The sequence below is a fragment of the Macrotis lagotis genome, chromosome 1, assembly GCF_037893015.1.
Source record: "Macrotis lagotis isolate mMagLag1 chromosome 1, bilby.v1.9.chrom.fasta, whole genome shotgun sequence".
Classification (NCBI taxonomy): domain Eukaryota; kingdom Metazoa; phylum Chordata; class Mammalia; order Peramelemorphia; family Peramelidae; genus Macrotis; species Macrotis lagotis.
Genome location: NC_133658.1, coordinates 88,460,105 through 88,583,957, shown reverse-complemented (window position 1 = coordinate 88,583,957; position 123,853 = coordinate 88,460,105). Strand labels below are relative to the sequence as shown.

The 123,853-nt window shown below is 36.8% G+C and overlaps 1 protein-coding gene across 2 annotated transcripts; it reads right to left on the bottom strand.

Annotated features, from left to right (window-relative positions):
* Positions 1-4,702: 4,702 nt before the first annotated feature.
* Positions 4,703-91,436, bottom strand: TMEM178A (transmembrane protein 178A). 2 transcript variants are annotated; one of them, XM_074204360.1, is made up of 4 exons: positions 90,078-90,564; positions 22,174-22,287; positions 19,649-19,786; positions 4,703-8,882 (listed from the first exon to the last, which is right to left on the bottom strand). In XM_074204360.1, exons 1-4 carry the CDS (start codon positions 90,559-90,561, stop codon positions 8,641-8,643), a joined length of 978 nt encoding a protein of 325 aa, XP_074060461.1. In that variant the 5' UTR covers positions 90,562-90,564; the 3' UTR covers positions 4,703-8,640. The 2 variants fall into 2 exon arrangements, with proteins under 2 accessions (XP_074060461.1, XP_074060469.1); XM_074204368.1 differs by lacking the exon at positions 90,078-90,564 and adding an exon at positions 91,196-91,436 and having other exon boundaries at positions 7,432-8,882.
* Between the last annotated feature and the right edge of the window lie 32,417 nt (positions 91,437-123,853).

Sequence of the window (123,853 nt, the reverse complement as noted above, 5' to 3'; positions counted from 1 at the left end):
ACACAGTAAGAGTCTGAGGTCAGATGTGAACTCATCAATATGCATCTTTCTGACCTCAGGTCAGGGAAGATATGCACTTTATCACAACCCCCATCATCTCATACATTAAGAAACTGTCTTAAGGTCATACATGTACTCAATATCAGAGTCAGGAATTGAATGCAGAGTCTCTAATGTCAAATATTTCTATTGCACATAACCTAGAGGTGTTCAAGCAGAGGTTAAATAATCACTTGTTGTGGTTACATAAAAGAGCACTCATAGGCTGACTGGGTTAGATGACCTCTGAAATTCTTTCTGATTTCAAATTAATGATTCCACATTTTTGTTTACACTTGCTTTTCCTATTGATGCTACCATGACCATTAGGATTAAGTCTGTCTCTTGACTGATCCATGGTTTAAACTGTTGATCAGTACTGATAACTCCCAAAAGACCACAGACTCTAACATTGCTAAAGTCTGACTCAAACATCCTGAACTTTCCCAATCTAACCAGTGAGATGAGATTTTATATTTATTAAAGAGGAGGAAATGAATTTAAATTCACTGCCATCATTCCTAAACAAACCTCCTGTTCACATTGTAGCCCTATCCCTCTCATGTTCCAAGTATTTAATCACTAAGCTTGACACTATCCCAAAGTGTCAAATATAGAAAAGATTTTATTTTGTCCTTTAATAAAGCAATCATAGTAATATAAAATTGCTCTAAATCACTAATTATTAGAGAAAAGCAAATTAAAAACATCCCTGAGGTACCACCTCACACCTCTCAGACTGGCCAATATGACCACAAAGACCAATGAACAATGTTAGAAGGGATGTGGGAAATCTGGTACACTAATACATTGTTGGTGGAACTGTGAACTTATCCAACCTTTCTGGAGAGCAATTTGGAATTATACCCAAAAGGCAATAAAAATGTGCATACTCTTTGATCCAGCAATACCACTACTTGGTCTATACCCTGAAGAGATTATGAAAAAGGGTAAAAACATCACCTGTGGGGGCGGCTAGGTGGCACAGTGGATAAAGCACCAGCCCTGGAGTCAGGAGTACCTGGGTTCAAATCCAGTCTCAGACAATTAATAATGACCTAGCTGTGTGGCCTTGGGCAAGCCACTTAACCCCATTTGCCTTTCAAAAAACCTAAAAAAAAATCACCTGTACAAAAATGTTCATAGAAGCTCTCTTTGTGGTGGCAAAAAAATGAAGATTGAGGGAATGCCCATCAATTGGGGAATGGCTTAACAAATTGTGGTATATGTATGTGTATGTGATGGAACACTATTTTTCTACATTTATTGTTCTATTAGAAACCAGGAGGGATGGGAATTCAGGGAAACCTGGAAGGATTGGCATGAACTGATGCTGAGTGAGATGAGCAGAACCAGAGGAACATTGTAAACCCTAAAAGCAACGTGGGAGTGATGATCAGCCTTAATGGACTTGCTCATACCAACAGGGCAACAATCAGGCACAATTTTGGGATATCTGGAATGGAGAATGCCATCTGTATCCTGAGATAGAATTGTGGAGTTTGAACAAAGACCAAAGACTTCCTATGTACCTTTAATTTAATTTTTAAAAAAAAGTCTTATTATGTAATTCTGCTATATCTCACACTGTTTCTTCCTTAAGGACCTGATTTCTCTCTCAACACATTCAACTTAAGTCAATGCATACTATGGGAATGATGTAAAGACTAACAAACTGCCTTCTGTGAGGGGTGAGGTGGGGGGAGGGAAGCAAGATTGGGGCAAAAAAAAAAAGAATAACATGTTTTGTACCAGAGGTCTGACTGTGACTGTATGTTATTATAAAACACCTTTCCCAAAGTCTAATCCACTGTTGTTCAGCCCAATTTGTCAGGATCAATAAGGGTATTGAATCCACTGACTCACTGGAGGCATCTAGTGTGATCTTTCAGTAACTAAGACCTTTTGGGTTGGGAACCACATGATGATTTTCCAATCTCAGCTCTGTGACATACTGCCTGTGAGACTGTGGCTGAATCACTTCCTTTCCCTAGACCTCAGTTTCTTCATCTGCAAACTGAGGGAGATGGATTGGATGGCTTGCTTCTAGCTCCAAATCCTATGCTGCTGCTGCTGCTGCTGCTGCTGCTGCTGTTCTAAGGTTTCCTGTTATTAAAAATTCGCCAATTAACGAAAACTCTCCTAGATCACAAGAATGACCTAAAATGATTGGATGAGAAATCAGACTGACTGGATCTCAGGAGCTGACATGATTCATTGTGATCGTAAAACATAGACTTGAAGATGGGTTGGCCCATCAATTCCTTTCCTCTGCCTTAACAATTCATAGGGGAAGTTGGTGATCATGAGGATCATGGGGCCATCATCCATATTTATTGTTTGTGTCTTGTGTCAAAGTCCTTGATGTGAACAGATCCTTCATGTAGTGGTCTATAAATAAGAGAGGTTCAAGCATTCCTAAGAGGGACAACTTGAAGAGTCAGTCAAGCCGAGGACTGCTGCAGCAGTTGTGCATTATTACTTTGGTCACATATTTATGGCCACAAAGTCTCAGCTCATATTCCTCTATGTACTCTATGAACTTGAGGAAGAATATATACAGAATGCTTTTATCAAATGTTCTTTCTTATTCTACCACCTTAGTAAATAGTCCTTTCTAAAAGCTAATTAAGGCTGCCTTCTCTGAGCCTGTTTTCTCCTCATCAAAATGGAGACTAATCACAGCACAGGGTTATTAGGAGGATCACTTGAGATATTTTATGTAAAATCTTTGCAGACCCCAAAATTAGCATCTATTATGATGATGGTGATAAGGTGTTGTTTTGAGTTGCAATGTAGAGTTATCTGAAAGTTTTACAAAATAGGATAGGACTTCCAAGGGCTAGATCTGTGATCCTAAGAGACATAAAAGGAAAGTAGCATGATAGGGCCCTTAATTTCCCCAGTTCTTAGTGCCCTCCCTTATTTCTAATTTCTCTATTTTTTATGTGTTTTGTACACATGATATATATAGGAATTGATTGTCTTGATAGATTGTGAGTTCTCAGGAACTCTCTCTTTGTTTTTCCTTCCTTCCTCCCTCTCTTCCTCCCTCTCTTCTTCCTTCCTTCCTTCCTTCCTTCATTCCTGCCTTCTTTCTTTGTCTTTACTTCTCTTTTTCTCTCTTCCTTTGTTTTTACTTCTCTCTCCTTTTTTATTTCTCTCTTTTTCTTTGCTTTTCTTTTTTCTTTTTCACTTCTATTCTTACTTTTTCTTTATTTTTTCATCTTTATTTCTCTCTTTCCTTGTCTTTCTTTTTCCTTGTTTCTCTTTCTTTTTTATCTCTCTCCCTTTTCTCCCTTCCCCTTTCTTTCTCCCCCTTCCTTCCTTCTTTCCTTCCTTCTTTTCATTCTTCCTTCCCTCCTTTTTTTCTTTCTCTCAATCTCTCTCTCTCTCTCTCTCTCTCTCTCTCTCTCTCTCTCTCTCTCTCTCTCTCTCTCTTTCTTTCCTTCCTTCCTCTCCCCCCCATCTCCACCATTCTAGCATTTAGTACAGTATCTTCCAGGTTTCCAGGTAGTTGATATTTAATAAATGTTTGTCATTCACTTGATTGATGAGGAAGACAGTCTAACAGGGAAAAGATCCTTTTCCAACTACCCATCCAATTGACTTTCTTTTGCACTTTTCTTTCTTGACAGATCGTTCTAAGTAAAATGTATAGTTAATATACAGATATACTTTGAAGTCATGCTTAAGAAATCTCTGAAATTCCGGTCACACCATTCAAGACACTGGGTCAAACATCTATATTCACAGCATCTAACAAGATCAAACAGTTGCCTTGAGCTCAGCCCTTTGTGGACAGCTTGCAGCAAGGAAGAAAATAACAGGCAGCTTCCTTTCAGAGCATAGGGCCCCTGGAGAAACACAAATGCAAACGAACCTTACAGGCTGTTAGCTAAAACAGGTGCCTGCAAGGAAGAGATTTCCAAACCACTGCTTTCCTAGACCTCATCAGGTGCCTTAAAAATAAATAGAAAAGGAAGGATTTCAAATTATGTTGCAGAACCATATGGGGGCTAGCACTGTTTAGAATGTAAAATAAATTTTACATAGCCCTTTGTTCACAGTGTATCACCAGTTATTTCTGGGCTAATTTGAGTTAATGTTCCTTCTAATTATACTGATGGGGTTGACTCCCAACACTTAGACCCTCTTTCTATTAGCTTCATCACATAATGGTACCTTCCTGTGGGTTTCAAGGAAACTGGAGCTGAAAGATTTGATGCTGTCTGTTCCAAGCAGTTCCATTGTCTCGTGGAGTTTAGAAGGTCTCCAGATGTTTCCTTAAATTCCCAAGAGACTTCCTTATGTTTTGTAGACAATGTAAACAGTAGGGAAGGATCATGGATTCTCAGGGTTGGAAGGGACCTCCAAAGTAATATAGCACAAACTGTCTTAGGGATCCCTCAACAGAAGGTCTTAACCTTTTGGGCAGTCTTTGGAGAAACCTGTGGACCCCTCTTCTCAGAAATTTGTTTTTGAATGCATAAAATATGATGCACTATGTTTTTAAATGAATGAAATAGGTTGTTTTTAAATGCAAAACACAAATTAATTCTGTTGAAATACAGCAATCAAAATATTTTTTAAAAAATTCAAGACCTCCTGTTCTACAGCATCTCCATGTGCTGATCCAACAGGCTCTGCTTGGAAACTTCTATAAAGGGGAAGTGGGGAGGGGAGGGAACCTACCATTTCACTTTTAGTTCTAATTGTTAGAAAGTTCTTCCTGATTTCAAATCGGAATTTACCTCCTTGTACATTCCAACCATTTATTGTTCCTAGTTCTGCCCTGTGGGAATAATGCCCCCTTCTATTCCCCTTATAGGGTAGCCTGGCCTAGAGTCAGGAAGACTCATCTCCCCAGTTCAAATCTGGACTCAGACACTTACTAGCTGTGTAATCCTGGGCAAATCACTTAACCCTCTTATCTTCAGTTTCCTCATCTAGAAACATGGACTGGAGAAGGAAATGGCAAGCCACACCAGTATTATTGCCAAGAAATCCCAAATGTGATCAGGAAAAAATAAATCAACAACAAGAGAAAGAAATTGTGTAGTTCAGGATGACACATTGAATCCTATTTAGGAGTCTAACTACATCCCATAAAACTCCTACTGTGCCTTGATTAGTTATGGTTGTTGGACCTCCCTTAAGGATCCAATGTCTTAGGTACTCTACATCCCCCTAACTTTGCATTTATTTATAAATGGTAAAGAAATATAAGGGAGCAGCATTTCCTATAGAGTATTCTTGGGAGCTAAGTGGAAAATAAGATTGACAACTGCAACCAGTTGTCAGTTTTGACACTGAAGATGTATAGAAAAAAAGAAACAAGAACCTTGCGCAATTCGGGGAGAAAATATAATGTTGAAAATGGTAGTGAGTGATTATTCTTGCCAAAGTGTTTTCAACAGAAAATGTTCTTTTTAGTGTCATGTGATCCTTTTAATCCCTGTTCGTAATGGAACCAATAGCATAAATCTTCCTAACAGGGATCCAAGTTCTTGCCTGTCTCATGTCCAAGGTCTCTCTTGACCAGCTGTCTGGTTTTGGCATGCATCTGGATCCTGTTTCCATGACAGCAGATGGAAAGCAAGTGACTTTGAGGGGATGGCTATTCATTTCACAACTTGTTTTGATTGGGAAACCTATTATGACTTGGGATTGGCCAACAGTCACTTAAGTTCTAAGTGGATGAGTTTGGTTTTTATGTGTAACTTTTTTATCATATGAACCATTGGACATTCTGCTCTCTCACTTGTTGAATGCAATCATCAAAAAGGGCAACTTGACCCTCATCCAACTGACCTAGTGGTTTTTACCAGGTTTGAACCAGGTTGGAATTAGTCCTTGCCTCTATTTTATATATGAGAAAACAGAATTTAAGTAAATCACCTAGGATCACACATCTAGGAGGAATCTGAAAACTCCACATTCTTCATCTTACTCTTCTTACTAGATGTCGCCCCTCCCAGAGTCTCCCCAACCATGTCTATGAACTTATGGTTGTTATGCAAAATCACTTATGTAATAGCTTTCCTTTGACTCCCTTCCCATCAAAGCATATTTAAACTCTACTCCCTCTGCCCTTCTGGGAAAGGAGAGGGGTGTCCTAAATTGCAATTCCCTTGCCTCAGATAAAAACCCTCCCTGTTGCATAGTTCTCTTTATTTCAGGCTGACACATCATTGTTTCTTTCTGTCTTTACCATCTCCAAACTATCTTGGTGCTGTAAAGAGCAGAGATTAGGTAGGGTCATAGAGTTTCCTTTTGAACAATCTCTCCAGGATCACTGGAAATCTTGTGAGGCTGGCAGTGATCAACTTCCTACAGCTAACAAAGCCTTGGCAGCAAGATGGCACAGTGAGTAGAGCATTAAACCTGAAGCTAGGAAGACTTGAGTTCAAATCCAATCTCAGACTAGCTGTGTGACCCTGGGCAAGTCACTTAACCTCTGTTCACCACAGCTTCCTCAATTGTGAGGACCTAAGGAGATAATAATTGTAAAATACTCAGTCACCATTTTGTTAGCAATAATAATAATAATAGCAATTATACAGCATGTTAAGGTTTGCAAAATACAAATATTCTGTCATTTGATTTTCACAATAACCCTATGAAATAGGAGCTATTATTGCCTCTATTTTATATATGAGAAAACAGAATTTAAGTAACTCACTCAGGATCACATAGCTAGGAGGAATCTGAAGCAGGATTTGAACTCTGTCTTCCTGACTTCAGATCCAGGACTTTACTCACTGCATCAGCTAGATGAAAAGTGGTAGACTAGAGAACTGGTCTTGGAATGAGGTGTGTCTGAATTCAAACCCTACCTCTGACACACTGGCTAGCTGACCCCGGACAAACCATCTAAACTTTCAGGGCTCTGGGCAACTCTCCTAAGATTGTGAATTGCAGGAAAAGTGTTTTTCATTGATAAGAGGAGTTTACTCACCCCCAGACTTCTCTAAAACAATTAAATTACAGATCCCATCTCTATTCTAGTTCCTACCTCTAAAAAAAGTATTATGCAGAAGCATAGAGGCTGAATTTTAAGGGACAGCAAGACTCAAATTCAAATCCAGTGTCAGACATTTACTAGTTGTAACTGTCTCTTAACCTCACTTAGCCTTAGTTTTCTTATCAGTCAAATGGGGATAAAAAATCTGTATTACCTAGTTCATGGATTTATTATTTTATTATTTCTTTTTTGCAAGGTAAATGGGGTTAAGTGGCTTGCCCAAGGCCACACAGCTAGGTAATCATTAAGTGTTTGAGGTCGGATTTGAACTCAGGTACAACTGACTCCAAGGCCAGTGCTCTATCCACTGCACCATCTAGCTGCCCCTTTGTGGATTTATTATTATAAGTAAACCATAAATAATATATATATATATATGTATACATCATGTTGAAATTTTTAAAGCACTATGCAAATATTATTCTTTATTATGCCTACAAATTTCAAGTCACACCCTGAAAGCCCTGACTTCTAGTCCACTTGGGTGACAGTTTTGATGCATTTGGTGTTTTTGTTGTTTGTTTGCTAGTAACAATATAATGTGTGCGTATATATATACATATGTATGTATAATTTTTAAAAGAGTAAATGAGAAGTATGACTTTTGTCAGTAGTTGGCATGAAGTTTTCTATGAAGTATGTTCATGATTCTATTTTAATTAAATAATAAACATAAAATGAAATGTGAAGGTTTTGGTGAAACATCGACATCTGTTGCTATTATATCATTGGAATACTATATAACACTGTATATAGAAGGCTATAGAAAAATACACACAGACTAACAAAGGGGGGGAGTCATTTAATACTGAAATCCAGTTAACATAAAGAGACTGAAATTGCACGGCAAGACATGACTTCAAACAATACTGCATAGAGTCACTTACTATCTTTTACATAGTTGATTTTGCTTTTCATACATCATTTTAGGTCTAGTAAAAAGACATAGAAGGAACGTCAATAAAAGCCAACAGAGCAAGAATCTTCCCTAGACAAAGAATATCCACAAAGAATACATAGATATTTGGTGATGACACAAGACACCATCAGGACAGTCAACTTTGAGTTCAGGAGATGCTGCTTTAAAACTTAGCAAGCATACAGTAAATGACAAGCAAAGTAGGTTTGCTTTGCTAAGGATCATTTTGCAAATACCAATCACTCCCTCGGGCAATAGCTATGTACAAACTTTCTGAAATAAATGCAAATTATCCACTTTTTCTCCCCCCCCCCCCAAGAGGTTTCTCCCCCTTTATTGACCCAAGGAATGTTCCATGGTGCTGCCCCCATGAGACACATCCAAATGTTACAGAAAACTGCATACATAATTCATTAAAGCACTTGATTCCACAGGATTCATATCCTTAGAATGGCTGTGGGCTTTCTCTTTGATGCCAGTCACCCAGGCAGGCCAGTAGGATTTCTCTTGCCTCCCTCTTGGCTGGCAGAAGACATGCTGGAATGTAAAGGATCCATTTGTGCTTGGATGCCATACTTGAGCTTCAACTCAACTCCCTTCAGAAGTCCTCCGAATCAAAAACAGGCTGTCGAGCTCTGAATTTGCCCGGAAACAGTCAGACCGTGGAGTCCCTGGCCGATTTTAGGTGTGCAATCTTGGTCCGGCTAACAAATGGGTAAGCGGTGCAAAGACCTCCGGCGGCCACAATAAAGCCTAAACTGCACCAAGCGCAAAATATAGACCAGCTATAGCCATGGTCCACATCATCAGGAAGGCTATAAATTAATTTCGGGAGCCGATTCAAATCATAGGAGATACTGGCAGCATAAGTGCACAGAGAAATAGTGCAAAATATCCCTAAAAAACACACAGACACACAAACAGAATACAGAGATCAGTTAAAGTCTTTTCCACTGGCAGTTTAATAACAACTTAGATTTGGTTCCATTTATATCAACCATGACAATTGTTGAGTCTCATCTCTAAAGAGGTCATCTCTAGGAAAATATCTAGATTTGGAGTCCAGAAGCTTTGAATCTGAATCCTGTCTCTGACACTTATTATCTGTGGGATGTTGGGCAAATCATTTCAACTCACCTTGCCTCAGTTTCCTCAGCTGTAAAATGAAAATGCAAGTAACATATGTGGTTTTACCTACTCACAAAATTGTTATGACTTAAATGAGATAATGTATACAAAATATTTGGCAAACCCTTAAGTGATATATAAATGCCCATTATCATTATCACTTATTATTATTATTACTACTATTACTAATAAATAGATGAAATCCAAGGTCCCTTCTAGTGCAACAGTTTTAGGATTCTATGATAGCAAGGTAACAATTGTAACTCTAGAGGAAGAGATATGATATCTTTCTTAGGAGGCATAGTCAGTGAGAGGGAAGACAACCCCAAATCTTACCTTAGATATTTGTAAGCTGTGTGACCCTGAGCAAATCATTTAATTTCTCTCAGCTTTAGTTGTCTCATTAGTAGAATTGAGGTCATAATAACACCCATCTCTCAGGGTTGTTAGAGAATCAAATGAAAGAATATATGTAAAACAATCTACAGACCTTAAAGTGATATTTAAATGATAATTATTGTTATTATTATATTATTCTTATGCAGCATTCAAACTATATGATGAGTATCCTTAATGATTCTGATTTATCTCAGTAACATACTATTTCCTATAACTGATATTTCAAATGAATTTCCATAGGTATTTGCATCAGTGAATAATTATTTTAATACATTTATTCTTCTGGGACTTGAAGAAGTAAAAGATGGCTGCAATGAGAGATTATATATTTGAACCCACTCAGAATGCCAACAAATTAAGAGACATGATCAGAGTGGCCACAATCCAAATTAAAACCCATTGGCTTTTAACATCCATTTTCTACCCAACATATCCATTTGTAATTATCTCAAACAGCCTGGCCATTAAAAATCAGGTCTAGGATAAAATGGTGAGCCCCAATGCTCAGAGGCTAAACTACCAGCTGAGCGCTGAAGATTTTTAGCAATTGTAAGTATGCCCAAGTGATGTGAATGTTTCCATTACATAGCAATGACCTTCTGAGGATTCTCACTTTTGATTGGCATAGGATGACAATGAGACCCAGGTGTTTAGCTAAAAAAAGAAAATGGGAGAGGGAGGAAGGAGGTCATGGAAACCCAACATGGCCCATTAGCTGGCACACCAGAATTTCCAGTTTGCATTCCTTCTTTTTCCATTGACTCCCAGACTCCCAGAATGCCAGGCCTCCTTTTTTTGTTTGTTGTCATTGTTGTTCTTTTATGCAATGCATGTGTGTGACAAAGGTGGCTTCAGTTTGAGACTCCTTAGGAAACTACCATTACTTAGATAGTGAGAAGGGCCTGGATACTGGGAGGAAAAGGTATAAAGTTAAGGAAAAGAAGTAGTTTTTGAGAACTTCAGGGATCAGAGTAATTCTCAGAAGAATCCAAAGTAACAATTTTAAAGGGTTTTTTTAAAATCATTAGCGGTGATCTGTAAATTGCTGACTCATATTCCTCATCAAGTTAAGGTATCACATATTCTTGGGGCACTTTCCCCTCCCAATGCACATGTAGAAAAATGTAAGATCTAAAATGTTTAAAAGAAGTGCTGAGATCCTTTGATATTTTCTCTCCTTCTTGGGGGTGGAAGGCAAAGGAAGAGAGTTACCAAAGCATTAGTTTCCTCCTTCTGATCTCAGGCTATAAAAATAAACATGCTACTTTGAGCAGCTCAGGGAGGGGAAAGATCAGGATTAAAATATTTTTCTTAAGGAAATATCTTTAAAATGGAATTTTCCCTTTCTTTCTTTTAAATACTGTGAAAAGCATTCTTATTCCTATATGACCGTTTAAGCTAAACCAAAACAAAACATTGTATGTTTACAAGTGCCTTTTATAATGAATGCTGGTAATGGAACAATAAAGTAGTTTGAAAAATTGATCTCCAGGGTATTAACAAGTCGAATATAATAAAGCTATGACCTGTTTTAAGGAAATGAATTGTTCTTTGTAGTCAATTATACACAGAAGTGAGAATAAACAAAAACATTTCACAACAACAACAATATATTTTCAAAGTTTATATTAAATCTGCTTCTTTAAGCATCTTCTGGAAATTGAGGCTTGGAAAAGGACTTTTCCAAAAAACTTAGCATGTGCTTTTCAGGATAATTCACCTACATTAAAAATGCTATATCATATTTCAGAGACAACAGGGTACTATGGTTTTATTTCTTTAAAAATAATTACTAGCATTTAAATAATACTTTATGATTTGTAAGATTATTTACATATACTTTCTTATTGAGACTTCATAATAGTATTTGGTAAATTGTTTTGGAGGCACCTTAGTGACTCAGTGCATAGTGTTGGGTCTGGAATTAGGAAGATCTGAGCCTAAATCTGGTTATCTGCCATTTATTAGCTATATGACCTTGAGCAAGTCACTTAATGTCAGAAGAATATGGCAAACCACTTCTATTTTTTTGCCAAGAAAAGGTCAGATAGGGTCACAATACTCAAACATGATGGAACAACAAAAATAACAAATTGTTTTAGAGTGAAATCAAGTCAGCTAATGCTATATAGCCCACTTCTTCATTGCAGCCCTCCACCAAAAAATAACCAAAGTATGCGCCTTTCCTTTTACTTGTATTTGTATTTTTAAAACTTAACACAATAAGCACTTAATAAATGCCTATTGAGTCAACTTGCCATCAAGTAAAGGACAATTGTGTGCCCAGCTACAAAGCCTTCCCCACCATTCCCTCCTTCTTTTTAACACTTCGATTCATACTTTGTGACCTAGTTCAAATCCCTGCTCATTATAAAAGAGGAAGAAGAGAAAAGGAGAAAGAGGAAGAAAAGGAAAAGAGAAGGGGGGTTGGAGATGATGTTTTAAAGCTTGAAAAATATATTACAAATAGTATCTCATTTTACCCTCACAACAATTCTGAGGTAGGTGCTCTTATTATCCTGTTTACAGAAGAGGAAACTGAGATTTACAGAAGTTAAGTGAATTCCAGGTTTGGTACACTGCAGAGAAAAGCCTGTCTCTGGTATGTGTTAGACTGGATGTCCCAAGGGTCTCTTTCAACCCCTCAATGTAATGATTCTATGAAATGTTCAATATTTAGTATAGCTATTATATTAATTTAGATAGGCCTAATTTATGATACAGTAGCATTTACTTTTATGCACTGTACTTTTATGAACACTTTATAAAAGTCTCAGGGGCCCTGGTATAATCAATGTTTACAATAAATTTCTGACTATTTTATAAGATCTAAATTTATTTTATTATTTTAACTACTATAAAAGTGTGTTGTTTCTTTGCTTTTATGATGTACTATTGTCTACAGTTATGATTTCACAGAATCATTGCATCATTTATTTGAGATGGAGTCATAGGTCATAAGCACAACCTCAGTAATAATATTTTATCCATGGTAAAGTATGATCCATCCCTAAAAATGCCTAATAGAAAAAAGAGAGAACTGCCTATCCTTATCTGTATTCCCCATATAATTCCTTTCCTAATCTTTCCTCCTTTGCTCCAGTCTCTGACAAGCAGATGCTCCTTCTCCTTGGCAAGAAGAATTTCTCTACCTGTGCCCTTTATTCTGTGTCATTCACCACCTTATCCCCTTAATCACCCCCCCACACACACACACCACCTCTTTATTGCTGATCTTCAATCTTTTCCTATCTACAGACTTCTTTCCTGCTGTCTATAAACAAGTCCTGGTCTTCCCTGTCCTAAAAAATGCCCTTCATTTGATCATAGCATCCCTCAAGCTATCATCCTCTATCTCTCCTCCCCTTTCACAGTCAAACCCTTGGAAAGAGCCATCTGTGTTTTTTTGTCTCCAGTTCCTTTGCTCATTGTTCTCAACCTGTTCTAATGTGCCATAGGACTTCATCACTCAACTGAAACTGCTCTCTCCAAGGTTACTAATGATCTCTTAATTACTACATCCGATGTTTTTTTTTCCCTCAGACTTCATCCTTCTCGACCTCTGTAGGTTTGGACACAACCGACCAACTCCCTCCTCTATATACCCTTTCCTCCCTTGTTGTTCTACTATCTGTCTGACTGCTCTTTTGCTGAATTATCATCTATTTGACAAATTTCTCTAGATTTGACATTGCTTCCCTTTTCTTGTACCTACCCTAGTGCCTAGCAGATAGTTGAAGCTTAATAAAATATTATTTATTGATTGATGGGTGTGCCCCAAGGCTCTGCATAGGGTCCTCTTTTCTTCTCTCAGCTTATTTGGAGTAATATCAATAGCTCCAATGGGTTTATTATCATTTCTGTACATGATTCCAAAATCTATATATCTAGAGTTCATCTCTAGCCTGAGGGTTTGTCCCATATCACCGACTGCCTATGGAACAATTTCAGCTGCCTCTCTTAGAAGTATTCCAAAGTCCAACATGCCCAATACAGAAATAATGATCTCTCCAGACCCACCTGTCTTCCTAAGTTCCAGATCTCTTTCAAAGACTTCACTCTGTTGCAGGTTGAAAGTTTGTAATGTGAAATCATGGGCAAATCTTCATCCTCACCTCACATGTCTATGTCCTATGAATTCAAGTTGCATTCTTTTCCACTTAACTCAAACTGAAGTGGCCCTAATTGAGGATTTCATCACCTCTTACATGGACTTTTGCCATAACCTCCTAAGTAGTCTCCTTGCTTCTCACCCCCCCCCCACTTTGATTAGGTTCTTCACTTAGCTGCCAGTGCAATAGTTGCAAGGACAGTGACCAGGCCACTCCTCTGCCTGAGAAAAGTTAGTGAAACCCTAGGATCAAATGCAGACTTTTATTGCTGACATTTAAAACCCTTCATAGTCTGACCAGATTTTTAAAAAAATAATCTCTAGTCTCCCCCACCCAGAATACAGTCAAACTAGATTGTTTGCTAATCTGGGTGCACGGCATTCTATCTTCTGCCTCTGAAGTTCTGTAGAGACAGTTCCCCCCATGGCTGAGTTGCACTCTCTTGCTCCTTCCACTTTATGGGATCCTTAAAGCCCTTCTATCCTGAGATCCAGGGATACCTCCTACCCAAAACCTTTTTCTGATGCCACTAATTGCCAATGCTCTTGAGGTCATGATGCTGCACAACGAATAGAAGGCTAGACCATAAGTCAGAAAAAAACTGAGTTCAAATATGGCCCCAGACACTTCCTAGCTGTGTGATCCTGGCAAAATCACTTAATTGCTGCCTGTCTCAGTTTCCTCAGCTGCAAAATGGGATTAAGAATTGCACCTGTGTCTAGGGTTGTTTTGAGGATTATGATATTTATAAGTCACTTTATACAGTTTCTGGCAAATAGAAGGGGGAGGAAGAAAGGACAAGAAAGAATGAAGGAGGGAGGAAAGAAGAAAAGGAAAGGGAGGAAGCAAAGAAAAGACAGATAGGAAGGAAGAAAGGAAGGAAGAAAGGAAGGAAGGAAGGAAGGAAGGAAGGAAGGAAGGAAGGAAGGAAGGAAAGGGAAAGGAAGGGAAGGGAAGGAAAGGGAGGAAGGAGGGAGCAATAGGGGAAAGAAAAGAAAGGAAAGGAAAGAAGGAAATAAAGGAATAATTTTAAATTGCTTGTTGGGGCAATTAGGTAGTGCCACCAGTGGTAGAGCACCAGCCTTGGAGTCAGGAAGACCTGAGTTCAAATCTAAACTCAGACACTTAATACTTGCTTATCTGTGTGCTTGCAAATACCACCCCCAAGCTAATATGCTAGTCCCCCCCCCATTTATGTATATTTTATAATAAATTATATGTATATGTGTTATTTCCCCCAGCAAGTTTCTTAAGGGTAGGGATGTTTTGGGGGTTTTTTCCCTTGTACCTCTGGGACTTGTCAGAGTAACCAGAATTATAGTAGACTTTATGCACACATGCCTGAATGAAAGAATGATCAAGACATGGTTTTTATGCTAACGACTTGCTGCCATAGTAATTCTTTAACAAGATGTTACAGGTGATATTTAACTAAAGATTATAGATTCTGCTACCTGTAGATACATGGGACAGAGGAATCTAGCAGATATAATTCTTTTCTCTCCATTTTCCCCTTTTCCTCAGACTCTGCACCCATTGGCCACAGTCACAGACATGTTTCCTCATTGTACCCCTCCAAAGTGGCTGGGCTTTGAAGCTTGGATATCCTGCTATGAGGGGAAAGGGCTAAGTCTGGTCAGTGGGAAAACCTCACTGGTAGTGAAATGGCAGTTGGAAAAAGGAAGGAAAAGGGGAGCTTGGGGAATGGTTTCCCAGTGTACACAGACATTCTACAGAATGCCTAGCTCACATGTGAGTAATTAGGAGCTGTCTGTAAAGAATAAGACAGAAGAATAGAAATCTGACATGCGTAAAAAAAAAAAAAAACCTTTCCATTTTAACATAGCAGACTGACATAATACTGACATTCCTCTACTGAAGACTCTGCTAATAAACAGACATGGGATGAAAATCAAGACCCTCGATATAAAAGTAGCTAAGTTTAGCATTCATGATTTGTGGGTGGCAGGACGATTCAGGCTGTGGGTGACATTTCCTTACTTAATTTTTCCGCTTGAGTCAAGTGGATCTCCCTACCACCACCCCCATTTCACTCATATATTTCCATTACTAAATGTGTACAGTCAAAACTGAATATATATACACACTGTATATTTTCTCCCATGACTGGAATTATCTCAATAAATCAGGTTTTGAAAGTGAGACTTAGGAATCAGATTCTGAGGTGAAAGAATTCAGCCTGGTAGTGGCCACCAATAGGTGGCCAAAAAGGAGAGTTCAACATTTGGAAGAACAATAACCCATAGCTATTAGATTTGCAAAATATGTATCAAAATGAATGAATAAATGAACATTTTATTAAGTTCTTGAGGTATAATACTGTACTAAATGCTTAGAATACAAATATAAACAAGTTAAACATTTCATCCCCCATACTTTGGTGGGGAAAGAGGGGGGAATGACATATAAAGAGGTATGATGTGTTTACATGCTGCATCATGGTTCAGAAATGCCTGCTGAGGAGTATGGTGGTCTGGCTTCAGGTATAAACAAATGAAAGCCCAACTTTCAGAGCCCAGGGTCCCTGGAGGCCAGAGTTTCAGTGGTAGGAGCTCGAGGAAGATGGATAGAGTACTGATGTTCTCATCTGGAAATGTACAACAAATTTGAAAAGGACTAGAAAATAGCGGTGGGCTATCAAAGCCCAGGACCCCAGGAATAGAGTCTAATTTTGAATGAGAGAAGGAAAAAGGATGATCAAAATGAAAAGTGCTTCAAAGGAAAAAAAAATGACTTCTGGTACCTCTGTCTTGTTGCTAGTCCCAATGTTATGAAATTAAAATTGAAAGGAGAGGAGGAATTGCTAATGAAAGGAAAGGATACTGACACTCAACTATGAATCTGTTTGAGTTTTACTGTTTCCAACTATTTTTTATTTAAAATTAAATCAATCCGCCCTACTTTCTCCTGAATCACTCAGGACTCCTTGTTTATATGGTGCTTTACTGATTTTACTTCTGTCAAAGGTTTTTAGATTATTCATTCATTAGCCATATTAAAAAAATTTAATTATTCTCTTATGGGTGGCAGTTGCCAGAACCATAATTTCTCAGATTTTTGTTTGTCCACTTTCTGACAATCATATGCAGGGCCTTCATTCAGCATGATTTCAGAATCTCTATTTTTTTTAGTTATTATTGGGAACAGGACTAGCTCCAGTTGGAAGTCCTGGATTCAAAATCTTGCCTCTGAAACAACTTCTGTGATTTATTTCCAAGTTACATCCTCTCTCAAAGTTAGTTTCTTATCTTTAAAATAAGAGGGCTTGGTTAAATGGATTAAATAATCCTTTCTATATTTAGATCTAAATGATCTAAATCTATAATCCTCCATAAAAAGGAACCATAGATATAATAATAACTAACATTTATATAGTCCTTTAGGATGTGCAAAGTATTTATATAGCTGTCACATTTGCTCTTCACACCTATTCTGTAATGAGGTGCTATCCCCATTTTACAGAGGAGGAAATTGAAGCTATTTTTTTTCATTACAATTAAGAACCTTAGGGTCACAAAATCCCTTTGGCTGTGGGTGGCTAAAGTTCTCAACTCTCTTCAAACAATGAATTTGAAGTGAATATCCTCAGAACTAGTCTGCCTGACAGATTCCATAGTTCAAATCCTCTTTCCCCAAGACCCTGGAAGTTAGAACACTAGCTTCCTTCTGCTTCCTCCCTTGTTAGCAAGGTATTTCAGCAGTGATCTGGGGAACAAAAAAGCAGAATAACACTGGAACAGCCCATCCCCCTGTTTTCAGCCCCTGCTGAAATGATACCATTTGTGTTGACTTTATAAGGTCCATATTCTTTGATCCTACTTCCCTGCTCTGCATTCAAATCCCCTTATCAGGTAATTTAGAAATTACCTTCATTTGCCTGGACTGTAGATAACAGGGGAATCTCCTATTGGTATCATATTGGCTCATGGTTTCAAATAGCATATAAGGTTGAAGTCCTGAGGGTCTGGGGGACTTCTGATTGTATTACAGATACCAGCCCCTCTCCCTGGTGCTGCCCATTGTGGGCATGGAAGCTAGTCACTGAAACCATCCCTTGCTAGCAGCTATTTTCCTCCTTTCCTTGTGAAATGAGTTCAAATTATTTCTGTGTAGGGTAACAGCTTTCATGGGAACCCCCTCTGTAGCATCATTCTAGGGGGAAGGTAGAGGCAAGAAGCAAAGAAAATGGCTGTGAAGTTATTTAATATTACTTTGGGTTCAGTGCCAAATCAACGATGGAAGAGCTAGCTCTGTGTTAGCCATGACTTACTGTCAGCCCTCAAGATCTGAAATAGCTCAGCTGCAGATTAGCCCCTGGCCTGTGGCAGCCATGGTTGACTTGGCTTTTAACTAAGAAAGCCTCTGGGTTACTCCTTTACAACTAAAGACTTGTTATTGCTGACCTAAGGGTTGTACAGTCCACTACAAACCATGGGAGAAATTCCATTCCTTGACTTTGGAATTAAAAAAGCACACACACACACACACACACACACACACACACACACCAGACACCACAGTAGGAACTTAAATAATGGAACTCTAGGGAAGCTGAATCAAGCTTATTCTAAATGATTATATGTCTGGAGCAAAGTAATTAGGTTCTGATGCTGGGTATATTTAATGGCATTATTAATTGACCCATTCACTAAAAGTGCTTCATTAATGGAATGCCCACTATTCTTTACCAATGTCAGACCAGATCATTTTGGTCACCTAACCATGGCAGGAGCTAGTCCAGATAAAAATGATTTGTTTTTTCATGTGACCTGTACAATTGGGAAGGAGTTGGAGCCAACCAAACCCTTCTTCTCCTTTCAAGCCAAACTGTCTTCCTTTCATTAGCCAAAGAAAATGAATTTGTCTTCCCTATAATATAAGACAAGGAACCAAAAAGAGGTCATCTAATATCCAGAAGGATCTAGAAAGATGTGAGAATTCCTTAAAAGAAACTCTGGACTCCAAAGCACTTAATACTATGTTCTTTGCCTTTATGACCATCTGACCTTATCTCAAAACTCAGATACTGTTGTATCATTGTGGGGGGTGGGGAATATCCAAGGAGACTCTATCATTTGACATTATTCCTTCTAATACAGCACAAATGCAGATAAACTGCTGATATCTCAAAAGTATTCTCTGAATTCAAGTACAAGCATAATTGGTTTGTAAAGAAAGTTGTTATTTGTCCTTCATTCTGGAAAAAGACCATGACATCCACATGAATTGGATTTGAGTGAGGGGTTGTTGTGTTAAGTCACCAGCCTCAATTTTTCCTTTGGAGCCATCTGGGAGATGGTACAATGAATAGAGCTTAATCTTGCCAATCTTTTGTTCCCTCTTCTAAAGGATGAAACTTTCCTTTCCTAATCCATAGAACTATGGTAAGGATGAGGTGAGATCAATTATACGAAAGCACTTAATTTCTGAAAAGTGTTAAAATAAAGTATTATTAATTTTTTAAAATTTAAAATTTTTATTAAAATTTTAAATTAAATTTTAACTTAATTAAATTTTAATTAAAATTTTTAATTTTAATCCCCAAATATATTTTTCTGTATATAGAAAGATGATGGTAATGAGATGGATGTGAATTTTGAATGGCTTCCCATGAATCAGGGAGATTTGTACAGTTCAAGCTATAGCCTCTTCTTTGGTGTCCTTTTATGACCAAAGGTACATCTTTGGAAGAATATAGGTTTGGGTTGCAGTATCATCTGTTGGAATGGGCCAGAACAATCCACAAATTACACTCATGTACTAACAAGATCTGGTCAAACTAGCGTTTGAGTCATAAAGGAAAAGAATAGCATTTATTTTCTGGTTTTGATTATATTAGCTTGATTAACCCCCTCCCCCATTACTGAAATGATAGACCTCTCTTACTATCTTTTAATTCAATGACTATGATTGAGAAACCTCAAAACAAAGGCCTTTCCATAGACAACTAGAGGAGTCAAGAAAAATATGTGGTAGGAGAGAGAGAGGATATTTTCACCATACCTGTCATGAGGAAAAGCAGTCCTGCAACATGTTGGGTAAGACTTTCCTCCCAAAAGAAGCTGACAGTGGCCACGATGCAGCCACAGAGGAGGACGGCTGCAGCCATTCCCAGGAAGCCGGCTGTGATTCTTCGTAAATCTGATGTAAGAAGAGAAGCAGAATAGAATCTTTAATGCAACTGTGGACTACAGAATTGAAATAAGGAAGAACTTAATATGGACACTGAAGTTATATCACTGACTGCCCAGGGGATGACTTGAGGATTTGTAGGTCTCAGACAAGGGAACGTTGGAAAGTCTCAGTTCTTAGTACTTCAAAAGAGCAGAAGGGGACTAGACATAGGGGAGTAGATGGTGGAGGTATGTCTACCAGTTCTCTTAACTACACATACATCATTTTAGGTCAAAAATAGAAGATGATCCTCATGGAAAACTGGATTTGAAGAAAGTGGGTCAACCTGAAACATACTTCAAGTCAAACTTGTGGTTTAATTGGTGCAGGAATCCCCTGTGAGTGCATTCTTTTAATGCAGACTGGCAAGTATATTGTACCTTATGGAGGTTTGTCAGAATAGTCAATATTAGAGTTGTTCGTCAGAATAGTTAATATAGACAAAGTGAATAGATGTCAGTAATTTTCTGTATTAAAAGATAAATTGAAATATCAGAATATAAAGAGGGTGAATGTATGTCAGCAATTTTCTGTACTAAAAGGTTAACTGACTTACCCAAGGCCAAAAAACCAGTAGAAAACAGAGGAGGGTCTTGAACTCAGATCTTCCTGACTCAAGAGGTGGATTTTATCTACTTACTAGGCCATGCTGCTTCTCATGTCTGGTCTACTATTACCAAAATAGCAATTGGTACTGAAAAGTTGGGTCAGCAAGATTCCAGAGGGTAGCCTTTAAGTGAAAAAGATTTCATAAAACCCTTTTTAAATGCAAAAAGATTCTCAATCTAGATGGTTACAGGAAAATACTCCAAGAATGTAGATAACTAGGTGGTTTGGTGGATAGCATGCTGGGCCTAGAGTCAAGAAGACTTACTAGCTGTGTGACCTTGGACAAGTCATTTAGTCTTAACCCTTTTGCCTCAGTTTCCTTGTTTGTAAAATGAGCTGGAGAAAGAAATGTCAAACCATTCCAGTATCTTTGCCAAGGAAAAACGAAAGGGTCAGATATGACTAAAGAACTAAACAGCAACACACTGGGCTAAAGGGGAATAAACTCAGAATTGGAAGGTAGCTTCCTTATAAGGATCCTCTTTCAGATTGGTTCTTGCAGAATCACACTTGGTGTTTGCACCATTCAGTGGTAAAATTATCAAGGTAACTCATAAATCTGCTCCTAAAGAATTAAGACATGAAAACAATTTTGATAAGTTCACCTTTGATTTGCTGAGAAGAGATGATTAAAATTCAGCTCTCAGAAGAAATTTTCAGGAAGTCTTGCCATTAAGAAATAGAACACATTTTAGTCTTGCTCTGCTGACTTCAAATTCCTAATGATCACAAATTTTGGCTACAATATATTTATTAGTGTAAGATCAATATTCTGATTTAAGATTTGGTCCAACTCACTGGAATGGTATAGAAAGGTTACACAAAGCCATTGCTTAGCACTGTTCTAATTCAGGATTTCTTTATGATTTTTAATAGCTTTTTTCCCTTTGGGAGCTTAATAAATGTTTACTAACAACAACAACCAACAAGACTGTAGTTATGTTCAGTAGTAAACTGGATAAGTCTTGAGTTTGATTTAAATATTTTCTTAAAAGTCATCTAATCTACTCCTTGCTACTTGATTGCTGTCATCATGGAGGATTTTCCACCTCATTCAGCTTCTACATGTGATGGGATTATTTCTCATGTTCTAATGTGTTTTCCTGATGAGGACAAAGATAATTACTGCCTTAGAGAAATGCAGGTACCCACAGCTCCTCCCCAGAAAATTACTGACATACATTCATTTGAGCAGATGTACAGAGACCTGAGAGAGAATGGAGATGGAAAAAATTGTATAAGTAAAATAAAAACATGAGTACCTACTGGGTTAGACTTGGATGATTATTTCTTCTTATTCAATGCCTCAAACTCAGTTTATAAAAACAAAACAAAGAAACAAAGCCAGCAATGAGATTAGACATTGCCTTAGACTTAGGGGTGATTATGTTACTCTCAATCTCTCTCAAAATCTCTCTCTCTCTCTCTCTCTCTCTCTCTCTCTCTCTCTCTATCTCTCTCTGTCACTGTACACACACACACACACACACACACACACACACATACACACATACACTTAATTGGTAAACAAGTCAAATCCTCTTTATGCTGAATTAGTTTCATCAGCTTCTCCTAGGTGTGATTGGGTCCCAAGGGCAGGTATCCTCTGCACCATCTCTTAATGCCAACACCTTCTCTGGTGTTGTTTCTAGATACAATCTCTCCTAGGCTCTAGGAAGAGCAGTCTCATGAAGGAAAGAAGTTTTTGCTACCTCTTGGTCACCTTCCTTGTGGTAGCTACTTACGAAGCAGGTGCCATTCATCTTGTTGGATTGTCTTGGTTAAATTAAAGGGAATGTTTCGCAAACGAATTGGCTGAGAAAAGTGATACTTGATAGCTGTGCATCTCTGGGCGATACCTTGAAGAAAATAAGAAAATAAAAAGGTCATTTTAATAGTTAAAAAAAGGAATAGTGAAAGAAGGAAAGATGGATTCACAAAAATGGCTGAATGAGGGAAATAAAAATTTGTTATCTGCTGATTATCCTCCTTAACAGGGATTAAAATAGCAAAAAATTTTCTTTAAATCACCCTTCTACTTACCTCCCCACTCCATGTTTCTAAATATGGATATTAAATTGAGTTTCTATCAATATCTGAGAACTATATGGAAAAGAAGGACAAGAAGAATGCTACGTGTCTACATAAAATCAGCCTAAAATTTAAATTTTGCCTCAGGCATTGTACATGAGTATAATTGAGAATAGACTAGCTAGGGCTAGCAATGAAGAACTCAATGCCAATATGAAATAAGTATAAATAAATTTGCATCTAACTGGGAATAATATCCTGTTTTTAACACATTTTTAATTTCCAATTTCATAAAATGCTCATAATTTTGGGAGATAGATTGGTCCCATTTCATGAAGAAAGAAACTGAGACCCCCAAAGAGATAAGTATTCTAGCCACCATCAAATTACAAATTATCTTAATGAAGAAAATTGAGAACTAATTATTATGTCTAAACTTGAGAGGGGTCCGTGTGAACCAAGGTATTTGGATCTTAGTTTTCCTAAAGATTTTCTATACAAACAGACGTTCCACACTGTTGTGACATTCTGTACTCTTAACTCCTTTAATCATTTTTATTCCAAGTTTGATCATACTTTAAAGACTTTTTAAATGAAGTTTATATAATCATTCTGTTCAAAGGACCATGATAATTTCTAAAAAGGACCATATTGGAGATTTATCTTATCGTTTGATGTCTGGGAAAGAAGCCTTGGCTCTACATCCTGTTTTACTTCAATTCAACAAGTCACTATTAAGCAATTAAGCAACAACTAAGTCACAGATACTGCGAGATAGAGAGACAGAAGTGAAACAGCCCCACGCTCAGATACTTCAGCTCTTCTAAGGTGAGGGAAGGTAACAGTACAGACAAAGTTAATAGGGCTGGCGGGGGGTGGGGGGGGGTAATAATTGAGAAAATGGGAAAAGAACTGCTCAATAAGATACCTCACCAGCTGAGTCTGGAAGTCACCTTTAGGTTTGAAAAGGTAAAGTTAATTAAAGCATCCCAAGCATGGGAATTGGTTGGTTGGTTCTTGTCCTTTGTTATAGAAGAAGGCCAAAATGACATTACTGTGTTATAAAGACAAGTTACAGGGACTGCAGCTGACCAAACCAATATGAGCTGAGAATATTTTACCACAAGTCGGGCATAAAAAGTTCATGTGAACACCTGGAGTGGGTTCTTGAAACTTTCACATCTCACATTTCCTTTGAACTACTTCAATTCTGCCTTGCCCATAGTAAGGAGTACCCTCTCTGATGAGGGTACCCTATGCTGGACACTCCTGTGCCAGTGTCTCCCATACTGTAAATCAGTTCCAAAATTCTTAAGAGAGAGACCTTTAAAGTGTATAGGTATTGCTTCTTCTGACTCCCCCACCCCACCCCACCATGAACATTTGCCCTGTGTGAGTTCTCCATAAATTTGTCTTTTTGGCATTTTGCATGGGGAATATCCTGGGCAAAGGTATAGAGAACAAAGATAGATCTATCTATCTATCTATCTATCTATCTATCTATCTATCTATCTATCATCTATCTATCTTTCTCTTTTTCTCTTCTTTCTTTCTTATTCCTTCCTTCCTTCCTTCCTTATTTGCCCTATTTTTTCAAAACTGAGCCAGGTTTGCCTCTCATAAAACCAGTCCCCTATCCCCTCATTCACCATCCCCTGGAGGCTTGCCATATTAGTGCCAGATTTAGTATTGACACCTAATTGACTTTAGTTTCCCGCAGCTCAGAATTCCTTAGCTCAAGCTGCTCTTCTCAGCCTCTTTGGTAACTGGGATTACAGGTGTGCTCTACCATCCCTGGCGATAGATGCTCCTTTACCATATCATCCTGCCTTTTTCAATCCTTTCATTATTGCTGGTTTAGAAAGAAGACAAATACCTTCTCTAAGGGCCTATGATTTCATGAGTGTGACAACTCCACAGACGAATGTCCTGAGGCTACTTTAAATGTTCCCCAAGATTTGATTGCTGACATTTCTGTGCTAAATCTTTTTACAAAGAGATTGTTCATTTGATATTAACAGGTTGTAGCAGTTTAGTATTGATATTACATATAATCATTTGTAAGAGGAGGGAAGGGGAGACAAGGAGAGCATCAGGTCATTGTCTTCACTTAAGGGCATCTTCCTTGCAACATTTATAACAATAAATGCTCCTTATTTTGGATATGAACACACTGCACAGTTGAATGAACCATATTACTCTCTTGTTCAAAAATTTGCAGTGTCTCCTTATTGTCTCTAGGATCACTCAATCCACAAGAATTTATTAGGTACTTACCATGTGCCAGACACTGTGTTAAGTGTCAGAGATATATAAATGCAATGAATGAAACAATCCTTACTGGCAAGGAGTTTATTTTCTAATGATAGTAATAACCATTATACATATGTGTGTATGTGTGTATGAGGGTGGGGATTCATTGATCATATCAAGTTACTCTCAACCATTTAAAATATCAAGATGGAAAACCTTGATAGCTTAACTAGGTGAGAATACTTCTTAATCATAGACTTTAGACTAAACATGAAAAAAGTTCCTGATCAACTGAATATACAAGAAGTGTATTCAGATTGACTAAGGAAATTGGTCACATCCTATATGATATATAGAATATATATAATACTATCAAGATTATAAAGGAAGTTTGGCTTTCAGAGATAAAAGCAAGTAGTGAGGAAAGATCATTCCAACTAAACTCTTGAGAAGGAAGAGTCCCACATCTCTTTGTCTATATTTGAGGGCTACTGCAAAAGAATTTCCAAGTACTTTAAGTTACCCTTTTGTGACATGTGTTCTCTAAGTTTAAGTACAATCATACCTGGACTTTATATGTACCCATAAACACAAACTTTTTTTGGGAGGGGGAGGACATGTCTTATACCAACTATTCTTATCTATTATCTTGGTAAATCTTATCATAGTATTCATCCCTTTCTAAAGTCACTTGAGCTTAGCTGGCTAAATTATATCAACTGATGATTTTGATAGGAAGGATATCTGGGGCTCATAAGCAATCTCTCAGCAGAATTCTTAGAGCCCTGAGAATAATCCAGATAGATCATTATAGTGAGGATTTAGGATAGTCCATGCAGGTAATATATATTCCCTTCTCATCTCTTCTTCTCAGATGCCTTCTCTTGCTTCACAACTCAACCAAGGCACAATGTCTTCTGTGAATCTTTTGCGGATACTGTCAGTTGTTAGTGTTCTCTTCCTATTCATATTATTTATTTTAAAACTTGTATTATATATACACACATACATACATATATTGAATTCTCTAATAGAATGTCGAGGAAGGACTTTTCATTCTGTCTTTTATCCCCAAAGCTAAGCACAGTATCTTATAAAGGTAAGGGAGCTTTCAATGCCATCATATATACACATAAAAGGTAAGAATACTTTATCCTCTGAGCTTATCCTTGTTTGGTGCATTTTTCTCCTCTTATTCATTTACATGGAATAACAAGAAATGGATTTTAGAGACTAGATAGCAAAAAATTCAGAATCTTTTGAAGCTTGTTACAAGGGCAGTTTCTAAACTGATATCGATTGGGTCCAGATTAGCAACCAGAACCTTGGGATCAATGAAACAATATCAAGCAACAACCTCACAAGAGCAATAGGGAGTAGCATCTAGCAGAGACTGCACTTCACAGCCACATGCCAGAGACTGAGCTCTATGCTTACAGCAGGTAAGATAAGTAAAAAAACAAACCTGCTGGAAAGAATGCTAGGAAGATTCATATCATGAACAGCATGATTGGTGACAATTAGATGGCATATTGGATAGAGTGACAGACCAGAAGTCAAGACTCATCTTTGTGAGTTCAAATCTGGTCTCAGACACTTACTAGCTAAATGACCCTGGACAAGTCACTTAACTCTGTTGGCTTCAATTTCTTCCTCTGTAAAACAAGCTGGAGAAGAAAATGGCAAGTCACTTTAGTATCTCTGCCAAGGAAAATGAAGTTTGAAGAGTCAGACATAACTGAAACAATTAAACAATATTAGACTCTAGGACTACATTTCCAACATATGTGCCTTAACTATAATATGTAGTTTTCTGAACTAAATTTTTCCTCCAGTTGACTCATAAAAGTTAATGCATCAGTGGAATACTTGTGAGCAATGGCTTTAAGTAGATATGTTTACACAGAGTATGATGAACCTGAGGTAGCCTTGTCTGGGGAAGTTTTTAAGGTGCCTTGGGAGCTCTCTGCAAAGTTGCTGCTTAATGTTGAATTCTAGAGAAGAGACAATAAGCAGAACTACAACAGCCAAAATGAGGGATGATTTTTCCCTTCCTTGAAAATTATAATCAGTTTCATATAATCTTAATTGTCCTCTGTCCCTCTCTCCTTCTTCCCCTCCACCACCCCTCCCTAGTATGGAACAGTGTCATCATAACAGACAAGGAAAAGAGCAGAGAATGGTTAGGCAGATAGTGAGCCTTCCAGTAAATATTTCCTGAATCCACAGGGGAGAATGATGTGTGCCAGTGATAAGACAGGCTCTAGGCAAATCACAGAATTGCCTTCCCCTTCCTACCAGGCTGATGATCTAAGCACAAGAAGACTGAAAGTAGGAAAGTAGTCACATATGTAGGAAAAGACATACAGAAGGGTGCAATGTACTTCAACAATATTCATTCCCTACTCCATGATGCTCAAGGATTGCAGGGATCTGAGATCCAATGAAACATGACTACCCATAGAGATTTTTGCACTGAAATGCCTTCAGGCATTAATGTGTTCTTTTCCCACGGAAGACTGAATTAGTCTTCCAATGTCTCAAGACTGAATTAGTGAAATAAGAGTGGAGACATGCTAGAGAGAAATGCTAGAATCAGAACATTACCTTTGACTCTTTTTATTTCCTTATTCATGAACAGTTGTTTTAATACCCTAACAGAAATTCAAATGGAATGAGAAAAGAAAGCATTTTAAGTTTTGTATTTTCACAGACTATCAACAGGACTGGGAAAAACAAACTAGAGAAAAATATAGATGGATAAAGAACCATTTGTTGCTAGGGGCTTACTTAGATCCCTTTACTTGGGGGGGAAAAGAATTTTTAAAATAGAGAAAAACTAAGAGGTCAGTTGAGGAAAGGAGTGGCACATCATGCTACAGTTATGCTGCAATAATCCACAAGGAGGCATTAGATTCAAATCTTTTCTTAGTCTCAGAAGTGATGAAATTACACAACATTCTTGATTTAGAATGCATTGAATCTGGCTCTTTGAAAGGGAACACAGAGACTGCATTTTCAGCACCAGATGGCATCCCACAGTGGGGGGAGATCCATGCAGGGGTTGCAAAGAGCAACTTATGGACTATATTTAGTGATTAATTGGGCTCTTAAAGGGCCAGGTGGAGCCAGTTGTGAGTTGACACATAAGATAGTCTAAGATACTGAGAGGTTGTAGGACTTAGGAGGGAAGAGAAGGAACATATTTGATGATAATATTTTGATTCTTTCACAGGTCCCTGAGTTAAGGCATGGAAAACAGTGGTCACAAGCTCACTTGTGTACAGTACCATGTTATGTCCATTCTATAATGAACATGAGGAATTCTTCTATAACAAATAACAAGTCCTGAAATAAATAAAATTCATGAGTAGAGGAATAAAATATCTTTAATGGATATAAAAGGATGGTCCACCCACCAACCTAGAGGATGTCCTAGGAGTGTAGAGAACAATGGATATCCCAGCCTTGGAAATGTTAAAAAAAAGGTTTTATCCTCCTAGGAGGAGAGGGGAGGAGATGGCACAAGGTAGCAAGACCGGGTCATGAGATGCCAGCTGCCCTCAGTAATCTGAGCAGGAAACCCATTTCATTCTGACTGGTTTGTCCATGAATCCCAACGGATGGGGTAAGGACATCAGGAGCTGCTATGTGACTCAAACTGGTTTTGTTTGCAAGAAAAGGTACTAGGTAGAGACTTAAGGTATGAATAAGCTTAACCTAATCGTTACTATCTTAAGGATAGGAATGCAAGGACACTATGAAATTCTGACATTGCTAGGATGATGAAGAGAAAGGAAGATAACTACATTTGCTATTAACAATTTTCTGTCATAAAAACAAAGGAACAAATGGACATATTAATAGCTATAGACATGACTTTTCTCTTAAATCTGTTTCTTCTCCTGCCACTGCCAAGCAATTTGGTTCAGGTTCTTATCCCCTCATATTTGCAAAGCATCCTAAGGGTTCATAGGATCACAGATTTTGAACTAGAAGGGACCTCTGAGGTCATCTGATCCAAATCACTCATTTTATATTGAGAAAACCAAGACCCAAAGAGACTAATGTAGACATTATAATTCTACTTTCAATCCATCCTTCATAATTCTGTCATCATAATCTTCTCAAAATACCAATTTCTAATTCATCTTAACCTTCAGGAATTTTGTCTACTTTAACTACGAAATATAGATGACAATTAACTTTCTTGAAGCAAAAATTTACACCAAATTATCTCATCTTGTTCCTTCTTTCTCTGTTTTATGATTCTAACCTATTATTTAATGTCATATACTCCTATTTATGAAACTATAATGGTTCTTTGTTGCCCACCTATTGAGAACAGACTCTTCAACCTGGTATCTGTCCTTACAGTACTTACATGATCTTATTCACTCTTTATGCAGATCAATTAACTCTCACCTGTATATGCCAAGCTCATTCTTCATTCACCATGTTGTTTTCAGGTCAAATCAATCATTCATTCCCTTCTTTGAATTAGTGTTTGACGTTTATATCACACAATTCAAAATTTGATTATATGTTTTTATTTCTTCCCTCCCTCCTTCCTTTCCTCCCTCCCTCCATCCTTTCCTTCCTTCCCTTCCTCCCTCCCTCCCTTCCTTCCTTCCTTCCTCCCTCCCTCCTTCCCTTCCTTCCTTCCTTCCTTCCTTCCTTCCTTCCTTCCTTCCTTCCTTCCTTCCTTCCTTCCTTCCTTCCTTCCTTCTTTCCTTCCTCCCTTCCTTCCTTCTAGTAAATGCCCCTTTTCTTGTGGTGAGTCAGCATGCCTATCAAATTCAGAAAGTTAGTCTGGAAAAAACAGACAGAATGAAAATAGGGGAAAGGTGTGATTGAGGCAGCTATTGTACTTGGATTCCTAGTGTGCCTGAGCACATACTCACCATGTCTCGGATTAGGAAGAGTAAGTGATAATGAAAGCTGTCATCAGATCCAGGCTAGAGCAGCCAAGCTGAACTCTAGCTCTAGAGAAGAGATGCCTGGCAGTGCTTGTCAAGCAGGTGATAGTTATTCTTATACATCTGGGTTTAAAATGATGTGGAAGGGAGGGTAGAATCCAAAAACAGATGCTAACGTACCCGGGAAAACTCAGCGTCCCACGTCTTCTAATAAGATAGGATTTTCCTTTCATGTAAATACTAATGAATGAAATGACATTGTGTTTACGTTAAAAAAAATTAAATGTGAAGACCCAAGGGAGTTGTTTGCTGAAGTATCATATTCAATCTTTCACTCAATGAAAGTATCTTCTCTTCTCCCACCATGCCTTAGGTACCTTCTCACCCTGAAGTTTTCCTTAGTTCCTGGGATCTTCTCATGTAGAATATCCCTCTACTCAAACCCTCTTTTCCCAGTCAGTAAATTAAGCTCCTATTATGTTCCAGGGACATTGCTAAGTACTGAGGAATACAAAGAAAAGTAAAAAAAGATAATTCCTGTCCCCAAGAAGCTTACATCCTAATGGGAAAGATAACCCACAGAAGGAAGCTGATAAATGGAGACTGAGAATGTTCCCAGGAAGGGAACATGAGGAAAAAAGTCCAGAGGAGTACAACTGGATGGAAAAATAAAGAGGTGATTTTCCTGGGTGCCCTTCTTAAATGGAGATTCTGGGAAGAGTTCTCCACTCTCTAATAAGAGGGAGGCGTCCCAGGGGCAGCTGGGATGATGGATGAGATGTGAGTGCCATCTTCCAAGATGCAGAGATTCCTGATGAGAGGAGTGCAGCCTGGTGGGAAATGAAATGAGTTACTAATTGTGCTTCAGATTCAGTACTTCATCATCAAACTCCTCACCTCCCTTTTCACCTCCCTTTTGTGTGTTATCGTCCCTATTAGATGGTAAGCTCCTTGAGGGAGGGGTTGTCTTCATTTTGATTGTAGTTGTACCCTTGCCACTTAACATCTTGGGGGACACATAATAATTGTTTATTTAATAAGTTCTTGTTACCTGCCTACCTACCTATGATATACTTGGCATATATTAATCTATTTTCTAAAATATAAGAGAATACCTAGAACATGTTCTATGACTGTATTGCATATAAGATATATGAACATATGATATATATTCATGTGTATATATGAATACATGTATGAATGGATTTGTGTAAGTTTATGACATGCTTAAGTTCTTCACATCACAAGACCTGATCTCTAGGGTTGGAACTCTTTAAATTTCACCTTCATCTCACAGAGAAACATTGAGGCATGAACAGTGCTGGATTCCTAGTTAGAAAGAACTCTCTTTGAATCCTGCCTCAGACACTTACAATGTATGCTTCCCTGAGTAAGTCACTTAACTTCTGCTTCAATTTCTTCATATGTAAAATGTAGATAATAATAGCTCTAACTCTCAGGTTTGTGAGAATATAATGTAGGATCTTTTAAATTCTGTTTTATTTAGTTTCATGAACACCACTGAAGTATGGTGAAGTTCATGGACCCCTTCTCAGAATAAATGCATAAAATGAAACAAAAAGTATTAAAAAGGAAACTAATTCTATTAAAATAATTAAATATATCTATCAAAATTTAAAACTAAGTTTAAAATTAATTTTAATAAGTCACAAATTTCAGTTGAAGAACCCCTGATCCAATGAGATGATACACAACAAAAACAATTTAAAATATATGTGTTTACCATTATTAATTATTATTATCACAAAATAAATGACCTAGTATCTCTGTCTTTTGTTTGAGGGAAATGGAAGCCTTACCATTTTATTGTATCAAATAATAGTGTCCATCAAATCAAATCACCCTGCTTTGCTTTCTAAACCTAAACACTAAACGTTAATCAATAGATTTTAAGAGAAACTAACCTGGATGTTAAAAATTAAGAGAACAATGTTTATTGAGCATCTCCTATGTTCTATGATATTGTTTTGGTAAATGCTTAATCATTCATCGAAATGTGCTTTATTAGGAAAATAGATTACATGTTTTTGACTGAGTTGGCTGTGCTCCCAGCAATCTTTAAAAATCGTTTATTGGTTGTCCTTACTAGACCTTTTGATACAATCCTCTTAATTGAAATAACTGCTTCAGAGGTTTATTTTCTTTGTGGAAATGAAGACTAGATCACACTGAAATGGCTAACTATTGCATATGGAGATAAGTAAGAAGTAAAGAAAGGAGGGGCGACTAGTTGGCACAGTGGATAGAGCATGGGCCCTGGAGCCAGGAGTACCTGAGTTCCAATCCGGCCTCAGACATTTAATAATTACCTAGCTGTGTGGCCTTGGGCAAGCCACTTAACACCATTGCCTTGCAAAAAAGGAAGTAAAGGCATGGAGAACCAGGAGAACATTGCATACCTTAACAGCAACACTGTGTGATGATCAACTGTAATAAGTTTAGCTTTCTTAGCAATACAGTGATCAAAGACTATTCTATAAGATCTGTGATGAAAAAGGACACCCACAACCAGGAAAGAATAATGGAATCTGAATGCAGATCAAAGCAAGCTATTTTCACCTCTTCAAATTTAGTTTTTTGCTTTTTTTTCCTTTTCATGATTTTTCCTTTTTTGTTCTGATTCTTCTTTGACAATATGGCTAATATGGAAATAACTGTAAAACAATTGTATCTGTATAATCTATATCAGGTTAGCTGTATCCTAGGGTGAAGGGAGGGAAAAAACTTACAAAAATGAATGTTGAAATAGAGATAAGACCAAAAAAGGATTTAAAATCTGGTTATATATTTTTGAAGATTCAATTTTCCCTTAGCTTTCTTTTCTGAGTAAACTTTCATCAGCAGTAAAATTAATTGGTTTGAATCTCAATTTCCCTTAACTGCCCATTCCCATCTTCAGGTATTATAGACATCAGTTTCTCCAGTCAGATAACTAAAAACTTATACAAGAAGATGAAGGTGAAAAAGAAATTGGTCAATAGTAGAAATGAAGATAGGTTTGTTTTTCTCCCAATCTTTTTTTTTTAGGGGTTTTTTTTTTTGCAAGGCAAATGGAGTTAAGTGGCTTGCCCAAGGCCACACAGCTAGGTAATTATCTGTGTCTGAGGCCAGATTTGAACCCAGCTACTCCTGACTCCAGGGCCAGTGCTTTATCCACTGCGCCACCTAGCTACCCCTTTTTCTCCCACTCTTTCAGAATTTCCCCTTCTTTCATTCCTCCCAGTTACTTTCAATCTGTTTATAGACTTATCTATATACTCACTCAGTATAACTTTATATATGTTGTCTACCCCAATAGAATTCAAGTTCTCTGAAGACAGGAACTGTCTTCTTTTTGTTTTGTATCTGGAGATACAAACTCACAATTGTAACCCTTGTGACACCTATTTCCACAAGTAAAACTCAGCTCTTTTTCAAGACAAATTGTTATATTTGTGGTCTGTCTTCTGGTGCAGTAGGAGCAGAGGGTGGAGAAGGGCTGCTCCACATCCAAACACTCCCCATTCCCCTTCTGCCACAGTCAGGATCCTCAATCCATACCCAGGACTGTGACTCACCAAGACCCCCCGCTGTGGCAGCCCCAGGGTCCTGTGGGAACTAGGTCACAATCTGAAGCTGAGGATGCCCTCACTATTTATTGTAGCATTCATGTATTTCTTAAATATACTACTACTTTTAATAAGTTAGTATCAGTTAGTTGTATCACTAAGGAAGTTCTTGAGGATTGCACCCCTAGATCCATTTTCCCCATAAATCCTGTGGTTTTGAATGATTTTGCATAGCGTGAGGATTTTTCTGAATGCGTATGGGTTAAAGCAGTACTTACTAACAAATAAACAAAATGAATGAATAAATAAATAAACAAACAAACAAACAAATAAATAAATAGAGTGTTTGAGAAGATATTGTCAGAAAGGAAGCCAAGGAATCATGATTTACCAATTTAGAATCTTATATTTAAAATTGGAAGGCATTTAAGAGGTCCTCTAGTCTAACAGGGCCATTTTATAGATGTGGAAGCATAAGCTAAGTGACTTGTCAGTGGTCAGTACAGCTTAAACCTGTCTAAAGCAGACTTCAAAGCTAAGTCTTCCTGACACCAAACCAGTCTATCCATTCTATCATCACTATCAGACGCACACTCGGAATGCAGTATGTCTTAAAGTTGGGACTGACCTGCTCCTCTAATATTTCTAAGGCTGTTGCTTCTAGTCCATTCTAGGTCACCTTTGTACTCCACCCCCACCTCACTCCTACTCAAGACTGCAGGTATTTCTAAGATGAGAAATATGACCGAGATCAAGTTAAGTAGCTTTGTAAGGAAGTTGGGATGATTTTAAGAGAGTAACCAATGAACAAATCCTACAACCTGAATTCGAATCCATCCTCAAACACTGTGTGCGACCCTGGGCAAGTCACTTAACCTTTGTTTGCCCCAGTTTCCTCATCTCTACAAACAGGATAATAATACTTCCCAGAATTGCTGTGGAGATCAAATGATATAGCTGCAATGAATGGAGCACAGTACCTTGCAAATAGTAAGCCCTATATAAACCTTGTTGTGTTCAACTCTTCAGGATCCTATTTGGGGTTTTCTTGGCAAAAGATAAATCATTTCCTTCTCCAACTCATTTTACAAAGGATGAAATGAGGCAAACAGAGTTAAGTGTCCTACTCAGAGTCACACAACTAGTTATGTGTCAGAGGCTGGATTTGAACTCAAGTCTTCTAGACTCCAGGTCTGCACTTAGCTGCCCCAATAATAATAAGTATGATCACTTATTTGTAAAGAGACATAGTGAGGAAAAAACTGATTGGACAATAATATTGGATAGTATAAGTCTAAGAATTAAACTGAGTGGCAATTATTTGAGCAGCTATAATTCTGCTTAACAATATTGCCATCCAACCTTTCACCCAGTAGGTACTCAATTTATTGCTTGAGTTGATCGACTGGAATCTCCATTGTTGTTTCTTTGGGGCACCTTGGGTTATGCTAGCACAACAATAATTCTGTTAGGTTTTCCCAAACTGAAAAAGACTTTGAGGATAGATTCAGGGACAAACATCTCTGCCTTCTGAGATGCAGTGAAATATAGGAAAAACTCCTTGCCAGTAGGGCGGTTACCAGGTGACCAATTGTCTTTAACTTCATAAATGTGTTTGCCAAGGTATAGAGGGTCTGTCTGTGTAGTAGTGGAAAGGATCCCATCTATTAACATTATTAATTTTTGGCAGTATCCACAAATTAGACTTTTTTTTTGTAACTGTCCATGTAGCACCATCCAAATCATCCCACAGAGTGATAATACTTAAGTGAGGAAAACCTGAGACCTGAAGCATAAGTCACCCTTTCCATCTAGTTTCAATGACAGTGTGAGATGGGAGGACTGTATGATGAATGCCCTGACTTTAAAGTCAAGGATCCTTGCTCTGCTATTACTGCTCTATAAGTCACTTAACCCCAATTACCTCAAACAACAACATTAGAAAAAAATTGACTGAGGCATAAAGATACTGAAATGGAACCTCAGAGCCCATCTAGTTTGATTCCCCATCCCCCCCATTTTATGGATGAGAAAATTGAGGCTCAGGGAAGCTAAGAGATTTGTCCAAGGTGAAACAAGTAGTAAGTATCAGAGGAAGAATTTGCAGCCAGGTCCATTGTGCTACACAAGTAAGTTAAATGTAACTTCTGCAGGTATGTCAGTGGTTGGAAAACATAATAGTCAGGAATTTAGTAAGAGATCAGAACCCAGGAGAATCACGATAATAAGGGGCAGCCCCTTATTACATCATTCTACTCCCCAAATCAATAAGCAGATTTCTATTATAGAAAGTAAACCCTTGCCCTGGTGCACATGGAAGCCTAAAAATCAACATTTTTTCCTATTCTATGGTGTTATGGAAATGCTGCTTTTATTTCTTAAACTGAGAATAAAATAAAATAAATACAAAATAAAGTCATTCCATTTGAAACCATTCTTTTATATTTTTCCCTCTCTGTCACCAATGATAAGCCAATGCTGCATGCATTAGCATTCTTAATACTTTTCCCTTGAGACTGGAGTAGGGTTGGGGTGGGGGGGTGGGAAGGGAGGAGGTGAGAATTCTGGTTACCTTGTATTTAACTAACACCCTAGAATCACGAGCCAGGCCTAGCTATAATTGACATGGGACCTGCTGATAAAGAAATGGGACTGTTCCAGACTTCTAAAGAATAACTGGATAATTAAAAGAAAAACCTAATTTAAGAGAATTATGAAAAAGCCTCCTGGCAGCATTCTTTTTTATGAATTATTATCTGTTTACCAGAAGGCTTCTATTCTGCCTCTGGGTTTGCTTCCAAGGGCAGGAGAATCTAAAACAATGAAGAACAACATCTCACCAGTTCTTTGCACTGACTTCTGTGATTTAAAAAATGGCACCACAGATCCTGAAGGTTGTCTATGAGAAGTTTTCCTCCATTTCCTCATGAAATGTCTATTTGTGTTTTCATGTTGGATATCCAAATTGTCCTCCAAAGTAACACTTGAAGAAGTCAACACACTTGGGATTGTAGTGGCTAGAACTACACAAAACCTGGCGACCAGAGAGTCATCTAAGATAAACCAGTCAGAGGTTCTCAGAGCCCAAAGGAATCTTTAAAATTGTCTAGGTCAGACAGGGGAGATCATAAAAAATGTAATTCAATTAAACATTGTTCTATAAACCAGAAAAGGTAAATTGCTTAGGAAACAACTCATTGGATTAAAAAAAATACTGCTGGGCAAACTTGAACACTTAGTGACAGGTACTAGGCTTAGATCAATACCTTAAGCCATATTCCACAATATATTCTAAAAGTATGTTAGATTTCAATATTAAAGATTGTTCTATTAAAAAATTAGAAAGAAGCAGATCCTATATTTCTTACAGCCATGAGCAGATGTATTTTAATCAAATGAGACAGAGGCAATTACAAAAGACAAAATACAAACTAATGAAAAAAAACTTTTCTTTACAAAAAACTAAAATTTGTCTGCACAAACAAATTTAGTGTACCTAAGAAGGGAAATGGTTGAATGGAAAAATATTTGTATCAAATTTCTCTGACAAGGGTTTGATATCCAAGCTATATAAATAATTAACATACACATACATATATAACATAGACACACATAAGTATTTATATATTTATCACATATGTATATATGTACATTCTCCAAAAGTCATTCTCCATTATATTAGTCAAAGAAAATAAACACAAAATTCTCAAAAGAACTGTTAACTATCAACAACCTTGTGAAAGTGTTCCAAATTACTAGTAATAGGAATAATGCAAACATTTTTCTCCAAAGTTCATCTTGATTATGAACAGAAAAATTCAGGTAATTGAGTACTAATATTTAAGTAAGTCATTAACATTACACTATACATTTCCCTGCCTCTGCCTTTAGATATAAATATAGCTATATATATATAAATAAGTATCCTAAGCTCTGAACAAAGTTAGTACATAGATTAGAGAATTATTAAAGCACATTAAAGAAGTAATTTCTAAGGATTTGAAATAATTATGCAATGTTTATTCAACATGAAGAGTGTATTTTTTAAGTATAATCAAAGTAGAAATCATGAAGTCAGAAGACTGCCAAGAGGTCAGCTATTGGCCAGGACAACCAGATAAAACCATCTGGCTTCTAGTATATCAGAGAGAGAGAGAGAGAGAGAGATCTCAACATAATTTTGGAAGAAGGACAAAATGTCATACTTACCTAGAACTGAACCAAACCAAACCAATTCATTCCATTCTTGGAAAGATAATGGGGTTGTATAAGGCATGGGGCTTAAGGCTTAGACAGGAGACCACTGGACTTTTAGTATATTTCACCCCCAAAAATCCCCAAAACAGGCAAGAACATGATGGATTACCATGGAGTGGGAAATTATTAAATGGATAATATTCCCTTTGTCTCCATCTACCCACACATGAAAATAAAATTAGAGAATTTGTCACCTTGTACTTTTGGCTGATGGCTCAATATATATATATATATATATATATGTTAGAAGGGCATTTTTCCAAAAAATAATGATTTTAGCTAGATTAGAAACAGTGAGAAGTTCATTAGTAGAGAGGTATATTTTTCATTTTCTGAACCCAAATTTGAACCTTAATAGTCAAATGCCCAAGATCTATTCAATTCTTCTTTTCTTTTCAATACTGTCATTTCTGTTTCCCCACTCTAGGGGTACCAAAGTCTTGACTACATTGCTGCTCCACTAGTTCTCTGGTCCTAGCTGGGGGACTTTGTTTTCCTTTCAAGTCAAAGGAACAATATTTCCATCTCAAAAAAAGGTCAGCCATTTCTTCCTTTCATCTTAGAAGACCTGGGATCTTCAGAAGCTCTGGTTGCTCTTCCATGAAGACACCAATAGTTCTAGAATCCTTTTCTCTCCTTCCCTTACCTTTTTGTTTCACTCATCTTTGGTGCTCTGGTTAATAATTCACTATTCTCAAGTCTTAGGAAATTTTCTTTTAAACTTTCAGAGTCTGAATTTTGATCATCAAGAAAGTTGCTTATATTTGTGACAATTTTTTTCCTTTGAAATTAACACTTCCAACCTCCTACCCCCATTCTGTTCTTCTTTGCCTAACATAGTTTTTTGGGTGGTTGTTTTTTTTTGCAAAACCAAGTTACCATAAGCAATATAAGTCAGTATACTCTCCAGTATTTGAAAAGAGGAACTGGAATCTCTGGTTCAAGGTAACATTTTCAGTTTTTCTGAAGAAATATTTTCACAAAAAAAGAGTCGGATTCCAAGTGTACAGTCAAAAATGATGGAATATTTTATCTTGAAAGGAGAGGTTAATCTGTTGACCCTAAATTATACCTTATAAAAGAACTTTGCCCCAGGTTTTGTGAGGACCACAAGCTTCTCTGTGAAACTAAACTAACCTTAATTAGGGAAACCTTCCCAGGATGGACTAAAAGGGCTCATGGGAGGCTAGAATTTGGTAGCAAATAAATTAAAATGGAATTATTGATAAGGCAAATTCAAAGGCTTTGAGCCTCAGAAAAGTAATTTAAGGCAAGTTCTGTACTGGTTTTTTAAAAAAACTGTTTAAATTAAATTATATTTCTGCATGTTTACATTTTATATGTCCTTTATTTTCCAACAAGGAAGGATCCAGATTCCAACTTGATTTTTGGACACTTACAATAACACTTATAATAAAACTGAAAAATTTCACATCAACTAACAGCTTATTATCCTTCAGCACAGAGGATAAAAAGAACCCTGATTCATGAACTTGCTAATTGGTCCCTTCTAGAGCTGCCAGGAATTCCTGCTGTAGAGCCCCAAAGATGATCCATTAAGCAGAGCCTAGTGACAGATGAAGAATGAATTCTTGGACACTTAAGAGGTCAACCTGTTACCAGAAGATGTCACCTTCTCTTAATTGTGGTTACATCTGAACTATTTTATTTGGTACATAAATACTTCCATTGCAAAACCAATTTAATTAACATATGTAAGTCTTTGTCTAGCCGTTTTACAGCTTTATTATTAACACACAGCAGGAAGTAGGTTCACCAGATAATCTAAACATAATTTGGGCATGTTCAATTTCTCAACATAGGACCTCCAGCCTCAGTCTGTCAGTATGCAAATTAACAAATGCATAGAGAAATATTTTCTATAAAAGAATTTAGCCTTAGGCAACTATGTAAAGCTATAAGGTATGTCTTTAAGTTAACAGTTATAAATTGATTATAACCTGCCACATTGCAAGAAATCTGTCCTATTCTCCTTCCTTCCCCTTTTAAACATGAGGAACAAATAAATATTGACCATTATGTCTCTTCCCCTCAAAAAGAAAGGTCCTAGCTTTTTATTTATTATTGATTACTTGCCAACAATTGCAATGCATTGTAGGTGATAAGGAGCAAGATGGCAGAGTGAATTAATCTGTGTTGAACTTGGAGTCAAAAAGAGAAAATCAAATCCCATCTCACTTAGAGCTGTGTGACTCAGGTTGAGACATTTAATTACTCCTTACCAAGATTCAGGTCCTTCAACAGAATATCCCCTCTGTTGATTCTCTCAAATTTATTTTCAGTCTCTCCTTCTCTACTGGCTCCTTACCCACTGCCTATACATATGCTCATGCCTTCCCTATCCTGGGGAAAAAAAAAAAAACCTTAATTGGTCCTTCCATCTCTGCTAACTATTGATTTATATTTCTGTCCTTTGTCCATTCACTTTCCTAACTTCTTACATTTTAGCTTTGAACTTTATCATTTCACTGAATCTGTTTTCTCCAGAGGTATAATGATCTCTTGGTTGTTTAGTCCAGTGTCCTTTTTTCAAGGTCATTCTACTTGACCTCTCTTTGACACAATTGATCACTCTCTCCTCTGTAATATTAGTTTTCTCTAAGTTTTCAGAATCTCTCTCTCTCTCTCTCTCTCTCTCTCTCTCTCTCTCTCCTGGTTTCCTCCTACCTATATGAACTTTCCTTCTCTGTCTCCTTTGCTGAATCCTTCTCCAGTTAGAAGAAGGTGTCCTTCTCTAACTGTAGGTATCTTCAGTGTTTTGTCCTGGGAACTACTTCATTTGGGGCATTAGGTGGTTTATGTAATGTTAAAGGAGGACTAACACCTCTGGTAAAAGGGCTTGCAGTGCCCTTAAGGGCTGCTCATCCACTTTTGGTTTCTGATCAGGTTAACAAGAAGCTGTGGCTTTTGCTTAGCAACCATAGCTTAAAATCTGGTAGATTAACATATGAAGCAAATCTAAATGGTTCTGATAAATGAATATAACCATCTGTATTTCTCTGATGAAATGGCTTTTAAAATTAATCCAAAAAGTAAATATGGTCATCATCATCATCATCATTTACTCAAACAGGAAAATGAAATATACAAAGAAAAAAAATTTACTTTGGGAGCAAATACAGAAAGAAAGAAATTGTATAGATGAGCTCTGAGATTGGTTCAAATCTTTTTTGTTTTGTTTTTCACAGTCAAAAAGGTCTACTGCTAAGAAACTATCAGTAATGGACTGATTGCACATAGCCTAATTATGAGGATAATAAAAATAACCTGAAGCAACCCAACTGATTACATGATCACCCCAAATCAATTCAAAAACCACCAAATACAAAGACATATCTAGGTAAAAGCTCTCTATGAATCTCCATGTCTCAAAAAGTGTTCATGTCAAGCTAGTCCACAATCCTTTATTCACTTAGGATAATCATCAAAGAGTTAAAGAGAAATAAGCATTACTGAATGAATTGGTGAGAAAACAAGCTGCCTTTATATTAGACCCTTGCACATTCACATAGAAATACCTGGCTCCATTAAAAGAGGCCAGGAACAAACAGGCTGAAGCAACAGACCCTTGTAACTCCACTTTTGCAAGAGCCAAGGGTTTCAGTCTCATACAATGCCAACAAGAGACTTCAATTTTCTCATTCCTAACCATCTTTGGTATAACCCATATACCCTCCATAGTTGTGAAATCAGATGTTATCTTTATATTTTCTTCAAAAAGAAATTCTTTATTATCAGACAAAAATCTTCTTTAGAACCATTAGTTACTTCTGTTCCTGACCCAGGACACTCTCTATTACATCTTGAAGGCAAATGCTCTGGCACATTCCCACCTTTACATGGATAATCTAAGCCTAATTATATTTTTTTATGTTTGTTTTTTTTTCTTCCAAGAATGCCAAGAAAATTTAGCATAGTGAAGCCCAAAGTGAGACTTGGATAGTTATTTAATGAATGATATCATTTTAAATTGCCTTATTCATTAAAATACAATAAATAGCACTTGTTAAAAAAAAGTCTTGTACAAAACCTGAATACAACCTATAATCAGACCTCTAGCCTCCTTCAGGAGAAAACTGGCTCAAGTGTGGCATTTATAGTTGGTTCCCCACCCCCACAACTCCTTCCTCTTCTTTTTCTCCCTGTCTCTGAATTTGCCAAAGGTTCTTTTTTGTTACTGCTGCCACTGTTTCAGGATTGGGAATTCAACTTCCTTTCCACATATAGCAATTCTGGAAAATGAGCACAGGTATCTATCCTATTTGTCAACAAGTCACTCATCCAGCTTTTAGAGTATTTTTTATTTGATAATTTTTTGTAAATATCTTTTTAGTGTATATCCCTTTTCTTTTTTTCTTTCCATATATAATCCCCAAAACAACCTTAGGCAGTAGGTGTTATTGCACTCATTTTACAAATAAAGAAATTGAAGCAGAGATGAAGAGACTTACACAGGGTCTCACAACTAGTAAGTATTGAAGGAAGGATTTGAACTCAATAACCATTGCTCTAGCTCTAGTGCCACCTAGCAATCTATATAATAGACTCTGGCCTAAATTAGAGAATGAGCTATATTGAATCAATAAGTCATTTATTTTTGAAATTTTAGATAACATACTCATCCAGATCAAAAATTTTTGTGATGTACCTAGTACTGGAGTTCACATTCTATTAAAGCAAATAAACATGTGGTCATATAGACAAAAATGAACAAGATAGGCTTAAGGTGATGGGGGGAGGGACATGAGTAGCTGGGGAAATGAATAACGATGGGAGAAAGTGATGCTTGAGTTGAGGCCTAGGAAATCTCAGAATCCTCAGATATAGCAGAGAGGAAGGAGTGCATTACGGGTAAGGAAAACACAGGATTTTTTTTTAATACTGCTTCAATTTCATCAAAGAACATTTTCAGCTCTACTGAGAAAGTAAAGTGGAGCTATATGGAAAGAAAGATATCTAAAAATTGCCAAGTTTGCTGATATTCCAAGCATAAATTAGTAGAGATCAATAGTCAGTGTCCCAATTTTGTGCTGAACTAGACTAGATTTATTTTGATAGCTAATGAAGTGATATTATTTCCTTGTAAATATAAAAAAGAATGATTATCCCATTTACCTTTTTATAATCAGTCGAAGGAAGCCAAGAAGATCAACAGAGTCACAATTAGCTATAAGCTAGACTTTAAGTTACTGACCTCTCTATTATATCTTAATCATCTTATGGGGGTGGGAGATGATAAACTATTTTTGGGGAGAATATCCGATAAAAAAGACACTGCATTGGATGACCACAAGGGTTGCCTAGCAAATGAGATTTTGCTCTTCTCTTCTTGCTACATTACATTTAATATTAATAATTTACATAATTTACATAATATAATACAAACATATATGATACATATGATTCACAAACATATATATATATATATATATATATATATATATATATATATATATATATATAAATGTCCCTTATAATAAGATCTAGATCCTGAAATCCTCTGTATAGTGTTTTATGAAATCCCTCACGCTATATTGTTTGGTCCTATTTTTTCAAAGGAGTGAACTCTGAAATAACATAATAGTATTTAGACATCACTTTAAAACTTATGAAACACCTTCCCCATTTTATTTCATTATATACAACAATTCTATGAGGTGAGTTTTGTTATTATCAACTCCATTTTACAGGTGAGGAAATTAAACCTGGGGGAAATTTAATGATTTGTCTAGGGACACAAAGTTAACATTAAAAGCAGGATTTCAAATCAGATCTTCATGATTCTAGACTCAACACTCTATCCACCTAGATGCTTCAGAAAAAAAAAGATGATAATGCTGCATTACAAAAAGCCAATATTGTTACACCTCACATAGAAGCAGCATAATTTAGTGTAGATATATCAAATGTACTCTGAGGCCCAACACTCTTGAGAGTGACCTAAATCAGATTAATGAATAAAAATGTATTAGCAAAAATGTACAAAATAGGTTCAAGGTAACGGGGGAGGAACATGAGGAAATGAACAAAGATGGTAGAACAAATGCATAAAAATTTAATAGAATATAGATAATGGTAATATGAGGTTTTCTAAATCAATAAATGGTCATCAGGGATACTTAACATATTTTTAGCCCTATTTCATTGTGAGTTTGATTGACCCCACTGGCTTAAGTAATAGGGTGCTGGTTGTGGAGTCAGGAATGACTGAGATCAAATCCTGAAGCTCACATTAACTAGTTATATGAACTTGGACAAATAAATCATCTAACTTCTCTGAATCTCAGTTTCCTCATTGGTAAAGTGGGAATAATAATAATACCCATCATACCTAAATTAAAGGTTGTTATTAACTCACATAAGGTTATGTAAGTAAAGGACTTTGTAAATTATACAAATCTCATTGGACCTTTTAGTTTCCTTCTCCCATTGGTGCATTTCTCCAGGAACTACCATTTTGAGGAAGGGCAACCATCATTCATTCCTCTCTCAGCTCTGACTCTCTGGACTTTGTGCCATGTCCCAATATGGGTGTGGGGGGGGATGTCTCTCCTCTATTTTTCAGCTCCCTTTTTACATGTTGGTTTTCCTCATATACATCCCCCATAAAGAGATATGATAAACCAATTGTAGCAACCACTTTGTGATCCATTAACTTTTTCCTTTTTAATAATTTGATAACTATTTTCACATCATTAATTTCTCTTTTAATATATATTTATTCATTAAAAATATAATTGAGAAAAATTTCATGGACTTCACTGGAATGTCAAAGGGGTCTGGTCACACAAAAAAGTCAGAACTTCTAATCTAATAGTCCAAAAGTTAGAAATAAAAAATTTTTAATTCACTAACATATATACATATCTAGATATATGTATTGTATACATATCTAGATATATGTATCCTGTGTGTAAAGTAAGAAATTTACTCATAAGAAAGCTCCTCTTACCCTAGAAATTTATTCACTTATTCTCTGCAATTTTAACTAGTTTAATTATCACTGTCCAACTCACAGCAGATTAGAAATGAGAGAAAACTTGGGAAATAGGTAGACTAGGCTCATTGAACTTAGCAAAAAGTGACATCTGGGTAGTTGGTGGAAAGGAGCCAGGAACTTCCTTAAGCTCTCCCATTTTTGCTTCAGAAACATTGTTTTTAAAAGGATTCTGGAGCAAAAGGATCAATAAAAGAACAAAGTGGATCATTTTCTAGCAAGGTCTGTCTCGAATGGGCAGGAATGTGACCGGGAGCAGAAAACTGAAACCAGCCCATAAGAGGGAATCAGCCAGAGAGTCTCAGCTACAGGAGAGCTTTACAGCAGTCTTGCTCCAGTAGGTCAATGTCAGTGAAGACCAGCTAAGAGAGCTCCAACACAGGTACCCTAGACCCACCCTGTTCAATGAGTGCGACTGGACTGGGTAGCCTAATCTAGTGAGCAAGCCTCTAGGCTTCTCACAATCAAGCCTCTAGGGTTCTCAATGGAGAAGGATTACTAGTGAGTCCCTCCCTCAGCAGAAGAAACTTATGACATTACTCAGAAACAAAATTCAGAATGAGTAAGTAAAGTCAGAGAAAAGCCAAGACTATAGAAGGTTATTTTGGAGATAAGGACAGGCAAACTGTATCTCAGAAGGGGATGGAAGAAAAAGTACTACATGTGAAGATGCAGAGCAGAATATAAATTGGTCTTTAACACAAAAAAGATTCTTGGAAGAGTTCAAAAAGAATTTTAAAAATCAAGTAGAAAACTTGGGAAAAGAAATGCTAGAGAAATTTAGCATCTTACAAAAGGAAACACAAAAATTGACAAAAAAATAAATTCTTTAAAATTACAATTGGAGGGGCAGCTAGGTAGCACAGTAGATAGAGCATCAGCCCAGGAGTCAGGAGGACCTGAGTTCAAATATGACCTCGGACACTTAATAATTACCTAACTGTGTGACCTTGGGCAAGTTACTTAACCCCATTGCTCTGCAAAAAGCAAAACAAAATATACAAAAAAAAAATGAATAGAAGAAAATGCAAAATACTTCATTGGAAAAACAACTGACCTGGAAAATAGATCTAAAAGAGACAATTTTAAGAATTATTGGTCTACTTGAAAGCCTTGATTAAAAAAAAGAAATAGCCTGGACAATATCTTTCAAGACATCGTCAAGGAAAACTGCCTTAATATCCTAGAAGCAGAGTGTAAAATGCCATTGAAAGAATCCATTGATCAATAGCTTAAAGGGATCCCAAAATGAAACTGTCAAGGAATACTGTAGACAAATTCCAGAATTATCAGATCAAGGAGAAAATTCTGTAGGCAGCCAAAAAGAAGCAATTCAAATACCAAGGATCCATAGTTAGTGGCAGAATAATGCAGGATGTGACAGCATCAGCATTAAATGAATGAAGGCCCTGAAATAATCTGGAGGGCAAAGGAGTTTTGATTACAACCAAAATCAAGCATACTCTTTCAAGGGAAAAAAATGGACATTTAATGAAATAGATGACTTTCAAATTTTCCTGATGGAAAAAACCAGAGTTGAATTGAAAATCTCACCTTCAAACATGAGACTCAAGAGATACATAAAATTGTAAACAGGGGAAAAGAAAAAAATATTAAACTGTTTACTTATCTACATGGCAAGGTGATACTCATAACTATTTCCCCCCTGTTGTTAAAGATTTTATTTATTTTGAGTTTTACAATTTTTCCCCTAATCTTGCTTCCCTCCCCCCACCCCCACACAGAAGGCAATTTGCCAGTCTTTACATTTTTTCCATGGTATACATTGACCCAAATTGAGTGTGATGAGAGAGAAATCATGTCCTTAAGGAAGAAACATAAAGTATAAGAGATAGCAAGATCAGACAATAAGATATCAGTGATAGTCATAACTTTTGAAAAATATATTCTTAGAGGTATGAGAAAGAAGGGAGGGGTGAGAATTGCTTGAATTTTACTCTCATTAGATTTGGCTCAAAAAGGGAATAATACATACACCCATTTGGGTTTAGAAAAATGTCTTACCCTTCGTAGGGAGGGAGGAAAGTTGGGACTGAGAGAAGGGAGGGAAGAATGGAAGGGAAAAGCAAAAGGGGGATGGGAAAAGGGAAAGAAAAGGGAGGGGAGCTGATTGAAAGGAGTAGTTTGAGGGAGGTTTTACTCAGAAGCAAAACACTGGTGATGAGGGATAGAAGAAAAGGAGGAAGAAAAGTAGAAACAGAATGTAATAAAGAGTTAATAATTATAACTGAGAATGTTAATAGGATGAATTCTTCCATAAAATGGAAGTGGATAATAGAAGGGATTAAAAACCAGAATCTACAATATGTTATTTACAAGAAACACATTTGAAGCAGAGAGCTACAATCAGAGTTAAGGTAAAAAGCTGGAGCAGAATATATTATGTTTTAAGCTGAAATGGAAAAAGCAAGGATAGCAATCCTTATCTCAGAGAAGGAAAAAGCAAAAATAGATTTCATTAAAAGGGATGAGGAAGGAAACCACATTTTCCTAAAAAGTACTATAGACAATAAAGTAATATCAATACTACACATATACACCAAGTGACATAGAATACAAATTCTTAGAGGAGAAGCTAAGTGAGTTATAGGGAGACATAGACAGCAAAACTCTACTGCTGGGGGGACCTCAATCCCTCCTTTAAATTAGATAAATAAAAATAACCCCCCCGAGAGAAGTTAAGGAAGCAAAAAGAATTTTAGAAAAATTCAATATGATAGACCTCTGGAGAAAATTGAATGGTGATAGGAAGGAATATATGCTTCTTTCTCAGTGGTCCATGGCACCTACACAAAAACTGACCATGCATTAGGGCAAAAAACCTCACAATCAAATGCAGAAAGACAGAAATATTAAATGCATCATTTTTCAGATCATGATGCAATAAAAATTCTGTATAATAAAGGACCATGGATAGACCAAAAAATATTTGGAAACTAAATAATCTAATTTTAAAGAATGAGTGGATCAAACAATAAATCATAGAAATAATTAAGAGCTTCATCCAAGATAATGACAATAACTTGTGGAATATGTCAAAGAAGTTATTAAGGGGTAATTTTATATCTCTAAATGCTTACATGAATAAAATAGAAAGATTAGCACATTGGGTATGCAACTAAAAAAGATTAGAAAAAGAATGAATTAAAATCCCCAATAAAATACCAAATTAGAAACTTAAAAGTAACAAAACTATTGAACTAATAAATAAAATGAAGAGTTTTATAAAACTAATAAAATAGATAAAACTTTGATTAATTTAATTAAACAAAGAAATAAAGAAACCAAATTACCAATATCAAAAATGAAAAGGGTGAATTCACAACCAGTGAGGAGAAAATTAAAGTAATAATTTGGAGCTATTTTGCCCAACTCAATGCCACTAAATTTGACAATCTAAGTGAAATGGATGAATATTTTCAAAAATATCAAATGCTCAGATTAACAGAAGAGAAAATTAAATATTTAAATAACCACATCTCACAATTGAATAAGCCATCAATGAAATCTCTAAGAAAAAAAATCTCTAGGGCAAACAGATGTACTAGTGAATTCTACCAAACACTTAACAAACAATTAATTACAATTCTATCTAAAGTATTTGAAAAAAATAGGGGAAAAAGGAATTCTGCCAAATTCCTTCTACAATACCTAAACCAGGAAGAGTCAAAACAGAGAAAGAAAATTATAGACCAATTTCCCTAATGAATATGAATGCAAAACTTTTAAATAAAATTTTGGCAAAGTGATTGCAGCAAGTTATTACCAGGATAATACACTACAATCAGGTAGGAATTATACCAGGAATGCAGGATTGGTTCCATATTTTGAAAACTATCAACATAATTACAGTATCAATAACAAAACTAATCACTATTTCAATAGATGCTGAAAGACTTTTGACAAAATACATTACCCCTTCCTATTAAAAACAGTAGAGAATAAGAATAAGTTGAATTTTCCTTAAAATGATAAAAAGTATCTAATCTAAAAACACCATCAAGCATTATATGTAATGAGGATAATCTAGAAGCTATACTACTAAGATCAGGGGTGAAACAAGGGTGCCCATTATCACCATTATTATTCAATTTTGTATTAGAAATGTTAACATTAGCAATAAAAAAGAAAAATAAATTGAAGTAATATGCAAAGAAGAAGCAAAACTCTTACTCTTTGCAGATGATATGATGGAATACTATATATGGTATAACTAAACAACTACTTGAAACAATTAGCAACTTTTTAGCAAAATTGCAGGATATAAAATAAACCCACATAAATCATTAGCATTTCTATATATTACCAACAAAGCACAGCAGAAAGAGATAGAAAGAGAAATTCCCTTTAAAGTTACTGTAGACAACAGAAGTCTACCTGCCTGAGCAAACACAGAAACTAAATGAAAACACATTTTCACACAAATAAAATCAAGTCTAAATAATTGGACAAAATTGATTAGGGCCAGTTAATATAATAAAAATGACAATTCTACCTAAATTAAATTACTTATTCAGTGTCATTCCAATCAAACTACCAAAAATTATTTTATTGAGCTAGAAAAAATTGTAACAAAATTCATATGGAGGAACAAAAGATCAAGAATATCAAGGGAATTAATTTTTAAAATGCAAAGGAAGGTGACCTAGCCAGATCTAAAACTGTATTATAAAGTAACTGTTATCAAAACTGTTTGGTATAGGCTAGGAAATAGAGTGATGGATAAATGGAATAAATTAGGTTCAAAAGATACAGTAGTAAATGACTATAGTAATCTACTATTTAATAAACCCAAAGACTCCAACTCCTGGGATAAGAACTCATTCTTTAACAAAAGAATTGTTGGGAAAATTGGGAAATAGTATGGCAGAAACTAGGCTTGGACCAACATCTCTTACTCTAAAGAAAAATAAGATTGAAATGGGTACAGTATTTAAACATTAAAGGTAATACCAGAAGTCAGATAAGAGACAAGGAATAGTTTTATCTGTCATATCTATGGAAAGGGGAGGAGTTTATCACCAAAAAAAAGAGAGAGAACATTATAAAATGTAAAATGGGCAACTTTAATTACATTAAATTAAAAAGCTTCTACAAAAATAAAACCAATGCAACCAAAATTAAAAGAAATATTGTAAGTTAGGAAATAATTTTTAAAATTAGTGTTTCTGAGGGGCAGCTAGGTGGCACAGTGGGTAGAGTACTGGCCCTGGAGTCAGGAGTACCTGAATTCAAATCTGACCTCAGAAACTTGATAATTATCTAGCTGTGTGGCCTTGGGCAAACCACTTAACCCCATTGCCTTGTAAAAACTGAAAAAAAAAAAGAAAAGCAATTAGTGTTTCTGAGAAAGGTCTAATTTTGAATATATAGAGAGAACTCAGCCAAATTTATAATACAATTGTTAAATGGTCAAAGCATAGGAACAGGCAATTCTCAGATGAAGAAACTAAAGCTATCTATATTCACACGAAAAAGCTCTAAAACATTATTGATTAAAGAAATGCAAATTAAAACAACTCTGAGATATCATCTCATACCTATTAGATGGGCTAATATGACAAAAAAAAGAAAATTATCAATGTTGGAGGGAATGTGGGAAAACTGGTATACTAATGTATTGTTAATGCACTTGTGAACTGATCCATTTTTTAAAAATTTATTTTTATATTTTTTGATTCAACTATTTTGAAGAGTGATTTGGAACTATATCCAAAGGGCAATAAAACTGCATGTACTTTTTGATCCAGTAATACCACTAGTAGGTCTATATCTCAAAGAGATGATAAAAAAAGTAGGGAAAGAGCAAAAAGTACAAAAATATTTATAGCTCTTTTGTAGTGATAAATAATTGGAAATTGAAAGGATATCCATTAATTGATGAATAGTTGAAAAAATTGTGGCATATGAATGTGATGGAACACTTGATAAGAGATCATGAGCAGCCAGACTTCAGAAAAGCCTGGAAAGACTTACATGAACTGATACTGAGTGAAATGAGCAGAACCATAACATTGTATGTATTAACAGCAACATTATGGGATAAATCAGCTATGATAGATTTGTTCATCTCCACAGTACAATAATCAAAGCTAATTCCAAAAGACTTATGATGGAAAATATCATCTATATCCAGAGAAAAAACTATGGAGTCGAAATGCAGACCAAAGCTTACTATTTTCAATTTTTAAAATTTGCTTTATGTCTTAAGAGTTTTTTTCTGATTCTTCTTTAAGAACATGATTAATAATAGAAATATGTTTAACATGGCTACATACACACACACACACACACATATATATATATATATATATATAAATATATACATATATACATATAAGAGAGGGAGGGAGAAAAAATGTAGAACTTAAAACCTTACATAAAATAATTGTTGAAAACTATCTTTGCATGTAGTTGGAAAAATAAACAAATAAATAAAAAAGTGACATCTGACAGTCTTATTCATAGTGAAGGGAGTTGTTGTTAGGGGTCTGGGAGAGTGGGACTATGGGGGAGGGACAGGAAATATTTGAAAAATATCAACAATACAAGAACTCAAAAGGTGGGTGGAATAGAAGTGTAGAAGTAAAAACCTGAAGATGCTATAGAAGGCATAATACTCATAATGATGTAAACTTGAGTCATCAAAAAAGATTAAAATTCATTGTGCCCTGTTAAGTTAAGACCTGGAAGTAGATAATGCATATCAGAAATATATTCATATACTATGATTAAAATGATTTTTTAAAGTAAAGTCAATAAGAATTCGTTAAAGACTTCAATGTGTCAAACACTGTGCTAAACCCTGGGGATAAAAATATAAGGAAAAAGAAAAAACAGTCACTGCCCTCACAATGTAAGCTATATCCTAATGGGAGAAACAACACATAAAAAGAGAACTGAAAAATCAGGATTGGGGGAGAGAAAGCAAAGTCCCAATACTGGATCATAGCACAAAGTACAGATAATCAGAAGCAGAGCTGAGAAAAAATGAAGGATGAATGCCCTTCCTCAAAATGGAGACTCCTAGAAGAACTCACCAATGAGAAGGAAGTTTAAAAGTGCCAAGGAATCCTCCAGGGTTAGAGGATGATTCTCCTTCATAAGAAGACCATGACATCAGGGAGGTGATACCATAACAAGCACATGAATTGGATTTGAGTGAGGAGGTGCTGTGTTAGTTCACCAGCCTCACTTTCTCCTCCAAATCCATCTGGGTCCAGTGGTCAGATATGAATCGGGACTACTGGAGATGACCCTAGATTCAAGGCAATAAGGGTTTAGTGACTTGCTCAAGGTCACACAGCTACTAAGTGGCAAGTGTCTGAGGCTGGATTCAAACTCTCATCCTCCTGACTCCAAGACCAGTACTCTATATACACTGTACCACCTACCTGCCCTCCAGGTTTAGAAGGCAGCTGATGTATGGAGTCAGAAACTTGGACGCTTCAAAAGTTAAGCTTCAGTAATCTGAAAAACTCACTTATGGGGAGCACTTCAATCCTTGCTGATGTCAGGCAAATGAATTATGACTATGATCATTATTCTCCTGACAAAAGCAAAACTTGATTATCCAGCAGTTCTAACATATTCCTCCTCTGTTGTACCTGCTTAAAGTCTATTTGTCATTTTTTTCCTTCCCCAAATTTCTCTGATTTCCTTTGGAAGACAGTTGCAATAGAACTCCAATGTGGATCCATGAGTAGCTGTATCCCCCTGGGCTGTGTGGGAGCCTTATTCCTCACCATATGGAGTAGGAGCCAGCCTACCATTTCTATTCCTAGTAAGGGGGGAAAATTGCTGGATGATTAAAATCTTTTCATTAAGAAATTCTTTTCTAAGAAACATGTTTCTAAATCAAGAGACTTAAGTTAACAGTTCATGAGCCTCATTATCTGATAACATCTTCATTTTCTCCTTTACCCTGTCTTCGCTCCCCCCACCCCCTTTTCTCCCCACCCCATTCATTTGTTCTATTCTAGTTCAATGAAATAGCTGAGTATTTCATAGGCAGGTTTCCTTTCCTTCTCTTGGACTTCTTTGAACAAAAATCTTATTTTTCAAAGAACTATCAAGTACAAAGTTGGGAGTTGGGATTGGGGAAGGGGGAGATGGTGGTGGGTGGAATTCACTTTGCTTAACCAAGTTATTCTGACATTTCCTTGATGTCCAATATAAGCTCCTTAGAACTTGTACTCTGGTTATGGCAATATGAACCCAAATACTGACAATAATGATTCAAGTCTAGGTGCCCCTTAGTGTAATCACTGTTTGCATGAATGGACTTGAGTAAAGGCATCTGCTTCCATTCTTCACAGGAGGCTGATCAACAGATCTACATAATCACTAGGGTATGTGACTTAAAAGGTTACTTCCTGGAGGCCTTTCATATGCATCAAGGAGTAAATGAGGGGTCAAGAAAATTCATTTCATGTTCAGAGTCTTTGAATAAGGCTTTCGGCAAAAATAAGCTATTGTACTGGTTACAATATGTGGCAAGCCAAAGAGAAATATCATTGAACAAAAAGAAGAGGCTGAAATGACTAATCGGAATTCATCGTGTGAGTTAAATGTGAATGAACAAATAGAAATGCTAGGTATTTAACATAGTTGCTCATTAAATTCAAAATGCACCTTTTTATTCATCTAGGACAAAAGGTTCCAATAATGGATGTTGTGGATTTCACTGTGCTTGGCCATGGATTATGTATATTAGTGGTTCTCCTGATGCATAAGGAGAATAAATCCTTCAATTTTTTTTGGAGCAATCTCCATGTAAACATGAAAGGTGTTTTTTTTTTTCTAATTAAGGTATTTTCAAGGTAGGGAGTAGAAAGTTGAAAACTGGAAGCCAAGGAATAAATGAGGTATATGCCAAAGCACATTGATTTTATTATGGAGGGAGGGAGACATGGACTCAAATCTTGGCTGTGTAAGTGACTACCCTTGTGACTTTGGGAAAGTCATTTCTCAGGCTCCTTATCCAAAAAAAAAAAAGGGTTGAGCTAGATAACCTCTAAATTCTCTTAAAGCTCTAAATCTATGATTTAGGCAAAATTTGACCTTTAGTATATGTCATCCTTAAACAGTATTCTTTTTACTGTCCTTATAATAGAAGGTGGCAGAGAAAACTAAACATTTGAATGACATTCAAGATCTCAACAGGTCAAAATAAAACAAATGGAAAAGGTTGAAATTTACTTATTTAAGTAGTATGATGAATCAGTGGTGTCGCTGGACCACCCTCTAGTTGTGCAAATGACAACCCATCCACACCATTGCATCCTGGGTGATCCTTGTACAGGGTATCCCAAAAGTCTAAATGTAGTTTTAAGCTATTAAAACTTTTGTGGTTGCTGTTCAGTTGTATCCAAGTCTGGTTTGCCACTGCCTTCCCCAGCTTGTTTTATAGATGAGGAAACTGAGGCAAACAAGATTGAGTGACTTGCCCAGGGTCTTAAACCTAGTGACTGAGGCCACAATACACATACATAATAATAAGTATCACTGAGTTAGTATGTGCTTCAAGGTTTTGCTTTATAAATATTATCTCATTTGATACTTATAATAATCCTGGGAAGTAGGTGCAATTCCTATTTTGCTGATGAAGAAACTGAGGTAAACAGGGATAAAATTTTTTAAAGAACATTTTATATAGATTTTTTTTTCTAAAACTTTAGAGTTGTAAAGGAACTAAGCCATCTAGTCAAACTGCATCTAAATGAGAAATCCTTCTAAAATATTATGTACTGACAGGTGAAGTCAGAAGACTGCACACCTACTATATATCATAAATCATGCAATATGCCACATTCATCCATTTGAGCATTTTTTTCAATCTGTGTGCATTGTTAAATGTCTTTTGAGAAGCAATGGATCTCACTGAGGAAACTGTAATATTCTGGCATTAAATGCAATCAACATATTGTCATATACAGATAGGAGCATCTTAAAGATCTCATGATTTCTATTTGATATATCTATACATTGGATTGTTTCCATGACATATTCTATAAAACTGGCAAAAACTGTTGATGATCGTATATTCCTGTTTTGTGCTCTGCTTTATATTAATAATCAGAGGTTAGATCAACAGTTGGTTCTGTGATTGCATCTATGAAGCAATCTGGTATGATTTGAACATGTGCATGGAATGTATCTGGTTGGAAGAGACTCAGAATTTTTGGCTCTACTGATTCAAGCATCTTAGTTTTGTCAATTGATTGTGAGATTGTAAAAAAGGATCCCGCTGTAGAAATTTTGATCCAAGATACTTTACTCCATGCATAGATTATTGTCATAAAGATTTTTGTAAAGGAGAGACAAGTGTCATTGAGTGTTAGAATACTCTCTCCCTACTTGAACCACAGAGGAAAATGGAATATCTGCCCCAAAGTTTGTGTGATAGGTGGGCTTGATAACTGGCCTAGACCTGCAGGAATGACAAAGCAACTGCATAGAAAAGGAGGATGGGAATTCTGTGACTTTGGAGGATTTTGCCTTCATCTTGCCCAGTGAGATGCCACAGAAGATAAGAGTTGTCCTTGAACCAAATGGTAAATGAGTTGATAAGGATACAAAGTTGAAAGCATCACAAATTAGAGAAAGAGACCATGATCATATCATCAGTTCAATAATATTTATTGAATATGTCCATCTTGGGTAAATGTACTGAGCTTAGAGATGGAGAGACCAAGACAGAACTAGAAGAGAATGAAATTGTCCTTGTATTTCATCCTTCAGAGAGAAACAAACCAAGAAACACATCTTGATAAGAGTCAAATACAGACTGAATTGGAGCTCAGAGGACTGTGATTTGAATCTTGGCTTTGCTATTTGTGTGACCTTGGGCTACTGTATCACTTTTCTAAGTCCCCTGTATAAAAAATGTGGCCTCAGACATTAACTAGGTGGGAGTATTGTTTGATGAAACTTGACAGGTAGACACCAATAAGATCATGGGGCCAAAGAATTTAGGACTGGAAGGTACCTTAGGTCATTAAGACTAATTCTCTTATCTTACTGATGGGGAAATTTATTTCCAGATTTCTATAGACTTCTATAGGTTTTTCCTTAGATTTCTTCCCCGCCCTTTCCTGCTTTTACTATTTCATAAGGTGATATTGCTTATAATCTTGTGTCATCTTTCTCCATAATGTTTTAAAAGTGAATGTTCGAGTGGAATGCTCATTTGCATAAATCCTGGTAAGGATATAAAGTGTCTGCCAGCTTAGAAAGTTTCTTTTGTCTTCCTTTGTGGCTACTGTTTCACATCAGTTAAACTTCCCTGAGAAATAGTAATATTATCAATGACTTTATAATCATCCACTTCCTACTTTTCAGGATCAATAACTTATTTAAATATAATTATAAGCACAATCTTCTTGTGGTCTCTAGTCTGTATTCTGGCTGATTTGACCCTTCTTCTAACAAGTCAATGATCTAGCATCAAAGGTTCCAGAGTAACTTCCTTATTTTTACTTATTCTTGATATTGAAAATTTCATTTTTGAGATGTTGTTCTGAACTCACCATGCTTTCTGACTCTCCACTTTAATAAAGGATCCATTATATATAGACCCGAGGCTTCTGGGTAAACAACAAGCCTTTGACCATTTTTAATACCAAACAGGATTTTCCATCACTTGTGCCCACTTTCACATCAAAGTATTTGAGTATATAGCATTAATGTATCTGCCAGTATGTATCACCTATATCAAATAGCTTAACACTTCAGGAAGGGGGATAGGAGAGAGGAAAGTGTAAACCCTGGAATTCAAAATTTTTTAAAAAATGAATGTTAAAAAATTGTTTTTACATATAATTAAGGGAAAAGTAAAATATTATTTTAAAATGTATGCATCAACTTGATTTGTGGGATCTTCTCAAATTCTTTGGAGAATTTGTTTATTTCATCTTTTGAATAGATTTCAGACTTCAAGTCACAACTATTTTCATGATGCCTTTTTGACTTGAATTCATCATGAACACTGTAACTACGAATGATTGTCTCATGACATCTTTGCTGTCTTTGACATATTTGGATCACCAACTCCATTATTTGTCCCTCTGAAAAGAACCTATTAGCTCTCCTTCCTTAACTCTAATTTCTTGGTTTTCTGTTTTAATTTATCATGAAAATGTTGATCTGAATGAGGTTCCTGTTACTACAGTTGTGGATAAACTTGGATCTTATATTTTGCATGTTTATATTTAAAGTAATAGGGCAGCTAGATGATGTAGTGGATAGAGCACTGGCCTTAGAATTAGGAGGATGGGAGTTCAAATGTAGCCTCTGACATTTACTAGCTGAGTGACTTTGAGCAAGTTACTTAACCCTGATTGCCTGACATGCAATGCCATCACCAGTCATCCTGATTCATATCTGGCCACTGGACCCAGATGGCTCTGGAGGAGAAAGTGAGGCTGGTTATTTAGCACAGCACCCCTTCACTCAAATCCAATTCATGTGCTTGTCATGGCATCATCATCATCCTGATGTTGTGATCTTTTTCAAAAATGAAGAACAAACATTATTTAAAGTAATGTATGGAAATGAAAAAGTTGCTAACTCCTAACTCTATATGTCTCCTTTTTGACCATGTTTCTACCATTACTCCAGGAGCAGAAGGACTTCATAAGCACCTAGAGACATTTCTTTTTTTTATCCATAGGAATCTTATCTCAGTGTTCATTCTGCTGCTGCTGCTGATGGTGGTAGTAATAAAAACGTTAAAGTCTGCAAAGCACTTTACCAATATCTCATTTGATCCTCACAATAATCCTGGAAGGTGGGTACCATTATTATCCCACGAGAAAACAAAAGTAGATAAAGCTTAAATGACTTGGGCACTACACAGCTCATGAGTATTTTAGGATAGATTGATTCTACATTCTCAAAGGCTTTAACAGAAAAGCATAAGCTCAAGCAGATTCTGCCACCATGGAAAAGTCTTCCATTATGATAGCAGTAACAAATTGACTATCTGAAGATGAGTCCAACTCAGTACCAAGAGGTTCATCTCTAATAGTTTGGTCACTAGATTATTAATTCTTTGGTGGTACTACCCTTGAAATAGATTCTTTTTTAAGTTTTTTTGAAAGGAAAGGGGGTTAAGTGACTTGCCCAAGGCCACACAGCTAGGCAATTATTAAGTGTCAGAAGTCAGATTTGAACTCAGGTACTCCTGACTCCAGGGCCGGTGCTCTATTCACTGTGCCACCTAGCCGCTCCTCAAAATAGATTGTTTTAATGAGTAAATTTTACACAGAAAACGATAGAAGTCCTAACCTTAAGTTTTAAATTCAACTGCATAAGCACAGGATAGAAAAACCAAGACTAGACAACAATTCAGTGGAAGCTTAAACCAAGAAGCAACAGCATGATATGACAGCTAAAATGACAAAAAAGTTATTATATTCATTAATGGAGGCATAGGGTCAGTTGTGGGCTGATGTTGATGGTGGTTAGTTATGGGCACCTTATTTTTGGGAGTTTGTTAAGAAACTGAATATTTGCCCAGAGGAGGATGGCTATAATGGAAAATGACCCTCACACTAGATAAGGGTCATTTAAAAGACCCTGGCTACTTAACCTAGAGAAGAGAAGGATATGAAACCTACACATTTCCTCTAAAACTGTTAAATTTGTTCCCTAAAAATATAGGATTCATGTCAGATCATACTGCCTTTTCTGTCATCTGTGACAAACTAACATATAAGGACCCTTCACTAAAAATTGTCCAATATTTTTCTCTGTAAGCATTCCCTCCCTGAGGCAGCAAAGCATCCTAAGAGATATAAGGTAACTTGTGTTAGGAGAATCAGACTATCATCATCACCTCAACTACCATCTCCCAGAGATCTGGATGGAGATAACTGAATCCAGAAGCCAAGAGCCTAGGGATTGCTGTCCAGAGATCTAGTCTTGATTTGCTTTTAGCCCACCTTCTGTAGATTATAGTTTGGGGAAATAACTCCTAAAGAAAAGAAACCAAACATCCTCATCTACAAACCACCTGCCACTCAAGGGGCAGCCAAGACAATTTAGCTGAAGCTGTAAAGCACTTTGATGGAGAGACAGGAGACAATTTGTGCCAAGTGAGTCAAACCATCATCATCTCCCTGATCGCCCCCTCCTATTAGACCCTAACAGAGACAACTCAAGACCCTGAAACTAAGGGTTCCTCATATACCAATGCCTTCCAAATCACCCACCACTCTGTGCTGGTCAGCTGAGAGGAACTGGCCTGCAAGCTGAAGAACCCTGAAGTGGTGACATCCCCCAGACTGCTGATCCTGCTTACAGACATAGCTTATCAAAGTTGTCATCTTGAGAAGCAATTGCCATGGTGATGTGGCCTAGCAACTACATCTGTGAGTCCTGAAACCCCAGCTACTTAAGACCCAGACAAGAAAGTTCTTGCCACCAAAACCTTTATTGTGAAATGGCAAAGAAACAAAATATCAAAAATTGATGCAACTTTATCAGTGAATATGATATTGAAGATAATGTATTTATTGTTACTCTTAAGTCATGTCCAGCTCACCATGACTCCATTTGGAGTTTCTTGGTTTACTATTTCCTTCTCCAGCTCCTTTTTGTTTTTTGTTTTTCTTTTTTAGGTTTTTGCAAGGCAAATGGGGGTTAAGTGGCTTGCCCAAGGCCATACAGCTAGGTCGTTATTAAGTGTCTGAGACCGGATTTGAACCCAGGTACTCCTGATGCCAGGGCCGGTGCTTTATCCACTACGCCACCTGGCCATCCCCTCTCCAGCTCCTTTTACAGATGAAGAAGCAAATAGGGTTAAATAACTTGCCCAGAATCACACAGTAAGTATCTGAGGCTGGCTGGGCTTGAACTTAAGTCTTCCTGACTCCAGGCCTAGAACTCTTTGAGTCATGTAGATACTCATAAAGAAACTGTATTTATTGCCATTATGTTTTTTCACAGCACCTTAGAACCCTGAAATTTTTAAATCTAAAATCTATTTTGTCTTCCCCTTTACAATTTGAGTTTTTTAGGCAAGAATTACCTAACTTTTCCATTTGATTCTCAGCTCTTGACCCAATGCTTTGCATGCAGCATATGTCTAATAAATGCTTTTCATTCATTCATTCATTCATTCATTCATACATTTCTATTAATGAAAAATATACAAAATAGTATTCCCTTGTATTGATTCTTCCACTTTTTGAGGATGAAATTTTGCTAAGTAAAGTCAAAAAATGATTATCTTTTCTTCTTTGTTTGGAAAGAGAAAAAAAAAGCTCTAACAGATGTCTAGAAAATTAGAGTCTTCTATTACTACCATATCACAGCTTCCTGTCAGGCTTGAGATTCTGTGAACTCTGGTACCTATTCCTATAAAGGTATATATGACCTATCATCTATCATCGATTACTCTCAACTCATTTACAAAGAAAAGATTGTCAAACCACAGAATAGAATCCATCAAACTAAATAACAAGCATTGTCCCTGCTGAACAGATTTCCTCCAACCATATCTAAAGTACTTACTTCTTCATTGATAACCTCAGGAAACTTGTGTACTACGAAGGGAATAAGCAATAAAAAATATGCCATAGTTGAAAAGGCAAAAATAAAATTGAGGCATATGTAAATATAGGAAAAAATACCCTCAAACTATGATTGTTCGGAACTTTTACTACTCCTAGGGAAAAATTGACTTTATTGCATATTTACATTTTGCTAAGTTAATTAAGCTGATATTCTCTTGGCATTCTTTATGTTATCTCCAACAACTGTGAGTTACTCCCTAAAATAAATTAACATTTCAGAATGTTAGAAAAGCTTTCATCTACCTAGATAGTTGGCTCTGATGAGCCAGAGAAAATCAGATTTTTCTCCCCAACTATCAGGTTTTTGCAGTTATAATTATAAAAATAACTGACATTTCCATTGTGCTGAAGGCTTATTCTTTAATGCATTATTTCACTGATGTGAAAGGGGAGGAGTAAAGAAGAGAACAAACATTTATTAAACCCCTACTATATTCCAAGTCCTGAAGCAATGCTTTGAAACATGATCTCATTTGATAATAACCATTAGATTTCCCCCAGGGACAAGTCTGGAGGCAAATACTGGTTCTTTATTTCCATGGAGACTATTCTTGGGTTTTCATAATAATTAATTCTTTCTTATCTATTCTGCCTTCCCTCTAGAAGAAAGTATGCAATTCATTTGCCACATTTTATTAAAATTTGAATATTTTGTTTCAGAGAGAAACTTGAGGTCATTAAAATAACTTTGCAATCGACTAAAAGCAATCCAGGCCTTTTTATTTTAGGAAATAGAAATTGTAAGAAGTAATATATCAGTGAAATTTGGCCAATCACCAAATATTACTTGACCACCTACTTCATGCATGGAGTTATACTTGATTCTTAAGATACAAAGAAGGGTAAGACATAGTTTTTGCCCTCAACAAGATAATAAACTTGATGGGGAAACAAGGTATGAAAACCTGAAAAAAAATGTTCAACAAAAAATATGATGATATGTGAATACAACCAAATGACAGAGGTGAAGGATGGAAAAATAAATGCCCTGTATAAGTAATTTAATATGAACCTGTAATTTCATTGTTGCAGAACTTTCTCATTTAAAAAAAATCCAGTCCATCACTGTAGGCTGGCATCTTATCTTCAACTTGTATTTTTGCTATTGAGTCATTTTACAGTTATAATCATCTTTTTGTGACTACATTTGAGGTTTTCTTGTCAAAGCTATTGGAGTAGTTTGCCATTTCATTCTCCAGTTCATTTTGCAAATGAGGAAGCTGAGGCAAACAGGGTTTAGTGATTTACCCAGGGTTACAAAACTATTAAGTGTCTGAGGTTAGATTTGCACTCAGGTCTTCCTGATTCCAGAGCCAACTCTCTGTTTATTGTCCTATCAAGCTGCTCCAATAATATATTAATTTGATAATTTATTTCATACCATTCAATATCAGAAGAAAGCATCAAGGGAGAGATGTAGAAAGAAATAAAGAAGTATACTGTACCTCATAGCATTTTACAGATATAAACTCCTATAGAAATTATGATGTCCTCTGCTCCCCATATATCAAATATATGCCAGTTAAATTGGAAGTCAGTGTTATAGGTCGCTATGTGCATATGAAATTTAGCTTAATCTTCTAAGGAATTCATGATAAAATTATTCTTTCCCTGTCTAGTTCTGAAGAATTTGTCTTTTATTTCCCCACTAGGATAGGTGGCACTAACCCATTAAAGAGGTCTGTTACCCTATATAAAAAGACTCCCCAAAATGTGAAGGGTTTGTATAATACCTTTCCAGATCAAAATACCTCAAACAAACATTCTATCAGAAGACTTAAAGCCTCAGTACTCTGAGGGTTCCTCTAGCTCTATCCCTTTCTTGACATTATCTAAGACTAGTTTGTTGACAAGAACTTGGGATCTTCACAAGAATGACCTAGTAACAATAAAGGAAACATTTTGCATTTTTTCCCTCTCTGAATCAATATTGACTTCTGAACAATTATGAGCTTTGGACTTTAAAAAATTCAGCATCGATGTGCTTAAACACAGTTATAAATAGGAAGTAAATCTCCCTCAGAAAAGGTGGGAATCATAGCCACAGAATTTCTGAATGAAAAGGGACCTCCAGGGCCATCTAGTATAACCCATACCTGAACAAAAATCATCTCTAAAACATATTTTACAAGTGGTCATCCAGTCTTTGTTTGAAGAGCTTAACTGAGGAGCATCTCTCACTATATCCTGAGTCAGTCAATTACATTTTTCAGTAACTCTTATTGTTTGACAGTTTTTTTTCTTAAATAGAGCCTCTGTGCAATTTCTTCACTCATAAATCAAGAAGAAAAAGCTTACTTCCTCTTCAAAGTTTTTGAAGTTCTCTCTGCTTAATACTAAACATCTTCAGTTTCAATGGTGGTAACTAGATATCAGTCAAGAGAACAGAACTCAAAAGTTGTTTTCACCCTAAAGAATACTAAGTCTTATCATTATTTGTTATGTTACAAAAATGGATTTGGGAAAGTATTTCCAGAGTATGATTTTCTAAGAGTGAAATTAATAGTGTCCTAAGGGATACACTGACCTATATGTGACGTGTCTTGAATGTGGAGCTCATTAAACATGTGCAAACACCGAAAAGTCCACAGATGAGAAAGTTCTAAACACTGATCCTTCTCTTCTAGTGCTTATTAAACATATAGCAATAAAACATTTTACCTTGAGTTGTATTCATTTCTCTTAAAATGCACAGTTTTAAATATCTTAAAATCAATTGTAAATGGTACATACAGTAAATAGAAAATAAGCAAGTCTCAATCTAAATTAGATTCAATTATTTATTCATTGATTCAACAAATTTTTAATGTTTACTATTTGCAAGGCTATGTGCCAAATCCCTGAGAGATATTCAAGAATATATATCATAAAAATCTCTGCCCTCAAGGATCTCACAGTCTAAGAGAAGAGATAATTTGTATCTAAGAGTTGAATTATTAGATAAAGTGGGATAATTGATAAGAAAAGTATTAAATGGCTCAAGAAAACAGAGGAAGTAGAAATCTCTTCTGATTAAAGATATCAGAGAATAATTTATAGAAGATGTGGCACTTGAATCAGAAATTAAAAATAGATATGATTTCAAAAGATAGAAAAGGGAGGGGAGAAATTCCAAGTGGAATAAACAACAATGGCAAAAAACAGAAAAAACAAGTGAGTATAGGATGCTTTTGGGTATTGCCAAGGAGTCTAGATCAGCTAGAAATGAAATACTGTAGAAGTCACAATTAGAATCATGGTATGAAAAGCCTTGAATGTTAAGCTAAGATCACTGTTGATCAAAACTTTAACTGATGTGACCACTATAAATCAAAACATTGACATTAATCAACAACCCTTTCATGCTAAACTACCCAATCTGGTTTTTTCTTTTGAGGTATCTATATTCTTCAAATTTCCATAAATAGCTTTTTCAGTTTAATTTCCCTAAACACTGCAAGTCATAAAAGCAGAGATAGGAAAAGAACCAGTAGGGCACAAATATGATAGAGGGGAGAGACTATCAAAAATGCCATACTCACAAAAGATGCAAAGGTATTAAAAAGGATAAAAAGGATTTTAAAAAATCTTAAAATTGAACATTTAGTTTTTGATGGCAGTAGCAAACCTGGAAGGAAAACAATTTGGTTGGTCACAAGAGGGTTGCTAGAAGAGACCTTTGTCCCACCATGGATACAATAATTCTATGAGAAGCAATGACCCATCTGTGGAGTGTCTGTTCTGTTTCCTCATATTATAGTGATGGTGATGATGATGATGATGTTTGTTCTTCATTCTCAAAGAACAGCATGACATCAGGAAGGTGATGCCATGAATTCAATTTGAATGAGGGAATTCTGTGCTAAGTCACCAGTCTCACTTTCTCTTCCAGGGCTGTATTCAGGTCCTCCTGATTCCAGGGCTGATATTCTAATCCACTGCAAACACCTTAGCAGCCCTCATGTAGGGTTAGGGAGAAAGATTGGTATTGGGTGAACAGTTCCATGGTAATACCCTAGGGGATAACACATTAAGAGTGGGGTCACTTGCCATTGGACAGAACAGCAGAAGATCACAAAGCACAGTGAAGGAAATCTGTGGACCACCATGGGAAGGATGTCCAGTCATTATTATTGTTCAGTCATGTCTGACTCTCCATGACTCCATTTGAGCTTTTCTTGGCAAAGATCCCAAAGTGGTTTGCCAGTTCCTTCTCCAGTTCATTTTCCAGATGAGGAATCTGAGGCAAGTGTTTAGGGCCAGATTTAAATAAAGTCTTCTTGACTCTAGGTCTGATGTTCTTAACCCTTGCAATACCTAGCTGTTTCTATCCTTGCCATTCCTAAGATAAAGTACATCTCTTTTGATGTCAGCAGTCTGGTGCCATACTCCATTCATCTTGCCGGAGTTATTGCTCTGATAGTCAGGGGCATATTTCCAGAATTTAGGTATGAGGTCAGGAATGTCATGTCTAAAAAACTAAAGACAATAATAAATAAAATAAATCTTAAAAATCATATATAAGCTACAAAATGAAGTTTGCAAATGTATTGATGATGAGATTAATTCACTTTCTGAATCTCACAAAGGATCTTGGGCGCATCCTTAAAAAGGAATACTTATATTTAAAAATGTAACTAACATAAGCTGTATTATTCTTAGCAAGTCACTTAACCCTCATTTGGGCAGCTAGATGGTGGATTTGAGTTCAAATCTGACCTCACTCACTAACAATGTGACCTTGGAAAAGTCACTTAACTACTATGTCTCAGTTCCTCATTTGTAAAATGAGCTTAAGAAGGAAATGGCAAACACTTCAGTACCTTTACCAAGAAAATCCCATGAACTTTGTCCATGGGATCATGCAGAGTCAGACACAACTGAACAATCTAACAATGACAACAACAACATAAAATGATATAATATGGGAAGTTTTGTTGTCTGTCCTAGGGATATTATAGTAATAGTGGTATAAGATTGCTTTTAAGGTATATTTAAAAGTGGAAGTTGACCAACAACTTGCCCATGTTAAGAATTTGTGGGTATTTATCCAATACTGCCCAGGGTGAGGGCATCATAAGCAGTCAATACAAATACCCATTTAGCACGGCAAAAAAAAATCTTTACAGTATAAATGAATACACTGGACTGTCATGGTTTGGGGGAGTAAGATAACATCTCATTTACTCTCATTCTTTCCTATGAGGCAGCCTGATATTAATTTGTGTTTTGAAGCAGACTGTGCTACTGAGAAAACAGTTCTCATTAATCAGCATGATTATCAGTCTACTTGACTCATAACAATGTCTTTGTTGCTTGTGCCCATGTGACCTTGGGCATCACTAAACTCTGGCTTCACTTTCCTTCTCTGTAAAATAAAAGGATTTTGGAGGATGATGTAGAGAATCCGAATTATTCCTCCCAACTCTAAAGCCCATAAAGGGTCTGTGATCTTAGAATAAATTAGTGTTCTAGTTCATCTGTTCTTTCTGTATATTTATGTATTTTGAATCTTCATTAATTAATTACTAAACTTTGTGCTCCAAAGGGAGTAGGGAAAATGACTCATAGAAACTTTGCTTCTCCTCTAGAACCTAACAGGGCTCTTTGATCATAGTCAAAAGCACTTGATAGCTTTTGTGTTGAATAATGAATGAATTTCCTGTAACCTCATTGGGACAGTTAGATGGAGCTAGATGGATCAACTGCTGGTCTGGAGTCAGAAAGACTCATCTTCAGAAGTTAAAATTTGGCCTCAGAAAATTATTAGCCATGTGACCTGAGGACCTATTTGCTCAGTTTCCTCATCTGTAAAGAGAGCTGGAGAAGGAAATGGCAAACCACTCTAGTATTTCTACCCAGAAAAGCCAAATGGGGTCAGGAAGAGCCAGACACAACCAAACAATAAGCAAAGGATCATACCCTGGAATTATGGTAATCACACCAAATTACTGACATCCCAAGACTCCCAGACCAAGCAACCATCTAACCGGCATTTTTTTATAAATTAAATCTATAAGTTGCAATAATCATCTTTATAGCAGCAACTTCAGAAGGGTGAACACCATATTACATGATGTTGAAGACTGAGTAGTTACTGTGGAAGCAGAGTCAGTAAGTAAAGTTTAAAAAGAGATAAGGGAACAAAGTGAAGGGAAGATCTCTTGACTTCTAAATTTTTTAGTAAAGGAAAAATCTGAATATAATTTTTCATTAATCTATTTTTGTTTTGCTTTTTTATTTTATGCTTTTATGAATGGTAGATTCCAATATGTTTATAGGCAAGGAAAAGGAGTTGGTAAAGAGAATGATGCTGTAAATGCATAGTGGGAGTAAAGGTGAAGGTGAGATTGCTAAATCAAAATCTGAAAGACAAATGATGAAAAATTTTTAGATTCCTAGAAGGTATTGGAGGAACGCTTTTCACTTTGCTTTTCTCCACTTTACATCTGCCAGACAATAAAATACACCTCCCAAGATAAGTTCATCTCTTCTAGATGCTCTTTCTTCTTTTGGAAGCAATTGGGGTTAAGTGACTTGCCCAAGGTCACACAACTAGTCAGAATCAGAGGTCAGATTCCAATGTCAATGCTCTATACACTGAACCATCTAGCTTCCCCAAGTTCATCTCTTCTAAACTCACCACCATGCTGCTTACTCAAGCTTTGATTGGCTCCCTGTCACTCAGTCTTCTCTGGAGAGCTGGAGAATGGAACACCAAACTCCTCCCAGTACCTTCCTTTATGGAGGATAGAATCTAGACCCTCAGATTGCAGCTTCTATCCCATCTGGCTTCAATTCCACAAACCAAGATGCCATCACACCAGTATTCCCACTGTTGTCTCTTCCTACCTACTCTCCACACCAAGATTCCTATCTTCTTTTATGTATTATGTCTTCTTTTAGTTTGTAAGCTCAATGAAGGCAGGGACCATCCATTCTTTTTATCTGTTGTATCTTCAGCCCTATACAGAGTTCCTGACACTTCCTCTTATGTGCTTAGTAAATCTTTATTGGTTAGAATAGGATTAATGGAACTCAGTTAAGACTGAAAGGAATGAAAGTCTATATAGGTAGGGGAATTAGACTTGGGAAAAAGTAATTACATCTCTTTAATAAAGAAGATAAGAAGAAAATGGTGGATCATTTAATCCATCCCCATTCCCTCCACCCCACAATAGCATTCAGTGATAAAATGTAATCAATAGGAATTGGACATTAGAATCCTAGATCTTATTCTTGGGGCTGTCACACAAACTCGGTGACTGCTACTCAGATGCCTGCTTACTCACTTTTCTGATGAATATTTCACCAACTACCCACAGTATAGTAACTATGAATAGCTGTCAAGTGTTTTATTAATTAAATTTATGAAAATTGTGCCTACTGACTGAGCCCTAAAGGCACACATATCAAATGATAGAATTAAACAAAACGTATAAAATCTCTTATTCTTTGGAGGAGTAAAGGACTCCAACAGAGTGCTACATTTTGGAGGTTATCAGGTCAAGAGGAAAGAGACCTTTACTTTGTATGCCAGCCAGACAATAAATATTTATTTATCAATAAATTAACATTTATTAAGCACTTACCATGTCCCAAATGTTATAGTGGTAATACAAAAAAAGGCAAAAGACAATTCCAGCTTTCAAAGAAATTAATCTAATCTGGGGGGATGATGTGCAAACAATAATGCATATATATATATATATATATATATATGCTATAGACAGGAAAAATTGGAGATCATCAACAGTGGAAAGGTCTTAAGAATTAAGAGGCATTAGGAGGGCTTCCTGTAGATGGGTTTTTAATTGGGATTTGAAGAATGCCAGTGAAACCAGAAGAATGAGAAGAGAAAGAAGAACATTCCAGGTATAAGGGACAATCGGTGAAAATCCCCAGAGTTGGGAAATGGAGTGTCCTATTTAATGACTAGCTAGGAAGCCAGTGTCACTGATTCAGATTATATGAAGTGGTGTAGTCAGGGGAGGTGTAAGAAGATTGAAAAAATGAGAGAGAAGGTGAGTTTAAAAGGGTTTGAATGCCAAATAGAGAATTCTATATTTCATTCTGAAGGTGATAGGAATCACTGTAGTTTATTGAATGATGTCTGTAACCTGAAGGACACATGCACCTGTGTGTCCTGTATTTAAGGAGTTAAATTTAAAGGATATACTGTAGTATAGAGAGACTTATGAACCATCATAACCATAGGTTATTGAAATAGTCCAGGTATAAGGTGATAAGGTTCTATATATCAGGATAATGGTAGTCTTTGGAGGAAAATGGAGCATATAGAAGAGATTAGACATGAAGGATGAAAGAGAGTGAGGAGTTGAGGATGTGATCCTGGATGACTGGAAGGACTGTAGTCTCTGTCTTCAATAGTAATTGAAAAGTACAAAGAAGAAAGAGAAAATGAGTTTGGTTTTAATCATGTTGAGTTTAAGATTGTATATGGGACATCTGATGATGATGATGTGATGATGATGATGATGATGATGATAATGATGTTTGTCCTTCATTCTCAAAGAAGACCACAACACCAGGAAGGTGATGTTTTGACAAGCAAGTGAATTGGATTTGAGTGAGGGGGTGTTTGTATTAAGTCACCAGCCTCACTTTCTCCTCCAGAGCCATCAAATATGAATAAGCACCTGATATAGGCAGTCTTTTCAGTGAAGTTTAATCAAATTATCAAGCAGTTTTGTCACAAAAGGGAAGAGAAATGGAACTACTGTTAGTGAGGATGAATGGATACATTAGAGTTTTTCAAGACTAGGCAAGACATGGGTGGGTTTGTAGACAGTAGAGAAATAGCCAGTGGACAGATTGAAGTTAAGTAAAATACCTGAGTGGGTATAATAGAAGGGAGAAAGTCTATTGGAGAAAATAGGATAGAGGGACAGCTAGGTGGCACAGTGGATAGAGCACTGGCCCTGGAGTCAGGAGGACCTTATTTCAAATCCTACCTCAGACACTTAATATTTTCCCATCTGTATGACTTTGGGCAAGTCACTTAACCCTATTGCCTTAAATAGATTAAAAAAGAAAAAGAAAAGAAAGAAAATAGGATAGGAAGGGGAAGGATTACTTGTGTGTAGAAGGAAGGATAACAAGATTGTTTATTCACAAGCATGACCTTGGCAAAGAGAAGAATTACCTCATGATGTGAGACAAAAGCAAAGATAGAGATGACTAAAAGCACATAGGAGAAGTGAGGTGAGGAGGAAAGGAGAAGAGGAAATTCTCAATGAATGGCCTTCAATTTTTTTGTAAAATATTGGGAAATTAAGTTTAACCTTTATCAAATTGCTTACTATCTCAGGGAATGGGGAGAAAAGAAAAGGAAGGAGAGAATTTGGAACATAAAATTTTAAAAAAATAACTTAAGAATTGTTTTTACTTGTAATTGGGAAAAAATAAAATATTATTCAAAATATAAGGAAGTTTCTCAGTTGCAAGGGTAAAAAGAGGTAAAAGTCTCTTATGGTAAGGGGACTATTGAGTCAATTAGGGAAGTATAAAAGATTGCTTTGTGCTTATATTACAGTTAAAATTTGTTTTATCTTGCTTGGAATGTATACTCCAGGTGGGTAGGATCTATATCATTCTTCTTTGTCTCCTCAGGGGTGCCTGGTATAGGGCCTTGTACACAGTAGGTTCTCCATGAACATTTACAAAATCAATCAAAATTAAAAACAAAAGCCACTTGATTAGATTCATTAATGACCACAGACAATGGACAGAAGGTAGGTTGTGTGCCTCTTCTTTTATTTCAGTTTGCTTTACCAAGAACAATTTTCAGAATGAATGAGATTTAAAAAAAAATCAGTGAGGAACTGAAACCTTAGACAGGTTACTAAGACAGCAGCTGTCAGCTTTCCTGAAGAGGTTCAAGTCACCAAATTCAGATGAATTACAGTTATGAAAATAAAAAACTATTCATATAATTATTAAGGGACACTAGAAGTGTGCTGCAGTACTGGAGACTGATAAAAAGTATTCTAATTTTTTTTAAAATTAGCAATGAAGAGGACATATGTTTCAAACAGTAAGTTATTAAGCTTGATTTTGGTACCCATCAAAATTGTAGAACATATTATTAATGGAGTGATTTGTGAACATTTGGAAAGGAAAGTAGTGACTATTGAATGCCAACATGGATTCTTTAAGTCAAGCCAGACTAATCTCATTTCCTTTTTTGTCAGGGTAATCAATCTGATAGATCAGGGAAATGCTGTAGATAAAGTATATCTAGGTTTAGAGAAGCATTTGACAGAGTCTCTTGTGATATCCCTGTAGACAATATGGAGACAGATGGGCTAGACTGCAGTACAGTCAGGTGGATTCAGAAATGATTAGAGGACTGACCCCCGTGACCCACAGGCATGCATCTTTGTTGTTGATTAGTTGTTTTCAGTCATGCCCTATTCTTCATGACCTCCATTTAGAATATACTTGGCAAAGATACTGCTGTGGTTTGCCATTTTCTTCTTCAGATTATTTTACAGATGAGGAAACTGAGATAAGCAAGGAAATGTGGTTTGCCCAGGGTCACACCACTAGTAAGTGTCAGAGATCAGATTTGAAGTCATGAAGATGAGTCTCTTCCTGATTCTAACCCCAGTTCTCTATCAACTGTTCCACTTAGTTGCCCTAGTCATCGAGCTGTCCTTGGTCCTGTGTTTATTACCCTGTTTATCATTGATTTGGATGAAGACAGAGACAGGCTGTTTATCAAATATGCAGATGACACAAAGCCAAGAGGTATTGCTAACATGTTGGGTATCAGGATCAGAATTCAAAAGCTCTCAATAAGCTAAAGTAATAAAACAAATTGAACAAGCTGAAATGAAATAAAAATAGAAAAGAAATAAATATAAAGTCCTATCCTTGGGTTCACAAATTCAATTGTAGAATTATAGAATTGAGTAAGTAGAGTTAGACAAAAGTTATATGGAAAAATTTAGGAGTTTAGCACTGAAAAAAATCAAAAGATCATAGTGTGACATGGTAGCCATGAAAAACAAAAGTCATCTTATCCTACCTTCATAGGTTGTTGCTTTTTATCCTTCATTTTCAAAGAGGATCTATGACATCACAGGGTGATCAACCATCTAGGTTGATTCTTATTCAGGTATGTGCCTAGATCCAAATCTTCATCTCACTTTATAGCCACCTTCAGACCCTTTCATTCCCATCCTAACCTTAAATCCCACCTGCTACCCTTAGACTTCAACCCTAAAACAGAGAAGACCTTTCATTTCATTTTACCTAAATCCAAGCATTCACTTCACTTCCAAATCATATCTGGACCATATCCAGGGTATACCCATAGTCTTCCCTAATTTTTGGCACCCCTTCATCTGTTATCTTTCCCCATTAGAATGTAAGCTCTTTGAGAGCAGAAACTCTCTTGCTTGCTTATATTTGTTTCTCCAACACTTAGACTAGTGTTTGGCATATAAAATTTATTACAGGTCCTTCCTCCCTCCCTCCAAATCTCCCTTCCTTTCTCCCCTTTCTTCTTTCCTTCTCTTTTTCCTTTCTTCCTCCCTTCTTTCCTTCCTGTCTTTTCTTCTTTCCTTCTTTACTATCATCTACCTTTTCATCTGTTTATCTATTATTTATCTATCTTCTCTATCTGTGATGAATTAAATGATAATTAAGATCTCTTTCAAATCTAAAGTCCTATGATTCCAGACCCATGACATGTCTGCTAGCCTGACCAGTTGCATGATTTGTCAACCCCCTACATTGTCTTGACCCAGAGCCAGGAATGAGGATAGGTAAATTTGATTTCTATTACAATATATGGTTATCTCACATTGTAATGAGATCCCTTCCAACTATGAGATTTCATAATGCAGTGACTTAATAAAGACATATATGAAGACTCTATCAATGTTGCTTAGATGGTTTAGACATGGAAGACACTGCAGGGGCTTTTTTAGGAAACTGGAGGACTGAAGCATGCATGAACTTCTACATCAACCTTCTATGTGGTACAGTGAGTAGAGCGCCAGGTCTGGAGTCAAGAAGAACTCAGTTCGAATGCATCCTCAGATACTGATGTTTTGGCTGTATTCATGTCTGAGGATGAAAGGATTTCCTTCTCAGCTTGTGAGATATATGGTAAGGGTAAAGGTCAACTCTTTCTCCACCTGCCTCTGGCCATGTGGTTCTAAGAAATGAACCTAGGTCTTTGAGTTTCATTTGTTCTTTCCATTCTAGGTGCAAAGAATAAAATCTCCAATCTGTCCTGGGAACATATAAGCCATGGAAGTCTGAGAATCCAGGATTCCGAGATTGATATGGCAGTCAGCCTTACAGCGAAATCCTGAGAAGCACAGGCTGAGAATCAAGCATAGGAGAGGCTGGCATTGTTATTTTAAAATTTGAACCTAGTGGGGCTAATTTTATATAAGATTGAGCTAAACTATGAATGTGATCCTTCCTCCTCCCCCTACCATGGTGGTCAAGTCCCCAACACATTAGGCATAGAAGGGAACTCTTTGTATGGTTATACTTGATTCATTTTTGAAGTAAATATCTTTTTTGTCAAAGCTAATCCAATGTTAAATAATTAAATGGGATTATGAAGTGGTCACTGAAGTCCCTAAAATGGCAGATCACCTGGTAGAGGCTAGAGCTGATGGTAGAGGAGACTCTTCCCAAGCCAGCCCCTTCAGAGAATGGGGAAGAATAGTTAAAATGTTAAAACTGAGAGAATGGGGCCTGCATACTGGTCAGGTTTTCAGGAGTCACAATGTTAAGAAAGGTTACTAACATTTTGGATGGGAATCAAGATCCAAATGTAACTTTAGAGTCTAGACCACTGAGTCAGATCTGATAAAATAAAATGAACTAAGTATAAATATGAAGTCTTATACATGGCTTTAAAAAAATACTTCACAAGCACAAGATGGGAGAGACAAACAGCAGATTGTCTGAAAAAAGATCTAAGTTTTGTCTCTACAGTATTATAAAGAAAACAAAAAATGTGAATGCTATCTTAGGCATCCTTTAAAGAACAGTATCCAAAACTAGGATACTGGCCCTCATCAGTCAACAACGGAGGATTATACTCAATGGTAGGAACTACATTTTAGGAAAGACATTAAAAACTGGAGAACTTCCATAAAAAAGGTAATTAGGGTGGTGTAGACCCTCAAGCTTATTTCCATAGCAATCATTTGGGGTAACTGGTCATGTTTAGGCATATGAGGAGAAACCTTGGTGGGGATATGAGCACAAAGAATGAGATAGGTTTTCAATAGTCTATCATTTTTTGAATAAATGACTTGAGAACTCCTTTTTTCCAAACAATGGATGCCCCATGAATAAAACCATCTCTGAAGAATATCAAAGCTATAGCACAGATTTCCCAAACTTAAACAGAGGGATCATGAAGGAAATACTCAGTCTCCTTATAACCTATTTTTATATTTACTGTTCAATCATAAAAAAAATCTTAGGTTTAGAAATAGAATATACTTGAGAGGTTCTTTGTTGTTTCTTAGTCATTTTCAGTTCTGTCCTACTCTTTCTAATCCCTTTTGGGGTATTTTTTTGGGCAAAGACCCTAGCATGGTCCGCCATTTTCTTCTCCAGTTATATTACAGATGAGGAAATTGAAGCAAAGAGGGTTAAGTGACTTGTCCAGGGTCACACAGTTAGTAAGTGTCTGAGACCAAATTTTCTGCCTCCATGCCCAATGCTCTATGAGCCATCTAGCTGCCCTTGAGAAGTCTATATACTCTCAATGAGGAAACCAAGATCTAGAAAATTCAAGTGACTTCCCTAAAATCACACTGGTAGTCATAGCACATCCAGAATGCACTCAAGTCCTCTGATTCTGATTCCTACCAAATCCTGACCACAAATCACCTAATGCCAGAATATGAATATCATTTTGATTTTTTAAAACAAATATTATTAGCCTCTATCCGAAACAAAAAAAAATTCAAGATCACTTAATTTCAATATTTTCCCACACTTTCCTATTTTTTTATTACTGTTGAGAACACATTGCATACTTCTTCAGTTAATTTCTTCCAGTGACTCACTGGCGCTTATTCTATTAAATTCTGCTTCCCTGTCCTTTCTCTAGGAACTATGTATAGTCCCTAATCTCATTCTACTTATCATTCCCTTCTCCTTGTCCTCACCCTTGTTTTTTCTTTTCTTTCTATTTTCTATTTTCTCATAATTCAGAAAGTTTCCCTAGTCTCACATCATGATTCCCTATAGCATTTTTCTAAAAAACTCCCCTTTTCTGAAAAACCATTTTTATATTCCTTTTTACTATTTGTGTGTTCTTTCAGAAAAGGAGTTAGCTCCTAAGGGGCGAGAAGAAAGAAATATATGACTTAAAACCTCCTGGAGCTGACATCTCTGCTGAAATTTTTGTATCTGTTTTTCCACAATGTCAGAAACACTATCAAAACTCATAACATCACAATAATAGCTACTGATAAATAGTTAAAAGGGCCATCCCCCCCCCCCATTTGTTTGCATGATTGTCTTTTCTTTTTTTCCCCAGAGGAGAAAAACTAATGTGTTCCCAGAAGATTCACTTTAGTCATCACCACTTTTATTCTCCTCTCTTTGGTTCCATTTTTCACTTTAGCTTTTTTAACATATGTTAGTTTACCTGCTTTCAAATCAAGTCCCTTTGTCTGACAGTCATGTTGAGTGTAGGCATTTTTACAGACACTCAGTACCAGTCAGTAGGCATTGGAATAACCCGCCCCTGAAGTAAGCCATTCTCAAGTGCCAGGGGCTTTGGGAACTCAAACCACACTCCAATTTCACTCTCACTCTATTACTGCAGAACTCACAATTATGTTCTTATTGTCATTTGTCTTCTGCAAGACACAACTTCACTGAGAAAGCTTTTTCACAAGTTGAAAACTACATGACATAGGATCGATTCTCTTGTTTTAACAATGAAGAGAACATTCAGAGAGTGCTCTAATGGGCATCAAAAGGCCATAGTCATGTCACCATTTAGAGCAAGCATTTTCTTGAATTGTAAAACCAATAGAAATTGTACTCAACTCCCAAAATACAAGTTGGTATTACCCATATTTACTAATAACAGTCTCTTGTTCTGTTTGGCAGACTTACAGGACAGCATATCTCTAAATTAAAGTGAATTCTTACTTGGAGTATATATCTTTGTACCTCTTGGTTAGTCAACCTTAATTAAGCACCTACTCTGTTTGCCACACTGTACTGAGCACTAGGGATAAATAGCCTACAAAATGTAATCATCCAAAAATATTTTGGTACTGAGTGCTTATTGAGGCAAGCACTCATGTTCTTCCACATAATTCTTTAAAAAACTAAAGAAAAAAGAAAGAAAAGAAACTAGATCTAGGGGAGTTAGGGATCATTTTCCTGATACTTTTGTCCCCTATGCATGTTATTTTCATGACCAATTTGTAACTACATTACTATCTTATAGCACAGTCACCTAGGACAGCTGGGGAGCACAGAGTGCTGGGTTGGGAATCAGGAAGATTCATCTTCATGAGTTCACATCCAATCTCTTACACTTGCTAGTTTGTATGATCTTGGGTGAGTCACTTCACTCTGTTTGCCTTGGTTTTCTCATCTGTAAAATGAACTGGAGAAGGAAATGGCAAACTACTATCATATCTTAGTCAAGAAAACTCCAAATGGAGTCACAAATGGACATGTCTGAACAACAAAACTAGCATAGTCACCGAATATTAGATATCCAAAAACTGGCACAACTTTATATTCAAAGTATCCTAATTATGCTATGCTACTAGAATTTCTTTCCTTTCTCAACCGTTTTTTGTCCTTTAGGAGTGGCCCATACCTATAATTGTATTGATGAGGGAAACTCCCAATGTGAAAACTGTCTTTGTAACTTGTAGTCTTAAAAAAAGATGCTTGAGATCATGCATGCTAATACAGCCAATAAGCATCAGAAATAAAATTTGAACCCAGGTCTTCATGATTTCAAGGTTACCACTGCTACTGCTTCTCAAATAGAGCATAGAGGGGAGATGAAAGAGCAGGACATACTCCTTTTGTATACAGAAGATATTAATAGCATCCCTTTGGGTCTTAAGGGAATAATGTGAACTGACTAGTTGTTTCTACAGGCAAAAATGTAAAAACTCTCAATAATATTGGGAAATATTCAATAAATTGACACAATCTGTTCTGAATTATAACTGATGCTAAATGAAGTTTGTGCTATTCTTCTCTGTTTCATAACACTATTGCTTGGTCTGCAATCAACTCATCTGACTGGGTTACAAGGAAGATGGAGCATAGTGAGTAGATTCATGATATTCAGCAGGAAACAAAGCCTGTCAGTTTTAGATAGCCTCAGCCTCTCAGGCTCCAAGAAGTTCAGTTAGATCTTGCATTAAAACAGATTAATCACCACATTTTCAAGCATGGGAATTCATGAGATGAAAACAAAGGAAAACTGAAGTCATGAGTTGCCAGTTTGAGGGAGATAATCAATTTCTCAATACAAATGCCTTTGTTATGATAAGAATCATTACAACCAGGAAGGTGAAACATTAGAGAATAGAAATGCTGGGTTTCTTTAGCTAAAGGGAGTGAAGCAGATAGGAAATTAAACCTAGTCTATCTAATCAGTTTTGTTCCAGGAATTACTGAAATAATTGAAAAGGGGAAAAAAGTTTGGGTCCAAATGAATCAAATTTGACAATACATATTGCTTCCCTTGACAAGTTCATTTCCAGTATGCTATTTAACTTTCAATAATGGTTATCTGTCTTTTTATTTTATCTGTTTAGATGATTTCATACATCTCTCTCTGATATTGTTTAGCAACTTCTGAAACTTAAATAATAACAACTCACTTGATCCTCAGTCTTAGGTACTTCCTTGGGATACTGAGAGATTAAGTGACTTGCTCATAGTTACAGTTAGTTCATCATCACCATCACCATTACATCATCATCAATAATTGCTAGAATTTAAAGAGCCTTAAAGTTTCAAAGTACTTTGTATATGTTATCTTCTGTGATTCCCACAACCATATGAGATAGTGACTTGTCCATAGTTACATAGCTACTTCATCATCATCATCACCCTCACCATCATTATCATCATCAATAATTGCTAGAATTTAAAGAGCCTTAAAGTTTCAGAGTGCTTTGTATTAGTTATCTCCTCTGATTCTCACAACCAAATGAGATAGTGACTTGCCCATAGTTACATAACTAGTTCTTCATCATCATCATCATCATCATCATCATCATTATCACCATCACTATCATCATCATCATCATCACCATCACTATCATCATCATCATAATCATCATCATCATCATCAGTAATTGCTAGAATTTAAAGAGTCTTAAAGTTTCAGAGTGCTTTGTATTAGTTATCTCCTCTGATTCTCACAATCAAATGAGATAGTGACTTGCCCATAGTTACATAACTAGTTCTTCTTCATCATCATCATCATCATCATCATCACCACACTATCATCATAATCATCATCATCATCATCATCAATAATTGCTAGAATTTAAAGAGCCTTAAGGTTTCAGAGTGCTTTGTATTAGTTATCTCCTCTGATTCTCACAACCAAATGAGATAGTGACTTGCCCATAGTTACATAACTAGTTCTTCATCATCATCATCATCATCACCATCACTATCATCATAATCATCATCATCATCAATGATTGCTAGAATTTAAAGAGCCTTGAAGTTTCAAAGTGCTTTGTATATCACAACCATATGAGGTAGGTGCTATCCTCATAATTATTTTAATGTATGAAAAACTGAGCTTTAGAGAGATTAAATGACATTGTCACACACAGTAAATATTACTGGATTCGAATTCAGGTCTTCCTGCCTCCAAGTCCAGCACTCTCAACACTCCTCCACTTAACTGCCTCAAGTCCAGCTCTTCCTGATTCCTGTTAAGCACAACTCTATGCTTTCTCTCTATATTCTTTATTTTAAATAGTAGCCTAGGACAATTTCAAAAAGTTCTGCCCCTCAAAAGTTTGTATTCTATTACAATAAAGAGTACCTGAAATTATAGTCTATCATCTTACAGGATTTAAGATATTTTGAGCTGTGAAATCTTAAGGGATTTAAGATATTTTGAGCTGTGGAAAAAGTCAAAATCAGCAGCTAAGAAAAACTATATGAATTTAATCAATCTGTGACGTAGAAAACACTTTTTCCCCTCAAAGCTAAATGTTATCCACAAAGTAAAAAGAATGAAATGTCAGTGATTCTGGTGAATATGATTACACAATCACTTAAAGCAATTTCTATTTTTTTCTGTGTCTAAAGTCTAATTTGAAATTTCAATTCCTCTGTGAAAATAAGAGCTGGGGAAATGGTTGATTTAGGCTTATTTCATTCCTTAGTGCCCAGTGCTTAGAACAGTGTCCGCCATATAGTAAATGCTTATTGGTGGATTAATGTTCAGATTAACTTAATAAATAAATTCCTTTCTTTGTCAACTTCACAAATATATTGTATTGAGACATTCAATAGTGTATATTTTCAACCTCAACTAAAAGCAGTCCAGATGAAACTATACACCCAGATTAGATATGTTTAGTCAAAAGAATCTATCAGACAAATCATCAGATGTTCAAGTGAAATAAGCCTACTTTCAAAACTTCATGTCAGGTCAGAAATGGACATGCTAGTGTGCCTGAGTCTCACTGAGTCATAGAATCTTAATGATAAAATGTACTATGGACACCATCTAGTCTAAGTCATAATTAAGTAAGTATCCACTCTATAACACACTTAATGAATAATCATACAATTTTTGTTTGAAGACCACTATTGAGAGAGTACCCATTATTTGCCAAGGCAAGCTATTTAGCTCTTAAATTGGTCTAATTGTTTGACAATTATTCTTATATCCAATCTAAATATACAAAGAAATCAAAATAGACTTTTTCCAAAAGTCATAGCAAGTGGAAATGAAGACCTGAATTAAGGTAGTAGTTCTGTGAATGTGAAAGAAGGGGACACAAGTGAAAGATGAAGGAATAGAAATCCAACTAGATGTGCAGGCTTACCAATATTTTTTCTAAATTATGGCACTCAGTACCAAGTACAATAATCCAGATAAAACCTGATCAAGGCAGAAGACAGTAAGATAATTTCTACTTTTCCTACTCCTTTAAAGGAGCTGAAAATTACACCAACTTTTGGGGCCATCAGATTAATATGCTGAATTGTATTGAGATTACAATCTATAAAATCTTCAAGATCTTTCTCCAATGACTTGCTATCTAGTCATGCTTCTGCTATCTTGCCCTGGTTAAGGTGATTTTTTTTTGAACCCAAGTGTTAGATTTTAAATTTTTCCCTATTATATTTCAATTTACTGATAACTGAGTCTAAAAAATGCAGTTTGTGCTATTCTCCTCTTTTTCACCTGCTAATACTTTCTTTGTTAGGTATATCTATAACTTTATTGTTTGGTATGCAATCATTTCATCGCTGGGTTTCAAGGGTTACCTATCTGAGATATAATGGATTTCACTTTTTCATCCAGTGGGATAGCAATGACACCCATCTTGTTCTATGCAAAATCAATATTGAGATATTCCAATGACTCTGTTATCTCATCAATATGGATAATCTCACTAACAATGCACAATATAACCTACATGTGCCTCAGTTCTGAATAACTCTTGTCCATAACCACTCAAAAATCTGTCTCCATGAGATATCTACCTAGTGAGGTGGAACCTTCTTAATATTATCTATAAGAAGTTATTTATTATCTTTAACTTTTGCTGCATATATATAGTCCACCTTTGTTCCTGGCATACATTCCTCTAATGATATTCTTTAATTTGCTTCTCCTTCTTTTTTAGAATGTGTCAAAGATGTCAAAGAAAGAAGGAAAAAGTTCAAAGCAAGAAGAAAAGGACCCATATGTATGAAAACATTTATAATGACTCTTTCTGTGGTGAAAAAGAATTGAGGAATACCCATTAAATGGAGAATGTATGACTGAACAAGTTATGGTAAATGAATGAGAGAGAACACTTGTGCTATAAGAAATTATAAAGGTAATCTCAGAGAAATCTGAGAATGTTTCTATGAACTGGTGCAAAGTGAAGTGAACAGAAACATAAAGCAATTTATACAATAAAATTAATCAATATTGTAAAGATAATCAATGTTGAAAGACTTAATAATGCTGATCAATCCAATGACCAACCCACAATTACAAAAGGATTCATGATGAAACATGATGCCCACCTCAGTTTGGACTTGGAGTGCTGATTGAAGTTTGGGTTTTTTGTCTTTTTCCTTCCTTTTTGGGAGAAATAACTAATTGAGAAATTTGTTTTGCTTGTCTGTCCATATATGCAATAGGAATTGTGTTTGGGGCTTTCTTAATGGGTATGGAAAGGGTTAAAAAATTGAATTAAAAACACAGAATCTATGGCAACATGCTCACATAGTTTGTGTGTCTCTCCAATGTTCTTGAATCTTTTCATTTCTTTGAATATTGTTGTATTTCTTGGTCTATAGCTACACAAAATCATGGAAAGAATATTATTTTTTCTTTTAAAAATGAGTCTTTCATTACTTTTAATGAAGCATGTTTCCTTCTCAACAGAGAGTTGGTTGACTATAGGTACAGAATGACATAAGTGTTGTGAGACAAGGCCAATGTATTGGTTTGCTTTGTTTGATCTAAAAAAGAGTTCAAATGATAGGGGGGGGGGCATCATCAAAAGTGAAAATTGTGTTTAAGAAGTAGGTTGACTAGGGGCGGCTAGGTGGCGCAGTGGATAGAGCAGCGGCCTTGGAGTCAGGGGTACCTGAGTTCAAATTCGGCCTCAGACACTTACTAATTACCTAGCTGTGTGGCCTTGGGCAAGCCACTTAACCCCATAGCCTTGCAAAAAAAAAAAAAAAGAAGTAGGTTGACACATAATACTTAGCTGTGTGGCCTTGGGCAAGCCACTTAACCCCATAGCCTTGCAAAAAAAAAAAAAAAAGAAGTAGGTTGACACATAATACTTAGCTGTGTGACCTTGGGCAAGTCACTTAAGTCCATTGCCTTGTGAAGAAGAAGAAAAAGAAGAAGAAGAAGAAGAAGAAGAAGAAGAAGAAGAAGAAGAAGAAGAAGAAGAAGAAGAAGAAGAATGTTGATTACTTGGGGCTTTTAGACTAGTAGGCAAACATTATCCTTTTGGATTATAAGTTCACAGGATGAGGTTTGCCTGAATCCCTCAAGTAATCAACTCCACTTTTACATTATGTGTTTCCTTTTTTAAAAATAATCAGTAAAGTATTGATTAAATGATGGGCTTTTACTTCAAGAAAAACTCATTAAAAGTCCTATAGCATTTCTAGAAGGCAAATGCTCTCCTCTTCCTATTCAGTTCCGGTTCCAGCTCAATATTCAAGATGTGTATAACTCCAGACAACCTTTTAGGTCTGTCCATCCAATTGCATATTAGAGTCTGCATAAGCATTCTCATACCCTTGATTTTTCCTTTGATGATAATCAAGCCAAATTCATTTGAGTGATTATAGGTCTAATTTAGGAGGTTCTACAATGTTCCAAGGATTGATGCCAGCAGCACAGTATCATCACCAGACAGATGCATCTGAAGAATTTAGCCATCTATAGGGAATCCCTCTTTGATTTGGGATCCATCCTGGACTTCTATGACAGTGGTGAACACCTTAGGTGAACATCTGTCTCCCTATTTTATACCTCACTTCATTGAATAATCAATGTGTCATCGAACAAAGTTCTCTTTGTTGTTACATATTTCAAGGACTCTTGCATGATTTTTTGACATTTATTTATGTGTCAGGACTAAGTCTGGCTATCCTGCACAGACTATTAATTTCATAGAGAATAAACAGCAGGGGAAATATATAAATCATTAGCAAAATGAAGAGAAAATCTTGTGAATGCTTACAAATCTCCCCCCACACACCTCCTTTTATAAAAACAACAGAGCTTTTAAAGGTTCATATCTCCTGCTATCTTTTATAGATTTATGTCATGATTATAAAATAATTGTGAAATCATAAGCATTCAAACACAAATAACTTTCACAAGTTATTGATTACCTATTCAGTATTTTAGCCTTTCATTTCTGATATATATCAGTTGGAAAAAAAAGACAGCACTAATTTTCCTTTAACTTATCAGGTATAATAAATGATGTCACAATTTGGTTTATATAAATAAGTTATATACATATATGAACATATATGTATATCAATGCAGATAGACTATATTTTTATTTTAAATTAAATGTAGAAATTAAAGTTAAATTAAGAAACAATTTTAACATTATTTAAATGATTTGATTCACTGTCCAGATTTCTCCTTTTAAAATTTTTAATCAGTTTTTAGCAATGTGTTCAGAAATGCTACAAGTCTGGATTTGCCAGACGTAATGTCTACAGGGACTGAAAGAAGTATGATCCACATTGTATTTTACACCTGTCTGTACATTCATTCGAGTGAAATTAAGGACTGACTGGACTCTGGACTGCCCACTACCCATCAAGGACATGTATTTTTGACTCTTCATAGTTCATTCTTAACCATTAACTTTATTATTAAAAGCCCCTCTCCTGAGAGAAAGCCTTAATCAGAAACTGTCCTTTCTTGAAATTCTCACATTTACTTTGGTCATAAAACAATCCTCCTGAAAGAACTTAATCTCTATTCCCCCAACTCCCTTGCTATTCCATCTTACAAACTTTAAAGATTCCCATTAAGGACATTGCAATCTCAACAACATACTCAAAGCTGGGAGGTATTTAGAGACTTTGAGCTGTCAGATTTGTTCTAAATCTTAGCAATTCAAATTCAAATCATGAGTCACCCTCAACTTCTCCACTAGCCCAAGCAAGGAGACTAGGAATAGATATTGGAGAAATAGTTCCTGGCTTCGGACAATAAAAGCCCAGTACCTAGTCTGTCTAGAAAGTAGTCTGAAAAACTGAATGGAAAATAGCACCTGCTATTGATGTAAAAATACATATGCCTTTTTTCAAGATTTTGAACTAAATTACTAAAAAAAAAAAGGTTCCAATGCTCTCTAGACTAACCTAATGCTTTTTGTTCTGTTTTGGGCAGGGCATTTTCAAAGAGGCCTTGTTGAGCTAATGTATGTTCAGATTAGGACCACTTGGAGGGTGAGAGTTTTAGAAGCTTTATGTCTTTATTACTTCAATGATTTCATCAGCAGATACTGCAACCCACCCAGGCCTTCTCAGTCTGTATAATATGTGTCCACATTCTCACTACTTGGAGGAGAGTACAAATCAATTAGAAACCCTATCACATGAAAAATCCTCAAAGGAACTAGAGTCTTTCAGCTTGAAGAAGACCAAGGAGAGAGATATTTACAAGTATTTGAAAGTATATCACAAAGATAAGAAAATAGATTTAGTCCATGTTGTTCCAGATCAGGGAGTGTGTCATGGATCTCTGATGAGAGTCTGGGGAAGACTCGGAAACCCTTCTCAAAAGAATTTTTTAATGCATAAAATAAAATCACAAGATTACAAAGGAAATCAATTATATAGAAATTAAGATGTCATTTTGTCCCCATCCTCTCATCCCAGGTTAGGGAGCTTTGCTTTCATAAACAAAATTAAACATTTTGAGGATTGGATTCTAACTATCCCAGACTGTGACAGCTACTTTGGGAACTAGAAACTTTCCCAAAAAGCAGATTTGCCTGTGCAAAGCAAGACACCTTTAGTGCAGGTACATCTGAACTGACATGAGGATCCCTTGAAAGGAGAGGAATCAGAATATCATGACAAGGTTGCCCTGGAAGCAGGAAAAGGAGCAGAGAGGGCAAGAAAGGATATGACCAAGAAGTGCACTGGGTCTGCGACTTCATGACCTTCAGATCATGATGAGAGGAGGATCAAGGATGGTACACAGGAAGCTGTCATCCAGACCTGGTGCATTCAGGTCATGAAAACCTCTTGGAACTCTTCCTAGTCCATGAGCAAGCTGCCTTAGTTCTTCATCTTCTATATGAGGATACCTCAGTCATGTGGGCTGTCATGGTACCCTAATAGCTCCTGGGACAACTTATAACAGTTATCCATGCCCTGAAGCAACTCACAGCAATAGGGAAGGAAGGGGTCTCACTTAGGTATGTCTAATTTGTTTTCTATTGCAGATATCACAGACAGAGAAATGCTAAGGACTGGTTAGTGAGGTCTACTTGAGCACAGCACAGGTCATGGAAATTTCCAGCAATGAGGTTTCTAGATATAGATGTTTCCAGTAAAAAGGACAGGGACATTAGAAAGCAAAAGGAAGCATATATAGGATAGAGATAACTTGTGACAATAAGCCTTTATGAATCATAGGGAGGCAAAATAAAAAATAAATGCAAACAAATAAAAAATAACAGTACAGGTTGGCTTAGACTTTGATATCAACTTTATATAACAAGGACTTTCAGACATCAAGAGTTATTCAAAATCAAAACAGGCTGCCTTGTAAAATAGTGATTTCCACATTACTAGTGTTATAAGAAGAGATTATATGTGCCATCTGCCAGAGATGTTTGGAGAAGGAATTGATTCATCATTGAGTAGTAAGTTGAACTAGAAGTCCTCAACCCTTTCTAACTCTTAAGATTTTACATTGCTATGAAGGAAAGAAACAAGCATTTATTAAGTACCCACTGAGAAAGTCAAAATGATATTATCTGCATTTTTATAATTGATTCCAATTTTTGTCTCTGTTCTAATTCATTATATCTGAATTAAGTTAAGAAGTTCACTGTTCACTGTTCTATTCTTGCCTAAAGGAAATTTGTTATCCTTGAAGGATGCAGGTGGTGGTCTGTTATTCAACGTAGTCCTACCTAGCCACTATTGCTAAACTGTCCTTGAAAGTGAACTCAAACAGCAAACTTTTCTTAGCAACAGGATGAAACGAGGGCTTGTTGCTAGCCCCTTGTTCCTAATTTCCAGTCTTACACCTCTGAGGTCAGAGACTTTGTAACAAATCACAAGGTTTTCCCCCTGTCTATGTTACTGCTTTTTTTTTTTTTTTTGGCTACTCCTCCTTTGGTCTATAAAAATAATTGGCCTGTCCTAATTCTGGTTCTTTTGACTTGCTAGGGAGCTGAGAAACCTGTTTTATTGGTAACTGCTAGCCTTACCAACAAATTGAAACTTTTTGCCTCAGTTTACTTTAATTTCAATCACAAATTACTATGTGTTAAGCACTTTACAAATATTTTCTCATTGGTCTTCACAACAACCTGGGGCTTAGGTGCCATTATCAACTCCATTTTATAGTTGAGGACTTTCAGACAAACAGAAGTTAAATGATTTACTCAGGGTCACATATCTAGTACATGTTTGAGAGTCTAGAACTCAGGTCTTCTTGACTCCAGGCCCAGTGTTCAACTACGGCACTGCCTAACTTTTTTTAATCTCTGCTAATAAAAGTTCAGTATTTCAATTATTTACTGTTATAGGTTGAGAATGTTTTGGCTTATGTATTATATATTATGAATACATAAACAATATGCATTCATATATATAATCTATGTTATATATAACACAAATATATTATACAATGAATGTGTATATGTATACATATATTTAGAGAACAGAAAGTAACATACAACAGGTCTTTCTTTTTAAAAAAGAATTTTTTAAACATAGACTACAATTTTGAAAAAAATTTACTGCTTTCTTTCTGCATACTATAAAAGATATGTTTGTATAAATGTTCATATCCATTGTTTCCTTCTCATTAGCTTCCTGAGACATATTGCCCAACAATGTCCCTTTGACTCATCCTTCTCAGAGAGCAATATGCTAAAGGCATACTTATTTGGGAGCAGACCCAGGAGTTCTTGCATTGCACAGAATCATTGACCCCTATATTCCTTCTGTCATGGATTGAAAAATCTTCACATGCAAGGCACTGGCTATATTTCATTCCAAAACACAGGATGTTTGAAAGGTTTGAACTAATAATATCTACCAAAATCAAATCAGGATCTTAAGTCACTTGTCAATTATCAAGAAATATAAGGAGAAAAGTTAAAGCATCTAAGAGGCCAGTTTATCAAACTAATTCTTTAGTCATTTAACCAGTTCTTTTAATATACATAGATACATACATATGTGTGTGTGTATATATATATATATATTTATATAAAATTTAAAGTATGTAAGATGAAAGTAGTATATAAAAGGACAGCAGTATAATTAGGAAGTTGCATACTATGTGCATAACCATAATCAAGTCTTTTAATCTTTCATCCCAGAAATTATTCTAACATGATATCTTACAAATTAGTTACTAACTTATATGAGTGGAAGAAGTAGTTAAAGGTGTGTGAGTTCCACACACCATTGAAATGACAGGTCCATATTTTTCTCCTATCGTTACTTTAGAAAAAAGGAAAGAAAAGAAGGAAGGAAGAAGGCAGGAAGGCAGGGAGGAAGAAAGGAAGGAAGGAAAAAAGCAGGAAGGCAGGAAGGCAGGAAGGAAGGGGAGAGAGAGAGAGAGAGAGAGAGAGAGAGAGAGGAAGGAACAAAAGACTGCTATCTAGTATCTAGAAATGTCAAATAGCAAAAATTAAAAGTGAAAATCTTTATATTAGTAAAAAAAAGACCTCAGCCTAAACAAAATACATTGACTCTACCATTACTATTCACTTAATTTTAAAACTAAGAGGTATTTTATCTATTACCTTTATCCCCTGTTCTAAAAGATATGGCTACTCAAGCCTAGAAAGTTTAGTTGATTTATCCAAGGTCATCCAGTTGGTTTATGACAGAACTGAGCTAGGAAGATCATACCCGATTTTTTCCTTATCTTCAAAGTTTTCATTCCTTTTTTTTTCTGGGGCGGTGGTGGGGGCAATCATATTCAAGTGACTTGCCCAAGGTCACAAAGTTAGTAAGAGTCTGAGCCTGGATTTGAAGTCAGGTTCTACTGACTTCAGATCTGGCAATCTTTTTCATTTTTTTAAATGAACTCAGAGCAATGAACTTGAAAGTTCAAACTGAACTTTCAATATTGTTTCACCAATGACTCCCTATCACCTATATAATAAAATACAAATTCTTAGATATATATTTATCACATTCCATAATCAAATTCCAAACTACTTTTAGAGTCTTATTGCATTCATATTAATCCCTTTTAAATGCTGTGTATCAGCCAAACTGGATTAGTAGTTATCCTTTGAACTCATTTTATTTCTTATCTCTGCATATTTTATGTGCAGATACCTTGTATTTGCTATGTCTCTATGTCTCTGATACCCTGAATATAGTCCATCCTTGTCTCTGCCTCCCAGAATTATTATCTTCCTTCAAGGCTATAATCTTCTTTTGAAGGTTCTCCTGCCCTACCAGTTGTTAATGATCCCTTCCTCCTCAAATCACTTTAAATTTTGTTATTTGTATATATGCTGAACAAACCTACTCATGCAGAGCATAACCTCATTGACAATGAATGTCAGTGCAGCCAGGGTTCTTAGCTGTGAACTAGTACAATTCTCTCACTTTACAAATGAAGAAGCTGAGACCCAAAGAGACTAAATAATTTGACCAAACTAGCATAGTAAGTTGGTGGCAGAGCCAAGGCAATACCTTCCATCTCTTTACTCTCCGAGCAGTACATAGAATTATCTGATTACCATTACTATAATAGAGTCTATATAGTTTTGACTCAAAAACAATCCAAATGTATCCAGTGATTTCAAATGAATTCATATCTAGAAAACCCTGGATGCTTTTATAAGCATGGACTCCTTTGTAAGATCATTGAGTTCCCCATCACTGAAAGATGGATGACCATCTATCAGTGATGTTAGTAGATGGGATTCCTATTGTAAGTTGCATTAAATGAAATCTGAGTTTCCTTCTAAAATTCTATGATCCCGGAGTGCTAAGCCAATTCACTTCTACAAGTATTCATTGAATATCTACCATGTGCATGAAGATGAAATCAACTCCCTCTCCCTGAAGGAGTTTACATTTTGCTAGTTAAATACAACGACACAAATAATTCAGTGAAAGATAGCAAAAGAGGAGAGAATGGTCAAGAAGTGCCAAGTGGTTTTGTATCTAAATTAATCACAATACTTTTTAAAAATCCATTGGTGAAGGGAGGACATAATAATCCTGGGGATGATTCCTATTGACCCTTTTTGGTTCTGACTCTAACCAGCTATTATTCAGATATTAGTGAGGATATATAATTTGGGCATGCATGGGTGTGTGTGTATACAAAGGCACATATACACATAAACACACACACAATTAGGGGCAGAGGAATAAGGGGTGGGAAGTATAGTAGCACTGTCATCTCCAGAGAAAGACTACACTGCTTAGCTCTTGCAACTGCTTTGTCTTGATGGTCTATAGCTGAATGGACAAATACTCTAAACTACCTTTTATCATGGGCTCTGCTATGCTCAGAATTAATTATGCAGTCTCTTCATGAGATGAAATCATATCTGGATGCTGGAGAGAAAGGTGAAAAAAGGTACGCTTCCCAGAGGAGGTTATTGTCTCAGACCTTCATGAAAAGAGTTGGAGTCTTTCCATGCACCAGCAGATTTTGATAGCGGTATCCAGCTGAGTTAGCTCTGGGAAAGGGGAAGTTGTCATATTTGAGAAATGAGAAATGTGGCAACTTGCATCACTCTGAAGGCCAACACATTATTAACTTCTCCTTTCTATCCAATTTCATTTCAAGCGATAACTGGATATAAATCTGTTCGGTTCTTTATATGTTAGAGAAGGGGTCTGTGTGGAACATTAAAATGAACTGATTTCTAAGTGTTTCTACTCCCTTAATATAGTACCAACAAGAAACAGGCTTTTTTTAATTTCCAAAAGCTCAGGAAAATTCTTCAATATCGAATGCAAAATTGTAAAAATATCCCCAATATACACGTACAAAACAAAATGTTTACAGGAATGTGATTGCTGTGGAAACTTTTAAAGTACACCAACAACTTCAGGCATTGAAATAGGTGTTTTGAAGATTTTAAATGAGCTTACTAGTACTATTTAAGTCAGTGACCTTAGAAAAATTTAATACATTTTCAATCTAAAGAGAGGAAATGCATTGCTATTCAAAGTGCTGAAGTTCTACCTTAAAAGGATTATGGCTGATTCTCTATCTTTAGCTCACCCTGGTGTGCCTAGGCACTGCAGTTGGCGTGGTGATTCATCAGAAAGCCTTAGAAAAGTAGCTGTTAGTATCTGCCATATGGGCTGCTATGTCTTGCCTGCAACCGATGAATTACGGACACTTTGGGTCTAAGCTGCAAATTCCTTGCATCTTGCACGTTGGTAGTTTCTACCCTCTGTTTCTTTTGTATTCTGGCTCTCCATTAGCTTCTGCGGGCTGCAATGAGTGCAGGAGTTCAGGGAGAGCCCAAGCTAGCAAGCACGCAGTGCTAGAGAATGCCGGCTTGTCCCCTCCGGGGCTTGCACCACTTCTCATGCAAGAGAAAGCCTCTCCTCTAAAAGCAAAGCCTAAGTTGTGGAAGCATCTAGTTGCAAGCGGCTTTTTGACGGGCACTAATGGAGTAGAGAGGTAGACAGGCAAGGCATCCACATGCACACCAAGACAGGCATGCACACAAAGACAGGTCGGGAAGAGGGGGTGGAAGAGAGAGGGGGGCGAGGAGGCAAAAGCAGGAACCAGAAAGAGAATTTGGGAGGCAAAAGCAGCGCGGGGAGGGGGGGAGGGAAAACGGAAAGGGAAAAGGAGTCGGGGAGTGCAGAAGGGGAGGGCAGGTGGAGAGAACTGGAAGGAGGAAAGAGTGGGAGAAAGGGAGGGCGGCACTGGTCCTGCTCGTGGCCATGCCGCGGCGAAGCGGGGCCCCGGAGGTCCCACTGCCAGTGTGCGCCCTGTCGGGGGAGCTGTCCAAAAGGTCAGCAGCCAGCCTCCGCTCCCTCCCGGCCCGCAGGGGCCGGGGGCAGCCCCCGCCTCACCTTTGAGGATCAGGTTGTCGATGTCCCTGTCGATGCCCAGGAAGTAGCACTTCCTCCAGAGGCCGGAGTAGGTGGCGAAGAGCGGCCGGCCGCACTCGGACTCCAGCACGCCGAGCCCGAGCAGGGCGCGCCAGTGCTCCAGGAGCAGCAGCTCGTCCTCCGGCCGCCCGCCGCCCGGCCCGGGCCCCCCGCCGCCCCCTCCGGCCGCCGCCGCCGCCTCCTCGGGGGCCGCGGGGCTGCGCCAGCCCGGGAGCAGCTTGCGGCCGTGCGGGGCCGAGTCCCGCAGCGGCAGGTGGGACAGGGGCATGAGCCGGTTCTTCTGGTCCGGGGGGTCGGCGCCGGCGCGGCTGCGCTCGCAGCTCTCCTTGTGCCGCCGGGGGTCCGTCTCGTACCAGTGGTCGGTGAAGATGGCCGTGACGAGCAGCCCCAGGGAGCAGAGGCTCAGGCAGAGGCTGAGCGCCGTGATCAGCGCCCGCGGCTCCATGGCTCGCCGCCCCTGGCCGCCCGCCTCGGGCGCCTGCCTCCCCCGCGGCCGGGCCGGGCCGGGGCCGGGCCGGGCCGGGGCCGGGGCCGGGCCGGGCCGGGGCCGGGGCTGCAGCCGCCGCCGACGGGCTGGGCTCCGCCGCCGCCGCGCCGCCGCTGCAGTTAGACACAATGCACTTTGCTTCCCTCTCGCCTCTCTCCCTCCCTCTTCTTCTCTCCCTGGTTCCCCACCCGCCCCCAATCACGCTCCCACGGTCTCCCCTCCCCTCTCCCTCCCTCTCCCTCTTCCTTATCTCTCTTCCCAAGCTCACTCCCCACCCCACCACGCTTCCCCAAATCCAATTTCCTTCCTCTTCTCTCCCACTTTCTCCCCCTTCCTCTTATCCCATTTCGCCTCTCTTCTCCACCCCCTCCTGCAGCTCGCCTGCCTCTTCCTTCCTCCCTTTTAATTCTTCCCGTCTTCACTTTTCTTTCTCCTTCAAATCTCTTCTCCCCAAGTCCTGCTCCTCCTCCACGCTCCCTGCCCCTCTCCTGCGCCTCCTTAGCCCTCCGTTAGCCGCCTCCTCGTCTCCTCAGTCCCCTTCCCCAGTCTGTCATTAAGTTCCCACCTCTCCCTCGTGACCTCTCGTCCTCACCTCGAAAACGGGCTCAGAACAAATCTCCCAACCTCAGCCTCAGTCCTGTCTCTTGGCCAAGTGGATCTGGATCACTGCCCCCAGTGGCTTCCAGGATGTATCCGGTATTAAAGCCCCAGCAGACTGGGTCTGCATAAAACCCAGTGCTTCAGTGCGCCATGGGCCATGTGCTGAGGTTCTAGTATCCCCGCTTTCCAGCTGTTGCCTAGTGAGGATTCTGAGAACTCGTTCTGCCCTGATATCTCTTCCTCTCTTCAGAAAAAAAAAAAGGACAGTACTCGTCCGGTCAAACCCTCCCTCATTCTGATCCAACGACTCTTGTGCAAGAAAAGTCACTAAGATCATGAAGACTTCCAAAGGCTTGGGTCAGAGAGGTTGCTTTGTTCTTGGGGCAGGCTTCTTTCTCCTCCCAACACTGATCAAGGCACCCCTTGTCATGCTTGAGTGAACTTTCTCCTGAAATTTATGGTGGAGTCCACAGGCTCAGGGCGCACAAGCAACGGACATCTATCTGCTCTGCGAAGTGACTATTATCAGTGAACGAAGAAAGCCTCTCGTAATAAATCCATTTTTTTCTTCAGAATGTTTCCTTATGTACACTGTACATCAGGCAGTCAGTGTAGAATAGCGCCATATACCATAATCAATGCCTACAGCAAGGCTTAAGTCCTTTATGCTTGGATCCCACAGATTGAGGTGGGTGGTGGTGTAGGCTCAAGTCAGGAATTGTGATACTATAGATTTGAAGGAGCTGCCGGTGTGGAGTGAAGGGAAGAGAGGGGAGACTGTGGCTAGAACCCTGGCCTTGGAGTCTGCAGGACAGAGTTGGAATCCAGCCTCAGACACTAACTGTGTGACCTTTGGCAAATCCAGGGCCATCTCCAGTCATCCTGCTCCATATCTGGTCACTGGACCTAGATGGCTCTGGATGAGAAAATGAGGCTGATGACTTAGCACAGCATCCTTCACTCAATTCCAATTTATGTGCTTGTCAAGACATTACCTCCCAGGTGTCATGCCTTTGAGTATGAAGGACAAACATCATCATCAATTTACCATCTTAGAGGGTTGCCTGGGACCACCAGAAGTTAAGAGACCTGCCTAAGGTCAGATAGTATGTATTTTAAACCTGGGTCTTCCTATTTCTAAGACTTGCCTCCATATGATGAAAACTTCTCCACTTCTGGAAAAAGAACTGATAAATTCTTTATGCAAATTAAAATATCATTTTCTGATTAAAATAAAAACACTTGCCTTCCATCCACTATTCCAAGATCCCTCTGTCATGTAGTTATAAATTTTAACTTTGTTAGGGGACCGCTAACTGACACAATGGGGAGAGGACTGGGCCTGAAATCAGAAATTTATTGTTATTCAAGTGTGTCTAATTCTTCCTGCAAGTGGTTTGTCATTTCCTTCTGGAATAGATTAAAGAAAATAGAAATTAAGTACTTGCCCAGGGTCATACAGTCAGTAAGTGTCTGAGAGTGGATTTGAACTCAGTTCTTCCAGATTCCGATCCCAGTGCTCTATCCACTCAATTCACTTTAACTGCCTCCTAAAGGTAGGAATATCTGACCTCAAATTCAGCCTTAGATACTTATTGTGTAAAATCAAGATGAATTGTCTTGTCTCAATGTCCTCATCTGTAAATTGAGATAATAATAGCCTCTACCTTTCAGGGGTTGTTGTAAGGATTAAATGCCACATGAATATTAGCTGCTATTATTATTGTGACTGAAGCACAACTTGAGATTTCTTGGAATTAAAGAAAATATCTCTACCCAGTTTCTAAAGGGCTAGTTGATTAAACTGAGTAGTCTTTGAAAGAGTAACTTAGTGCCCTTGCCTCTGGTGACAAAGGATGAATATTAGAGATACCAGTATGGCATTTCTTAGGTCCTTAGTTTATGAAATATTCAATGATCAAAAGGTTATGAGGCATTCATTAAATGCTAGATGTCATTAGTGCATTGTTTAATGACACTTATTAACTGATGCCCCACATAAAAATTAATATGAATTAAATTTTATTCTGAAATGACATATAAAGGCAATATTAGAATCAGACCTCAAAAGTGGTCATATTCTGTATCTATGGGTGTATCTTCCAACTGAAGAATGGAGACTCTTTTCTCATGGGCTATTCTGTTCATTGATGGATCACTTAGGCAAATCTGTCCATCTCCTCAGACCCCATACCCATTTTCTGGGGACCTGATAAGAGGAATTATCCCTTGGATTTTCTCACAGCTTTAGCTAGATCTACGGTGAGCTCAAGTCTAATTAAGAAAGATATAAAATTGTAATTTTAGATTTTTCTTTTCACCTATAAGCTTTCTAGCAAGAAATGCTAAACTTGTCACTAGAGTCTCATCTGTCCTTACACAAAGATGATAAAAATGAGGAGCTTAATTTTAATATTCTATAGTATAATTTTCAATTTTTACTGATACCTACCTTCAGCTGTGAGCAAACAATTGTTATCTAAAATTCATCCAGGGTAGCATATGCTCTTTAATGTCTTTTAAGAAGAAATTATTCAAGATTTTTCATGTCCCAAGAGCCTCTAACCTCTCAACTAGTTCTAACCTCTTCTCAAACACTATGTACTACCCAGAATTAATACTCAGCCACATTACCTGGCCATGTGAGCAGTCTTCAGATGAAAGACATTCCCCTGCTCACTAAAATGAAGCTGAAACATTCTATTTTCTAAGACACTTCTGTTACATTTAAAAGGACATAATAGTCCCCCTTATTTCCCTAGCCAGAACACTTTGATCATACCCTTCTTAGAAATAGCATTACCCTCAAATTTCATTTATATCTATGTTTTAAACCAGTCTCAGCATATAATATGATGGATTACCTTTTATAATATTTCACAAAAATATCACCTATTACAAATATGGGCCAGTACTTTATAATTAAAGGACTAATTCTGTCAACATATCATTAAAAGCATCAATGGAGGCACAATATAGGTGAGAAGCACATTGTTCTATGCTTTTTTAAATAAATTAATTTGGATATTTCCAAATAAGAAATCACAACACCCATTAACCAAACTCCCATTTGCTATTGATTGCTGCATTGAGAAAACAGAGGTTGCAGATTTGAGCTGTTATCAGAAAGGACCTGTTTCACAATTTGGGGATCTCAAAGATAACACATTTTAATGGTCAGCTACAAGCTAAACATTTACTAAATACGGGAAACAGAATCAAACTAATGAGGTAGATTAGGAGACTGAGTTAGAAGACAGAAGCTATCACAGCACCTTGTCAGGCAGAAAACAAAGTCTATGATATATCAGATTCTAAATTGCATCACCTCTCTTGTCTTTTAGGGACTAAGAGATGATCTCAAAATACCCTGGAGAATTCCAGTCAATAAAACTGTGGATGGAACCAGATCATCATCATAGTAAACTGTTGATGCAATCACTCAGACATGATATTAATTTATAGAAACTTAAGCAGATGAACTAATACCAAATATTTGTAAGCTCCAAGGTAAGTGAAGTGAAAAGTCTTCAAAATATAATGACCTTATTGAGTTCAAAGTTATGTGGGGAGAAATCATGGTACACATAATTCCTTTTTTCTGATTGCTATCGAAGTTATTCCAGGAATGCCTTCAGTGAGCTTACAGTGACCTGGTTTTCATACTATTACTTTTCTCCAATTACACAAGGTGGTTATATTCACCTTTTCAATTTCCCTGGGAAGGAGACAAAGGAGAAGGAAAGGTGAAGAAGAAAAGAAGAAGAAGAAGAAGAAGAAGAAGAAGAAGAAGAAGAAGAAGAAGAAGGAGAAGAAAAGAAGGAAGAGGAGGAGGAGGGAGGAGGAGGGGGATTTGTTCCAGTACTATTTCAATTTGAATCCACAAGATGAGAAGAATGAGATGGTAATGATAATGATGATAATAGTGATGGATATGTATTTTAGCACTTTAAGGTTGTAAATTGCTTTTAATACAACATCTCATTTATTTTCACAACCTTTGGAGGTAGGTTAGCTATTATTCCAGTTTTATAGTAGAAGAAAATTCCCCATCTCTAATATCCTTTTACTCAATAAATCCCAGTGATTTTTCCTTCAAAATGTCATACATACATACATACAAATATATATATATATATATATATATGTATATATATATGGTATAAGTATATATTCTTTTCTATTTTTATTCTTGTCACCCTTCTAAACTCTTAGATTACAACAATGGTTTTCAGGCTCTGTTTCTGTCTTCTACACTGCTATCCTCATACCTCTACATTGTATAGGGGTACTCAAGACATCCAGTGAAGTAATGTGACATCCCTAGAGAAGCCAGTGGGAGAGTTCTCTTTTTTTTTGTGAAGGGCAGAGCCACCCTGGAATGGATTCTCCTCAAGAAATGGACCAGAACCTTGGAAAGCTTCAAAGTTCTGGTGGTATCAGATGAGTTCAAGCTCTGGTAAGTATACTAACAGAACATAACAGCATAGACTTATGAGAGGCAAGATGACATTGTCCTACTGTTTCAAGGTCTGAAGAAAGACCATGAAGAGACAGATTGGGATAGCACATTCTATCGCCAGAAACCACATGCTAGTGCTTATCTATGGTGTGCCAAGTGCATCTTGCTGATACAGGAGGAAGAGAAACCAATTCAAAGGTCAAAAGATTCCCTCAGCATCCAGACCATCACCAATAGTCTTGTTTCTCATTAGATCAGTTCAGGGGGTGGAGTCGTTCTGGAAAAGGCAAGTGAGAAGGATACCTTGCACAACATGGCCCTCTCCATAATAAATATAATTGTGTAAGTCACTTCACCAGTTACTTGGTAGATTGATCCTATTTGATACCAAAGGATTACTATTATTATTGGCTCTTTCAAACTAATGTTCTTATTTTTCATTGTCAGTTGCTCAAAAATTCTCATTTACTCCTTATATCCTATTGAAAAAGTCTAAAGCTTTCAACCATTTTCAAAGTCTGTCACATGGTCTCTTCTGGTCTAGCCAAATATATTTCCTGCTACATATATAATATGGGTGTGTGTATACATATATTGTCTCTTAAATCTAGGCAAAGTGGTCTTTCCATGTGCCAAAGATAAATTATATTCATTTTTGTCTCTGTGGTGTGAACTCAAACTGTCTCAATTGGAGGCATGTACTACCCTTCTCTCCTTGTCTATCCAAATCTTACTCTCCCTTCAAAAATCATCCCATATCCTCCTCCATAAAGTCCTCCCTCACTAGCTCTTCCTACATCAATCTTGATGTCTTCTCAACTTCTGTAGCTGATAAAACCGATAACTTAGTGTTCAGTTATATATTTTGATGCACTGTTTTATAATGCATTTGTTTCTCTTCCCAACTAGAATAAAAATTCTTTGAATAGAATAAAAATATTGCTGACATTATCTTCCATTCACCCAGATTCACAATCCCAGAAATAATCTTTGACTCTTCCCTCTCCTTTAAGACCCATACCTAACCAGTTGTCCAGTTTTCTTAATACTATCTGCATAATAGGATTAATGTCTTTTCTCTATTCACATAACCACTAACCTGGTTCATGTCCTCATCACCTCTTACCTGGACTTTTGCCATAGCCTTCTATTTAGTCTCCCTAAATTCAGTCTTTACTTTCTTTGATGCCTCTTCCATGTATCTGCCAGGCTGATAGTCTTAAAGTGGAGAATTGACCATATCATCCCCTAAAATCTGCAATTCCTTCTTACTGATTCTTGAATAAAATGCAAACTACTCAGCCTACCATTGATAACTTTTGCTCCAATTTATCATTCTGGTTTTACTTTATGTTCCTCCCTTTAACACAATCATGAAACTGATCTAATATATAATCATTAAACTGATCTAATAACTCATTCATTTATATGATATCATCTTCTAACTAGTGCAATTGCACCTGAACCTAGAGTCTGGAACACCTGAAATCATTCCTACCTTGGAAACTTATTAGCTATGGACTATGGATAAGACACTTGGCTTCTCTGTGTCTCTCAGTTTTATTATCTAAAAAATGGGAATAATAACCTCACCTACCTCAAGGGTTATTGTGAGGACCAAATAGAAAAATATTTTCAAAGTGCTTTGTAAACTTAAAGTACTAAATAAATGCTCACTATTGTATTCCTTTGCATAGGTTGGCACAAGCATATGGAATGTATTCCCTCTTTACTTTTTAGTTTCATTCAAATTACAACTTATGAGACCTTCATATATAGGGTGGTAACAAGTACAGCAAACTGCTCATACCTGAAGGACTGCGTGGATCCCTATTGACCCAGTTATCTTAGAGTAGGTGGATGATGCAGTGGACAGAGCATTGGCCTTGAAGTCAGAAAGCCAGAAGTTCAAATCCAGCCTCAGACACTTGGCCTTTACTAGCTGTGTGACCTTGGGTAAGTCACTTAACCCTGATTGCCTCATATCCAGAGCCATCTCCAGTCATCCTGATTCATATCTGGCCACAACTCTGGAGGAGAAAGTGAGCCTGGTGACTTAGTACAGCACCTCTCATTCAAATCCAATTCAATTACATCGCCTTCCTTGAATAGAATAGATACTCAATAAAAGTTGAATTGAATTTGCAGTATGAATGAATTAGTGATAAAATATTAATTATTTAATGTATATGATTGCTTTTTCAATGTTTTATTAAGCTATGAAGGTGACTTAGTATTCTTGAAGGCAGTGCACAAACTTTGACTGGCTTTATTAAATTAAAATTATGATTTGAATCATGACAATGAACCACATGTCCTCTTTAAAAACCAATCAAATTACCTATATGGAGATTTAACACTTACTAGCATACTGACTAGTAGGTCATGAATTTTTTGGTTATGAAAGTCAATGGCATGGATAAGAAATACAAAATGACTTTGCCTTATGTGGCCTCTCTCTTCTTTGGCAGCAATGATTGTAAGGAGGCAGGGAAAAGGGACGGGGCATAGAGTGTTAAGAAACACATTCCTTTAATGTCATCTACAAACATTCATTTAAATGCTGAAATTCTAACCATGAGATCTTTGTCCGGTGACTATGTTACATTTCCAGAAGAAATGAAACACATGTACCTTGATACCTTATCATAAAGGATGTCATAAGACATAAAGAAGTTGCAGTGGAGTGGAAGGATTACCCAGAGGATGCCTCTGAAGAGTTAAATAAAGTTGATGGAGTTGTTATGATGTTCCTAAGAGCAATAAGCATTTCATGAGATGTTTGGACACTTCACTTAGTGTTCTGGTAAGGAACACAGGCAAGGATTCTACCACCTGTAGATAATGGCAATTTGTGTAAACGTTTGTTGCAAAGGATTAAGACTTAGAGAAATTCTGTCTAGAACTGGCAAAGAAATTCAAACTAAGCCAATGATTTCAGTGCAAAGATGTGCACAGATGAAGAGAATGGTAGATATGCTAGAAAATATAATTCAATATTTAGAAATTAAATAAGCTAAATATTGTTTTAGATTATTCAGAAGTTTCAATTTTGGGTATCATGAAGACCCTTCTTCAAGAGGAGATTCAGGGGTTGGCTAGGTGGTACAGTGGATAGAGCACCAGCCCTGGAGTCAGGAGTCCCTGAGTTCAAATCCAGCCTCAGACACTTAATAATTACCTAGCTGTGTGGCCTTGGGCGAGCCACTTAACCCCACTGCCTTGCAAAAAAAATACAAAAACTTAAAAAAAAAAGAGGAGATTTGGAAGAATCTGAACCCAAGTAATATCATGCTCTCAGAAAATAAAATCAACAGTCTAGACAGGTACTGCTTAAAAATAACATGACCATCTCAGAATCCATGACTTCGAGAAGTGAGATGAGTAGCTTCAACAAAAGTCAAAACTGTATCAAATTAAAAGAAAGGATAGCAAGCCAATACCTTAAGCAATGACAATAGTTTCAACTTGACCTTTTTAAATGAAATGTTTACTCTGACAAGTAGGAAATTGATTTTTTCCAAAGTAATTGGGAATTCCCTCCTCCTGCCAATCCCAAATGGATTCACAAAGTTCAGACATTTATTCTATCATCTTTTCTTAAAGAGATTTAACAGATGTAAAAAATGTCCATAATCAGGAGGCTAAACATGTCCTGAAACTGCCTCAGACAGCAAATACTTGTCGTGCTTTTGCAAGCAAAGATACATAGCCAAAGGTAATGCTGGTTTTGCATATTTTATCATTTACAAAAAATTTTGAAGAAAGACTGATGATTACAATCATTATCTCTCAAAACAGGAAAAAAAGCAAAGAAGCAAATGATGAGTATGAAGAAAATATTTTGTGAGTTCCAACAAATCCTAAGAGCATTATAGATAAAACTGGAAGGATAAATAAATATGAAATGTAATAGAACTTTAAGAGTTGCCCTTGTAATCTATTTTCCTCATTGATAACTGTAGAACCATTACATCTGGGTTCTTAATACCTTGGTATCTATGGCTCTATATGAGGAAGAAGAAAGGAACACAAGAAAATGATAGAAGGAAAAGAAGCTGAACAGGACCAAATTGATATGAAAGAAAAGCCCTGCTGGCAGCCATATGATTTTGTTTGTTTGTTTTTGGGGTTTTTTTTTTAGGTTTTTGCAAGGCAAATGAGGTTAAATGCCTCGCCCAAGGCCACACAGCTAGGTAATTATTAAGTGTCTGAGGCCGTATTTGAACCCAGGTACTCCTGACTCGAAGGCCGGTGCTTTATCCACTACGCCACCTAGTTGCCCCTAGCCATATCATTGTAAAAGTATTGAGAGATCAATTTCCAATGTACTTTAAAAGGGAAGATACCAAAAGAATGGAAAAGATGTGATAAAGAAGGCGTAAGTGATTATCAAACTATATTTGTACTTACTAATCTCTCTAAAAGGCATCATAGAAGAAAATATAAGAGAATAACAAGACTATAGGACATCATTCTCGACAGAAATCACATCTTGACAGTAACAAAATTCAAAGATAGCTATACAGAATATAAGAGTTTATTGTTTATGACTTATGGATTTAGTTGTGGTTTTTTATTCTATCAAGAGAAACACCATCTCAAAGGTTTTTCTTTAATGAGGTATCTTGTATGATTATTCATTTCCAGGCTACACTCCAGAACTTTGTCTAGTATTCCTAGAAAGTCTCTTTATCTTGAAACTCAATTCTGCCCTGAATTTCGCACATTCAGAGGAAGGAACGATCTTTCAGTCTGCTTGTGTTTGGATTTCTAGCACTTAGCACAAGTGCCTGAACATAGGTGCTTAATAAATGTTTGTTAGCTCACTAAGTATTAAGATTATACAAAACAATATATACAAAATGATAGACACAACTTCCAAGATTAGTTTCTTCAATGATCATCTGTCAATTGATATTATTTGAGGAATAAAACACAGGGTCCTCTACCAAAGATCTCTCCTAATGTCTCATAGCAGCATTGATTTGAGCCTTGCTCATCAAAGGCTATATCAGATGAAGAAACAGGTTGAAAGACCTTCAAAGACAAGTCTGGTGATGAACTTTCTGATTATTGTCTAACAAGAAACATAACTAAGTCTGGAGGAGCTCATTATCATGTTGACCACAAAGCAATGATTTTTGGGTCATATTGATTTCTACTAAGTCATAGAGTGCATTGGTGAAGGAAATATTGATGACGACAACAACACTCACAGATTGTCAAAATGTTGATGTGAGTAACAAACAAGGAAACACAGACACAACAAAGTAATCTACCACTGTCATTAAGATGCCATAAAGAAGAAGTGAAGGAAGGCAAAGAGGAAGAAGAGGAGAAGGCGGAAGAGGAGGAGAGATTGATTAGAGATGGTGAGAATCTTCAGATGATTTTGTTTGCAAATAACATCATACACCAAGCCATAGAATAAGATAGTCTTTTCAATAACAACCATGGTCACTTAAAAGAGAGAAGCAAGTAAAAGACAACTGCATATTGCTCATGACACAAAGTTTAATGGATTGTCCATTGATTAGTGAATTATTCTGTGTCTGTCTGTGTGTGTGTGTGTGTGTGTGTGTGTGACCAGAACTACAGGTGGACAATGAGTTGAGACAAGCATTTAATAGAAGGAAAGTAGGATAGTTTACATTTGGAAAGTTGTGCAGAAGTATTTTCTTTCTTTCTTCCTTTTTTTTTTGCAAGGCAATGGGGTTAAGTGGCTTGCCTAAGGCCACACAGCTAGGTAATTATTAAGTGTCTGAGGCTGGATTTGAATTCAGGGACTCCTGACTCCAGGGCTGGTGTTCTATCCACTGTACCACCTAGCCACCCTGTACAGAAGTATTTTCAATGATTCTAACCAACTCTATACAAATTAATTGTTCTAAATATATTTTTATCCCACCCACCTCATTGCTATTAAGCAAATACATGATAATAATCTCTTCCCTATGTATGCCAAAATGACCTAAGTCTTTGGAAAACTGTACCCATTAGTAAAAGGAATATTCTGACATGTCCCATCTCCTAACTCAGATTCAGAATTGATAACAGCACAAGTAATTATCTCATCCTAACTCCAAAAAGAAATGACTCTGGGGAACTGTGTCTTTTCCTTTGGAGGGCATTTAATTGCTCCTCTTCCTCTTCCTCTTCCCCCACCCCCACCATTCCAATTCAAAGATTTCCTCTTAAAGGAATAGAATACCTTCTTTCCACTGGATGGAGTGATGCAAACAACTAATATTTATACTTTAAAAGATGTTCTCATGAGATCTAAGGTTGACTGATTTAGAACCTAGTTGTAAGTTTTATTTGCCCCTGGCTTATAGCACTGGCTTTGAAATATCCAGGATCAACTTCCTAATTTCTTTCTTTACTATACTTTTGTCGATCCCTGTTTTATCTCCATTCACATCTAACTTTCACCAATCTTAGAGCTTACCCATTCTACCTAAAGCTCTTGATAAGTTTCTTCTTTGCTCCATCCTCAATTCAAGTCTTGTTTCTGTCCCATGATTGCACCCTGAAATATAGAATCCCTTTCTCTCTGCCAGCCTCTTCTTGCATTTAGATATTCTTCATGTCTCCCACATAGCAATCATGGTTAAACTAGCTCTCAACCTCCTAATGGTTAAGAGCCAGTATAGTTAGCTATGTGTCACCACAGCCACCTCACCTGATGATCTAGGTTTGCTTAGCTTTAAAACTCCCAGGAATTCCCCAGTAGTCCCAGACATCTCTATCCAAACTGAAGAATTATTTAGATCAAAGATAATCTTGTATCTTGCAACATTTTGATCTTATGGATTGTTGAGGCTCATATAGTGGATGTTTCTATATACTTCCAATGAGAGTGCATCGTTTGCCCTAAAACTACCAAAGTGCATGCAACTTTCTACAGAAACATGGTAGTTAAAAATATAATTCTTCCATTATCTGACATTTTTGCTAATAATTGTAGTACCTCTGTGGAAGCCATCACATTTCTGACACCTGTTCCCCCCCTCATTGCAAAATTGATTTAGGACAAGAACAGAAATAGATCTCTCAAACAGAATACACCACTGTGACCTCCAGTGCCCATTCCTATATTCAGTCTTCTTGGTGATACTGACTCTCAGCATGACTATACTTACACATCACAGGCCCCCAAAATAGCTGGTCTCTTTTTGCTTCCAATTTCATCAAAATTCCACAAAATGCCTTGTCTTTTTCACATGTTGGATGAAGCTACTTCCTTTTGGGAACCTTCATGAACATATGGTGAAGAAAACCATTCAAAGTAACCCACAGCCATATTGATCCCCTTCAATGTGTGATGTTGCAACAGATGATGGCAAATTAATCTCCACACATTTCCCAGATCATCTATATTATACGGGACTAGGATCTCATTCAGCAGCTTTGCACTAGAATATCAGCTCAGGGGCCCAAAGCAGAAAATAAATCATGATTTGGGTCCTATCCATATATTTCAATGCAGTCATGATCTCATCTGTGTGGCACTTATTTCACTCCTGCACATCCTTACCCCTCCACATCTTCTCATCCTGTGTTATTTTTGCCTATGTATTCCTGTTAACTCATCACAGAGCGGGCATTCAAACCCTGGAGATCTTCCTCTCTTTCTTTTAAGATCTCATGCTAACCAATACAACATTTAGTTGTACATCAGTTATCCTAAGCTTATGTTACATAACTGAGCCACCTCCTTTACCAATCACATGCATTCGGAATCATGATATTTACACCACTTTTCACACATAATTCTTAATCAGTAATCCCAAGAAGTTGAAACACCCCACTGGGCATATTTTTGAGGGTCTTTGAGTCATCTACAATTTTGATTCTTCTAAGACAGGGGAAGTAGCCCATTATTCACCACTATATAGTATCACTGGCAAAACATCAATATTAAAAAGAAACTTTTATAGCAATGATCAACTTGGGAGTCTTTGGCTGCACAATTTTCCAAATATGGTCCAAGACAATTCGGAGACTCATATACTCAGAGTTGGAAGGGAACTCTGGGTCATCTAAAAATCTCTTCATTATCAAAATCGGCAAATGAGATCCAACAAGTTAAAGTGACTTGCTCATGGTTACACAGGTAAGTGTCAGAGGTAGAATTTGAATCCAGATCCCCTCTCTGAAGAGCCAGAATTCTTTCCAATGAACTACATTACTTCTCTAACTGCAGTAACTGTTCAATATAGAGGGATGGATGGATTAATTCAATGGACTCCTTGGACAACTAAATATTGTCCTAATTTAGGTGATAAATACTTTTAATTCATTTTGTTCTTCTGTGGTAGATACATAGCTAAACTAGTCTCTTTTAAAAGAAAAGGGTTTATAGTGTTTCAGGGTTTGGTTTAATCAGCAAAATGTTATCCACAAGCAAAGACATATGGAGAAATGCATCATAAATGAGGACTCCCTCTTATATTTGGACATTAGCTTTAAGATTAGAAAACAGCTTGGGTGGGCAAATTGCTTTCTGTTTTATACTCTTTCATGATGATATTCAGTGCAGAAGAGATGGTGTTGCATAAAGAATAGAAGGCTGACCTCAAAGCCAGGAAGACTTGGGTTCAAGTCTGCCTCCTATCACACACCTACTTTGTGATACTGGCCAATTCATGTAACTTCCTGATACTCTGGGCATGGAGTTGCAGAAAGGATTCCAATATATATTAGTAGAGAGTTTTCTTCATCTTGTTTTATTGTTATATAGTTATTTCAGTTATCCTAACTCCTCATGATCCCATTTGGGGTTTTCTTGGCAAAGATTTTGGAATGGTTTGCCATTTCCTTCTCTAACTCATTTTACAGTTGAGAAAACTTAGGCAAACAGGTTTAAGTGATGTCACAGCTAGTGAGTGTCAGAGGTTAGATTTGAACTCAGGAAAATGAGTCTTCCTGACTCAAAACCCCATCATTTCCATCCTTAGGATGGGAAAAAACCCCACCCCATCCACCTTAGGAATTATCTATACCATGTGCAATCCCTGTTCCAATTCAAAGTTCCAATAAATAAAACGATTTCTGTGCTCACATCAATCATAATTTTTTTTTTATAATTTTAACATGAGGTATGTGAGGCATTTTATTTGAAAACATTTACATAGATTGCTTTTCTACTAGGTCAAATATATTTTTTAAACAAAAAAAAAGATTCAAAGAAATCTTTAATTCTTTATATTTCTCAGGAAGAGGCACTAAAGTGGCAGAATAGTTTAAATCCAGCCTCAGACCCTTATTAGTTGTATGACCCTGTTTGCCTCAGTTTCTTATCTGTAAAATGAACTGAGAAGAAAAATGTTTTAAAAACTCTTCAGTATCTTTACCAAGAAAATTTCAAATAGGTCATAAAGAGTTGAATTTTACTAAAACAAGTGAATAACAAAAATTTCTCAGCAATGGTTTGTTTGTACAAAATTGTATGCCTGCTGTCGCTCCCATGAGACTGTGAACTTCTTGAGAGCATGGGTTGTCACTTACATTTTTTTGGTATCTCAATGTTTAGGATAGTGTCTGGCTTATAGTAGGTGGTTAACAAATGTTTATTAGTTGACTGATAGTCAAGGTGCTAAATGCTAGAGAAAATCATCTGTGAGGTCAACTTGTTGCCTTCTCATTTTCCATTCTAATACCCTTATTTTATACAAAGATTATTCTCAAGAATATTTTATAAAGCAAGAAAGTAAGCATATGGGTTAGAAGTTACTGATGTTCACATGGAATCTAAAAAGATTGCTAAAAAGCAATTCTGTCTGTTATCTCTTCAATTCTTTTCAAATATTCCTTCTTTAAGATATTTTGAAAACCAATCCCCAAGTGTCTCTAAAATGATGTTGCTTCCAGCATGGATTTCCTCCAGATATGGTTATTTGGTCAGAGTCATATGCTATTTCCTACTTCATTTTCCATATAATTGGCACTTCCTCATATAGGACATTGGGCACTGATGTGATTGAGTACAAAATATTGCAGCTCCACTCTCACTGATGATGAAAAGTCCCTCTACAGAAATACAAGTCCAACACTGTGACTAGGTAGGTACCTTATAAGCCATAGGGGCTAATGATGTATACTTATTCATGTTCTTTTCTTATCCAGGGCTCTGGAGGAAGCTTAACTTTCCAGTAGAGAAAATGGACCCCCCCATTCTTATTTTCATTAGTTCCATTATCAACTTCCTGAAAAAATTATTTTAGGTAATGTCACTTTGGGTTGTAATCTAGGATCCCCCTCAAAAATAAATGAGGAAAAATTATTGAATCAAAAATTATTCTTTAAACATCTATTATGTGATAGGAATTGTTCTAAGTGCTAAGGATACAAAAGAAAAAAATAAACAGTTCTGATACCAAAGAGCTCATCATCTAATGGGGAGAGACAACATGCAAATAATTATGTGAAAAGAACATAGCTACAAGAATGAATTAGATGTAATCTTAGAAGGGAGGATCAGCTATGTATTAACAAGATATGTATAGGATAAATTGGGAGTAGTCTCAGAGGAAAGGCATTAAGATTAAAGGGGATTGGAAGACTTTTAATGAAATTTGAAGGGGTCCAGGGAAACCAGGAGATGGAGATAAGTGAATAAGGAGAACATTCTAGGAGAGTAACAGTAGCACTCAGTATAAAAATAAATATATCAAGTATGGAACAGATTTATTCCTACGCAGAAAAGAGATTCCTGAGCATAAAAGAATTCTCTTTAACTCATTATTCCTCATTCTGTCCTGCAGGACTAAGAACAAGTTAAGTCAACAAGCACTTGGGAAGTGCCTAAATGTGTCATGCTGTCCTAAGTGCTGAAGAGACAAAGAAAAAGGAAAAAAGACAATACCTGCCCTTAAGGAGTTCACTTTCTAATGAAGGAGACAACATGCTAAAAATGATGCATAGGCTAAATTCGGGGTAATCAGTAGAAAGAAGGCTCTAAGGAGCACCAGAATGACTTCTTTCAGAAGGTGAGATATGTAAGTTTAAACACCCCAGGTATCCACAGTGCCCAACTCGTGGTAAAACATTTCAAGCTTGTATTGGGTCTGATTAGCCATAGTCAGACACTGTAATTTGAAGATTTGAAAGAAGTCAGGAAATAGAACTGAAGGGGAAGAGAGTTGCAGGCATTATTGGGGGGGGGGGACTACTGTGAAAATTCCTAGAATCAGGAGATAGAAGGTTTCGTATTAGGAATAGCAATCTGACCAATATTACTGTATCAAAAATTATATAGTGGGGAGTAAGGGGTAAAAATATTGGAAAGGTAGAAAGGGGTCATCAGGTAATGAAAAACTTCAAAATTCAAACAAAAGGTTTTAAAACTGGTCTTGGAGGTAATAAAGAGCCATTGGAGTTTATTGAGTATGTGTATGTATTTGTGTGTGTATATATATATATATATATATATATATATATATATATATATATATATATATGCACACATATAGGTATGTGACATGGTTTGTCCTGTGCTTTAGAAATAGCAATTTGACAGTATAGTGGAAGATGTACCAGAATGGGGAGAGACTTGAGATGGAGACCAACCAGCCTACTGATACAGTAACAGGCTACTGGAGTAATTCAGGTGTGAGGTGATAAGGGGCTGCCCTAGAGTGAAAGTCTTAATTCCTTTTCCATGTGACTGCCTTTCAAATATTTAAAGATAACTATCAACATCACCTCTCCCCACCTTCAACAATCTCTTCATTTTATTTATGGAAAGGATGCCAGTATTGAAGCATTCAGTGCCTTCTAGTCATATAATATGCTATGTGTAAATTTTAACGTGATATATTTGGTATATTCAGTCTTACTGTGAATTTATAAATGTCCCTACAATCTTGGTTAAATTGGATGTAACTGATTCAGTCAGTCCAATTTACTGTGACTTAGTAATATAGGCTATTGAATAGTGGAAAGAGTATTTCTAGATGTTTCCTTTCCCCCTTCTGGTCTGTGCACCAGGCAGCAGAGAATTGGATTGACTTAATCTCATAGTGAATTTGAATGTGTTATAGTCATATAGACCTGGATTTAAGCAAGTAATTTTTTCATTGAGAATATGACCCTCAGCCATAGTACTATTTAAATATCCTGAATAAACATGCATAACCAGACAATTTCTTAGTAAATTCTGTGACTACTGGAAAAATATGCCAGGAAGTATGAAAAGCACAGAGAATTTTGCAGTCACTTGCATAGACTATGCAATGTTAATATTTCTGCTTTGGGAGAAGGATGGGTATCTGTGCTTAAAATATAAACTGGTTCCCCTCTCAGGAGAAGTAAAGGGTTTGAAGACTGCCTCTCCATTCTCCAAATTATCAGAGAGAATGAAACATTCTTTAAGGGAGGAAAAAAGAGAAGAATTTAAGAAGAAAAAAGATCTGAAAAGAGAGAAAGGAAAACATATGTTGGGAAATTGGAAGGTGAAACAATGTCACATAGAGGAAAAGGGAAGAAGAAATGCTGAATACTTAATTAAGCTAATCAATAGATAGACTTTTCCTCAGGAGGGTGGATCCCTCAGAAGAAAGTGGCTACTGATCTCCATCATGTCATGAAAACAATTCCTATTATATTAAATACTGTGTTAAACAATGGGAAGACAAAGAAGGCAAAAAAAAAGTCTCTGCCCTAAAGAGCTTTCCATCTAATGGAGGACATAACTATGTATAAATTACAAACATTTTATATACATATTTATATGTATATATATACATATATATATACATATATATATATATATATATATAATAAAGAATGGTTCCCTATTAAAGAGTCCTGAGAATTGAAAATAGTCTTTTGACCTCCAAATAATGGTAGAGAGGTCCTTGCCAGACCATGTATCAAAGGGGTGAAAAACAACCTTTAAAAACTGATGAACCTGAAGATACAAAGGTGCTGAACTTGGATGCTGGCATTGATTCAAACACTTGTTCACCCACAGCAGGTCATTTAACTTTTCTTAGCCTCAGTGTCTTCATTTGTTAAATGGGTAAAATTACAGCACCTACACTATAGGTTTGTGATGAGGATCAAATGTATAATGCTTCCTAAATCTTAAAATGCCTCCTATCATCATCATTATTATCATTGAAGTCAGTCTGGTATACTCCCATGAATAAAATTCTAAGGACAAAAAAAAAGAGATAATTCTGATGATCAATTAATTAATTATCAAGAATTTTATTAAAAATGTTTACTAAGTGGTAAGCACTCTATTAAGATGCTGATCCTTACTGAAAGAGGAATTTATCTAAGGAGTCCAATGGGGAGAGACAAGGAATTTATCAACGAACAGAGAGCTTGGTCAGGAGGAAAAGCATTATATCTGAAGTCAGAGCAAAGGACCTGGAGTCCAAAAAATTCTAAGTTTGGATATAACCTAAGAAATTTATTAGTTGTGTGATGCTAGACATGTAACTTCTCAGCCTCAGTTCCCTCACCTGTTAAAATAGGAATATCAATAGCACCTTCTTCCCAGAGTTGTTGTGAAGATTAAAATGAGATAATGTTTATAAAGAGTTTTGCAAATCTTAGTCCTCTATATAAAATGTTAGCTATTATTATATGACCTTGGGAAAAATCAGTTAATCTCCTTCAGTCTCATTATTTTTTTATCTATAAAATAATTAAGTTGAACTAGTTGACCTCTAGGGTTCTTTCCAGCTCTAAATTCCATTATCTTTTAAAAATAAATAAGATGTACAGAAAATGAAAGCAAAGACAATTAGTTGAGTATGGATACATAAGAATAAGAATATACATAGTGAATGCAAAGCTCCAGATGAGCTGGGGCTAGTTAGGAAAGCTGAAAAGGATTCAAAGAAAAAAATTTAAAGATATATTTGGAGAAAGAAGAATGGGATAGATGACTGAGAGAGGACTGATACTTTTGGGTTTTATTTTGCTTCTGTTTTTTCTGTCAAGGAGAATTATCTTTGGTCTCAAAGAGATCAAAAAAAGTTAACAATGGAGTCTAATATAAGTAGAGAGGCTGTAAGAGGGAAGCTAGCTTCTTTTGATAAGTTTGAATCACTAGGCCATGAGCAATTCTACCCTGGAGTCTTAAAAACCTGGCAGACAGAATGGAGTCAAAGTGAGTGATATTCAAAAAACTATGGAGAATAGGAGAGGTCCCAAAGGAATAGAAGTCTCTATTTATCTTCAATAATGGGAAAAGTTATGAAGTCTGGAAATTATATGACATTCCTGGAAAAATCCCAGAACATAGATGGAAGCAGCATTTGCAAAGATAAAGCATGCCAGACTAACCCAATTTCTTGATGATTCAATGTTAACACTATGGATATAGTTTACCCTGATTTTTAACAAAGTATTTGACAAAGTTTCATCCACTATTCATGTGGAAAAGACAGAGAAATGTGGACTGGCTGAAAGTATGGACACATATGGACAATTGAAATAGATTCCAAAATGATTGGATTACCAGGTCTCAAAAATTGTTATTGAATTTAATGATATCTTGAAAGAAGGTTGACAATAGAATGTCCCTCAGGACCTGTGCTTGTCCTGGTATCAATTAAAATGCTTATCAGCAATTTCAAGAAAGGGATAAATGATACAAAGGTAGAAGGAATAATTATAACAGAGGATGGAAATGGGTTCCAAAAAGATCCTGACAGTCTAGAATGCTGAGTTGAAACTAATAGCAAATTTAATAGGGATAAATGTAAAACCTTTGCATTTGGGTACAAAAAATCAGCCTCACAATTGTAAGATAAGGAGACATGCCTAGTTAGTTGTTCATTTGAATATGATTCAAAGATTTTCATGGGCTGCAAACTCAATATCAGTAATCAGTGTGATATGGAAACAAAAGCAAACTCAAGTGTTCTTAGACTTCAGTAACTCAGATCACTAGAGATAGTCTTCCTGGACTCTATCCTGGTCAGAACACATCAGGAGCAAGTTGTTATGTTCCAACATCATCATCATCACCAAGGCTAACATTTATCTAGCACCTTCTATTAGCAATGTGCTAAGCACTTTATGAATATTATCTCATTTGATCTTCATAACAACCTTAGAAGGTGGGTACTATTATTATCTCCATTTATTAACAAATAAGGAAACTGAAGCAAAAAGATAAAACAACTTGCCCAGGGTTCCACATCTAGTAAGTACCTCATTCCAAATGTGAACTCAGGTCTTCTTGACTCCAGGCCTGATGCTCTAGACATTGAACCATCTAACTGCCCCCTAGGGGCATCTAAATTTCCTTCCAGCTCTTGAGATTTTATGATTCTCTGATCTGTTCTTTTATCAGACCTTACCATATTTCACTTTGGTCCTGCAACATGCACCATCACTCCTCTGTTTTCATAGATTTCCATAAGATTCTCCAAAGTATAATCACTATTAATTAATGTGTCCAGTGTTCAGAGCAGTATGCTGCTATCTGAAGCCTATATGGAACATAAAACAAAATTCTCTCCCAGGCATTATATTCTAAATGAAAGAATACAAAAGAAAGTATTCTAGCAATAAGAGATTTAAAAGCAGAAACAGAGCATAATGAATCCCATTGTGGAAATACTGTATCTTCAAAGGCAGGAGAAACTAATACTTTCTCAAGTTGCTTCCGTTTTGGAACAAATAAAGGGTAAATACTGATTTGCAAACAGAAGAAATAAGCTACTAAAGGGCAAAAATGGATCTCCATTTCATGAAAAATATTCAAAATACAGCAGATGTTTTTGTCCATCTAAGGTGGTTTACTTTCTGCCTAAAAATAAACTAGACACAAGATTCCCTTCCAACCCTACAATTTTATGGCATCCTTAAAAATAGAGGGAGCACAGATATACTTCCTATTTACATAGATTTAAAACCTGTTTGTGGGGAAAATAAGGAAAATGACTAGATTTTTAACAAAGCAGATATCTAAACCCAAATGTGTTTCTCTCACTGGAGCTAAGAAACAAAGGATTAAAGTTACCAGAGATGAAAGAGGGAAGAATCTTGTGGTGATGCCCTAAAAGAGGGATCTTAACTTTTTTTGTGCCATAGGTCACTTTGGCAGTCTGGTGAAATCTGTGGTCTGATTCTCAGAATCATGTCCATTGCCAGTTTCATAATCGAAGGAAATGATCATTTTTGGTTAGAGGTCAGTGAAAATGAAGATGAGTTTTCTTTTCCCCATTCAAATTCTCAAATCTCTTCAAGGGCCCTGATTAAAAAACTCTTGACCTAGAGGCGAGCTGTTGTTGAATTCCTATTCTAATTATATAGTGAAGAAAGAAGTCTGGACTGGAAGAGCTCACGGAGGATTTCAGAGACCACAATCAAAGAATTGGTGAGAGTCCATAAGGCAACCTGATGATAAGGAAAAGAAAACTTGTCCATTTAAGGGTTTTTTTCACTATCCCTTTTTATCACAAAAGAGATGAAATCTCTATGACTAGTGATGAAATAAATATCTAGGGTTATCCCCAGCAGGCAAGGTCATCATAATTACATTGTGGCATAATACATAGAGAGTTAGACTTGTAATTATGAGTTCATATGCTGGTCTGTATTCCAAAGAGAATACAACAAAATGGGAAAAGATCCACATGTACAAGAATATTCATAACAGCTCTTTTTGTATTGGCATTGGGGATGCCCATCAATTGGGGAATGGCTGAGCAAGTTGTGGTATATGAATGGAATGGAATATTATTGCTCTATAAAAATGATAAGCATGCAGATTTCAGAAATGATATACATGAAGTCAAGTAAGCAGAACCAGGAGAACCTTATATACTTTAACAACAATGTCAACTACTAGAGACTTAGCAATTCTGAGCAATACAGTGGATCAAAGACAATTCTAAAGAACTTGCAATGGAAAATGCATCCACATCCAAAGAAAGAACTATGGAATCTGAATGCAGATAAAAGCATCCTATTCTCACTTTTTAAAATTTGTTTTTTTGGGGGTTTTGCTTCTTCCTTCTCCTGGTTTTTTCCTTTTTGTTCTGATTCTTCTTTCAAAGTGTGAATAATATGGAAATTGTTCATCACAGTCAGACACACTGTAACTTGCCTCTAAAATAGTGATGTCATTTTGGTCTTTGATAACAAAAGACAAAAACCAATTTGGAAATATGTGTAAGATGATTATGTGTATAACCTATATCAGATTATTTGCTATCTCAGAGTAGGGGAAAGGAAGGGGAGTAAGAAAACTTTACAAAAATGAATGTTGAAAATCATCTTTACATATAATTGGAAAAATAAATTTATTTTTAAAAAATTATGGGTTCAAATGTTACTTCATACTTTTACTGGCCTACCTGTTCTCCTCCATAAGCCACTTAAAATCTTTTGAAATTATTTATACTATGGAAACTACATGATGATAATACTCAAATCACAGTGTAGTTGTAAAGATGAGATAATATATTGAAAATGTTTTGAAGTATCACATAAAAGTCAACTTGAAAACCTATAATGTTGCATAAAAGCTATGATCTGAACAGTATTTCAGCACTTTAAAGATTCATGACTTCTCCAATCTGGGTACTTCTTCCACTGATAGAGATCATAACTCCTCCATACCTTCATAAACAGGTGTGATGAGATTTTGTGGCTAAAAATATTCATCACCTCATATTCAATATTCAGTCAATAAACACTCATTAAGTGTCTAGTATATGCCAGATACTAGGTGAAGTACTGTTGGTACTTAAGACAGTCCCTGTCCTCAAGTTGCTCCCAATAGGAAGGGGATGACAGCAAACAAACAAATATGTACGAACAAGCTACAGAATAAATGGGAAAGAATTAATAGAGGGAATGCATTAGAATGAAGGGGATTTGAAAAAGGCTTCCTATAGAAAGGGCAACCTTATCTGGGTCTTGAAGGAAGCTAGAAGGTAAAAAGGAGGATGGAAAGCATCCAGTCATGAGAAATGTGTAGAAAAACTGCTGAGAGCCAGGAGATTATGCTTCATCATTTAGCATACTTCTTGTTTGCAAAGTGGCGAGGCAAGGAGGCAAGTGTCACCAGTTCAAAGAATATGTGGGAGAGGGAGGGGTGTAAGGTATAAGAAGACAAAAAATTATGAAGGTTTTTGAATGCTAGAGGATTTTGTATTTGATTTGGGGGGAAGAGTGAGTCATCAGAATTAACTGATTTATGGGAGTTACATTAGGAAAATCATGGCCAACCTGTATGCAGATTTAGCCAGACTTGTTCTTAAACAATAGAAAACCAAACCGTCTCCAGGCTTAGATTTAAATGCTTTCCTTTTTTGGGACAAGTGTCAGACAATGTTGGCATAGCCTTCAAGTTAGTCAGTCAGGATTTATTAAATACCTATTGTGTGATGGCCCTGTGCTAAGTACTAGAGATACAAGTAAGAGCCAAAGATAAACTCTGCCCTCAAAAATGAATCTAATATTTTTAAAAATCAAAAAATGTACAATATACCAATAAGCTACATATAAGATAAATTGGAGATAATCAATAGCAAGAAGGCATTAGCATTAAGAAGGATAAAGAACGGTATTTCATAGAAGATGGGGTTTTATCTTTAAGAAAGCCTGAGAAGCCAGGAAGTAGAAATGCAAAGGAAGACTATTCCAGGCATAAGGAATAGCCTGCCAAGGTCACCCACATATTAAAATCAGGCACTGGAATAGGATGTTAGTAGATCAACTCAAAAAATCACATTGATTTTATATAATCATTAACCAGTGTTTCACAGCTATTCTGAACTAGCCATCAGAAGAAAGCATGAAAATGTGCTGCATTCTTTTACTGATCTCAGTTTGCCAGGATTCATCAGACACTACTGAGTGCAATCATCTGATGTGCATGGTGCTTGGAAAACCATTCTGTTCTTTTTGGAAGGGATAACTAATTTGACAGGATTCAGAGCACACCTCCACAGAGCTGCACCTGGGCCCCTTTGATGGATGGGTGCCACATGACGGTGACGGGTCACTCAAGTGAGGAAGCAATTGAAAGCTAGAGGGAAAAAAAATTGCCATTTCACCTCTGGCTATTAGTATGAAAAGGCAAGACTTTGTCAGGGTCAGATTTATGTGGTTGATTGAGAGAAGAAAGAGAGAGAGTCAGACTTAGAGATTGAGTGAGAGAGAAACTGTGAAAGAGGCAGAGACAGAGAGAGAGAGAGAGAGACAGAGACAGAGACAGAGACAGAGACAGAAAGCAACAGAATAAACAAAAAGTCTAAAAGAAAGATATGGACAGTTTTGATGTATGGCTTCCATTTGCCTACTTTATATAGTATATTTAATGTGATATGATCTCTATTATAACAAAGGTGGTATATATGTGTGTGTGTGTGTGTATATATATATATATATATATATATATGTATGTATGTATATGGAGAGCAGTAGGAAAGAAGATTCCCCCTATCTTTGAAGGGTACAACATCTATTGATCACTTTGTGGTCACAAGGATTTCCTACTCCTCCTATAACCAAAAATTGCCAAATCAACAAACCAAAAATTTCTCTCTCAAGGATTCCTATGGGAGGTCCCTGAAATTTCAAGTATTCAAAGCCTTGATATTTAATCCTAACTCTGGTAGGGATTTCTGGACAGCCAAAGGCAAATCATTTGATTTCTCAGTTACTTCATCTGTAAAATGTCTGACTGTTTCAGTCCTGAATTCAAAGTGATTGTAATTCCATTGCTTTAAAAATATTCTTATTTTCCAACTTATCTTTCTCCATATCAACCTTTCCTACCAAGGAAGCCTGGAAGTTTTGTTTTTGTTGTTGTTTTTTTTTTTAGTTTTTGCTAGGCAGTGGGGTTAAGTGGCTTGCCCAAGGTCACACAGCTAGGTAATTATTAAGTGTCTGAGGCCGGACTTGAACTCAGGTACTCCTGACTCCAGGGCCGGTGCTCTTTCCACTGCGCCACCTAGCTGCCCCAAATTAAATTCTTCTTTTTTTTTTTTTAGGTTTTTTGGAAGGCAAATGGGGTTAAGTGGCTTGCCCAAGGCCACACAGCTAGGTAATTATTAAGTGTCTGAGGTCAGATTTGAACCCAGGTACTCCTGACTCCAGGGCCAGTGCTTTATCCACTACGCCACCTAGCCACCCCAGCCTGGAAGTTTTGTTTCATTTTTTTTGTTTTCCTACAAAATGATAGCTGTTGAAATGGATCACACCCTGTGATGTTAACCAGCTTTGTAAAGGCCTATTTATTTTGTTATCTCTGCTGTGTCTGCATACCTGGTCCCTACTCTTGTAAATAGAAGGTGCTGGAATGTCGATAGTGAGACCCCAAAATATAGCCAAGATAGTTCTGGGTGGGACCTAAAATATATTGAAAGATCCCTGAGATCTGTTTGGGGAGGTGGAGGAAAAGGGGAGGAGGAATAAGAAATCAGACTATAAAATTAAAAGGGTAATTAAGGTTTTGAAGTATCCTTATTGCTTACTCCACCCTTACCCTAGTAATAGGCAAAAACCTTAATCAATGTATGTGCAGAGAGGTGAGGTGGCCTGTAGGGACATCCTGTGGAGCAGGCTCAGACTTGCCATTCCTGGTTTCAGTCAACAGTTTCTGGGCTTACTTCCCATCACTTGTGACTCAATACTAAAGATGGAGAGGAGGAGAGGAAGGGAAAGGAATAAGAATTTATACAGTAGTTACTATATGGTAAACATTGTGCTCAGTGCTTTTACAAATATTATTTCAGATAATCCCCACAAAAAACTATATAATGTTAAGTGGTATTATTATCCTCATTTTTTCAGTTGAGGAAACTGAGATTAAGTGACATATCCAGGTTCATACGGGTGATAAGAGTCTGAGGTAAGATTTCTGACTCCAGGACCATCACTCTATCCACTGGATCGCCAGATGCCTCTAATCTAAAGGGTTGAGACTATGAGATGACAAAAATGTTGGATGCTGTGGTATCTAAGATTTCATTTGCATCTTAATCCCTGACCCTTTGATACCTCATCTCAGTTTCTTTACACTGACCATCCCTCCTCACCTCTACCTTTTGAAATTCATATTTCATAAAGATTTTTTATAACAATAAAAATATCTAATATATAAATAATATTTTAAGGTTTTCAGAGAATTCTACAAATACTGTATTTTAGCCTTACAATAATCTTGGGGGGTAGATACTACTACTATTATTATTACCATTGTTATTCCAATGGATATAGGTAGAGCTTAAGTGACATGCCCAGGTGCTCACAGCCAAGTATCTAAGATTGTATTTGAATTGAGATCTTCCAGGTCCAGTACTCCAGAGACTCAGGTCCAGTACTCTATCCACCATGCCTCCCAGATGTCTACCTATCTTTACATCCCCTTCCAAAATTGCTGGTGTCTTCCCATTCATGACTGTTTTTAAAATTAGAACCTAATATTTCATTTTTCTAGACTAACAATATTTAGAGGGCTGATAAATATACTTCTAACCTTGTGCCCCTTCTCTGAGGAAAGCAGAGTGACCAACTTTGTGTTATCAGACTCGCATTCCCTATAGGGCAGGAATTTCAGTTTCCCTTGGAGAAGAGTGGACAGAAGAGACTGGAAATATCTATTCATGTCTCCAAGTGACAAACTAGTGTGAGTACACAAAATCCACATAGACAAATCCACACATTCACATACACATAGACTCTATAATATCCAGAGCTTAGTAAATGCTTGGTGATCGAATGACTTTTTAAAGTTGTGTGTCATTAAAAGAACTTTAGAATTTCTCAAAGGCAATCCAGCCTACTCTCTTTCTGCATTATTCTAGCCCAACTTATTATCTATTTGCAGCATCTGTGGAATAACTCATTTAACAAGCTCTACCTGCCACCCATCTACCTGAATTTCAGTCTAGACAATAGGGATTATTTTTCATCCTCGATTTTTCTTCTCTAGATGCTTAGGTCAAGCTGTTTTGAGTAACTGTATTTGTCATCCAGTAGACTCTACTGTTTTAGGACTTGAAACAACCATTCCAGTCTTCTGCAAATAAGAACATATGGAAGATTTCACTGTCTCTAGGGAAGCACTCTTCAGCTTGGATTTGGATCTCCTCCATGATTGTGATGAATTCTTTTGGCAAACATCTGACTAACTGTTTTACACCTCACCCAGTATTAATGATCAGAGTTGAAGAAGTCAAACAAGTTTTTCTTTTATACATATTTCAAGGAATCTTACATAATTTTGACACACAGATATGAGAGATGCTTTACTGGAGGAGAGTTTTAAAAATGATATTTTGTTATGTGAAATGAATATACATATATATATGCCAAAGAAATAAGCAAATGAATAGAAAGGGGAAGGGAAGGAGTATTTACATAGAGTCCATTATGTGGCAGAATATTATTCTGTAGCTGGATATTATACCCTTTAACAGTTAATTGTTGCATGGTCAACAATGGTATTTTGCTTGTAAAACCTATTTAGCATGTATAGCTGATGTTTGTCCTTTATTTTCTTTTATTTTAATTTTTTCCAATTTATTTAAGGCAATGGAGTTAAATTACTTGCCCAAGGTCACACTGTTAGGCAATTATTAAGTGTCTGAGGCTGGATTTGAACTCAGATCCTCCTGACTCCAGGGTCAGTGCTCATCCACTGTCCTTTATTTTCAAAAAAAGATCAATGGCATCATGAGGCAATCTCTTGACTTTTGCATGAATTGAAGTGAGGCAGAATTGCACAAAGGTGTTAGCTTCACTCTCTCTTCAAGTCACCAAACTCAAGTGGCAAGACAAAAGTCAAGATGACTGGCAATAATCTGGTATGCAATGGATGACTTTGGTGTCTTTGATGTCTGATTAAGCATAAGCACTCCATAGGACTTGCTTCAGCCAGCTTAGGGGTAGTTAGAACAAATTGTTTTCCTGCCCCTTCTTCTTAAAGAAGTCCACGCATGCTTATGTAGACATCCTCCTAACTCACTGACAAATTTAAGCCCTGTCCATTACTCTTAACTTGCTTTAGTACATTTGCTGAGATGGGTTAGTGTGTTGAGGCTGCTGTACATGCCATAACTTCTTAGAGTTGGTGAGAACAAGTGAGAATCAAGCACCACACTGAGGAGAATGAGCAGCTCTGAAAAGCCCTCACAACAGAGGTTCTAATCCTCTTTGAACACCCATACAACCCTCAACCTAATAAATACTTAATACTTACTTTCTGCCTTCCTGTCCCCTAATACCATCATCAAGGATGTCTTCAATGTGTCTGTAGATTATTCTCAAGAAATTCTCCTATATGTAGGACAGTAGACAGAAAGGGCAGTAGTTGTCAGTTACCTTTTCTTGGTATTAAATAAGCCCTGAGATTTTTTCCAAACTTTTGATAAGTCCCATCTTCAGATATTTCATCAATTAACCATCATTGTTCTTGGAATTTTTCCACCTCCAGAATAAATATCCATTGTGAGTGATGCCCATTTGGTCCAATACAGTTACTTTCTCCATTTTCATTCTCTTTGGAGGTGGAAAACTCTTCTGTAATTCCAACAGCTGGCAATTGTACAGCATTTGAAAGTTTGCAAATATTTTACCTATGTTAATTCATTTGTTCCTCATGATGGTCCTATGAGGTAAACATTTTTATTATTCTCATTTTACAGATGAGGCAACTGAGGCAGATTTAGGAGTTGCCCAAGGACCACATGACTAATAAGTGTATGAGGCAGGATTCAAACTCAGTCTTCTGACTCCAAGTCTAGGGCTCTATTCTCTCCTCTATCTACTTGCCTCATAAGCACATCTAGCCCTGAGATGCTAGAGACTAAGTATAATGGATGAAATATCCAACCCAAGTGCATTGTGCCTAGAAGTCATTCTGGGGACTTGAAGACAATGACAGTAGAACATGAGTTCCATCACATCTATCAAGCTGGAATGGCTTTGGACTGGATCTCGGCAATAGATGAGTTCTGTTTTTCCAAGGACATACCTAGTTAAGTGCAGAGAGACTCTTCCTCAATAGGCTAGCGCCTTACTGATGAAAATATTGGCCATGAAAATCTATGAAACAAAAAAAATATACAAAATGACTTTCAGTCCTTTTTGTGGCCCTCTTTTATTTCTTCCATAAATAGTAGCAGAAGGACAGAAAAGGAGGCCAAGACTTCTAGCATCACACAGAATTTACATAATATATATTTTACATTTACTTATCTATGTGCACACCAGTCTTCCAATAAAATGTAAATTTGTAGATTCCTTGAGAGCAGGAATAATTTCATTTTTAAAACTATTGAAACGGGTGGAGCCAAGATGTTGGAGAAGGTTCAGGAAATCCCAGCAGTTCTCCCCAGACCACTTTAAATGTCTTTAAATTATGACTTTCACCAAATTTAGAGTTGGGGAACTCACAGAAAGACTAAGTGACACAATAATTTTCTGACCCAAGACAACTTAGAAGATCCATAGGAAAGGTCTATTACCAGCAGGGTCAGAGACAGCCTCAGTGCAACCTGGGCCATGCTGAGGAGCAAATTGGCTCCAGTCATTCAGGAACAGCCTGGGACACCTGGGTCCCTGGGGGTACCTAGGTCGATGGCAGTTTCTACACCTCAGTTCCACCCATCAGTTCAAGCATTACCAAGGACATCTTGGAAGATAAGTAGGAAAACTGCTACATCAGAGTAAGCATGGAGCCTAGGCCAGCACAGACCTCAGTGCAGCTCCAGCCCTGGGATCCAGAAGCAGACTGGCAGAGTGACCTGGCAACTGCTTCCAGAGCACTCAGCCCACAGATGGTCAGAGAGTCGGGGGAGGCTGCAGAGGCCCCCTCCGCTATACCTGGGGCAGGACTCTGTTGCTTTGGTTGTACTCAGATCCAGGTCACATTCTGGGGTCCCAAATTGCCATAGCAGAGCAGGGACCTTCCTCAGAGTTCCAGGGTAGAGGGGAATGCTTGTGGTCATCCACAGGCCAGAGCATAGGCCAAGAGAAGCTTCTTATAGGGACTTGAAGGAATTGGAATCCTTAATAAAGTGTTAAATCAAGTCATAGACTAGGGAAATGAGGAAACAACAGAAGAAAAAGAATTTGAAAATAGACATTTTAGTCCCATGAAGGATCAAAACACACACTCAGAAGATGATAAAGCTTCTTTATCCAAGAAAAAATATGAATTGGTCTCAGGCTATGGAAGACCTCAAAAAAGATTCTGAATATCAAGTAAGGGAGGTAGAGGAAAAATTGGGAAGAGAAATGTCAGTGATACAGGAAAATCATGAAAACAAATCAGCAGCTTGGTGAAGGAGATACAAAAAATATACTGAAGAAAATAACATCTTAAAAATCAGTTTAGGTCAAAAGTAAAAAGCAGTCCAAAAGGTCAAGGAGGAGAACTATGCCTTAAAAAAGTAGAATTGACCAGATGGAAAAAGAGATTTAGAAAGCAACCTGAAGAAAATAATTCTTTCAAATGTAGAATGGAGCTAAAGCAAGCTGATGACTTTGTGAGGAAATCAAAAAACAATAAAACAAAATCAAATGAATGAAAAACTAGACGATAGTGTGAAATATCTCATTGGAAAAACAACAGACCTGAAAAAGAAATTCAGGAGAAATAATTTTAAAACTATCAGACTATCCGAAAGTCATGACCAGGAAAATACAAGACTTCATTTTTCAAGAAATTCTCCAGGGTAAAGTAGAAATTGAGGGAATTCACTGATCACCTCCTGAAAGAGATCTGAAAATAAAAGTTCCATGAGTATCATAGTCAAATTTCAGAAGTCCCAAGGCAAGGAGAAAATATTGCAAGTAGTAAGAAAGAAATAGTTTAAATATCATGAAGCTATAGTCAGAATTACAGGATTTAGCAGGTTCTACATTAAGGACTTGTAAGGTTTGGAATATGATATTCTGGAAGGCAAAAGAGCACGGATTACAACTGAGGATCAACTACCCAGCAAAACTGAACATGCTCTTTCAGGGGAGAAGATGGACATTCAATAAAATGGGGACTTCCAAATTTTCCTGTTGAAATAACCAGAGCTGAACAGGAAGTTTGATCTTCAAGTATAAGACTCAGGTGAAGCATAGAAAGGGCAAATTAGGAGGGATTTAATGATGTTGAATTTCTTATATTCCTGCATGGAAAAATGCTGATAACTCATATAAACCTTATAATTTATCATGGCAGTTAGAAGGAACATATATAGACAAGGTACAGGAGGGAGTTGAATATGCAGGTATAATATATTGTAAAAATGCAGTTATGGACAAGAAAGAAATGTACTAGGAAAAATGGGAAGGAGAGGTAGAACAGACTAAGATTTTATATAAAAGAGGCAAGAAAAAAGCTTCCTTCTCATCAGAAGTGGCTCAGAAAGGAAATAACATACACACTCAAAAGGGTACAGAAATCTATCTTGTCTTAGAGGGAAAAGGTAGAGGAAAGGGATGGGAGAAAAGGGACAGAGGGAGGGGAGGGGGGTATAGGTGATAGAAGAGAGGGTAGTCGGATACAACACACTTGAGGAGGGACAGGATGAAAGGAGAGAGAGAACAGAATAAATGGTGTGGAGAGGAATAGGATGGAGGGAAATACATCTAGCAATAGCAACTGTGGGGAAAATAATGAAGGAAATTCTCTGATGGACTTTTATGATAAAAAATGCAATCTATTACAAAGGTAGAACCGATGGTATCTGAATACATATTGAAGCACACTTTTTTCCCCCCCTCACTTTATTTTTCTTGAGGTTTCTCTATCTTTGTGGAGAGAGGGGCAATTGTTTGCTTTTACAACCTGACTGTTGTGGTAATGTGAAAATACATTTAAAAATATATTTTTAAAAAACTGTTGAAACAGCTGGGTATCTCAGTACACAGAGCCTTGGAGTCATAAACACCTAAGGTCAAAACTGTCTGAAATATTTATTATCCATGTGACTCTGAACAAATTGCTTAAGCCCTCTCAGTAAATTTCCTCATCTGTAAATGATAATAATAATGCTTACATTATAGGATTTTGAGGATCATATGAGATAAATCATGTAGTGTTTGCAAACCTCAAACATTGTATATAGTAAGTACAGCAAATACTTGTTTTTCTTCCTTCTTTTTTCTCCTTTCTTTCCTTCTTTCCTCCTTTCCCCCTTTCTTTCTTAATTATTCTGAACTTTTAGATTTACTTCTCTCTTTACTCAAATCCCACTCCAATGCTTCATCATGGCAAAGACATTTAAAAGTGATGTCAGTGGCTCATAAGCTCTGACAGGTCCTAGTAAACCAAGAAAGTTTCATATATAGACCTAATGATGGACTGTTATACCTGTTCTCCAAGGAACTACCTAAGCTTATGGAGCCTTCTCACAAGAAGGCCAGCTACAGGGAGATTTATTTTTTATCAAGAAGTGAGGCTACTAAATCAAAGAGAACATAAGAGCTGTGTCAGCAGAGGGAATACCCATTTGCACAAAGTTAAGGATCCTAGAAATATTGAAGCATTATTTTTACCTAATTTACAGATTGATTTCTGCAAACGAATAAATTGGTCTGATTTTTGTTATCCAATTGTGTTTAAGGTCAATAGAACAATTATTAAATTACAAATCACTAATTAGTAATTAAGACCTACAATGTGAAAGGAATTATGCTGGATGTGAGGGAGAGAGGCAAATATAGTGTAATATATTATATGTGTATTCAAGGATCATACAGCTTAGTCATGAGGATAAGACAGGATTGTTTGTCCATAAAGTAGGTATGTCTATGAGTTTCTCTCAACTTGTCCACAAACAAGTTCATAAATAAGAGGGGATCTTTTTTCTTTTTTTAATTAAATATTTTATTTGCTTTCCAATTATATACAATAGTAGTTTCGACCAATCATTTTTTGCAAGATTTCCAATTTTACAATTTTCCCCCTGCCTCCCTCTCCTCCCTCCCCCTCCCCAACAGAAGGCAATCCAATATAGTCTTTACATATGTTTCCATGATATGCACAGATAAAAATTGAATGTGTTGAGAGAAATAACATATCCAGAAGGAAGAAAGAAAACACTACGAGATAGCAAAATTATGTAATACATAAGACAACTTTTTTTAAAAAATTGAAGATAATAATCACTGGTCTTTGTTTAAACTCCATACTTCCTTCTCTGGACACAGATGGTATTCTCTATCATAGATTCACTAAAATTTTCCCTGATCATT

Coding starts and splice junctions, on each gene's coding strand:
- TMEM178A (XM_074204360.1), bottom strand. CDS start 90,561: ATGGAGCCGCGGGCGCTGATCACGGCGCTCAGCCTCTGCCTGAGCCTC. Junction 22,288..90,077: donor CGACAACCTGATCCTCAAAG/GTGAGGCGGGGG, acceptor ATTTTCTTCAAG/GTATCGCCCAGAGATGCACA. Junction 19,787..22,173: donor AGATGAATGGCACCTGCTTC/GTAAGTAGCTAC, acceptor TTCTTACATCAG/ATTTACGAAGAATCACAGCC.